This window comes from Acanthopagrus latus, chromosome 3, assembly GCF_904848185.1.
Source record: "Acanthopagrus latus isolate v.2019 chromosome 3, fAcaLat1.1, whole genome shotgun sequence".
In the NCBI taxonomy this organism is placed as follows: Eukaryota; Metazoa; Chordata; class Actinopteri; order Spariformes; family Sparidae; genus Acanthopagrus; species Acanthopagrus latus.
In genome coordinates, this window is record NC_051041.1 from 3,302,180 (window position 1) to 3,418,732 (window position 116,553).

General features: G+C 41.4%; 7 protein-coding genes and 3 long non-coding RNA genes across 23 annotated transcripts; 6 read left to right on the forward strand and 4 right to left on the reverse strand.

The window, feature by feature from the left end:
- Window positions 1-1,476: 1,476 nt before the first annotated feature.
- Window positions 1,477-9,503, forward strand: il11b (interleukin 11b). The gene is made up of 5 exons (XM_037090038.1): window positions 1,477-1,591; window positions 7,456-7,622; window positions 7,949-8,044; window positions 8,169-8,336; window positions 8,499-9,503. Exons 1-5 carry the CDS (start codon window positions 1,585-1,587, stop codon window positions 8,661-8,663), a joined length of 603 nt encoding a protein of 200 aa, XP_036945933.1. The 5' UTR covers window positions 1,477-1,584; the 3' UTR covers window positions 8,664-9,503.
- Window positions 9,504-12,108: 2,605 nt separating this feature from the next.
- Window positions 12,109-18,071, forward strand: si:ch211-171h4.3 (serine/threonine-protein kinase SBK2). Its single transcript, XM_037089769.1, has 5 exons — window positions 12,109-12,394; window positions 15,216-15,360; window positions 15,442-15,644; window positions 15,747-15,908; window positions 16,406-18,071. Exons 1-5 carry the CDS (start codon window positions 12,389-12,391, stop codon window positions 17,018-17,020), a joined length of 1,131 nt encoding a protein of 376 aa, XP_036945664.1. The 5' UTR covers window positions 12,109-12,388; the 3' UTR covers window positions 17,021-18,071.
- A 4,881-nt stretch (window positions 18,072-22,952) lies between these two features.
- On the reverse strand, window positions 22,953-30,397 carry necap1 (NECAP endocytosis associated 1). Of its 2 annotated transcripts, none has more exons than XM_037090002.1 (8): window positions 30,021-30,156; window positions 28,460-28,560; window positions 28,152-28,256; window positions 27,918-27,999; window positions 27,650-27,758; window positions 26,718-26,865; window positions 26,359-26,452; window positions 22,953-25,639 (listed from the first exon to the last, which is right to left on the reverse strand). In XM_037090002.1, the coding sequence occupies exons 1-8, from the start codon at window positions 30,113-30,115 to the stop codon at window positions 25,585-25,587; spliced, it is 789 nt and encodes a 262-aa protein (XP_036945897.1). In that variant the 5' UTR covers window positions 30,116-30,156; the 3' UTR covers window positions 22,953-25,584. The 2 variants fall into 2 exon arrangements, with proteins under 2 accessions (XP_036945897.1, XP_036945907.1); XM_037090012.1 differs by lacking the exon at window positions 30,021-30,156 and adding an exon at window positions 30,270-30,397 and having other exon boundaries at window positions 22,954-25,639.
- A 43-nt stretch (window positions 30,398-30,440) lies between these two features.
- Window positions 30,441-37,720, forward strand: LOC119014319 (epsin-2-like). Of its 3 annotated transcripts, none has more exons than XM_037089375.1 (12): window positions 30,447-30,578; window positions 30,732-30,982; window positions 31,162-31,305; window positions 31,408-31,515; window positions 32,002-32,157; window positions 32,869-32,997; window positions 33,349-33,469; window positions 33,605-33,780; window positions 34,264-35,566; window positions 35,874-36,020; window positions 36,473-36,634; window positions 37,228-37,720. In XM_037089375.1, the coding sequence occupies exons 4-12, from the start codon at window positions 31,447-31,449 to the stop codon at window positions 37,710-37,712; spliced, it is 2,748 nt and encodes a 915-aa protein (XP_036945270.1). In that variant the 5' UTR covers window positions 30,447-30,578; window positions 30,732-30,982; window positions 31,162-31,305; window positions 31,408-31,446; the 3' UTR covers window positions 37,713-37,720. The 3 variants fall into 3 exon arrangements, with proteins under 3 accessions (XP_036945260.1, XP_036945270.1, XP_036945275.1); XM_037089380.1 differs by having other exon boundaries at window positions 30,732-30,879; XM_037089365.1 differs by lacking the exon at window positions 30,732-30,982 and having other exon boundaries at window positions 30,441-30,578.
- Window positions 37,721-45,925: 8,205 nt separating this feature from the next.
- On the forward strand, window positions 45,926-52,109 carry LOC119014413 (germ cell-specific gene 1-like protein). 2 transcript variants are annotated; one of them, XR_005072967.1, is made up of 7 exons: window positions 45,926-46,121; window positions 48,423-48,617; window positions 49,204-49,263; window positions 49,410-49,568; window positions 49,865-49,976; window positions 50,251-51,170; window positions 51,271-52,109. XR_005072967.1 is itself a non-coding variant. In XM_037089557.1 (6 exons), the coding sequence occupies exons 1-6, from the start codon at window positions 45,926-45,928 to the stop codon at window positions 50,939-50,941; spliced, it is 1,413 nt and encodes a 470-aa protein (XP_036945452.1). In that variant the 3' UTR covers window positions 50,942-52,109. The 2 variants fall into 2 exon arrangements, 1 of the variants encoding a protein (XP_036945452.1); XM_037089557.1 differs by having other exon boundaries at window positions 50,251-52,109.
- A 2,254-nt stretch (window positions 52,110-54,363) lies between these two features.
- LOC119014678 (recoverin-like) lies at window positions 54,364-58,103 on the reverse strand. Of its 2 annotated transcripts, XM_037090076.1 has the most exons (4): window positions 57,566-58,103; window positions 56,000-56,111; window positions 55,740-55,806; window positions 55,296-55,437 (listed from the first exon to the last, which is right to left on the reverse strand). In XM_037090076.1, exons 1-4 carry the CDS (start codon window positions 57,944-57,946, stop codon window positions 55,404-55,406), a joined length of 594 nt encoding a protein of 197 aa, XP_036945971.1. In that variant the 5' UTR covers window positions 57,947-58,103; the 3' UTR covers window positions 55,296-55,403. The 2 variants fall into 2 exon arrangements, with proteins under 2 accessions (XP_036945978.1, XP_036945971.1); XM_037090083.1 differs by having other exon boundaries at window positions 54,364-55,806.
- An 11,100-nt stretch (window positions 58,104-69,203) lies between these two features.
- Window positions 69,204-70,840, reverse strand: LOC119014785. Its single transcript, XR_005073067.1, has 3 exons — window positions 70,414-70,840; window positions 69,712-70,009; window positions 69,204-69,614 (listed from the first exon to the last, which is right to left on the reverse strand). It is a non-coding gene; the product is annotated as an uncharacterized LOC119014785 (long non-coding RNA).
- A 4,103-nt stretch (window positions 70,841-74,943) lies between these two features.
- LOC119014762 lies at window positions 74,944-80,785 on the reverse strand. Of its 2 annotated transcripts, none has more exons than XR_005073062.1 (3): window positions 79,301-80,785; window positions 77,868-78,235; window positions 74,944-77,745 (listed from the first exon to the last, which is right to left on the reverse strand). It is a non-coding gene; the product is annotated as an uncharacterized LOC119014762 (long non-coding RNA). The 2 variants fall into 2 exon arrangements; XR_005073060.1 differs by having other exon boundaries at window positions 74,946-76,954.
- Window positions 80,786-80,969: 184 nt separating this feature from the next.
- Window positions 80,970-101,673, forward strand: rxrba (retinoid x receptor, beta a). Of its 8 annotated transcripts, none has more exons than XM_037089499.1 (13): window positions 80,970-81,317; window positions 82,327-82,466; window positions 84,211-84,446; window positions 84,935-85,088; window positions 85,226-85,405; window positions 87,550-87,570; window positions 89,653-89,813; window positions 90,078-90,207; window positions 90,398-90,530; window positions 93,468-93,503; window positions 94,445-94,536; window positions 94,706-94,811; window positions 95,385-101,673. In XM_037089499.1, the coding sequence occupies exons 2-13, from the start codon at window positions 82,451-82,453 to the stop codon at window positions 95,530-95,532; spliced, it is 1,413 nt and encodes a 470-aa protein (XP_036945394.1). In that variant the 5' UTR covers window positions 80,970-81,317; window positions 82,327-82,450; the 3' UTR covers window positions 95,533-101,673. The 8 variants fall into 8 exon arrangements, with proteins under 8 accessions (XP_036945394.1, XP_036945386.1, XP_036945403.1 ...); XM_037089491.1 differs by lacking the exon at window positions 80,970-81,317 and adding an exon at window positions 81,340-81,496; XM_037089460.1 differs by lacking the exon at window positions 80,970-81,317 and adding an exon at window positions 83,365-83,551 and having other exon boundaries at window positions 82,329-82,466.
- Window positions 101,674-102,470: 797 nt separating this feature from the next.
- LOC119014780 lies at window positions 102,471-106,841 on the forward strand. The gene is made up of 3 exons (XR_005073064.1): window positions 102,471-103,304; window positions 106,012-106,100; window positions 106,416-106,841. It is a non-coding gene; the product is annotated as an uncharacterized LOC119014780 (long non-coding RNA).
- Window positions 106,842-116,553: the final 9,712 nt, after the last annotated feature.

Sequence of the window (116,553 nt, forward strand, 5' to 3'; positions counted from 1 at the left end):
ACGACAAAACAGCCCGTTCACCAATAACTCCCTGCACAACATACATGACCATTCAAAGAGGAGAGGAATATAACCTGCAGCTAAAACGCTAGATGCCACTAAATCCTACACACTGGTCCTTTAACTTGCATATGTAAGTTTAAAGTTTTGGTTTTCAGTGGGTGTCTGTGGTTTTATTCAACCCTGACCTTCTCCCAGTGTGGACGCTGTCTATACGACGTCACCTGACTTTTCCGTTTGCCTCTTTCACAGTAACTACGGCAACTAAAGGCCACCGCCAACATACTTTGGTGGTGTTTAATCCTCTTAGCGGACCATTGTTGTCATTTTTCTGGTGAAGACAGGCAAGTTGAAACTCAGGGTGAAGTTCTGTGACCCAGAGGAGAGCTGCAGATTTGTCACGCTGTCATTCGATGCATTTTTTAGAAACAATTATAACAGCTTAAATCCAGTCACGTCCACATTCTCACCTAAGAAGACACCTGACTGAGACAGAAAATCGCACTCATCTTACTACCGAGATGACGTTCACTGAGAGGAAGCTGACGTGACTCTGATGATGTATCTGAAGAAAAATATCTCAACTGCAGAATTTCACAACTTTAACCTCAATTTCCAGAAAAGAAAAAAAGATGACGTCTTTTTTTTAAATGACATTTCAGGAAGTTCTCTGATCTACTAAACTCGAGAAATTCCACAAAAGCAGACACACACGTAGTAAAAGTGGGGGGGGGAAAAATAACAGAAACACTTTATTCATACTGGCAGGAAGCCACACTGGGAAGTGCCCAGCAGTGACCACAGACTTGTAACTTGTAACGGGTGAAGCAGCTGTGGTTCACTGTGGCTGAGGTCAGTCCGCCTCCCTGTGACAGGAGGAAGGACGTCTTTGTTTACTTAAGTTTATCATCTTTCCTGCATGTATTATTAATGAACTGCGCTGCTGGGACATCATCAGCTCAGTTTCTCACTCTCTTCTTTTTTTTTTTCCTCTTCCTGTTACATGATTTTCTCCAACATTGGAAGAAATTGTAGGAACAAGATAAGATGTGTCCCATCCCACCAGTGTCCCAAACTCTATTGATTGCATGATAAAGACCTTTTTCTTGCCACTTCTCACATTTCTTTGGGTCTTTATTTTACTCTCTTTCTGTCATTTAAGCCCATGCGTGCGAGACAAAATCATTAAAGTAAACTCACAGTGAGGTTAAACAAAAGAATAAGATGACGTGATGACATGAGGCAGCAGAGGAGGAGGAGGAGACTGAAAGATTGCTTAATTTTGTATTTTCTGATACTTCAGTTACATTTTATTGATGATTTACTTCACTCAGAATCACCTCCACACGCAAACAAGACACTCTGAGTTTGTTTCGGATGAGGGGGGTTAGAGGAGGGGAGGGGGGGTGGGTGTCCGACGTGGGCGTAGAATCCTGAATGGCTATGATGACTCAGGTGATGTGTCATACTCAGTGCTATAAAAGGGAACTTTTACATTTTGTCCACACACACACAAACACACACAAGTACAGTACACACACTGGACTCAGAGAGAGGTTTGTTTACTTCAGCGGCAGCAGAAAGATGAAATGTAAGTTTGTTTATGATACTTTTACAGCGTGTGTGTGTGTGTGTGTGTGTGTGTGTGTGTGTGTGTGTGTGTGGAGGAGGAGGAGGGATGTGCTGCACGTGGTCTTTGCTTTTACTTGATGCCTGAGTGAGTTTGAGACAGAGAGTCTGTGAGAGACACAATGAATGAATGAATGAATGAACTGAATGAATGAATTAGTGAGTGAGTAGCTGTTTGTCATTAGCTGCAATTTAAAGTGTTAAAATGTGACTGAGTGTCTTTTGAATTTCATGATCTACGCGCTGTTTGGGCTGTGATTGGCCGCTTCTGTGTGTGTGTGTGTGTGTGTGTGTGTGTGTGTGTGTGTGTGTGTGTGTGTGTGTGTGTGTGTGTTAGGGGTTTCCCTAAGTCGTTTGAACTCGTCAGCAACATGATTGTGTCCTGCTGCATCAGACTTTTTGTAGTCAAAACACCTTTAAGTGAATTTTTACAGATGTACGTCGTGTTATTTCATCTTTATCAAAATAATCTCAGATTAAAGGTGAATAATCGTGGAAATTTACAAGTAGTGTCACGACTTTGTGAGGGATGAGTACTCAAAGCTGGAACTAAATGGACCCAGGCCTAAATTATTAAATTGTTTTTGGTTTTTAAGTTTAATTTATTTAACATCTCAACTGATAATCTCAAAAGTCCTGCCCCATTTTCACACCCACATATGCCTCCGTCAACGTTTCCGTTAAACTTATATGTGCTCTGTTCATCTATATTGAAAAGAAAACACGTTAACGAGACGCCATGTTTTGCTGCGTTTATTTCACATAGTTTTTTTCTTAAAGTAACAAAAGAATGTAATAAAAGAGTTATAACACCGGATCAACACGCAGTATCGGAAAGAGTTGCAACAAAATGTAACTGTCTCGATAAAGACAGTTAATTGTTAATTGGTGTGAAATGCTGATGCTGTTCGTTGATATCTGACCAGAACCGTAGACTCAAAGTGTCAGATTTTAACGACCAATTGACAATCTTTACACGGAAAGTTTCATTTCGTTGACAGCCGTCAGTCATCTTTGTGTCACATGAGATCAGATCGAGTCATGACCTGACAGCCTAAACAAAGACAGGTAAGTGAAGGTGCGAGCGGTCGTGGTCAGTGAAGTCGAGCTTACTAATCGATTACTAACTAATCACAAAGTGAAGAAAACCTGGTGACTAGTAACAGCAACAGAAGCCAGACGTGTGTGTGTGTGTGCGCGCGCGTGTGCGCATGTGTGTACGCGAGTCAGGCAGGCAGACGGTGATGACATCATCGCACGTCATCAGAGCACTTTACTGTAATGTAATCTGCACACTCACTGTAGGGAGACGGATCATGGCCGTCTCAGGAGGGGGAGTGATGTCATCTTAGCCCAGTGGCCACATGTGGAACTGCAGCCAAACAGAGTCATCACACTGACTGTGCTGATGAGGAAACAGGGCAGCAGTTTATCCACACGCAGAGCTCATTAAACAGACTTTGCATATTCGATATTATGATCGATTGAGCGCATCAACAGGGAGATTCTGTTCTTATGTGACTGTAATGTCATTTAAAAAAGGAGTTATATGAAATGATGTGTAATCACGGCCCGATCATCTGATGTGAAATGTCGTAGGAGCAGTACAAACACTGACATCCGGTGTTTTCGCTTTAAAAGGCGATCTTGTTGTTTGTTTACACAGCCACACAGCAGCTTTATCACTGATTTACTTCGCATCTTAGCTTCCATGTCTTCACCTCACGACCCTCAGTTGGTGGTTTGTGACCTGTCACTGTAAGTATGTGCCTGCCCTCATCGGAAAAACAATAAATTGACTGTGAAAGCAGCTTATTACGACACATATTTACATTTCGTGTAGGCGGCGACCTCTAATTATTACACGAGAGAGTCAACATAGGGAGGAATAAAAAAACAAGCACAGTACAAGCAGAAGACGGCTGTTCACGTCCAGTATGACGCCAAAAAGTCTGCGTTGGGCTATTTTAACTCACTTATGTACTTTAGTAACATCACGAACATAAAGTAACTCAGTTATTTTAACCCAAACCACAATGTTTTCCTGAACCTAACCAACATGCTGCAGTCATGTCTCTTCAGTCGTTCAGGTGTGAGGATGTGTTGAGATCGTACCGGTTCGACTCAAGTCACAGAGTGCAGGAACACCATTCTCCTCACCATCCGCTGAGAGTCACTTCACGGTCAAAATGATTTTGATGATGATGATTTTATTCCTATAAATCAAAATTCAGAGATATGCAAGCACATCAAAACTGCGTCCTCACAGAACGTGTTAAAAAGTGAAACTTTACACTCATGGTTTGCCGGTTTCTTGACACTTAACAGTTTCTTAACTGGTGGGTTTTTGGAGGAAGTTGATATGTGCAGGGCACTTCCTGCCAGGCGTCGTTCACATCTGTTCAGAAGTTCATCGGCAGTTCTTGAAAGTGGGCTAAAAGTCCATCTGAGGACACGAGGCATTCACTGTGTCAGAGAAAACACAGGAAACTCCAGCGTGTCTGACGAACTGGGGAGAAGTGGAAGTGCGTGAGACGCTGCATGGATGTGTTGATGTTTGGTTGCGTGACGAGCGTGTGCTGACGAAATGACCTGCTAAATACATCAAAGAGCGTCTGACTCTGCAGCTTAAGCACTTCTGCTCTGAGCTGTAACGCTGTCACAGCTGTTTGCTCTGCCAATAACATGACTGTACACAACACGGCCGGGGGATATTTTTCTAGTATGACAGGAGCTTTTTGCTGATGTCCTCTTCAGTAATTTTCCTCAAGCCTTGTGAAGTTTGTCCAATGTCTTGTTTGTATCCGTAGCTGGCTGAAAACTCACAGGAAGCCTGACTGTGGAGATATTTGACAGGGTTTGTTGGCAGAAAGCTGCAAGTCCTCTTCAGTGTCCAGCTGTGGACAACGAGCTGTAAGCGAACATCTGTTTGTCTTCAGTCAGGGATCTAACGGGATTATACGTGGTCAGTGTATAAACATCTTATAAGCGCGGTTAAACCAGAGTTATTTTCGTGTTATCAGAAGAAAGTGAGTAGTAGTGAAAGGTCTCTCTTCCAGATGTTACCTCACCTCACGTCACCTGAGCTCACCACACCTGCCTGACGTGGAATTCCTGTCAAACTGACTAGACTGATTCTGTTTTTTGGCTTTAAGTCAATGTGTGACTCTCAGTGAGTTGCGTGATACTGTATATGATGCAATATCTCCTTTTTCCCTGTGAAAATGATTAGTTTTATTCAGACAAGACAGGGCCACAGTCCAGGTCTTGAAATAAGATCCAGACATGAGTGTTGATGAGTGTAAAGAGAAGACTTTGCAGCTGTTTTCCCGCCTGTGTTGACGCCGAGACAGGCTGCAGCTGACACACGACCCAGAACAGGAAAACACAAGTAAACACACGATGGAGGCATAAACACACAGCAGAGCAATTTATTGTTTACAAGGGAGAAAGTCTGAGTGTGAGGACCCTTGAGTAAAACAGACATTAGACTTTAAGGCACCAATATGAAGGTTGTGTAAACACGTTAAAGTCTTAATCCTTAAGATTTGTTTTTAAAGGTAAGAACATGTAAACAAACAGGGAGCAGCATATCAGCAGAGTAACTGCTGCTAACTATAGCCGCCAACAGGCAGTTAGCTCAGTTAGCAATGCGACTAGCGGGAGGTCGGGGGGGCCAGGGGACTGTTGGTGTTGGGCTGGTCTACTGTCAGTAAATGTGATGTACATTTTTAGCTCGTGTGAAGTCTGATAGAACTACATGAGAGTCAGAGTCAGAGTCAGTGGACCGGAGCTGACTCGTGGTGACATTTGACCTCAAGAGAAAAACAGAAAGTAGTTCCTGCTGTTAAGTGGGTGAATGGTAGTAAAAGTGTTTAAAGTGCTCGGCGTCAGGCACTCAAAGCAAAGTGATTGTTTTCTCTCTCTAAAGTCTGCAGCCCGAGGCGTCTGCCCGGTGATGTCACCGCACAGATTAATCTGAGTCACGCCGCTCCGCCGGCTCCCCTCTCCTTTTCCAACAGGAGGCCCAGAGCAGGCTGGGAGAAAAGAAAAAAAACCCACAGCATACCTCTCATTCCTTAACCCTGACCTCACACCAACGGACAGTTCACGTCTTTGTTTCTCTGGGATTTTTGAAGTTGCATGAAGCGGGGAATACATTTACAGACGTTAACGTATCTCGTTCCAAGTGTTGTTCTTTGAGAGGAGTTCGTCATGGACGAAGAAAGCTTTAGAGACAAAGACAAAACAAAGGTCAGAGGATTCATCTGCAGATGAATTGAGAGGGCTGTGGATACACAGATGAAGAGATGACAGCTGTACAACACTTTGCTATCTAAACATAGAGGCCCATTCATTCAAGGCATTTATTTATGTAGCACATTCCAACAACAAGGTGATTCAAGTACAGGATCTCTGTGCTCTGACTTGAGTCTTTGTTCCTCTGTAGTGAATGTACGAAGACTAGAAAACCTAAACTCTTTGATCGACGCTGCAAAGCTTATCAAAATGTTTCTCACAACAGATGACTGTGTAACGTGAAAGGTGATAAACGCCCACAGAATTACACACAGTTCCCGACAGCTTCACAAGGCTTTTAAGCAGCATTCAGCTCACTCTGCTTCATTACCCTCATTCAAGCAGCAGCAACAGGAAAACCTCGTTCAGTGATAACGCTAAAAATAACCGAACGACCTGCTGATCACTGAACCGCAGACAGACACAGCAGATATTTTCTCAGGTGTTGGTGGAGACCAAACATAGAGCTAAAACTGGGGTGGATATTGGAAACATGACAGTGATTTATCAGCTGTTTGCCAACTTTATTAAGTTGTACTGTAATATATATAATATAATAAAGCAACAATAGATGGTGTAATATATCTGAACTGACCTCTAAACCTTGTAGTGCTTCCTGGAAACCAAATAAATTATCTGTCTGTTTCCTTCCCTTCAACCCACGCTGAGCCGCTGAACATGCTAACAGTAAATCAGCGTCTGACCTAGTTTGGTCTCTAAACCTTCAGTCACACTGCAGACCTTTTCAAATGACTGCTAATGTCTGGATCACAGGATGCAACTTATTAAACATAAGGTCAAATGTTTCTGTATGTTGCAACTTTACATTTGTTTAGGTTCAGTTTTCTATTCCTTAAAATACCTCCACAGACTCAAACTGCGGTCGCCTGTTTATAATTACATTCAGATCTAAATGAATTCTTACCTGATGAACTAGCTGCAAGACATCACTTATCCCAATGTGTGACACGGTGACGTAGTGTGACAGTGTTTCCTGTGGGACAGAGGAGCTTCTGTTGATGCGGACTTTGACATTTTCAACTTTCAAGATCTTTGTCGTCTTGTTTGCATAAAATAACAAGTCTGTCATGAATGGCTGATTGTTTCCTGACTTTCTGTGCGAAGCATTAATTAAATCAGAGTGCAGCTGTGCATGTTTTGTTGGAAATAAAAAAAATCAGTTTCCATGTAACTTTGAGGTTTTCTTACTGATTCACACACATCAGGTCAATCAGCGGTGAAAAATGTGAGTCGCCACACACTCAGCTGCAAAGTGAACGCTGGCGAGTAGCCACCTGTTGGGAGTGCAGCTGTAAACACCGTGTCAAAGTACCGCAAGATGTTATTGAGCTGCATCACACTCTGTGATTGTAGACTGGTTACCAATTATGCAACTACGGTGGCCCAGAGAGCTCAACACACCTCAGCACCTGCTCAAAGCTTCACTGGTAGATGACACGAAACGTCACAGCTGAAGAAAAACACAAACAAACACTAAGAGTCTTTTTTCTTTTCTTATCTTTTCAGTGATTTGTGACTCCACCCTCTGTCTTCTCCACCTGCTGCTACTGGCGGAGCTGTTTGTCCATACCTCGTCTCGTCCCACCAGCAGTCCATCCCTCTGTGGCATGTTTGGATCGATGATCCATCAGGTGGACAGGCTGAAGAACTTATCCAAAAAACTCCATGACCTGGTGAGATTTCACTGCCACAATTAGATCTCTTCTAATCTTAAATATCTGCACATACAGGTTACATACTTCCATTTTGGTTATTTTCACTGTAGCCACATGTGGAAATTCTCATGTTGGGAAAACGCAAATCACATCTCAGATGTATGAGATTCACATGTGAAAATGGAAACTTCACAATAAAACAAAGACACAACCCACCAGACAGTGATTCAAGATAGAAAGTTGTCTTTTATTTTTCTCTCAAGGTGTTTAAAATCCCAGATATATCTTGTAAACGTATTTCTGGCTATTAAACTTCTTGTCACTTCTCATCTCGTTCCCAACAGACCGACACTGAGCTCCCAAACTTTGTTGTTGATGAAACCAGACTGGATTCTCTTCCTCATATACAAGCCAATGCTGAAAGCTTACATTCACTGAAGGTAAAGTTTCTGGAATCAGAAAAAATCATGTCTCCAAACACTTTCTTACCTTAGTGAGTGCATGTCAGGGGAGAACTTAAACAGTAGTTGAGTTAATATATTCTCTTCCTGTCTGTCTCCACAGGTGAATGAGTCACTCTCCCAGCTGTATGTGTTCACTCAGTCCTTCAGACTTCACGTCGACTGGTTGAAAACAGCACGTCAAAACGTCAGTCTGTCCTCCACGGCAGCAGAGAGCATCAGCACTCACCTCCTGCAGCTTTCCAACCTTCTTACTGTGTCTCTGAATCAGGTGAGAGGACAGATGATTCGACTCTTTTACAAGGATTATTCTCCCAAAAATGATGGATGGATATCATTTGAAAGCTGAATTAGAAAATGTATAAAGTGTTTGGAAAAAGGCATGAAGCTGCTGCCTAAACCTCTAAACCTCCACCTTCCTCTCTGTCCTCAGATCAGTGAAGAGGTTCCTCAGTCACCGACTCCTTCGCTCCCGGTCGTCTCCACCACCTTCGACGCACAGCAATTCTCTGTCGAGATCTCTGAACGGTTACGAGTCTTTCATGACTGGTCAAAAAGAGTGCTACGGACTCTCAAGGGAACCTGCCGTAAACTCTAAACCCCCGCCTTCAGTTTAAAAGCAACTGCTGCAGAAAACCCCACAGAACCACTGTTAACTTTTCCCCCAGCAAAAAGTTTAAGCCTCGTAAGCAGGATGGCAATGTCTGTCATTTTATTTATTTCATTCCTTTTAGCATGTTAGCAAGCTGATATTAGCATTTAGCTCCAAGCACCGTTGTGCCTGCAAACAGGCTCTCAGAGCTGCTGACCCGGCTGTAGACTGTTGGTCTAGTTGTAACTCATGATGTTGTGCAGGTTCTGATCTTTATTGGGTCGTTTCAGCCTGATTGCAGCGTTGAACTGTTCTGATGCAATAACAGTGATGCGTTCAGTCCCTCATACGTTGTGCGGGCATTTCACATAAGTTTTCTTCTGAGCGTGAGCCGTCACATTAACAGCTCTTTAACAGTAAAACAAAGTGTGATGCTTTCGCTCGTGTGTACGAAAATACGTGTATGCCACATTTTACATGTAGCCTTTAAAATGTGCTGAACTAATGCACTGTGCAGCGGTACTCCACCTGTGACCTTTGCTTCCTCTGGGACTGTTTACATTCACAGTGCCTGCTAAGTGTTGATTTACTTGATGAAGTGACAAATTTCATATTTTTATACTTTTGTTGTTTGTTTGTTTTTTTAACCTATTTAGGATTCTATTTATGAGCTTTTTATATTATGTATGTGACAGTGTTTAGTTTGGGATGCAGGCATCTCACCTTTTTCTATGGGTATCTATTAAGTAATATTTAATAATATTAATAATAATAATAATGTATTGTCATAGAGACGTTTGCTATTTATACATTTTGTATGATTTTTTTTTGTAAGTTTTACCTGAAGTAATTAATAAATTGCTACACTTGAAACAGAGTTCTGCATCTGTCTGCTGACTGGTTAACACATAATCACACTTTACACAACACTGGATCAGTTATCAGTGCATTTGGAAATAATCGTATTGGTTGAAACTTATTTTCCAAGTCGTACTATTGATTTTCATTGTTGACATTGGAAATGGTACAAAAAAACTACGTTATCTATAGTTACTGTTAGCCACTCAAAAATGTAAATTGAGTCTTTGTTGTTGTGTTATTTTTGAAGAGTTATGAATTGTTGCTACTTTCATTGTATTAACACCAATCAGAGGTGTCCAAGGAGGTTTTTACATGTCCGAGGCCAGCAACAGGAGAACATCCAGAAAGTGTTAATTAAAATATTAATATATAATATATAATAACTACTAACCTGAAAGGGATTAAAACCCTTTTGTCACCTTGACAAAAACACAACAATCTTTAGTTTCAGGTAATTATGCATTAATTAAAGTTAAATCAATGACCCCCCTACATCTGACACACTAGACCAATTAGATTATTACCATGAAATGCTAAGTTAGCAAAACCTTTGTCAGTGCAAAGCAGGTCAGAAGATGCAAAAACAGACATTTGTCTAAAAGTCATGTGGTAAACATTAACCGCTCTGAAACTCAACACATCTGGTTAACTTTCTCTCTCTGGTCAGCCTATATTTAGTACCAAATTACAAATTCCCCCTGGAGATTATTGCGATATAACAGCCATGTAAAATAAAGCACTGGTGACACTTCAAACGTGAGCAATGACTGTTGTTAACTTCGCTGATGTGGAAGTAGCTGGACCGATGACAGTAACTGTGCCCGTAACAAACTTTACTGTGTCACTAAAACTCCACATCTGCTGCTTAAACGCAAACACTCATAAAGCACCGAAGTTAAAAGCGTCCACACAAGGCTGGGTGACACACATGGGAATGTACAGACCGCCGCTGTTCAGCTGTGAAAGTGACCCGGAGTTACACACAGCGACTTGTGTAATGTCAGCGCGATGACATGTGGCCACAGACAGATGATCTCACTCACACACAGACCGACCCTCTAACTTCACGCCGGCCTCCAGGAAACGTCTGAGTGATCCGGCACTTGCATGTGGCGACTGTGGTCACTGGTAGCAGCTGAGAGCCGCAACCCCCAGCGGGCCTGAGCTGCAGAGGAAAATCCTCTGGCTTGAAATAGAGAGAAGAGGGAGAAGGAAGACAAAGGAAGAAAGAAAGTTGGCGGACAGATCAACAGCTTATTTTTCTCTGCAAGTAAGAGTTACAGTTTTAGTTTTGTGTATCATTACCAAAAAAAATCCAGGAGAAAAAGAGGATGCTGATGTTGTTATAGAGCGATGAAGAACATGTGCGGAGGTTGCGGTGGATGCATGGGCCAACAAAACTTCAGGTTTCATATTGTAGAAAGTCATAGTTCCTTGTCTTTTTGAATACAAAGCAGAAGTAGTTGCCATATAAATACTGAGAAACTGGCAGCCTATATTCAGAAACTGTTTTCAAATGAGCCGTCTGAACTGCAGTGAAGTTGAGATGTCAAAAAATACACAGTCGGCGCCATCAACCACCATCCAAGCACAGCCGAGGTTGCAAAAGCACCAGCAGTGCTGATGTGGAAACATGGAGGGCGGAGCCTCCTCAGGCCTGTCAGAGCCGACCAATCAGAGCACACTGGGTTTTTCGGGGGGATGAAACGGAGCATCAGACAGGGATCTGCTGCAGTGATCGACAGTAAGAGTTAAATAATGTGTTTTTTGAACACTGAAGCATGTAGACAACCACAATGATATGGGATCTTCAAACATGAGTGATCACTGCTTTGTTTCTTTAAACTGCCAGTCAACACTGAGTTTCTTTCTAACAATGACCACAACCGAGTTTAACGTCATCAGCTGGTCATTTCAACCCCATAAACCACAATGTTCCTGTAACCTTAACAAAGCACTTGTTTTGACTCAAACCAGGAAGTTTCCCAAAATCTACCAAAGTCACAACACTCACCAGACCTCCAGTGAGTGTCGTGACATCATAAGAAGGATTTGCTACAACTAATCTGAAGGATTTACCTATAAGAGCACAAGTCTCAGCAAAAAACTACTCAAATGCAACTCAGGATGCCATCCTTTTAATAATAATGATAACAGTTGCGGTCAATTTAAGTTTTCTGATGACTGTTATTTCACTCCAGTGCTTACCAAATTATGTCACACGATTCTCTAAAAGACAATCATACCATAACGTTTTAACATTTTAACAGCAGCACATTAAGGATTAAGTCATTGAATAGATAATCTCATAACACATGAATTTTATGAATCTTTTATATTTCCTCTGTTTTTTGACACTCATTAAGTCTGTATTTAACATGTGAAGACAATAATGACATGATGCCAGCAACCCTCAAACATGTCCTCACAGTCAACTGGGCCTCACAAAGATAGAAGGACAGGATTGGCATATGCGCGCGCACACACACACACACACACACACACACACACACACACACACACACACACACACACACACTCTTTGGGATCCTGAGGGAAGGGAAAGGGGGAGGAGTGGAGGTGAAGACAGATCACTTTGGGATAAAAGTTGCAGCAGCAGCAGACATGAAATCCTCCAGCGAGCCAGTCGGACAGCAGCAGAGAGTTTTTGTCCACCGGCTGCAGAACAGAACCAGACGCTCCTGACTGAGACGGTTCTGTGCTGAAGGTGTCGAGACGACTCAGCAGATGGACACCTGCAGCGGATTTCCTGACAGGTGCACCTGCTAAACGAAGAGCTGGACAGAAACTCATGTTGGACAGATTTCTAACTTGAGATCAGCAACACCGAAGTGAACCACATCTGCAAAATGACAGTAAGTCAAACAGCTCCGACACTGATGTGAGGACAGTTTACATACGATAAAGGTTCAGTTCACTTAAGTTTTGTGCAGGATATCTGTGCAGGTTCTGAGATACAGAACATCACATCACAGCTTTAATGGGAGCAACTTTTGTACAGTATAATAAAACACAGTCTCTATGGAAACTATTTACATTCTGATTGTCTGATTGTCTTTAGCTGGAAGCTCAGACACAGTTCTGTAATAAACTGGACGAAGAGATAAATGAGAAAAAAAATCTATGTCTTTGTAAATTGGATGAGCTGAAGGTTGAGTGATTTATTGGGTGTCGATTTTCTTAATTTTTTGCAAATTAAATCTGTAGGATTTCTATTGAAACATAGAAAACTTCTTGTTAAGATCACCTCATTACGGAAGCAGGTTCCTGAATTAAATCCCCTGTGAAATGTTTTGTGTTTATTTTATTACAGTCTCGTTACAATGATTGTGTATGTGTGATTATCATAACAACGTCCATGAGGAGCTTTTAATGCTTTAAAATGTCAGTTAAATGTCAGAAATCCAAAACTTGAACAAAAACCGAAGTTGCTGATCTAATAAAATGACTTTGTACGAGCTGCTCTGGCTTTAACATTTAATGAGAGTAACGCCACATAAAAATATTGATCAAGATTTCTGGTCTTTGATGTCTCTTTAACATTTTATATGTTTCCATGTTTGACTGGAAAGCTGTTCATTCATCTATTTAAACTAATTCTTCTCAAACATTCACTAAAGCCCCAAAATATTTGATTATAAATGTCAGAATTACATTTATTCTTTTCTTAAATATAAATAATATTTATTGATCCCAAAGCCTAACAGAACCAGCCATGTTCATGTGAAGCCCAATGTGATGACTGCATGTATGTGATAGATTATATAATGTTCACACTCAGGTAAGATGTTCATATGATTGTACATGGTTTCTTTTAATAAAAGCAAAGATGACCTCTGAATATGTGTGCCAGTGCTGACAGAAGTGTGTATGTCCCAACCCACACACACACACACACACACACACACACACGCACACACACACACACACACAGACGTGGTTGTGGTCCACAGAGATCCATTTCCATGTAGAGGACATAATCAGGACATGTACGTCTCACACACACACACACACAGCAGTCATTACAGGTCCAACCTTGTGTGTGTGCGTGTCTTATGTAAGCTGAAGCTGTTGGAGTGGTTCTGTGCTGGCTCAGACCGGTGTCACCTCCTCTTACACTCGTCTAAACCCGACCAGCTCTGAGCACGTCAGCTATGCTGCTCTCTGAACACCCTGTTAACCCCTGATCCTCCACACCGGGTGCCGGCTGCTTTTTATCCACGACATAAGTGAAAGTTGAATTATTCCACATACATGGAAGATCCAGTCCGGTGATTCTGGAGCATTTTGTCCACAGGTGTCGCCAGAATAAACTAAAATGCATTTATAGTAGCTGCTTTAAAAACAACTTTTAAAATACCACAGAAATGACAAATTATACAGAAATTAAAGTGTTATACATATGGTTAAAATAAGTTTCAGTTAGCAAAATCATTTTAAGTTGTCTCTGTGTCCACGTTAACCAGAGGGGAAAAATATAAGTTTCGAGAAATATCCATGTCAGTGTAGACGAGGCCTCAGACGGAGCTGAGCAGCTCGGTAATCAGATCACAGCACAAACATTCAGAGGGTGAGAGTTCAGCTTCCTCTCAGACCTCCCACCCTAATAATGTATGCACACATAATGCTCAAGGATTAGACTTGGACTGTATGACATAACACTGTGATATATGCAGTCCTGTCACTGCAGCTCCAAATACTTTGATTCCTTTACATCACAAAGTAACAACTGTGACGCTGATTTTAAGAATCCTTGTCGATTTAAAGGTGACTTCCATTTATCGGTCATGAATTGGATTAAAAAAAAAGTCCCTACTTGCACATTGTGCAATAAATCTGTCCGGAGTGTTGTGAGTCCTTGAGTCCGCGTGTTTGTAGGTGTGAATGAAGCCTTCGGCAGGAATTCACAGTATCCGTGTACGGCACATTCGCGGCTCTGAGTTGTTTCTGTAATGAGCTGTAACGAGCCGCCTGGTGTCTGGATGTACGCTGACACCACATCCCAGCCTCGGCCTGAGGGAGCCAGCTGTGGTGGAAACATCAACGCTCCAGCAGACAAAACAACATCCAGAGTGAGTGTGTGTGAGAGAATGAGAGGCAGAGAGTGTGTGTGTGTGTGTGTGTGTGTGTGTGTGTGTGTGTGTGTGTGTGTGTGTGAAAGTATTTCATGAGGCTATTAACAGACATGTTTATACCCGTGGATTACTGTCGCCCGCATTGCCATGGCGACAATCATCACGACAACAGTCGTGTCACATTCATCAGAGCTTCGAGGAATTCACTCAGAGTGACGCTGCGGAGCTCTGTGTTGTTTTCATGATGCTGGAGCATCAGCCGGCCTGATGAAGGGATCGCTGTTCTGTTTTTATTCTCCAGTAACAGAAAGATCAACGAGCAGCCGAAAGGAAGAACGCTGACTGATTTTTATTGAAGCAGGTGTCTGATTTATGTTTGGACTCTGCGGCTCTGGTGCACAATTCTGGGAACACTTTTATAAACAACTCTCAGAAACTCCTACGGTTTAAAGTTTATTCTATTATTAACACAAAACCATGTTAATAAGCATCTTCTAATGCCTCATAACAGCTTTATAACCTCTTAACCAGCACTTATTTCGAGGACCTTCATACAAATACATTCATTTTGTTCTCTGTATGTGTGTGTGTGTGTGTCCAGGCAGCCACACAACTTCTGGATGAGATGTGCCATCTGACGGCTCAGTCTCTGACACCGATGGACACATCGGCGCACTTCAAGGTCCTGAAGCTGCTGGGGGAAGGCTCGTACGGCAAAGTCATGCTGGCCGTGCACAGGAAAAGAGGTGAGGGGGGAAGCTAACACTTCGTCAACATACCCAAGAACGACAAAGCCAACATCGTTGTCTTTCCCTCGTGTCTGCCAGGTACTCCCATGGCTCTGAAGTTCTTCCCTCGTGAGTCCACATCTCTTTTCTCGTTCCTGAGGGAGTACAACCTCTCCCTGTCGTTCTGCACCCACCCGTCTCTGACCAGAGCTCTGGGAATCGCCTACTCCACACCTTCACACTACGTCTTCGCTCAGCAGGCGGGCCTCTTCGGTGATCTCTACGACGTCATCATGCCTGAGGTACACAGTTACTTTGACCATGTACTGGATTTATCATGGCTTTATCAGTTTGCAGGCTCCCTTTTATAACCCACACACCGCTCTCCTCCCATCATCCTCCAGGTGGGTATGGAGGAGGACTGCTGTCAGCGGGTGGTGTCCCAGCTGTGCGGCGCTCTGTCACACCTGCACTCTCTCGGATTTGTCCACAGAGACATCAAACCGGAGAACGTCTTCCTGTGCGACTCAGCCTGCCGTTGGGTCAAACTAGGAGACTTTGGCATGGTCAGTATACCACACAGTGCATGGTGTTTCTGAGAAGCCTTTTATAGGCAGTTCTGGGCTTATGGTCTGGTTAAGCTTCGACACAAAAACCACTTGGTTAGGGTCAGGAAAAGTTCATGTTTTAGCTTCAAATACCTGAAGCTGTCACTACAAACAGGGGTGGAAATGTCCGGACATCGCTTTAAAAACATCCGGACTTGTTGCCACTGAATAAAACTAGAAATACCCCCAAAATATTCAGCTTTGTTGACACTAAATGTCCCAGCATCTCTTCACAAACATATCAAACAGCTTCACACTTCACATTCTCAGACGGAGGTCTCTCCCTTGACAGCCACAAACATCCTCCTCCTCCTCCTCCTTCTCATTCAGTTAATTTCTGGATGTGATATGACATATTGCACAAAAGGTTAATGTGATATGCATGCAGCGTATACATTTGAACATATTTGTGGTTTGCAGAAACAGAATATGTACATTTTTTAATTGTACACCAGGTGAAGGCCCGGGGCACCCGGGTCCCAGAGGTGTGGTACAGCTCTCCTTACTGCACGCCTGAGGCCGAGATCGCTCGAGGGAATGACGACAGCTGGAGAAGCATCAGCGACGGGAATGATGGCGCCAATAAGAACGAAGAAAAGAAGTCGAGAGTTTGGGTGTCTGTGGAGCCCAGCACGGACAGCTGGGCGCTGGGGGTCCTGACCTACGCCATGCTCACCGGCAGCCACCCGTGGGCTGAAACCTCCAGCGACTGCCACTCATACCTGAAATATCAGGAATGGTTTGACGGGACAAAAGGACCAGCGGACGAACTCGATGTGTGGGCGGAGCCTCAGGGTGACGGCACAGACGGAGCAGAACTTGGAGGGAACGATCATCCGCCCACAGCGCCACAGTTCACATGTTTCACCCCGCTGGCCTGCTCCTTCTTCCAGTCGCTCCTCGACCCGAGGCCTCGGCACCGAGGACGACCCGAGGACGGGCTGAGTTACCTCGGAGGGGACTGGGTGATGGAGAAGGAGAGGGTTCGACTGGAGGAGGAGAGGAAGAAGAGCAGAGGGAAGGGAGCCATCAGGAACATGAAGGAGAGGGAGGGGAGGGGAGAACGATGAGGAACGTGACCTCATAAGTGAACCATGAAGAAACTGCTGCTCACCTTTGTGTTATATCAAAGATATGTGACGTTTAGATTCAGTTCATTAAACCTGATAAATATTTATTTAGTTCAGCAAACATGTTCTATTGAAACTAAGCTGCCTTTTCTTTGCTTTAGATTACTTTAAATTAAATATCTTTTAAATTTAGGACATTGATCAGACAGACTAATTTCAAGATGTAGTTTTAAGCTCTCGGAAGCTGTTACAGGTTTATTTGAACTGATTTGTTACATTTTAAGTGGTAAATCATTAAGTTAATCAAGAAAACAACCCAATAGATTATTAATCAACATAAACATTATTGTGACTAAACTGAAAAAAGACAGATTTGTATTGATAACTGTAAAATATTTGAGCATTAATTCAAAGAAGTCACTGAACTGTCATTTCAACTATCAGTCAAGACGAGTGATTAATGAATTGACTTACACCTTTTTAATTTATTTTATAAAAATACATCTGCTGTAGCACTAACAGTGCTTTATGTAACAGGCTGAGATTGAGTTGAAAACATAGTGTAACAGCTGCAGTTGTGGGGATTACTTGTATGTAATTGTGCTGTAATGCTATCAGGTCCGTGTAAAAGATCCCCTCTTTAGCGCACTGCATCTATATCTGGATCCAGACTGTTAGCATCATAGTGGGTTCTGAACTGTATATAGACTGTGAGAAGTGCCCGGCCATAAACATGTCTGTCAGCAGGCTGAGAGGTGCAGAAGGGTTATGAAAACTGTTTCAAATGTGAAGTAAATATCCACGTTTTGAGAGGTGATCCCTGGAAGTAAATATTTAAACGTTGTGTATATTTTAGTAGCACTTGTGTAGCACTGTCAACGTAGCTGACAGCATTTAACGTTTTGTATATAAGCATGTAAGCACTCGACTGAAGCTGTTTGCTGTTGCACCTTTTACATAATCGAAATCGATGCATCTGCTTTTATTTTGTATGATAAATGTAAACTGTGTCAAATGTATGAAATTTAATGCAATAAATGAGGATTTAATGCATGGGCTCAATTTTTCCAGTAGAGAAAAGCGCGTCGTATGTTGCACAACCAAAACAGGAAGAGGCATTGTTTTCCCCGGTCACTATCTGGGATAACTGAGGAAACTCTACCCTGCAAAAGAAAAAGAGATTTTAGATGTTACAGAAAGCTGTCAAAGTCTGTTCTCCTGTCGACGTGTTTCCTCATAGTGATGGTCCAAAACCAGCATTTTTTAAAACTGAAGTAAGAGTCAGTAAGGAACAAAAACTTGCCAACTTCTTAATGCAACCGGCTGTTTTATTCTGCCTTTTCACAGCGCTGAGATCTGGGTTTACAGGTCAAACTGGGACTCTCTTGCTACACTTGCTAACAGTGCTAACACATTCACAAGATCAGAAAGTTTACCTGTTATGCAACATACATTTTCAGATATCATTCAAATGCAGTAACATTGTGTTTTCAAAAAAGGATTTCATGATTTTGCTTTAAATCTCCCTGTGTTCTGAAATGACTGATTTTCAAGTACGCTGACCTTAAAACAACATGGCCTGGCGCACTCGTATCTCAATAATGTCCTAGTAAGATTATACACCAATACAAATAGATCACATGCACTGAACAAGTGCGTGCAGCCACACACACACACACACACACACTGAGGACCTTTTGAAGAGCTTCCCCAGATGTTTTCAAAAATAGACCCGCAGTCGTAAATTTGACACTACAACCTTTCAGCACCATGTATGTGCCACGGCCCGCTGAGACGACGCTTCAGCCAAGTCACACACTCTCTCTCAGCTGGATACCTGCAGCGGTGGTGCCAGCACGCAGACACAGTGAGCGACGCTGACGGCAAACATGGATCTCTGACACACATGTACCGACATTACTTATGAAGGAGGAAAAGATCACAGCAAAATGAGCACTGAATTTAGATTTAAAGGTGCAATAATACACCAAAAATCTGAGAAATTGAACACAATTTTAAGTTTATGTGATCTACTGCAGTTAGCTCACAAGTTAGCTCCAGTCCGTCCCCGTCCAAAGCTCCTTTGCCAGCACCTTTAATTTAGGGTGTGTGTTGTAGGAGTGCAGGTGGAGGGAAGATTATATACAATACACGAAATCCAGTTTGGTCGATGATCTTTGACACTTCTGTGGAAAAGGCAGAGTCGGCAGCATTTAGAGAGGGAGAGAGAGGACGGTGAGGTCAGAGGGAGAGAGGCAGCGGCGACAGACCGCAGAATGTTGAACCGCTGCCTGGTCTAATAACAACCAGAGGACACGTAAATAACAAGCCATGATGAAAACAAGAGCAAAAACCTGCTGCAGGACACGTCGATCGGGCCTACAAAAGGATATAAGAACCTGACGATTCATTAACGTTGTCTCTCATAGTCTCTTCTCTTTATTTCGTATTGAGTCATTCAACACCAGCTTTACAGGAGTTTTCTCATTAATGATTCATTAACTACCAAATCGTTCCTGAGTAAACACTCTAGATTTCAGTGGAGTTAACTGCAGTGGCCTTGCTTTAAAATACAGTAAATGTGAGGGAAGGTGAAGCTGTGTTTACCTGATCTGCTCCTCCCTCTGAGGCCGCAGGGACAACTCTCCATATATCATCTTAACACACAGCACATGTACACAGATACATATCAGGTTTTACCAAATTCAGCCTTGTAAATCTACTTTTAGTCACCATCATATCTTTAATTTATACAAAACATTTGCTTGTGAAACTCTTCCTGCATCAGCTGGATAACACTGTAAAAGCTAAAAACAAATCTAATAAACAGTTCAAACCGAGCCTGTTTCAAGGTGTCTGCAATAATTGACATGTTTATGTACTCAGACACACACACAAAACCATGTTAGCCTGAAAGTATTCACACATTTGGTGTCCATGAGCATGTAAATCATCCCCTGGACGTGTTGGTTCAGGTTTCTGTGAGCGTTTCGAAGCAACAAGTGATCATGAGTGACTCTAACCTTCGACCTCTGAACTCTCTGTCCTCACTCACAACATGTCTGCTGGTTCGAGCCAACGGGAAATTCCTGATGTTATTAAAGTGGCAGCGTGGAGATGAAGAGATCATCCGTGAGGAGGAGCGCGTCATCTCACAAACCTTCCTCAGCCAAATATAATGAATTAGCGAGCTTGTTAAAGGGAGACAGTTTGATTACCGTCTCACATTTTTGGGAGCCGGTCCGAGGGGGCACACTGGCCGCTGGCCTGTGAACTATGCTGATCCAAACTCCTCTCCTGACATTTCACCTGATAGGTTGCATTAACGCTACGTGTCTTAAGTATGCTGGGGTCGTGTAACGGGGAGAGTGAAGTGTGTGTGTGTGTTTGTTTAGCCTCAGTGTCAGTGAGAAAGTGAGAAAAGTTATCAACAGGAAGGAAACACATTTTAAAGCAGCAATTAAAAGTGAAAGACAAAAAGATGTTTGAGTGAAAATTCAGGACGGTAGTAAAGCAGGTTTGATGATCGTTTCTTGTCTTGGCAGAAGATTTTATGAAGAGGTGAAGATGACGAGTGCAGCAGATGTTGTGTTAGTGTTAATGGACATACGTGACAAATTCCCTTTTTACAAGCTGAAAGAGATGCAGAGAAGGAGTCACATACTGAGGAGGCGCAGGTGAAGTTACGTCATGTAGCTGCTTGTAGCCGCCGTGATGAAACGATCTAAGATGTGGTTAAAAGCGTCTTACGTCCTTTCAGCAGCTGGAGGTCTCTCAGTCAAGACAACAAAAACAGAAGTAGCGTGATGACATCATAACGTAGCGTGGGGTCATGGGAGCTGTTGTCTTTATTGTTAAACAACCATCAAAATAAAATCTATCTGATGTGATTTGATTGTTCACAGATGAGGTTTTATTCAGTTTTTTCACTCGTCATGTTCGCTGACTTCTGTCCCGGTTCTCCAACGTATCGTTTGATGGTTTCCCAGAAGTCATAGCGACAGGCGGTCAGAGGAAAAGGCTCCATTAACCTCAAATCAAGATGTGGTTGTGTGTGTTTGAACTTCATCCTCAGGGGAACAAGAATGTCTGCACTGATGTTTGTCAGAATATTTCAGTCTGGACTGAGAGTCCTGGCACCACAGCAGATCCCTGCGGTGTCACTCAGCACCTGACTTGTGAGGAACTCGGAGTACTTTCTGGCGTCGAGGCTTCGGAGCAGCACGTGAACACACGCTGGTACCTTGTTTGGACCTGGAGGAGATTACAGATTACATTACAGGTCTCCGCTGATGGGTACATGTCGTTTTCTGACTGCGACGCCGGCTCTGATTTCTCCTAATCGCAGCCTCGGGCCAAATCAAAAATGTACTTGTCTATTTTTTTTATGAAGTGCTGATGTATGTAGCTTTGAAGGTGATGCTAAGCTAAGATTAGACTCAGTGACCTAAGTCCTCTAACAGTGTGTCTGTCTGTCTGACCCGGACCAGAGTGGTCAGACAGAACAACATGGTATCTTTACTTTTAGTAAAGAGGCACCTTTTGGGTAGCCTTACAATGCTGCCATGTTAGCATGCTACAGGTAGGATTTACAAGTCCATGTTGAACATTTAAATCTGATCCCTCATCCGAGTGATGATGATGGATGGGAAACAGAATATTTGGCGAGCAGGATTACTCTGTAGTTCATGTTTGGCTGCCATACAGAACTGAATGGATCCGTCAAAATGACACATGTGATGTTGTTCTGGAGAGATGTGCTGCTCGGTGTCGGTTACAGAGCAGGAGGTGACCCAGATCAAACATGGAGAGGGATTCTCACACACACACACACACACACACACACACACACACACACACACACACACACACACACACACACTAAAGACTTGTCGTCAGAAATGTTCCGTGCTGTCGGTTAAATACCTAAATGACCTCAGAGCCAAAGAGAGGTGACACGAAACTCAGAGGAAGATGGATTTGAAGCTCGGGGGAGGACATCGAGATCTGAACCCACTGCTGGTTTCCTCTTTACACCTTCCGTCCGGCCGTCCGGCTGTCTGTCGCTCTCTTTTTCTGTCTGTCAGCAGATCTAAAAGCTACTGCCCGATGAGGTCATGTCCTGACCTTACGCAATATTTCTCACTTCTACTGTCGGGGGCACAGGACTGGGGGGAAAAGGAGAAGTGAGTATACTGGGCCACCATGTGAGGAGAGGCTGCAAAGACGGATGGGGTCCATGTAGAATGTCTTTATTACAGGGTTCTGAATTTTGTGTAACGTCCTAACATACTGTCACAAACCAGTCGTTTGGTAATGTGCATTCTGCAAACCACAGATTTATACTTTACATTTCTTTATGTCAACTTTATTTTTTTCTCAAACATTGTGCTTATGGTTTGGTTAGGGTTCTGGAAAACATGAGATTATCTGGTTCTGTTGCCGCAATCACCGCTCGAAAATGTCCCAGTGTCTCCTTAAATATATCCACTGGTTTCAAGCCCGTCTTCATTAGAAAGTGGCCGTATAGATTAACTATGAAAGCAGCATGTTATGACCCATATTTACATTTCTTATCAGACGGTTTTCAATAGTGATTATTTTAAGTTAGTAACATGGTTGGTCATGACTGAATGTAAGTTATTTGAATCCAAACCGAAATGTTTTCCTCAGCTTAACCAAACTCAGACAGCACAGCGGCTGTTACACTGCAAGGATAATTCAACAATTCTTTAAAAAGATGTACGTCGTTTTGGGAGTCACTGGAAATCAACCTCTACTGTAGTTTAGGTTCGAGGATGTGTTGGTGGTTTGCCATCTGGAATATCGGTCTCAACGAGCTGTAACGCTACACAACATGACAGTCAACTTATGAACATGTAATGTGAACATGATATAAATGTTGATATACTTAAATGACAAGCCATCACTCGTCCTTTCATAGGATTTATTGCCTCTTTCTCTTGAAACTGGTCACAAATCAAAAGTGTTAGTCCAGTGATTTTACAGCCAGGGTGGAATGAGTGAGAAATGGGAGACATTTTTATTTTTGAGCCAGCGATACGAGCAATGTAAACACAACACACACATCAACAAATCATATCAATCAGCCCTATAGCTTGATGCCAATCAAATACAGTTTGTGATTTTTATCACAGCAAATATTCAAAATATATGCAAACAAAATTAATTCACAGTCACAAAATGTTTATGACAATTCATATGTCAAATTCCTGTAAACACCATCCAACGTCACAATCAGCCGAAACTTTTTCAGCACAAAGATTAACAAATCATTTGCTGCCATTAAGACATTCATCAGATGAACTAAGACAATCATTTTGTTTATTGTGCCATCAGTCCACAGCTCTGACTCCACACATGGGTTCAATAAAACAGCATTTTTAAATTTCATTTCACAGCCTGATAACAGCGTCAGGTAAATCCTGTCCTTTTGCTAGAATATCATTTCATATCAAAATAAATTAAAGGGACAGTTTGACATTTTGTGAATTTTAAACAAACAAGATATGTGTTAATTAGTGAGACTTAGAGATGCTGTTAGGCACATTTTGTTCCCTTTGGACAGAGCCAGGCAAGCTGTCTTTTATGCTAAGCTAAGCTAAGATATCCAGCTGCTGGCTCCAGCCTCAGATTAAATACACAGACACGATTTACTCATCTAACTCTAATCAAAAAAACGAATATGGACTTGGATTGACCCAAAATGTCAAACTACTCCTTTAGATTCCAAGTAATTTCCCTCAGATTGTCTGAATCTGCTCTTGAACCTCAGACTTGTGTCGGAAAGCTTCTGCATCTGGAACTGTATTTACTTACATATTACATATATATTGCAACAGCTCAATGAACAATCTGCCAATACAAAAGCCTCGGGTGCATTTCATGAATCGATTACATGTGCACCTCTGTAATCCCACTCCTTCATGTGGAAATTCACAGAGCACATGAGAAAGTCATGTTAAGCTATTTCTGCTCAGGCTAACATTTGAGTTTAGCATATTAGCATCTTCTTAGCATCTAAAAGATAAATCCGTTGGACAGTTTACTATACGTTAATGCAAAGGCCAAGCTGAGATTTACTCTGTCAACACTTCAGATCATTTCATAAATGTGCCCTCAGTCCTGCTCTGGTTTACTTCATTCATCCAATCCAAAACTGGGTTTTGGAAATGGGTGAGTTAACTGGGGTGAGGAAGGTCTTTAAAAAAGTATTTCAGTAAATTTAATTTACTGCCATCAGACAAACATTTCCCACCATATTCAGCAAAATATGACATTTAATTCTTAGCTTATATAATTCTTAAGAAAACTCATTGAAAATGTGTCAAATGTAAATAACTGAGAAATAGTACGTGTCTGGATTTGGCTGCTGATTCCAGTGTTACAACAATAACAATAAACCTGCTGATAAGAAGCACGCAATAGGAAACACAAATATGATTTCACACTGTAAACATAAATTTATGGATTTAATGTGCCAGGAAGGAATGTTAACATTCCCCGAATATTTCTATGAATAAATCTTACCTACAGTATCTTTTCTCACTTTAAGTGAGCTTAGTGATTCTATAAACACTCTAAATACTGTACAATGGATCATTCCTGATTCATGTGGGGATAAAGACCAGGCGACGGTGTGATAAAGGCAATTTAATCTGCATTAAGAGAATTTAGTTTTCATAATGCAAAGCTAACCTGAACACTTTGAGGTTGCATCTTTAAATCCACTTGTTATATCATTATGAAATTCAAACCCCACTTCGGATCAGCTCTAGTTGTTTTAAATACAGAAATGTTGACACATGGACGCAGCTGTACTACTCCGCAATTCACAGTGTGAAGGTGGAACTGAGTGAGTCATTTAATCCCCTGATCAGTCTAAAATTTCAACTACCTAATCCTGCAAATGAGGTAAATGAGTGTAATGTGTCAGGAACTGTTCTTTCTTTTGGGTTTATCTTCAAATAAGTTAGACAGACTGTTGCAGTATGTCATGATTAAATCTCTCTCCATTTGAAATATTAAGGCTAATTATCAAAAATAAGATTTAAGTGCCAATTTGAGAACATAAAGACCATTTTCTTCTTTGATTTTGCAGCTCTGTGCACATTATTCACAGCAGGTCACATTAAACACTGGTACTGTTAGTGATGTGGCGCTCTGCAGTGCCTGCAGGGGAGCTGCAGCAGAGACAGAAACATGCCAGGTCAAACACAAAGCTCTGCTCAGAGAGCCATCTAGTGGAGAGGCAACGCAGACACAGAAAAGAAGAACTCAGGTCGTCACACATAGCCCTTAAATATAAGTGGAAATGGCTCATATCATGTCATGGCTTTAACAGATTAATGCTTCATTTCCTGCCAAGAACATTAGAAAGAACTGTGATTCTTTCTGAGAGAAATGATGTCATGAGTTGTTTCTACAGCTCTTCGGTGTTTCACGTTTCTGCTTTGGGATCAGTGTGTGGGAGTTAATCTCAGTGTGATGCACAGGAAGCTACAGACACAGATGCAGGTGAGATGGAGGTCACAACCGACGACTCAGAACTGGATCCAGTTCCCAGTTTCCTGCGGCCGAGACGGTGGTGGAACGGAGCTGAAAACACAGAAAATTCATGTTGTTTTTTTGTTCTTTGTATTCCAATATTACAAAGTTCTGGCTCGTGACAGCATCAGTGCAGCTGCTCATACTGACATGTACAAAAATGCTTTGTATAATATGTAATCTACACAGAATTTTACCAAAAACACATCACAAGTGTAGTTACTTTAAATGGCCAAAAGTATACGGACAGTCATTCTGACACTTTGCTGCTCATACATTTTATCCCTAACTGTCAGATCTCTCCCATTTTTACCCTAAATATTAATATGATAGTTCCTTTCACATCCAACACCTTTAAACTGAGCCGGACACATCAGTGTGAGACATTACTTAAGCTCTTGTGGCTGAAGGGGAACAAATCCCCTGCCCTCACCCGAGTTACATATAGATCATATTCACACGGCGGCCATTTTCCTCTCAGGGTAGTTAGTTCAAATGTAGTACGGCTGTTTTCCAGCTTCAAAACATTATCATTTAACTGCATCCTGATTGATCAGCAGCTGAAAAGACAACAGACTGTAGAATATGAACAGATATTTGGCAAGATTACAAGATAAAACAATATATTTGGTAACCCATTAGCTAAAAGTGACATGATACGAGAGGAAAGGCGTGAATTACTTTTGAAATATCAACACATATCTTGGACAAATTCATTTGAGCCTCAATGTAAAGTGCACTGGATGTAATCAAGCTTGCAATGTTTTTACCTTGCAGGAGCAGAGAAGTCTCCCCACAGATCTGAGCTGGGGTTCGACTGAACCACCGTGTTGGAGTTACTGGTGTCCAGCTCCAACAGGCAGCCTGACGGAGACAAACAGAGCTCATTAACAACAGCTTACAACCTGACACACATTTCGATTTCATTTTCTACCGCCTGGAGCTGTAATGACTCTTTGACTCATTTAACAGAAACTAATTAACACAGTGATTAAGGAAATAGGTCATCCCTGTAGGTTATCAGATGTTCTAATTTGCCCAAAGCAAACGTGCATGTTGGCTTCGATCGCCAACACGAATCACTGTTCACACAAAGTGAGTTATATTCAAGTTTGAGAGTGCCAGCTACCTGTCGCCGTGCCGTCCGTCTGAGGAACTATGTTGTGATTGGATGAGCCTGATAAAGGAGGAGGGGCTATCTTGCCTCCAGGTGGTGGTGGGAGGAGTCCAAACCCACCTGAGCCTTGAGGGCGGGGTTTATCCCTCTTTTTACCTTGCTAGAGATGGAGAAAAGAAAAAAAGATGTTCACAAAGGATTTCAGGAGTGTTAATGTTTTACCTCTGAGTATCTTTACATCACATTCAGCTCTGGACCAGTGGTGAGAAGTACCGAGTACATCTTAACGTACTTTACTTTACTTGACCATTACAGGCTACTTTATACTTCTACTCCTTGACATTTTACGGAAAAAATATTGTACTTTTTTTGCCAACACATTTATCTGACAGTTTGACTTACTGGTTACTTTTCATCCAGCTGCATTAAACAACTTAAACAAATCTGTCACAAAATTGTCAAGGCAACCGAGAAAGACGGGGAAGGTTTCATATTTTACCTCCTGTTACACTCTGCTCTCAGATGGCCAATAAAAAATTATTAATACATGTAAATTGTCACAGAGCCCCTTTGAGAGCAATGCAATGATTTTTTCTTTATATATTAGGCACCATTATAGTGTGCAGAACAGACACATTAATGGAATAAATGGAAATTGATTGATTGATTGATTGATTTGTGAACAAAAAATGGTCCTCAACACTTTAGATCTCTAGTTTCGAGCTTCATTTTATGTTTTACGGGCAACATTAAGTTATTTTTCCGCCTACTAAATGCATGTGACATTACTGATTCATTATGATTACTAGCAGGGCAATTTAATTATAAAGCCACTGACTGGAAGACTGTTACTTTCCAAACTTACCAGCAGTCTCATTGTATTTTCATGATATTAACAACTGTAGTAACCTGGACATCTTCATGTTTGTCAAACTGGTTCCTACCCCTATGTTGAGTGTGATGGTCTGTCCCTCTTTAAAGCCCAAGTCCAGTTTTGGTCCTGAATCGCCAAGCTGGGCACTTTTACTGAATTCAGTCTCCTGTTTCACCCATCTGCAGTGAAGAGAGGCAGACATCAGCACAGCTACAGAAATAAACAAAGCATCTCAGCAGTTTTCAGAAAACCTACAGCATGCAGCTTTCAGTAAGTGCTGTGCATCTAAAAGACAGCATCTTCTTTCTCATCACAAAAGCAGCCTGGTCACCACTTACTTGAAGTGGTCCTGCAAAGCCACGTTGAAATCGAAGGCGTCCCCTCGGTCCCCGAAGCCAACTCCAATGAAAGCACTGCGACCTGCAGACAAGAGCGACAGTATCTGACATGAACAACAGCCAACGTGACGTTCTTTAAATCCACATGTTGAAAGAGGATTTAGAGCTTAGTTAGTAACCAGTTGAAGTTGTTGAGACCAAAAATATGACTCGCAGTCATTTTCACATCCTCACCATTGTCGTCTTGTATCCGGAGAACAAAGTATCTGCTGGAGTCGCTGACGGTTTCCACTGCTATGCCAGGATACTCTTGAACTGGTGCCTGGGCAAACAGCTCCCCTGCAGGACAGGAGGGAAAACAACAGGAGAAATTAATTCGAAGTACTGAACCATTCATTTATTAATCGATTTATTCCTCAAATCCATCCAATATATCACCGGGCTTCTGACGGTTTGTGCTGAGAAAATAATAGTTGGCTCAGGTGAGCTGTGATGCTCTGATGTAAGTGAGTGATCTAATCGAGCTGAAAGTTCAGTCATACCTGAGACCTTGTCCTCCAGCTTGATGAACGCTACTTTGCCCTTGGCTGTGATCCTCATTCGACCAGACCAGTCTGGATTTTCCAGCTTCCAGTCTGCTGCCCTGTAGACAGACTGGATGTTAGACCAAAACGTAACTCATGAAACTGGAGTATTTACAAGACATTGCTATTTACGTTGACGTTAACTGTTTCACAAAAGGTGTAGTTTCAGTTACTAATGTAACCTTTGAAACTGGCTTGATCTCAAATATCTGCTCATCCCAGTGTTTTGCATAAGTATTACTCATGATGAGAGAATGTGTGAGGGCTATTTATTAGTCAAATCACAGAAAATTCAAAACAATGAAATCTGTGAAATTATCTTCATCAAGAGGTGTCCTTGTTATGTTTTCATACTTTTTGTGAATAATACACAACACTTCACAAAAAAGTAACAATGCATGTTTTTCAGAAACATAGCTGATCAAGTTTTTTTGGCTTGTGGCCTTAAAATTAAGTAATGTCTGTGTGTGAACCCACATAACAGCTAATAGTTAATAGCACACACAAAAAAGTACACACAAAAAAAAAAGTCAAGAATTGGAGTAAAGTTTACACGACACAAAGGGGCCCAGTGTATTTTTTGGGAAGAAATGCAGACCGAGCATTTTGATATTGACACTGATAAAGAGGTAATATAGCAAACTCTGAAATATTTTTTCCATAAGTGAATAAACAAGGTCACCAGAACACTGTAGCTAGAAAAATGTCAGGGTCCGCCACATGTAAACAAAGCAAAACAGTAACAGCCATGAAAACAAATAGTTTAAATGGTTTGTTTAGACACATGAACATATATAAAGATCTTAAATATCTTCCTCAAAACTACATAGCGCAGCTTTAATCTCATCTCTTTAGGAGTCAGAACCCACCAGCTTAAACTACAATACATACTAGATATTTATCAATAAGTGGTTTAGCGTGAATATAATCAATCATTTGTCTTGATAACTTCCACATTGTTTTTTATCAGGTCATATAAGCTTGCTGGTTGCCATATTGATCCATGTAAGGGCTCTTAATGGAGATTTTATCATATTTGTCTGTATGTCCATCCAGACAGTCTCGGATGCGCCTGCGTGTCCACCACAGACTGGGACAAAGTTTAAATCAGTGTTGAACAACCTCAAGCGAAGACTATCGATCGTGAAAACAATATTTTCAAACCCAGTAGTTTCTCTGTGTAAAGAAGACACCCAAGCTGTCACACGCTGTGGGACCGTCCTGGCAAATCGCCCGTATCGACCCGGTGTGATGACAGATCCCCCCCCCGTCACATCTCTGAAAGCTCGAAGCGACACAGACAGACGATCAGCCAACGAGCCGAACCGCGACTCTGCAGCTGGAACCGTTTATAAATCCGACGGTCTGCCAACAACACCACACGAAGCCAGTGCCCCTCATCCGTGCTGTGAAAGCTGGCACCGAGCGGTGAAAGTGCAATGCCCGCCCCGAGCGACGCCAAACACCGTTAAAGCAGATTTCACGGCGCCCTGAAACGACCGACCGTTAATTCTTTTACCTGTACGAGCGATTTGAAGCCCGCGGCGGGATGCGATAAACGTTGACATCGGGCTTCACGCACAGGATGGACTCGTACTCGCCCTCGGCCGCCATCTTGATTCAACTGTTATTGATGTGGGAGTTGTGGTTGTGACTCATTTATTCAGTTCTTTAGTGAGGGGGGCCTGTGTGTGTGTGTGTGTGTGTGTGTGTGTGTGTGTGTGTGTGTGTGTGTGTGTGTGTGTGTGTGTGTGTGTTTGCGACGTACCAACCGCCAGACGGCATCAGTTGCGGCTCAGTCAGTGACCGTTACCATCAGGAACAGTATAAACGCTTCTCTAATGTCACGAAACTGTTCACTATTTTTATCTTACTGGAAAATTCACACGTTTCCGGTAAATTTATTAGTTTAATTCGGGAATAAAATACTCGGGTCCGGTTTTAAATTAGTGGGTATTTTAATGTGAAGGAATAGGATAATATATCGGGGGGCGTGGACTAGCAGGTGCTGAAACTGCGGAAGCGGAAACCGCTGCGTCGTGTCGTCTCCTCGAAGATTCCTGGAGATCGGCTCAGGGTTAGTGCTTTATTTTACCTGCAAAAACGCTCATTTGACTCACGAAATAACGTACGATCAGTGTGTGTTGTTTTTAACTTAAAGCAGCGGCTGTTTTTTGACATATAACCCCTCTTGTTAATTGCTGAAAGCTGATTGTTGCTGGCTTCACAGCACCGCTCGACCGTTAGCCATATTGACGGCTGCTGGCCGTCTTCATTCGCTCTCCGAGGTCCTGAAAACACGATCTGTGACTCCTGACAGACACGTTACTTGAAAGCACGCCGACCTACAGTTGACACGGCTCACACCTATCATCCAGGTGTGCTCTCAATGAGGGTTTAGCTTATATTTTCTTACACCAGCCCGAGGATGCTGAGAGCTAACTAGCTTGTAGCTTAGCCAGACGGCTAACTAACCTCTCGGTGAGGATCCTACGTGTTTGTCGCAGTGATTATGACAGTCTGACACCACAGCAGGTGTAGGCACACCCCTACTTTAGCTTTGCAGTCACATATTCATAATTGCCAGGTTGCTGTTGTCACTCAGTGCCAAACCCTGCCTCAGCACTTTTTTTTTGGTGTCGACTCGTTCCTCCCTGCAGGATCTGGTTTCTGACATCCTGAGAGAAGCCAGTGCAGTCAGTGAGGAGAGAGACCAGCAGGATGTTCGCTCAGTGATCCAGCAACTGAACTCAAGCAAGATCAAAATAAATCTATAAGACAGCACAGAGAGATTTTAACGAAAGGTGTGGGAGTTTGTATCTGTTTGTTTTTTTTAAATCATTTTATTTATGTTTTTCTTGTCTCTGTAAACATTCACCGATGTTAACAAGTTTCCTCTGAATCAGACCGTGGTGGTTTGATTCCCCACCTCCCCCCAAGACACCATGACGTCCTCCATGCTCCGCCGTCAGCTGAAGAACCTGGTCCAGAACTACTCTGAGGCTGAGGTCAAGGTAAGACAGACTGGAATCAAGTGGTGAAGACCTCTGTGAACCCATTGTTTCTGCTTGTCTGGATCAAGATGCATTTTCTTGAGGGATTTCTGGAAAATGTTTGCCTTTATTAGACAGGAAATAGAAAAGAGATACAAGGAAAGGAAAGACGAGACACTAAGGATGACGTACATAAGGCCAGACACAAACCAGGAATGTTGCAATTACGTTAAATTACTTTAACCTGTCGGCCTCTAGCACCTCCTAAGATCCTATTTTAAGATATCCAATGACAGTTTATACTTATTGTGCATCCTTTTTTACATATTGTCATTGAATATCATATATAATGAATCATGCTTAATACTTGTGTTTACATAATGAAATGAGGTAATGACATGTTGGGTCACAGAGTTGTTTTGTCACAAGCTGGCATCTGTGACCTTTGGACTGTCACCACCTTATATTTACTAAACACTGAAATTTCATGCTTTGCTTCTTTTCCAGGTGAGAGAGGCGACATCTAATGACCCATGGGGCCCATCCAGCACTCAGATGGCTGACATCTCTGATCTGACCTACAATGTGGTGGCCTGTAACGAGATCATGACGATGCTCTGGAAACGCCTGAAAGATGACAGGAACTGGAGACACATCCACAAGGTAACAATAGAAAAGGTTCCCTGCTTTGATACATTTAACAACAGACCCACTGAGATGTCTCAGATGGATGAATCATAGATAATAATGAATTGAGCCTAATATTGTCACCCAGAGATCTCTTAGATTGTTGCTTTGCTGTGTTCAGGGAGAATCATATCTAAAGGTGACGGATGCTTAATTTCCAATAATTCATAAAACTGTATCTGTCTGCTGTGTCTTTGTAGACATCTTGAAAACCACCATATGTTGTTAAACTCTTTTGATTTATGTTTAGTTTGCAAACTTTACCTTTGCAATAGTTTTTAAACTCAGCTGAAATATTTTGCCATTTGAAAGCAATTGCTGGTCTATCACATGACATGATTTATCTCTCTAGGCTTTGCTAAAGACAGAAGGTCTTTGGTAAAGACATAACCGCCCCACATATCTGCTGTTGAATTACTTGTATCACCTATAGCAATAACATAAGAGACCACTGTAACTTTGCCATTCATGGGATTTTGTATTGGCACTAAGTTACACTCGTGTCCAGTACAAGCACTGCATAATTTAACGCTTTTTCATCGTTTATCTTTTCCTACCAACTTTGTGATTTTACACAGATTTTATTGTTGTTTTAGAAAACAAATGGATTTTGACATTATTTTTGTTTCCATTATGTACATTAAGGTTTAAAATTTTTACTCATTTCCATACTTTTGTCCATACCAGTCCCTGACACTGCTGGAGTACCTGTTAAAGACCGGTGACGATCGCGTGCTCCTGAAAATGAAAGACAACATCTACATCGTCAAAGCCCTCACAGAGTATCGCTTTGTAGAAAAGGATGGCAAAGATCAGGTGATACATGCTGCCTGATTACGTCCAAATGATACAACCCTTTCATATCCATTAAAAGGATGCATGGTATGCATTAAGGTTACCCATTATTGACACTATAATATTCACATCATCTCAGTCCTTTAAGCCTCTCAGCCAGGTTCATAAATAAGGAACGCTAAGAGATTCAGTCGAGGTTTACTGTCTCAAGAAAATGTGAGAACACCTTGATTCCAGACCAAGTGCTTAAGTTGGGAGTTTATTTTTTTATTATTTATTTTTGTTTCAGGACTAGGTTTTTCAGACTTGAATAGGGTTTTGCTTAAATGTTCAGAACCAAATCATTGTCTGATTTAAGTATGTCTCTCCCAGGGTTCAAATGTGAGAGAGAAGGCCAAGGTTGTTCTTGTTCTTATGGAGGATGATGACAAACTAAAGGAGGAGAGAGACTTTGCTAAAAAGACCAGAGAGAAGACATCAAAAGGTTCTGCTGGTGAGCCCTTCTATCAAAAAGAAACACTACACTAAACAACACTAAATGCCCAATATTTAACTGTGTTGGTACAGTTGTCTTTGCCCTCTACTCATTCAAATCTCATTCAATCTCTTCTCCATCTCTTCTTACCAGCCTCATCCACAGATGCAGTCAAGGATCCCAACTATAAGCCGTGCTATGTTGCCGGTGCCTCAGGGCTTCCATCCTTAGACAACATACCCTCAGTGGCTGACTTGACTGCTTCTTTTGCCGCCCGCAAAGAGGAGCGTCTTAAGCAGGAAGCTGAGAAGAAAGAAATGGAGAGGAGGGTAAGTGTATCGGAAATGCTGTTCTCAGACATGGCTGGTGGACACCATAGCATCAACACTATGCTGTGGATTAAAACAAGATCTGTAAGCTAAGAAATAACCAGATCCCTTCATATGTCATAACTTTAAAGAAAGTTATTTTGGAGTAACATTTTGTAGAGTAAATTAGTCGTAAGTAGCCGATGCAATACTCATACATTACACTATTTTCCTATGATACACTTAACCTTTTCCTGCTCATTCATTGTGTCCCAATACATACAATAAACTGTAAAACCACAGTACCATAAATTGATCCCCTGGGTCAATGTGGGAGAATTTATAAGTATCAAATCCCGTAGAGTACTTTATGTCAGCCGCAATATTAAAACAGTTTAAATGTATCTGTTACATCTTTTGAAAACAGGAGGGATTTGGTTACACCACAATTAAACCATAGTTTGTGCTTACCTTCCTAATTGTGCAATTGTAATTCAATTCTAGGCCAAACTGAGTGAAGATGAGCTGAAATGGGAGGATGCTGGCAAAGGCGGTGACTCTAAAGATGGTGCTTGGGGAGGAGAGAAAGCGGGGGAGGGAGAGGAGGTAAAAACGGATGCATGGGGAGCTCCAGTCGAACCTAAAGAAGCCACAGACCCATGGGGCACACCAGCAAGACCTGATACAGATGACAAGGAGCCCAGCAGTGATGCTTGGGGGGCACCGTCTAAAAGTGATGAGGATCCATTTGCTGCACCAAAAACTGAGGAAGATCCATTTGCAGCACCAAAAACTGAGGAAGATCCATTTGCAGCACCAAAGAATGGAGAAGATCCTTTTGCTGCACCAAAAGATAGTTCAGACCCTTTCAGTGCACCCAAAGACAAGGAAGATCCATTTGCTGCTCCAAAAGGTAAACCAGATGCTTTCAGTTCATCTAACAGTGATCCATTTAATGCTCCAAAAGATGATCCATTTAATGCTCCAAAAGATGATCCGTTCAATGCTCCAAAAGATGATCCGTTCAATGCTCCAAAAGATGATCCGTTCAGTGCCCCAAAAGATGATCCGTTCACTGCTCCAAAAGATGATCCGTTCACTGCTCCAAAAGATGATCCATTCAGTGCCCCAAAAGATGATCCATTCAATGCCCCAAAAGATGATCCGTTTAATGCTCCAAAAGATGATCCATTTAATGCTCCAAAAGATGATCCGTTTAATGCTCCAAAAGATGATCCATTCAGTGCTACCAAAGATGATCCATTTAACACCCCGAAAGATGATCCATTCACTGCACCAGCATCAACACCTCCTAAAGAAGATCCATTTGCAGCACCAGCATCTAAAGATGACCCTTTCACTGCTCCCACAACACCACCTAAAGAGGATCCTTTTTCTGCATCGACTAAACCTACCAAAGAAGACCCTTTTGCTGCACCAACAACACCACCTAAAGAGGATCCTTTCTCTGCACCATCCAAACCTTCAAAAGACGACCCTTTTGCTGCACCAACAACGCCACCTAAAGAAGACCCATTTGGAGTGCCATCCAGCCCACCAAAGGATGAGGCTTCAGATCCCTTCAATGCTCCTCCAGTTAGCTCGCCCCAAGGCAGTGCAGATGCATGGGGAGCCCCTGCTAGCTCTTCACCCACCGCAGGATCAGATCCCTGGGATGCACCATCTGCTCCAAATGAAACAAAAGGCGGAGATCCCTGGGGCGATGGGACAAGTGCCACATCGCCTGTTGATAATTCTGATGGTTTTGGGGATTCATCCAAACCAGACAGTGACCCTTGGGGAACAGGTAAAAAACAAACAAATAAATGCTTGGGTATGATGATTAATACCTGGAATATTTAGGAATTCTTTTATCTGAAATAATACTCTAAATTTGAAGTTAACTTTGTGTATTCCGAAGCTTGCCTTATTTTCCCAATGGAAATGGGATAACAGAACGATTCCCATAGGACTTTATTATTTGGTTGGGCTGTTGAAAGAGAGATTCTTGAAGGTGTCATCTTTTCGTTTTTGTGTGATGAACAGTTTGTTGGGGAAGTAACAAAGACTCTGAGCAAGAGATTGACCCTGCGCCTGTTCTATTTCCCTTTTAGCTGCAGCTCCGGGTGGCACTGATGATGCATGGGGTGCTCCAGCTGCACCCTCAGACTCTTCCCCATCGAGTGACCCCTTTGGAGATGGAGCTTCTAAAAAAGGTGATCCTTGGGGTGCACCGAGCAGCACACCTAGCAATGGGACAGGTAAATTGCACTTACACTCTCTCTAAATGCATGTAATTGCGCTCCATCCATTATTCATAAGAGTCGTCCTCTTTCTACACAGCATCAAATGTCCCGCTCTGACTTTATAAACTAAATCTTTATGCTGCATTGTCTGCTAAAATTTCTGCTTGTTCTTAATCTCCCAGCTCAACTGAGAATGGTCTCCCTAAAAAATGTAACTCTGTGTGTGCATCTGTGCTTATGTACATTTATACACAAATACACCCTTCTCTTGTCTACATTAAATGGTCCCTTGCATGTGTGACCATTTTCTTCCTTTTTCTTCATTTCACCTCCTTCCCATCAGTCAGCAGCTGGCTAACAATCCTAATCAACTAAACTTTCTTCCGCTTTGCTCTCTCTTCCTCCCTGACCTCTTCCCAAAAGAAAACACCTTTTAGAGTAGAATTGGACCTTTTATTTTATTGCAGGAAAGCAAGCAATGCAGGAAAAGGAGATATATAGAAAGACTGCTTCCTTTCTGGGCTCTGCGGGGGCGTCGCTTGTTGACTTGGACGATCTGTTTTCTTCTAACCCCAAACCCATACAACGCCCCCTCATCAACACGTCCGCCGCCCAGACACAAGCCATTGGTAAGGACAGAGAAAATGCTTCGCTCTGGGTGAAAAATTACATTTTTGACAAAGGCCTCATGTGGAGTTACTTGTGGTGTGCTTAATTCAAATGGATGTGTGATCGACCTCGAAGACTGAAAAATCACTGAGATACTAAAACTCAGCAATTCCCTGGTGAGGTTTCAAATGCATTCAACTACTGTTCAGCTGAAGACTTCAGTCCAGAGTGAGACAGAGGGGGAGGGGGACATGCAGAGAGGGGGAGACAGTGTGACTGACAAATAGATATTTATCATAGGTTGTGTGGAAAAGCTTTCTGTGATTATGTGTTTCACCTAACCACCCCTCCCCTGTGGTTTCGCTGTAGTGTATAGATGTCGTTGTATGTGTGCGCGCGTGTGTGTGTGTGTGTGTGTGTGTGTGTGTGTGAGCATTAGTTACCTATTAAAGTGTAGAATAGAGACTAGTGTATGTTATCCAGCAGATAATTAACTCTTCTCACCTCTCTCTGCTTTGGTGCATTTTCTCTTCGCTTGAATACTTCAAACTATGTATCCCTCCCTCCTTCCCCTCACCCCTCCATCCTCCTGTTGCTCGTCCTAATTTCCCAGGCGCTTTCAAAGCCAGGGGCATGACATCTGGCCTTGTGGTCAGATCGAGGGCTGCTGCAGGGGTGTCCTTTCCCGAAACACCGGCCCCACAATGTAGCCCTTTTGGTTCCACCCTGGCTCCCTCCTTTGGTACAACTTCTCTTACTTTTGGAGCTGCTCAGGCAGTTCCTCCGTGTTCAGGAACTGGAATGGTTCAATCTGCGTCTGTGGGAGGGAGTCCACAGATGGGATTTAACATAACCTCCTATAGTAGGGGAGATGGAACGGTGCAGTCTGGGAATCTAGAGGGGAATCCTTGGGCAGACCACTTATTGGGCACACAAATGGGTCAGTCCAGTTTCTTTGGAGGGAATCAACAAGCCGGCTTGGCCTACTTGGGAGGATCCACTCCACATAACAGGGGAATCCCCCTCCAGCCACAGTTGCTCTCAGGCAGCAGGCTGGGTGAGACGGTGAATAAAAACAACAATCCATTCATGTTCTGACAACTTGACCTCCGATTGTTCCTGTCTCATACCTGTAGTACATCAAAGGACCACACTGGGTAGTTTTGCATGATTTAGTCTTCTAAATGGGTCTAAATGCTTCCAAAACATAAACCTGTGATTTTAGATCAATTTCCAATTTACCCTTCAGGCAGCCATCCATTTTAATTACTAATAACGCTGGTGGTTCTACACGCTCAGTGGGCAAAAAGACACTGACCAGTGCTGACTAGTGCCAGTACGAGACACACTACAACCACCAGGGCAGAAGCCACTCACTGAAAGCCCCGAGTGCGTCAGGGCCTGAAACCATGTATGAACACAGAAAGCAATCATTTGCAAACAAACTGTGTTTACCGACAACAGTTTTACAAAGTGTTCTGAGCACATTCTTCATCAAGTGTTTAGCCTCGCTGCCTCCTTGCAAAAGCACTCATATGACCCTTTAATCACACAGCTGCTCAGCTAACACTCGCCTCCTGTTAATATCTGCACATTTCCAATCAATATTAAAGCCATGGATTTAAAGTATGCAGCATAATATATTAACAGATATACACAAAATATATAACGCTGTGCTCTGACATGAATTCTATTGGTTCAGCCAGTCCTAATCTTCTTCACGCACAAACCTAAGAAGCAGAGAGCACCAGTGTGAGTGTCTATGTGGAAATACTGAGGAATTACTGTGTATTTTGAGTGTTGACTGATTCTGTGACCGGACCTGTAGAACATTAACAGAACTGATCAGAGGATGACGTCACTGTAGATTTTCATGACGCGTGCATGTGTTTGTACAAGGCGGAGTGGGTGTGTGTGTCTGTGTGTGTGTGTGACCTGTCTGCACGAACTGTGTGTGTGCAGTTAATAATATAATTTTTATATATATATATATATATATATATATATATATATATATATATATATATATATATATATATATATATATATATATATATATATATATATATATATATATATATATATATATATATATATATATTGTGCTGATGTAAATAGTGGAAGTAATCACAGATAAACTTGAAATATACTGTATATTAGAGTGTTACAATGATGAGTAACTATTTATTGATCTATTTATTGATTGATTTATTGCGTGATTATTTATTGATGCAGCAAATGCCCTCCAACAAAGACAAGTTCAGGTTAACTGTCATTACAGTGTCGTTGTGAGTGGTTGATGGTGTTGATCACACGTGACTGGCTTTAATCTGACTTGGCTGTTCAAACACTGCATTATCAATCAACTCAGTAACCAATGGTGGCTTTTTCATCCCTGTTTAGATTTGTAGTTGTTCTGGATTCATTGTGTACTTGAACGTCTTCGCTGTATCCCCCTGGCATTGACAAGAAAACAGAACTGTATTATTGTATGATGTTTAGCTACATCGTTGGCTAAAATAAAAACTGAATTTGAACATATCAACCTCTTCGATGTGCATGCTGTCCGAGCGGATCCTCTCCTCTACGTTTATGCATCCGCTCCTCATCCGTTTGGTGTGTGAATGATTATTTACTGAAGTATTTCAACACACACCTGTATGAAAAGGCAAATCTGTGTAAAAGGCTCTACTTTTATGTAGCTCTGCACACGGCTGCTGTTTCCATGGGGCTGACGATTCATTTTTAGATGAGTTTTGACTTAAAACATACACAGTAGCAGGTTCAATCCTAGTTTATGAGATGAAATATGACAGCTCAGCGTAAATCAAACAGACAGGGAAGACATTCTTTTATGTTTCATGGGCCTGTACACGTCTTTAATGTATTTTTGACTCCTTTAAATGTGAATTTTGATGGAAAACCTGACTGAAGGACTCAAGGAGTGATAGTAGAGCAAGATAAGGATGAAAAAGTAGTAGTCCATAACACTGATTATTTTTTATTTCTCAAATTCAATTTTGTATGAAATTAATTTATTTTGCTGTGTATTTACAGTTAAAGCTGTGTTGTAAACTGTGACAGTATACAGTACATTTGAGAAATAAAATAATACAAGAAGTGAAACGCTCTCTGTTCAGTTGACTTCTGTAGCTCTGATGTTCAAGGTTCATTTAAAACCCTTTATTTTGCAACTTTACGTTAGTTTGTTGTCACGATGCTGCGTTTAAGCTCAGTTTAGGATTAGGCACAAAAGTCACTTTGTTAGGGCTGGAAAACATTTTCCTAAGGTTTGGCTTAACAAAACTGTTTTATTTGCCAGTAAAAAAGATGTAAATTTCCCCAAAGACACAACCCCATTTTTCAAACTAATGCCACCTCCCTCCTCTCTGCCTGCTGATACCAAAGTCAGCTAATAGGAATAAACAGATAATGTGGATGTGATTTGCCACGTCTGGCACAAGTTTCAACCTCAGATGTATCTGTGATTTGCAGAAACGTTATCTGCTAAAGTTATATCCTGCAGACTGGGCAGGGTGAACAGACTGTTGGTGTCTTTCAGTATCTTCCGGGTTCTGTGCAGAAGTCTTAGTATCACCTCTGCTGACACAGTTCAGGGTTTTACTCACCTGCTGTAGAGCCTTCCTGTCCCGGCCGTGCACCAACCAGTTTGTGATGTTTACAGGCAGGATTCTTTCTATTGCTCCTCTGTAAAAGTTGACAAAAAATTCCTATGGTTGACTTTCTTTTGTTTTCCTCTATCGAGTTTTTCCCAAATCTGAATATTTCTTTCCTTTTTTTGTTGTTGCTTTTGGGGGAATTTCTTTGAGCCCATCATTCACTTACAACCCATGAAGAACTACCCTGCTGTCACCACAAGAGGGCCTCAAATACAAACATATTCAGACACAACATGTCCCGATCACTCTACATGAAACATATGACAGTCTGCACATCGACAGCAAAATAATCGAGGATCAAGCATCATTTGATATATAACGAATAAGAATCATTAAATAGGACCACAGTCATAAATAATAATCACACTGAAGGGAAATTAGTCCATGGCAATTTAAAATTAATGATTAGCAGTCAATTTGCTGCATGTTCCGGTTTATTGATCTCTTCATGGATCAGTTTCTCCCTCCATTATTTGGATGTTTGACCTTCACTGTGCAGAACAGCGTGCAGTACACTTAATGTGTCCTGTGAGCAGGATTTTTGACTCTGTAAAGCCAATCATGCTCCAACTGAACAATGTAATGAGAATCCATAAAGCCTTCGGTAGAAAAACACTTAGAATGGACTTTAAAGTGAAGTAGGGACATTTGATGTTTTGACGTTAAACTTTTTAAATGAAAATATTTGAATATTCATAGATTCTGAATTTTCTTTAATGAGGGAGAAAGTAATTGTGATTTTAAGAATTTGCAACCACTTAATTCAGCTTTAAGGTGGATAAAACATTTGAAATATAAAATGTGTAGCACATAATTTTCATGTGTGTCTTACAGCAGTTCTAGCATGTAGCTATACCCGTGTTACACACTGTATTCAGCTGTTTCATCCATTCAGCCCTTGCATCTTTCTCCTGTTTAATTTAGGAGAGTGAGGGAAGTGGAGTCAGTTAAGGCCATTAGAGAATTTGTTTAGAAGAGGAGGAAATGTCAGATTGACTGTAGAGGCGGATCTCTCCATTCATGAGAGAGCTTAGTGTCTAAAAACAGTAGGGGGGACATTGGGGATTTGACAGTTAGTCAGCATGAGTAACATTAGGACACTGCAGTCACAGTCCTCCTGCAGCCTTATTTACATGAGCGAGTCTGATCACATGATACAAACTGAGGGATTCTTATTAACTGCAGTACAATGACAGAAAAGTCGCTGTGAATAGTTCTATATTTCCTTACCGCAAACATTTAAAGTGACTGAAGCTCTGATTAGTCACCAGTCAATGTACTCATCCTGTTACCTCAAGACAACAAATGCATATTTACAGTTTTTGTGCCCAATATCCTGAAATAACGATTGTAGCTGGAGATACCTGGACATATCAAACACTGCTTTGTCCTAATTATGACTTTAAATTTCGCAATAACTTGCAGTCATTGCACTTAGTCTGAAGTATTCAGAAATGCCAGACACAGTTGGGACGAAGAATGCAGTCAACAAAACGGAAAGGAAAAAGTCATAAAACAGGAAAAATCACAGAAGAGAGAGAGCAGTAAAAAGAAAAAACATAAAAAGTTGATTAAGAATAAAGGACAAAGATTAAAGATAATAAAAGTAGTAAAGGATGGTCAGAAAAAAGAAAAAAGACATCACAAGGGAGGAATTAAAAACAAATAATTAGCCTTAAAGCTGTAAAAGGAACGAAAGATGGAAATCAAGTCTATAAAACTTGGTTTTAAGATGACATTCAAACTGAAACACTGCTGACAACAGATTCCTCAGCAAATGGTCTTTATGAAGAAATGTCTTTCTTTGTCAAATAAAATGTTGTTTCAGTGATATATCGCATGTAGAGCGGGTAGGTGGGATCTGATCACATGGGGTCACATGAGAGACTCGTGTCGATGCCAAGTTTGAACTGCCCACCTTAGTAATGACCTCCCTCGGGACAGATGTGATCTGATCAGGGCCTAAATACATTCTTAGTCATGTTGAAATCAACTTGGACCTGAATGCAAAATCCTGGCTGTCAAATAGCTTGAACTCTTTTGCCCTCTGACGCTGCTGTTTCCTCGACGTACAGTTTGAACACACTGTTCCCAACACGTTGGCTTTCCAAACCAATGATGGGATTGCCTAAAGCCAGCAGCTGCATGTACCACACAGCTGTACTTAAGAAGGGTTGAAGTTTAGAGAGCAACAGATACAATGAGACCGTCACACTCATCTCAATCTAAGCTGCCCATACCATACTGTCAGATTAATCACTGTAGGCGTAGAGGTCAGGGAGGTCATGCGTGAGAGAGGAGGAGAGATGAAGAAAACAGGAGACAGAGAGATGTGAGGATGGATGGATGAACAGAAGCAGTATAGGGAGCAAAGGGGAGGGAAAGTAACAGATGGACTTGTGGGGGATTAGAGAGAAATCTGGGTGGGTTTCTGATGGAAACTCTGAAAACTGAGGGAGCGCAGAGGAAAGGTGAAGGAAACCGAATCCCTGCCGGAGGAGAGGAGGAGGAAAACGCAAAGAGTCTCCGCCGAGGGTCCCAAACATGGTGAGTCCAGCTGGTTTTCCATTTTTATTTTGTTGCACCAGTGTAAGATGATCAACAAGTTGAGTGTGAACGACAGATGGATTTCACACTCACGAGGGGGAAGATTTCAGATCAGCGTGATGAGATGATGAAAGCTATGAAAAGTCTGTTTGCCTCTTGTATTAACTGTGAATCTAAATGTCTCTGTGTGACATTTGCACCAGTCAGAAGGGAGGTTACCCACCAAACCTCATGTAAAAATCGCTCAATTAATGTTAGATAATGTGCCTGGATCTGTTCATCAGCATGCCTCTGCTGTCGATAACATGGACAGGTGTGTGGAGACATTACGTCGACACGTGTAAGGTAAAGTCAAGCAGAACAATTACTGCCTCAGTGTATGGATTATAGATTAACACCTCGAGATGATTTGATGGACCAAACTAATCTGCCATGTCCGGTTGAACATGACATAAGCATTTACAATCACAACAATTTGATTAATTTGATGGTTACATGCTCTCGGGTGTCGGGGACAGATCACCTGTTAACACATCTTAAATCTCATCGACACATAAGTGGGTCGTTGTGCTGCCAAAGCCTGCAGAAATTCATGTGAAATTCTGGTGGAGATCTCAGTGTTTTCCGAAGATAACAAATAGAGGGACGTGTGCAACACGGCGCACATGATATGTAAAAGCAACCTGGATTATTCAGTGTTTCAACAAAGAGCTGTAACAAGCTGATGGGGATGGAAATAAGATATCATTTAAGGAGGGAGGAGAAGAAAACTGTGTGTTAGTGGGTTTAGATGATTGATTGATCGTGCTACACGAGACCTGAAAGTAAAAGTAGAACATTTTAAACTTGCTGGTTGTTTGCAGAGACATTATTTTCTATTTATTTCATAACCTTGTCATAATTATTGTTCTTCTTGTGCACTTTGCCATCTAAGCTGTGTTGACAGGGAGAATGTAGGTGGTGTATGTTGCTACTTACACTTTAAACTCAGTGTTTATGTGAGTTTATACCTTTTATGTAGCATATGTTGACCTCTGGAGGTTCTGTACAGTCCAGCTTGACTTTACTGTCAGTGCAGCAGGCATGAAACTACAATGTAGCTGCAGCAGAGTGATGATAAAGTGTAAAAATCCACTTTGGGTGGCCAGGTGTCCCACGTCATGAGGGACTACTCAGCATTTTTATCCCGTCATCCCGTGTCCTACATTTTGATTGACTAGTCTTCAAAACTGCAGGACAGATGCTTCAGACAGGTTTTCCTAAAATCTGGCTTTAATCCTGCAGAGAGAAAACACTGAAGACTTCCTGTATGTTGTGTGTTATGTCAATCAAACTGCACAAACAGGGGTGAAAGTGCACCATGTCACCTTCTAGGCTACATCCAATTGGATTTAGGTGCAATATGTTGTAAAGTAAGACTACCACTGACACAGACTGTGGTAGTGAGTCATGCATCAGACAGAGGACGGGTGGTACTGAAACAACCAAAGAGCTGCGAGCTAAGAGAGCTGTTGATTTTGAAAGTTCAGTTAAAGGGGCTGTAATCAGTTTTGCCTCAGTAAACAGTTTCTGGAGGAGTTTATAGTCTCAGTCACTAGTTTTAACGCTTCTTCAATACAACATGACATTCATTTTGTGGATTATGGTCACTTTTAAAGTGAAACGATAAATCAGGGTATGTTTTATCTTGTGATTAACAAATCGCTACTTAGGTTTGTCCTAGATCCAAAAATAACATCCTCTCTTGCGCCACCTTCTTGTCCAAATATGCTCATTGGTGGCTCAAAAAGACGAAGATGGTTATGGCCGAAAAAGCCAAACTCTGAAATAGCTGTTACCAACGTCGAAAGCTTAAATAACAAGTCAGGTTTATTTGTCATACCCTGAATCAAAATGTACTTTATGAAACACAAACTGAAAAATCAGAAAACATCCCCTGCACTTCTGTGTCTTTTAAACACACCATGAAAACCAAAAAAAACAGAGAGAACGAAGAGTTTAGATTCACTAGTTTCGGGTTTTGTTGCCTTAAAGTCCGTGATAACGTCAAAGGCTTCGCAGTAATCCTGTCGCCTCAGCTGCTCCTAGCGACTCTTAATCCAGATGCTTGCCTCTGTCTCTCATCTTTACTTTTAGGTGGTCGTCGAGCCAAAGACAGCGTGAGAGTCAGTGGGCATTAATCTCATCCACCTAACCCTGCAAGATTAACACAGATTACCAGGCCCAGAGGTAACGTTACTGTAGGTCGGAGATACAGGACTAATCACTCCTTTGTCAGCGCAATCCTTCCCGGAGAGGTGGAGGAACAGGCTGAGGAGCGCGATGTGACCTGGGAGCTGGACTGATTCATTTCAATATCCGCAGGATAAGAATTAGACGTTTATCATCCATCCGCGAGAGAGAGGAAGCCACAGAGAGAGGATACGAGGCGTGATGGCAGTGGAAACATGGGGTAGAGTGGCAGCTCGGTAAGAAGAAATGTGTGGAGTCAAACGTCTCGCCTGGCTCGTGCCGTGACATTAAGAAGAAAGGAAGGTCCCTAATTTAAATCTGATGATCCACGCTGGTTTTCTGTGACTGATACTGGAGCAGGAGGAGAGCCGGAGTTCCTCCTGCAACCTCTGGCCTGCACATCTGTCTCCTTTTCTACTCGTGTGAAGTGATTAAATCCCGGCACTTCATCTCCGTCCACTCCACTGTCCTCTGACCTCTGCTCATCGACTGTCCTCCTTCCTCAAACACGCCCTCCCTCCGTCTCTCCACCCAACCCTGTTTCCAGATTCCCTTCTGACCTTTGTTCCACTTCTCAAACATACTTAATCCCTTTTTTTCCTTGCTTCCTTTCTCTTTTCTCCTCTCTGCAATCCTCCATGAATCAATCTCGGTCGTCACAACAGCTTATATCCAACACGCTGGACTTCATCTCGACTCGTCTCTGTGGTGTCACGGAAACCCCCTCCATCATCTGATCCTCATCCTGATTGGTCAGCAGATGCTGTCAGGCTCTTGGAGCCATTTTTGAACCTCAAAGTCAGGCCGACAGACACGGTTTCTCTCCGGATTTGTCAGAGTCGAGAAGCAGCCATGCTGGAGAACATGTCCAGACGCAACCGCTCCCTGCTGTCACTTTTCCTCACCTCACTGGCGCTCACCCTGTCCGTCTGCGCCTTCTGCACCTCCTACTGGTGTGAGGGGACACACAAGGTGGTGAAGCCTCTCTGCCTGTCGCCCGTCAAGCTGAAGAACTGTGGGCAGAACAACAGTCAGCCGTACACCACAGGTGAGAGCAGGAAACAATGTCAGTCATTGTTTCAGTGGGACTGAACCTGACGTACAGGTGTGGATGTTGATGTTCAAGCCTCCATTTCCAGGTTAAAATTTTGTACAAAAATGGAGGAGATTTATCACACCTAGATTATTAATAAGAACACTTTTCTTCTGTTCGTTATACTCTAACAAGTAATCAGCGCTGTCTTCACATCAAACTTCATCAATTAAAAAGCTGTTTTAAATATTATTTTTTGTATTTTTCTTCTAAATGTATCCCAGTTGTTCTTCAGACTTTTAGACATCTTTTGGCTGAACAAGCACAAAATCCATTTATATTGCAAACTGACGTGTTTCTCTACTCCACCAAAACAACTTCCACCATTGCACAAGAAGTGCCAAACATTACGTTTGTTCATTTCAAGCTTCCACAATGTGTGTTTATGTTGTTATCAGCAGGAGATTTTAACAACTTTTAAATACATTTGTTTAAAAAATCATCTCCACTCGCCCAGATATTATATCAATGTTTCTGCAAACCACCACAGCCAAGGTAGACATTTGTACATATCACACATATCGAGCATTTTGCTTATCAGCCTCCTCTCACATGTAGCTTGGATGGTGGTTTTATGGATGGTAACAAGCCACAGGCAGCCAAACAGCTGACCACTGTTCAATGCTGCCTTTCAGCATTTCCAAGTGTAACACTCCTGAATATTTTAAAGGACCCCTGGGGACATTTCCACCTGGTTTTGTGGCAACCAAAACAGGTATTTTAACCTAAACCATGATGTATTCCTAATTCTAAAGGGATGGTTTTAGTGCCTAAAACTACAGTTTTGTGACAAAAACAAAAAAGGTGATGCATTTTTAGGGACATCGGACCCTGGAAAAAAAATAGTACCACTGTCAGAAGAGGCAAAAATATCTAACGTGGTAAAGAAAAGCATCCAGAGGAACTTTAGAAACAGTTTGTATGCTGGTACACAGGGGGAAGACACACACTGTCAACTGCATGGGAAGTGAACCGGCCTCTTGGTCAGGGTTATGACTTAAACCTAAGAGGAAGTCAGCCATCTTTAATGAACTGCTCCCAGAAATGTAACCAGACTGGGTGAGTTCAATCTAAAGACCGTAACAGTGAAAGGTTCTTCAGATTTTAAGTTTTCGATGAACGACAGTTTTCTGTAACAGCACGGCGAATTTTGATGTTTCCCCACAAACACAGGAAGCTGCTGTCACTCAAACATACAGTGTCCAATTAAATTCATGATGTCGTCTGCACCTGATATACCAGAACCGATATTCTACACGGAGGAAACCCACATACGTTTTATGAAAATTAGGTAAAAAAGTGATGTAGGCTATAAAAAGAGGGTTTTCTCTAGTGCCACACACTTGACACAGGAAGTGAAAATTCAGACTGTCAACCAGTTTGCATTTGCGAGGCTCAGTGGATCAACTGAGTCATAAAAATATGATCTTTTAATATTTTCACCAGGAAATTAGACACAACAATCCAAGATCTTTCCATCTGTTTAAGAAACCAAGTCACATTAATCTAAAATGATTGTTTGGCTTTATAAAGCCTTGATATTATCTTTTTTAATATCATCATTTATGTTGTGAATGAAACTGAAAGTCAAAAATCATCATCTTTTAAGTGAATGCACGTTATCAAAAAGTGTTGATAGTTCCTAAGAACGTCTGTCATGGAAGAGCACACTGATCATGTGCAAAATAACTGCAGTATTTCTGAAAACTACTGATGTGGTGCAGAGTTTTCTGGCTTCTGCAATATTTCTCTTGCGCCTGATATTCCAAGTATTCTACTCTTGACTGGCAGAGATTCTCATAATCCCGGCTTTGTTGCTAAGCTCAGAACTTTGTATCTGCAGCGGCATGTCATCTGGATTCACTCGCCCGCTGCCTCATCTTTGAGCGCTAAGCCTATTTTTTTCCATGTAGCATTCAATTTTCAGCACATAGAAAATGACAGATTACCTAAAGAACAGTGTTACAGGGCTGGATTGTGTTACACGCCGTGACCCTCAGGAGATCCCCTGGGGATTTATGTCAGAGGTTCGTAGTCTGTGATATCGAGGAAAACATTTTCATTCACAAATTTGTTTTATATAATCATTTTGCATCTCTACTCTCTTTACCTCCTGGTACATTTACTCCTGAGTCTACTCATACGTCTTTCCTCAGATTTTCCTAAAAATCTTTTTCTTATTGTCTGTACGTCTGTGCTTCTCTTCTCTCTCTTTCTTCTTACATCACTCGCTGTGCCCTACATTTCTTCGTCCAGAGGCCCCCACGCCGGACCCGAGGAGCCCGGTCTCCAACGTGACCCTCAGTCCGCTCCAGAAGGAGGAGCTGGCCAGGATAAAGAGGAAGCAGCTGGCCAACGCCGTCCATTACATCTGGGAGACGGGCGAGGACAAGTACATGCTGCGCTACTTCCACACCGGCTTCTGGCTCTCCTGTGAGAAGCACAACGAAGGTTTGTGAGTGGAGCAGAAAGCATTAACAGTGACAGGGACCTGGTGGTTAAACACCTGAGTTTGTACTCAAAGGTTCATAGTTGTAAGCACCAGCCTGAATATCTACTCATCACTCTCTCAAGATTTACAGATAATTACTTTTTTGTTATGAATGTCAGAAAACATTGTTGGTGCTCTACAACTGTTTTCTTCTGTTGTAACTATTAAAGCTGCCAGTCAGAATGTGTTCGAGTCAACACAGATGATTTACAGTTAAGCCTCTCTAAGGAGGATAATTTTGCACCAGCCTGGATTATTGTAGCCACAGAATTAATAAGTAAACTGTCTGTGACTGGTCAACAGTCAGCAGCACATCACACTTCTGCACTTAAAACAGCTCCTTTCATTATGTTTTCATATGTCATTATGATTGAACTAGCCTACATATTGCAGCTATAATGTAACACTGATGCTTTGGCTTTTACTATGACAGAGACAAACACGGGCATAGTTCCTTTTAAGATTCAGTGTGATATATTCAAAGACAGGGATTGTGTATTTTTACTACAATCTCTGTAACTCCGACTGTTGTTTCTGTTCCTCCAGGTGAGGATCAGGAAGAAAAGTGTCGCAGCTTCATTGAGCTGACGCCAGGAGAGACACAAGGTCGGTACAACACAAATCAAACCAGAGAACTTTGAAAATATAACCTGTATTCTAGTTTGGAACCCAGTTTACCATCATCAGATTTACTGACTGTCTCATCAGTCTTGCTGGCTCATTATTATCCCACTAAACTGGTTTTCTTCCAGGTGTCCTCTGGCTGTCAGTCATCAGTGAGTTCACGTACATCGGCCTTCTGGCTATGGGCTTCCTGCTGATGTGTGTGGAAGCACTTTGCCTCTGTGCCAAGAGGGAGATGAACGCCCTCAAGATCAACGCCTTCGCTGCCATGTGCACCGTCCTGTCAGGTGAGGATGAGCGACACTTTGTGCTGAGTTGTTATGAAATGACACACTGTAACATGTTCGACCTTAAACACTGGCAGCCCCAAATATTTGTGAGACGATGTCAGAATGATGAGCATTAATGTGATGTCAGTGGACTGGTATCAGTTTTTATGTATATGGATTTGTTAGTTTTACTCTCTCTTTAGTCTAACAAAAGAATAGAAAGGCAAACTTGTCAACTGGCGATAGCAGGTTTACCAGTATTTCAAATAGCCTAAATATAATTTTTGTAGTAAATCTACTTTTTCCCTGACCAGGTATGATGGGGATGGTCGCACACATGATGTACACCACAGTGTTTCAGATGACGGTGAGCATCGGGCCCAAAGACTGGAGGCCACAGACGTGGGACTACGGATGGTCGTTTGCGTAAGTGTGTTTCAATTTAACCACAATGAAAAATCTTAAAACTTAAAGGTTAAATGAACTAACGTTATTAACATTAGGTCTGATGTCTCTGTAATGTTGCAGAGATGTCAAGTGACGTTAGCATGCTAACCAGCTAGCCCCAGTCTGTCCTGTCTCATAATAACACTTTGAGTCATAGTCATGGTCAGATTTGCAAATTGAAGATAACAAATTACATTAAAAATACATCCTGTGATCTGATGACAGTAACATCTCCCCTCCCTCTTCTCACCAGCATGGCCTGGCTGTCGTTCAGCTGCTGCATGGCGGCCGCCGTCGCCACGCTCAACTCCTACACCAAGACCATCATCGAGATGAAGCACCGGGCCCGGGTGAGGCTGGAGGAGGCTCGCACCGCTGCCCGCGCCCCCTCCTACGAGGAGGTCGTCCGAGCTGGTGGTGGTGGGGTTTACTCCGTCAGTCAGCTGATTCAGCTTGGCCAGCAGGGGGCGCTCATGGATCCTATGTGGCCCAGAGGAGTGGGACCAGCTGTCGGACAATTGGCATGCGGCGCTGGGGGAGCGCTGCTTGTTGGTGGTGGGGGGATGGGAGCTGGAGGGATGGGAATGGGAATGGGAATGGCAATGGGCATGGGAGGAGTTGGAATGGGAGGAATGGATGTAGGAGGAATGGGAGTTGGAGGAAATGCAGTTGGAATGGGAGCAGTAGGAGGAGTTGGAGGAATGGGAGTCGGAGGAAATGGAATTGGAAAGGCAGGAATGGGAATGGGAGCAGTGGGGGGAGTTGGGGGAATGGGTTTTGGAACAATGGGAGCGTTGGGTGGAATGGGAGGGGGAAGACTGGTGGACCATCACGGTGTGGTGGTGGTGGAGGGCTGCGGCACTGAAGGATGTGAAGACTGTGAACGGGAGATGGACGACATAGATTACACCGTGCAGGAGGAGAGAGAGGACTCACTCTGCTAAGACTTTGGACAAACATCTTGTAGGACTTCCTGTTCTACACTTCCTGTTTTTTTTGTTGGGTTTTTTGTATATTTGCTGTTTCATATGATAACTGTAGCAAGATGCGTTTCTGGGCTGTTTTGAAGTTTGCAGTTTGCATCTCAAGCTGTCTCATTCAACCTCGTGACCACATGGAGGCAAAACAACATTCAAACTCACAGACTGACAGCTCTAATGCCTCGCTGCACAGGTTAGCAGAGAATTACCTTCTTAATCATCATTACCATCCCATTGCAGTCAGATGATTGTAAGACCAATATTCATTCTCCTGCTTTTGTCTCCATCGACAGGAAAATCTTTGGCTTCTTGTCGATTCTGACCGGGCAGGTAGTGTACAGCCAGCTCACCTTCGTTGAGCTTGTTTGATTAAAACTGTGACTTTTTACAAGGACGGTTGGTAAAAACATTCAGTGCTGCTATCAAGTATGTATGCAGAACCAGAACCACAGTTAGACTGCATGGAGTTGATCAGGTCCAGACATTGCTTACAGAAGCTGTCACAGATTTACTATTTGTGTTCTTAATAACATGCAATGGCATCTCAAACCCTGCAGTTTTAACCCAGCTGCACTGTTGACTTTTTGAAACTCATTCCCTAAGTCTTTATTTATTTATAATGAACAGGAAGAACAAAGTGGCAAGATATGGACAAAAAAAACTGTATAAAATGTATAAAATGTTGTATGTTTTTTAACAGCAGTGTAGTTTTAACTGCAAAGTATTTTCAGATATGTTTAAAGAATTGAAAGGCAATAATGTGAGGCGACGCCAATAGATGTTGTATCCTGTTAGTACATTTTTACTTTTTTATCATGTCTAAGACTGACTGTTCTGACTGGATATACACAGAACAACAGCAATATATCAATATTACCAACTTCAGTGACTTCTTCAGGGGTTGTATGTAACGTTGTGACTCATGAGATGTATGACAGGATGTGAGAATGTATTCAAATGGGAATTCAAAAGGTGTTGAGAGATGTTAATGACACAGATGTGACAACGACTGTGGCATATAATGTTATTTATATTTTTGGTTTGTGATCTATGTTTGTGTGAATGGATGAAAATCTCCTCCCGTACGGTGATAAATAAAACCAAACCACATCATCTGATGTCTCATCATGTCGTCAGCACTTTATGTTGAGACTTTTGCTGTAATGATCGATTACATCTCTTGAAAATATCAGAATAAAAATGCAGAAGAAACAGTCCACATTTATAAAAGTTTACCCCCAAAATCCAAAATGTGGTTTCCCACTTGTAGTGATACGTATTCATCAATCTGTCGATAATTGATTAACACAGTTATGAGCAGTTTCATGTGGGAACGGTTTTCTTTCAACGCGCAGAAGCAAGTGTGCATCCACTCATGGACGACAACAGGCTAGCTAATGAAGCTGAAAAGGCTAGCTAATGTTACAGCTCAGCCAAGGAGGACGCCATTACTGTTTACATCCTACACAGTTACAATCACGAGCCCCTCATCTGTTAGCAGATGCACACTTTCTTCCTCACAGTGACAGTGGTGATTCTATAGTCTGTTCATCCCTGTTATGTTATAAAAACTCTTAACAGCAATGATAAAAGCACAACATTTTAACTTTTTAAAACTCTAAACCTTGAATATAGTAGATTTTCCAAGTACAAATAACATCAGATCAGTAAAAACCTAGATAAATAACTTCATAACTTCACTTTTTCACACATAATAAAACAAAGTGAGGTGGCGGCTGCATTACTCAACTATAATGAAATGATTTGCTCGTATCTGTTTGCATCACAGATCACTTTTTACAGTCAAGACACCAGACAAATATAAAGGAGTAAAACATTACCAGGATATTTTTTTTTCACCTGCAGCCTCATTGTAAAGGCCGTGCATGTGTAAACACGGTTATCTAACGATGTTTCCCTGTTTATGTTCATCTACAAAGCACGGAAAAGAAGAAAAGCAAGAATCAAAGATTACATCGACAGAGAGATTTAGACATTAAGGCAGATGCTTTCAAATGCTGGACAGAAGATTATGTCAATAATCTCCCCAGTCAGGGGAATAAGACTAACAGAGAGAGAGAGACATACTGTAGGCAGTGAGGCAGAACGGGGTCGTCAGGCCACTGTGTTGAAAGTAATTAAAAATGTAAATTAAGAGATTGAATTATACAACAGTTTATGTAAGATGAAGCACTCGCAGCAACACTGAAGTGATTTAGTTTTTCCTCAAAATCCAGCCAACAGATGAAGAGGTTAATTCATGAACATATTCACTGTTACAGACTTGTGTTCATCTGTATCATGTTTGATATTGCAGCAACATAATAAGTTATGATAATGTAACAGCTCACACATGATAAACTGAATCTGAGGATGCTGAAAATGAGCTCTTCAAAAGTGTTTGATTTATATACCTGTAGGGAGTTAACACAGTATTCACTGTATGGAGGATTGTTTTACCAAGAAATCTCTACCCTTTAAAGACGTGGTTCTTTTATTTTGAAAGGAAGTAAAACTTGCTTGCTTTGAAATTAATTTGGCTTCATGATCAAATAAGCAGTGTGTGCACTTTCAAACCACGACAGATGTGGAGCAAGAAAGTAAACTAGGTCTTCTCATTACGAAACAATACTAATCTTCTCTACAGAGACTATTGTCTGTGTTTATCTTGTGTAACTTAAGATCACGAAACCATCCGTGAACATCTGGAAACTCTTATTTTTAGGACAACAAACCTTCCGACACTAAAATATCTCTAGTTTTAGATCTGAACTGTCCCGGAGTGGCTCTGGATAATCCACAGACGCCACTGTAACTGTAAACAGCTCCAATCGGAGCTGTGGGGTCTGTGGATTATCCTGAGGACATTTCTTCTCCTGCTGACCGGTGACCAAAATTCTGTTACAATTACAGACTAATATGCGACAGCCATGTTACACTCCGTAAACAGGTCAGAAGTGGGTTGAGCACATGTATACCGACCTCATTCACACCTGAGATACTTCCACCACTTGTTGGACAAATTTCCATGAATTTTAGACACATTGTCAATTTTCAGACAATCACGATTCACAGAGGAGGAAAATGATTGTATTTTATTTTCTCTAGCAGAGCTTAAAAAAGTGCACACATTCTTTACGCAAGTAGAAGTATCAATACTTGTGTAAAAAGAAAAAAGTACTGTTGTCGATGTTTGTACCGAATTAGAAGACAAAAAATATACGGGGTGGACAGGAGACATAAAAGACTGAAAGACAAATGGAAAAAAGACTTCTGACAACTGAAATGTTATTACAATTTCATGGTTATGATTTATTGAATTAATTGTAAAGGAAAATCCAGGAGCAACACTTAGTTTCACATGTTGTACATGAACAAACCTAAACTTCAATATGCACCACTTAACTAGAAAAGCAAACATGTAGGATTTTCCCACTTGGATGAATTAATCACTTTGGAAGACATAAAATTAGACAATAACAGGGGCTGAGGTTCAATTACTGCACTTACATGTCAAGATAAAATGAGAGAGCAGCATTGGCTGCCCAGTAGAGAAAAAAAACAAGATACATTGTGGTGATGATACTTCAACTAAAGCACATGATATATTCTTTCATAAGGTGCGCTTGAGTTGCTAAAACACAAGTATATGATTTGATGTAAACTACACACTGACAGTTTTAAAAGCACTGAATGTGCTTCATCTACCACAACTTCACTGAAGAGATTAATCTTGTGGTTCTCAAACAATTCTGCTTCCCAAACCCAACAACTACAACTTGTTAATGATAGGAACAAAACAGCAACCCAGTCAGCAGAATAAATGTTAGGCATGTGTGTTTCTGCAAAACCACAGATAAATTCAACCTTAATGTTTGTTTATGTTGCAATTGTAGGTTGAATTTTATGTTTCGCTCTTGTAACAACATTGTGCTAATGCTCTGGTTAGGTTAACGAACAAAAACCACCTGGTCAGGGTCAGAAAATATACTGGTTTGGCTTAAAATATCTGTTTTGATGGCCTTGATCACAGATGGAGACGTCAGGTGACCAGGTGACCTTAAGAATATCCACTCAAACTGTGACTCAAACTGTGGTCGGCTGTTCGGCAGCTCTGTTGGCTTGTAACGCCACCACCATCCCCTCCAACTCCTTATAAGAAAAGTGGTTAATGAGCATATCATTTGAACGTGACCTGCCAGGTTTATTACAGCCCTCTTAACCTCAGTGTTTTGCAGAAACTGTCAACATTATATCCTGATGACAAGGCTGCAAAACACTGTTGAGTTTCAGTGTAATAAAGGTCAGCACGATGGCATCGGAAAACTTTTGATTGTTTATTTTCCCGACATTAATCATATTCATTCGACTTGTTTTGCACTCCATATTTTCCCCTTGGTTTATCCATAAGCCTTATGCAGTGGGACTATGGGGCCCCATTTGAGAACCACAGGGCTAATCTGAGCAGAAAAGAAAAGCAGAAGCATACTCACATTTTATTTAGTTGTGGGAAAATGTAAGGTCACATGGGAATATAAAATGGTAGACAGACAGCAGTCAACTAGGACTTCATTTCAAATTTGGATATGGCTGCTGATAATGTTTTGCAACAGGGTGTTATTGTCACACCTGCTATGTGTTCACATTTTGTGAAGGTGCTGTCAAGTGTCCCTGCATTAGCAGAGTGAACGGTAAAGTTGATAATACAAGACTGATGAGAGACACAAAAAATCAGTACAAGAGTTACTTTGCAGGCTCATACTGAATCAAACGTAGAGCTTCCTCATTGTCCAACACTCCCTGGATAAACTCTCCTTCTGCCACTCGTTCTGGAGGGAGGAAAGGGAAAGAGAAGGTTCAGAGTTCAGTGCAGGTTTTTGAAATGAAGTTGAATTAGAAATACTTCGTAAGGGTCCCATGGCGAAGGGAGTGGAGCACACTGATAATTTGCCCAAAGAGTCAATAAATGATTTTTATATTTATTCTTTGATTTCAGTCTTCATTTAAACCACAGTATCTCACCATTTTCACCCTTGTCAAAGAAGCTCCAGAGTTTATCTGCCCTCTTCTCAGCTGTGTTTTCATCATCAGGCAGAGCAGACAACTCATCTTTAGGAATTAGCTTGAAGATCGCCTGTGAGTAAAATAAAAAAACAGGTGATACAAACTCGTCAAAGAGAGAAAAGCATTTGATTTTAGCAGTACTGTAAAATCTGAAAAATACTCCCTCACATTTCAATGTGATGGCATGGGCTTAAGAAAAGATTAATAAAAAAAAAACAATGCCAGGCAGTCAAATCAGTCACAACTGGTCTTACTCAGACTGAAAAAGGATTTGACTTTTTTCATAAACTTTATTGTTTCAATGTCTCTTACTTTAAACCTCAAATAGCCTCATTTTTTTCTTTGATAGTGGCATTGGTGGTGTGTTAGTTCAAAAATATTTGAGGTCAACAATGCAAATCTTTGAGTTAATAATTTGTATAAGTAAGTTCTATGAAATATCCAATGTCGATCTTTCCCTTGAAGTGACAGTCCTAACTGATGCTGTATGCAGATGATACTGTCATCTATATTTTATTTTGTTTCTGCTCATGCATTTCTTTGAAACAAGTGGTTTAGATTTCTGAAAGTGGGTAAGGAATATCACCGAGTCTTACATTGTCAGCTCATGTCATACTGATTCAAAGTTGTTAATAAATTATAAGTACAATATGTGACATCTTAATTAAGATGCAACCTCGTGTTTTACACTTCAGTCTATAGTTCTTTCTTCTTTCTTATTTATATATACCGTAAAGCTCTCTGTAGGCTTAGCCCTTAGTTTACCCCAAACTGTTGATCAGCATTAATTAAAGTCTAATCCTGTGTTTAAAAAACAGAACCTAATAAGGGATAGCTATCAATGCTGTAGTTTAATTTGGTGAAGGAGATAGGTGCTGATATTCAGGGAGTGTGTGCTAAATGGAATGTAATTAGGAATAGAAAAAAATGGGAATCTACATTTAAAGGGATGTACATATCCAAATATAACATAACATACAACATCTGGAGAGAGACTACAATCAGTACATCCTCTTGTGATCTCCATAAGCCTATAAATTATCTATAAACACTTTTTAGCTTCCTTCAGAGTTCACTGCTCATTAAATGTCAGATACTATGATCTTCTTTCCCTTTATTCCTTCTACTATTTAACAATCAATCAATCCACTCAGTATTTTCCCTTACTTTCCACCAATGATTTTATCTTCTAACTAACTTAACTGTACATTCCACCAAATATTTAATGCACTCCGTCCCTACAGTGTACCTGAGCCCACTTAAATCCAGTTTACCCACTGATGAGTTCTGCGAAACCTGTCTGACCTTTGGCTAGGAGCCACTGACAGATTGAGTACAGGACAGCCTATTACCATCATCTACGCAGATGATACTGTTGTCTCTGTTTCTTTTTGCTTGTGTCAACCAGGAAGTCACCGTACTCAACTCTTCAGTCAGACATTTTCCAAATATCTTGGAACCAAGCACTTATCAAGCTACAAGTGCTCATTGTCTGCAAGGCTGCTACACTCACACCAGACTCACCGTGCAGATTTCCTTGACCTCTGACTTGGTGATGTATCCGTTCTTGTCCACGTCAAACAGGGAGAAGGCCCATTCCAGTTTCCTGGTGGTCTTCCCTGTTGACGTCATGTGGAGAGCGATGATGTACTCCTTGAAGTCAAGTGTGCCATCGTCGTTTGTGTCGAAGGAGCGGAAGACGTGCTGGGCATATGTTTGTGCATCACTTTCTGGGAAGAACTTGCTGTAGATAGACTGGAACTCTTCTTTCGTGATGCGCCCCGTTGGACACTGCCTCTTGAAGTTTTCATACCACTGGGCAATCTCAGTCTCTGAGAACTTGGTGTTGAGTTTCAGGTCCTCCAGGATCTCCTTGGAAACAGCACCGCTCTTGGAGTTACCCATTGTTGGATGTGCCGGTGATGTTTTATAGCTATATCAAAGTGTGAATTTGTGGCCCCTGAGCTCTTCTTGGATGCACAGCTTCAACTAAAGGACTTCCCTCTTGTACTCTGTCAAGGTAGTAAACAGAGGACTATCCCAGAGGGATTGCAGCAGTACCTTTTTGTATCCTGGTCCTGGCCTTCAATTCAGCCTAGAGAAGCCTATGCTGTGAAAAGAGCAGAAGCCACTTGATAAGCTCATTAAGCCAATCAACCAACAATAATGCTACCAAAAGGTGTCACAGATAAAGTTAAATTAAGTCAAACTCAACAACCCTCAAGCAGGTTTGAAAGATATATTTTCTTCACCCAAATTTACACCATTTATTACAACAAGAAAGCATAAGAATAGAAAATATTCTACTGTTCTCTGATGGTCATTGAATGAATCATGTGTAATGAACGCATCCCTCACTTTATTCGACATGTGTCATTTAAATTTTCAACAAAAATGGTGTATATCGCATGTTCTTTTCAATTTATCTAATAAATTGATCTTTTTATATTATATTTCATGGCATTATAAGAGTGTCTTACTGCACAAAAGACATTTTTGCCATGACTGTGCTAAAATACTTCATCATTGTCAGTGAAATTCAATTTGAAAGGAACACTTAGATGTCTGAAAGATCTATATTTTGAAAGATAGTAAATGCTTTTTTCAACTACAGTCAGCCGAGTTCTACACAGTGACCAACACCCACATGGCTGTGAACCTTCAAAGTGTTTGAGTCCAGCTCAAGATATTTTGTGTCTCCCTGATGCACTTCAAATTCACTCCTGTAGACAGAATACACCATCAAGAATCGGGCTGTGCCCTGGTTTGTAATCTCCACCAACCAAAGAATTACCAGAAAAATCAGCCTCAGCCAGAACAAGGTAATCTTATCTTTTGAAGAGCAGGTGAAACACTTTGGTGACCAAAAATAAATTCAGTTAACACCAATTAAATATGAGAGGCTTTGTTTAGGCAAGCTCCATGTGGCATACTTTGGTTTGAATGAATGAGAAACATTCTATTAAATGCAAATGTGTCTTGCTAAGTTGCAACTTTCTTATAGTTTATAAATGGTTAGTAAATACTGTGTAGTCAATCCATATACATTATTTTAATGTCATTATAAGGTTGCACCTACTATTAACCTGAACAGTTTGTGACATTTCATTATTTAACAGTGAAATAACAGCTAAAGCACAACTTTAGCTATAATTGTAGCACTTATTATTGATGGTTATTATTGTAGTAGTACCATTAAGGATAAAGTAAACAACATGTGAACAACATGTGATTAAAATTATCAAGACATTCTAAACTTTTTTTCAACACGGCATCTCTTCATAAAAAGTTTCACATGGTATATCGCTGCTGATAAAACCAATGAACCAGTGAAGGCAATGCTGCTTTTACATGACAAAAAACAACAACAAATGAATATATACATGCTTCATCATCCATTAAAGTCTTGTCTTCCATTTAAATACCTCTATATGTTATTTTTTCCAAGAAGAGAATCTCAAATACTAATTGAATCTCAAATCAACCAATAGTCCAAGAAAGTCAGAAGACCAAGAGTGATTCATAGCGTTCAGTTTCTCGAGTCATCGGGTTCGGGATATTTCATTGTGTCAGAGTAGCGCTGCTCAGTTTGGTTCTTACCTGTGTGACCAGCTGAGGAGTCCAGGACAAACAGTGATGCTCTGTCTGTGAGCAGCAAAGGAAATCAGCCTCCACTTGCTGTGAGGTAAGTCAATTAAACTGGATCGCTCTGAGGGTGGAGCCACAGCAGGACCCATGTGAACACATGAGCTTACCAAGCTGCAGGCAAGTCTCGTTTATTTATAAGGTGCTTTTCACAAGCAGGGTCGCAGGAAGTGCTTTGCAGAGAAAAGAGGGTACACCTATGGAAGAGACAGGTGTGTCAATCAGCCTCAGCATCAAATGGAATAGCAGCCATGGAAAGTCAGAGAGTGAGGAATGAAGACATCAGATGAGACTAAACACAACATGGATAGCACTAAAACAGTACTTCGTCTGTGAACATTTGCACCTCTGGAGCTAGCTCCCAAACACAACACTCAACAAACGGTTCCTGTTTTATTTTGATAGAGAGACTCCTCGCAGCAGAAGTCACATATTGTGCATTTAAGTTAGTTACTTTACTTTTCACAGTTAGCTTTGTAAATATATTAATAAACCGTATTAACCATTTATTTTTGTATAAAGTTTTTCGAGCATTTTAGATTGTTTTGATGTTACCACATGTCAGATAGCCTAGCCAGCTACTGAAATAAATCAAAGCACCAGAAGGATTGTAAGAAAGAGGTCAGAGCATTAAAAACAGCAATAGCCGCCTCACATTAGCCTAATTATGAAAATCAAGCTAACATTGGTGACTAGCTCATGATAGTCTATATATATATATACACACCTTATCCCTGCTGTCCTATATTTTTATTTTATAAAAGCTACTTGCATTTCTCTTTCTTTACTATCGTTATTGTTATATACTAAGTACTTTTAATCAGTTACTGTGTCTGAATCTTGACATATACAATAATGTTGAGGGGGAGGATGGAGGTTTGTACATGTGGCCCATGTTAAAGTTCAGACTAAACTCTCTCCAGAAGCTTGACCACTGTCTTGACCTGCAGATCCAAACAAGTCAGCTGACTGAACTTGGCGCTGCCGTGTTGCCGGATTACGAGAATGCTGCAGGTTTTATCCGCTGTAAAAATAAAACAGATCAAGTGAAGTGACAAAGTAAAAGTGAGTCCTTTCCAAAACTACCTTGGACTGTCACTCGGGCACAGACTTAACTGTTTGAATCTGGCGAGCGTTGGCGAGTAGTACAGCGGGAGATGTAAAATTCACTTAACCGAGCGCTGCCTGCTGATCCACCATCTGCTCGGCTGTCAAACCAGACGCACCAGAAACCAAATCAACACCAGCACACAGGCTGTATGCAGAGACACGGCCACTGTACAGGTGTGAACGACCTGAGCGGAGCATGGTGGAAAGAAAAGCAGGGATTAAATGTCTGAACTCTTCCGGGCTGGGAGTTAATGACTTTGTTGTGGGGGTGGTATTTATCCACTTTGACCAGCCCTCTCCCCTCCCTCACCCACCAGCCAATTATAATGTATGTCATGGCCTTAAAATGAGAAGCACCGTCTGCCTCTCTGTCCCACCCTCCAGACACATCTCCAGTCTGTGACGCCCCTTTATTGCCACTAGCTTCATGTCCACCTTCACTCAGTTGAAATTATTCACATGGTGTATTATCGTGTTGACTTGGTTTGTGTGTGCCAGGTCAAACAAAAGCATGTTTGCGTCCTGTTGTTGTCTTTCTTTGACCATCACAGTCATTTTCTTTGCTTGTTCAGCGAAGGTGATGTAGCACTTTCTATCAAAACTGACCAATAACGTGACAGATTTTTGTGTTTGTATGTTTGTTTTCCTTCCCTGTTGTTAATATAGAATCTGTTCATTTAATTAGTTTTACACATTACTATAAATCATCTGTTTTGCTTATTTTACCAGTGGTTTCCGATATTTGCACTTTTTGTATGTTTTCTCAGAGTTGTTCAGTTACCTTCGATGATCTAACATGACAGCTAAACTCTGGATGACTGCTGTTGAGAGAGGTGTTAGCTCAGAAACTTTCCCCGATTAGATAATATTACAAATCTCAGTAACAACAACAACAACAACTGACTCTGAGCATGTTTACTGTCCATGCATTTAACCTGATTAAGATGACATAAGCACCTGCAGACATCCTCCACAACAACTGCTTTCATGGCTGCAGTAGATTTCTTTACCACTAGACGAGTATAGAGGAACATCCGCAGTAAGCTCTCCTGGCAAACTCCTGATCGCTCCCCTGTTTTAAATAAAACGACTTAATTCCTCCGCTGACGTGCCGAGGCCTAACTTCAGAGGTCCTGCCTCCCTGTTGGCACCGTCGGCTGCGGCTCCACAGGTGGGTTGGTTTTGCCATCTGTCTGCAGAGGCTTTGGAGAGTAAAATAATGTGTCTTTAAACTCTGAGACAGGATATCATCCCCATAAAAAAGACCAATTATAACCAATAAGAAAACTGCTGCCTCACTTGGCTCCTGCTGTGTTTTCAGTCAAACCTCTTTCAGTCCAGGTGTCATAATTTAGCCCAACCTGAACCTCAGCGGGCGTTTTGTTCATGACATCCAAGTCTGCCTCGAGCCCAAGATAGTAATATTAGCTGAAAGACTGCGTTTCAGTGAATACAACCAAAACGTTTTGTGACTCTTGAGAGCCCAAAGCAACTTCCTCTCTCCACCCACTGAAGTTTAAGTCTAGCAGTAAGAATTTATCTGTACCAAAAGTTCACACTATTTTGGATCTTTTCTCAAAATTCAGGGTCAAATAACTCAGGTTTTTCATCTTGAGACAACACGTATAACAATGGGGAAGCACTCCGGTGGATCCTTAATGTGTTTTGTCTTCCGTCTATCATGCAGATCTTTCCTCTTTTAGAACAGGGATCTTCCCTTCAGACTAACGAGTCTGGATTTATTGGATTAGACGTTTTTGTCCCTTGGCTCTTGAGAGGAACCCTTCGCCTGTCACAATCCCACTTTTAACCTACAATCGGGTTTAAAATGAGTTCTAGGAAAGGGCATCCTTCGATTGTAGAGGGAGGGAGATTAAAATGGAGGAGCAGAAGGAGATGGGGGAGCGGGGAGGGTGCTGATTTTAGGCGGTGTAAGGAGGATTTGGCAGCACTGCAAAGCAGACAGAGGGTTGATACAGGGAATGGAAACTAAGTGCCACAACACAGCTGATTATCAAAGCTCTTTGGCCTGACCTTGAGAGATCTATTCTCAGTAAGAGCAGAGTTTAATCTAGACACCCTAATATGCAACAAGGTTTCCAGTGTTACGAGGCAGCAGAGGGAGTCACATGACTGACATGTCTGAGTGTTCTGAGGACAGAACAAATGTTATTTTTACTTTGGAATCGATGGAAATTAAATCAAAACAATATTTCCGACTGAAAAATGAATCAGTCCGATTTTGTCATTTGCCCATTAAAGAAGTCCAATACATCCACGTTTACATTTCTTTTGGTTCAATTTTTATATGTCAGGCTGTGGTAAAACGGTGCTAACACTCTGGTTAGGTTTAGGCAAAAAGAAAACTTGGATAGGATCAGGAAAAGTTCTCGTTCTGGCTTAAAATACATGTTATGGTTGTCACAAACGCAGGTAGAGAAGTCCTGAAGTCTGGTGACTTGAGATCCACTGTTCATAAAGTACTATTTATTGATTTTATTCATGAAACAAGCATTTTGATAAATACACGACATTTAGAATTTGACATCTCTGAAGTGAATGGCCCGACTTCACCTGCAAGTATCCAAAACAAGGCCAGTGAAAACATGCTAAGTGTGCTCATAATCTCATTACCAGCAGTACAAACAGTGTCTGCAGGGGAATACCCTGCTCACGAGACGATCGGTCAGTGGTGGGTGGACGGGGTTCACACCGCGACACTGAGTCCATGATGAGTATTTAGTAAAGAACCCGAGCGCTGATAAAATCTTAGTCATATAAAAAAATAAAATAAAAAAGGGCGAATGAGAACCTGTTTACTGTAGTCAGGTTTTAATCCACTTGGTTCACCTCATGGAGGGGGATTTGACATGTCAGGGCAGCTGAGGTCAGATCCACTGGGCTGTCAGACCAGGACAACGAGTCAAACTGGGTCTCACAAAGAGATTAGACTTCATGTTTTTACATAAAGCCAATAAAGAAGAAAACTGTGACTTTGAGGTGGAAATCAAAGCTTTGAAAGTTTAAAGTTGACATACATAAAGAGGCATGGGTCATATAAAGGCTTTGATTTTATACTTTTTGAGCAAGAATGGAAACCTTTTAATATTGGTTTAATTAAAGTTAGTCAATAGGCCACTTTCAAGGCTCTCTCTTCCTTTGTTGTTGTCCATGAGTTTATATTTATTAATGTGTTAATCATTTTAACACTGACACTGGTACTTTTTATCTTTCATCTGCTGGGTGGCCTGTGGATTTCCCCTCTGGGACCAATAAACTTTTATCATATCAATTATTTGTTGATTATATGTTGGATCATTAGACTAAATCTGCAAAGTGACCAGTAAGTAAAGTTACAAATGCATGTAGTGGAGAATAAAGTACATTATTTGCTTCTGAACTCAAGAAAAGTACCTCAAACCAGTGCTGTACTTGAGTGATTGTACTTAGCTCCCAACAAAAGACTCTGTTCATTGTGTTTAAAGTGTAAAGTTTTCATCATCATCTACAGCAAATCTGTGTAACCACACCAAATCTATTTAATGGTCTGTTAAATTAAACAGTTTTCCATCTGACCTGATTTCTCTTACTCTGATTACTGTTTCAGTGACTATAATCAATCCAAGTACTTGCTGTAGCTGCTCTGCTGCAGTTGCTGTGGAGCAGCAGGTTACAATAATCCCACAGTGACTAATGAACTCTGTAACCCCGGACATGGCCTGTGTTTTTAGCGGTAAGGTGAGAGGGGAATCAGATTAGCTGAACGCTCAGATGGGAATTTCCTTCAACAGTCAGCCTGAAGATCTGGCTGCAGGTTCTGTTGCCCTCTGATGGACGACAGGTGCTGCTGATCCATTTGTGTTGCATCGGATTTTCACGATATTTAACAGATCTTTTCTCCTGACACTGATGATAAACTGCCTGCTGTGAGCTTTCTTTTACAGGCCACACCAGGTTGGATGTTCTACTGATGTCGTTGTATCTCTTACAGGTCACCAGATGTCACGACAGCTTGTAATAACTCCTTTAACCAACAATATGAGAAAACTGTTTGCCAGTATTTCTATTTTCTTCTTAAGTGCACAGGTTACAGGTAGACAAGAGGATACAAAAGTGATGGGTTCAAGTCCCGGACTGATCAGGACCTCTGCTGCTCTTCAAGCTCACACGTTGTGTTTGGACTGGATTTGTTCTTGTTTCATTCTTTCTCTTCTTATGTTTTATATTCTTGTATCTTATATATGTTTCTGTATGTATGTAACACGTCTGTAAAATTGCCTTGTTTTGTCTTCTGTGTCAATAAATTTCATGGTCATGGGTAACAGTTTGGCGTCCCCTGGTGGTGTAACGGTGAACTGTGTGATTTATTTTTATTTTTTTAAATAATTTAATTAATTCCCTAACACACTGTGTTGGTTCAGTTCAGGATTAGTGGACCTTGCTGACCTTACTGCTCCTCACTAAATCTCTGAACTCTTTGAACAACTGAGTCTACAGGAGTGAATTGCAATAAACATTGAAGAGGTGCAGAGAATTGACTTAAAACAACTTTAAAGTTCATGGTAATAATATAGTTATTGTATTTTGTATAATATATATAGTATAAATTCAGTGTCTGCATAAATGTGCATATACTATAAGCATTAAAACATACTGCAAGTGTTTTTTTTTCTCTTGTATTCTTATGTGTTTTCATATGAACATACTTCACACAAATGTTTATAATAACTACATGAATGTAAAGAGAAGGTCTTTGAACATGTAGAGGTCCACAGAACAGCGGTGACACACAGGCGTAGAAATATTCTTTAGTTTGAAACGTGTGAGGACTGAATGTTTGGACTCAGACTGTCTTCTCCTCTGTCACCACTAGAGAGCAACACAAGTTAGAAATGTATGAGAGTGTTCACACCTCCAGAGATTCAAAAGGTTTCCTTAATACTTTAATATTACAAACAGCAGAACAGTATCGGTCGATTCCTCTCTGTGGCCGATCAAATCAACAAGTTAAAGATGAGCTGTGACACTCGATGTGAGGTTTGATGTCAGTATTTGAGTTTCCACTCCATAATTTAAGATTATGTTGCTGCACAAACAGTTTTGTTTCCAGGCAGATCTGTAATGACTTTGGTGGTGGTCATCTGCAAACTGTAAATGATTTGATGTCAGAGAGCTCAAGAGGGTTCAAAACTTTACAGAAATTAACATTTAATTCCTTTAAATTCCATTTCAATTGAACTTCCTCATCTGAAGTCTTTAAATCAGCTTCCTGAGTTGCAATTCATCTGGATTACAAACAGAACACAGTTGATGTTAAAGCTGTCAGAAATCATTCATACCTTAAAATTCATTATAATGAAATGTACTAACAGATGAAGGTGAATTTGGGGAAAAAAATACATTTAAAAACAGACTACAGAAATTGCAACATTATTTCATGAAGTAAAATTTAAATAGGAATAAAATATTAATATATTAAATTATTGAACATCAGAAATCTACAACACAGACAATCACACATCATCAGAGCTTCTTGTTCTGGTTTGGTTGTTGGTGTTTTTTGGTTTAGGTCATATTAAACCAGGTTATGTCTCAGTTTATAGCTTAATCTGAGTGCTGCAAACTGGCTGCTTGTTACAAATCCTGTTCAACACACTATGTACTGAATTCTAACAAAATAAGCAGTTCGGCATCACTTACCATATTCAAGTTGAACTGAACACAAAAACATTGACCTGCCAGTCTCGGCTTTAAAGTGTTTTTAACATGAATCTTTACTCAGTATGTCAGATCTGATTGGATCTTTGTGATGTCTGAACTTTTAATCAGATTATTAAGTAAGGTATTTGTTTTAATGATGGTACTTTTAAGATGTCTTGTTTAGGTTTTTTCACAGTCACTAGACTTTTGGAGCAGCTCGAACTTAAAGTTCAGGCCAAACACCCAAACAATGAATGTTTTGTCCATTTCAGGCTGAGAAATAACATCTTCACTGGAATGACAGATGTCAGATGCACTCCCAGACAGACAGACAGAAATTTAAATCAATCAGTATCCTTGTCATTGAATAAAGTCTACTTCAAGTTCACACGTTCTCGGGGGCGTCTGCAGCCGGCTGCTCATTTCGTCCAGGGGAACTCCGCTGACCCCTGAGCCACTACCAGGGATTGTCCCGATGCAAATCAGGAGGGGAACCAATTCATCGTCGCACAATTCGATTAGACATCTGCATATTGAGCATCTGCACCCCATGAAAATCTGCCAATACCTCCCCTCCCTCCCCCCACTGCCCCTTCAGCCTCTGGCCCCCCACGGGGGTAGCGCCCCACGACCCCGGGGGCAGGCTCAGTCCCTGCTCCCAAACCGCCTCCCCGTCTCCCCCCCTGGTCCCCTCCTGACCCTGTCAGGCCCGGCTACAATACCTGACCCCGCCCCAGAGACGGGCCGATTGGAGTTCAAGGTAAATGTCTCTTTCTCGTCGTCTGTCTGCGTGCTGCCCTGCCTGGCCCCTGTCCGGTCCTCGTCCAATAATCACATGCACCGCTCTTTTTTTTTAAAAACTTTCTCACACACACAGTTTTTTCACTGCAACCTTTTAGACACAACACGCCCTCGCCTTTAAATTAAGGTTTCCCTTTCTCTGGAGCTTTTCAATTGTAATCAATTCAGACATCTCAGGCCATTTCCCTCCTTTTTTCATGGCTCTCATTGATTCATCAGGCTCTTCATCAGCATGTCAAGAAGTTTAAACCAACATCTTGAGCTTATCACACACAATGAAAAAATAAGGATGTGACAGCAGTGCTATTAAAAAAATCCACCAGAACTTGCTGGTAGAATGTGAACAGGTTTGATATTTGGTGAGATACAACATGCTCATAAGTGTGACATCCAGAATTTGACATTGAAAATAGTAATATTTCAGTCTGTAAGGATTTAATTAGTGTATTGCACCTATTGCACACACTTGTCATGTGTGCAGTAAGTTCATCAAGCAAATATTTGAAACGTTAAATGTTTCACATCTGATAGAAGCCATAAAATCAGTTTGTATCATTTTCACTAGAGATGTACAGACACCACGTTTCCCCTCCTGTGACCGACTCTCTTATTTCAGCTATACTACAAACCCTGTATGGATGTTATGTTGTGGATGTGCAGCTACACAAGTCACCTTATGAATATCGGCTCCTGTAAAAGAAAACAGGACAGGACTTTGGTATCTGATCGACACATAGGCTTGTGTACATGCAGAAACTAATTTCAGTAAATAACTGAAATGTGACAACTGTACTGACAGTTTTTTCCCCACAAAGTATATATAGTATGTTTGTATGTCAACGCAGCAGTGAAAAAACAATTTAAGGTTTGTTTTAGGCACATTTGCATCTGCTTTGGCTAAAACTTGTAAAGCGCCCTCTTCAGAAGTACTGACAGTGTTTCATTTGATTTGATTTAACATCTAGAAGGGTCCTCAGTAGACTACATACCTCAAATATCAAATAAAACATTTTGATCGTCAGTTTGAACCGGTTTTATATTCGGATCTGCATCATATTGTCAAAGAAATGTCCCTCAAAATCTAGATAAAGAGAGTGAGAACAAAAAATCCTGGTTCTTTCTCTTTGTCCTGAACGGTCCCTGAATCAGTCAGTCAATCATTTGCAATCCACCCGAGATAATCAAGGTTTTGTAGGTGCAACATGTATCTCCCAGCAACCACAGCAGGTTTATAGGAGAACCTGCTCATCAGCTCAGTGTGATAACATGGCTCAGCGTTAAGAGGCATCTGAGACGGTTTTAATGCTTTAAATGTGGATCAGAGCAGTAAGTAAGATAAATGTGCACTGAGGTCATGTGTTTGTGTATGTACAGTAGCTTCTGTGATTAAAGGGACTATACAGAGTTTTTAACTGGCTATGAAACAGTGTAAATGTGGTCCTGATGCCTCTATATGACCGAGTGTATATAAACAAACAAGACCACCTGTGAAAACGGCTTTTTCTTATCTAGTTTTTCTTAACGCTCATCATGCATCCTGCAAACAGCCGGTGGTGTTTGTACCACTTTTGTCCACGGGGGTCTTCAGAATCAACACGGATAAAAGTTTCCTTCTCGCTGCTTTAAATTTCTGTGCTGTAATCAAATGACAAAAAACGTCTAGTTTTGATGAGAAAATGAGACTTTTTTGTCACGTTCCTGTCTGCGTGTCCGATACAGGGGCAGTATTGCGACTTGTTCTGGCAGCAGACAGACTGAAAGTGGAGGCAAGCTGCATGCTGCTTCAACTGAAGTAATATCAGGAAAAGATATCAAACATTTTTAAAAGTAAAATAACTCAAATGTAAACAAAAAAAACAGCTGATTCAGCACCATGGACAGAGCCATCAGTCATGGAACAGTTTGTATTTTCAGAGCAATGGCTGTTTGTTTTCAGGTTAACAGGTTGTTGGACATCAGGGTTTTCTATCCAGTGGGACGTTTTGGGGCGTTGGAACAATGAGCTGCACCTCCTTCCACCCCTGCCTCCTGTTTTATGGACTAAACTGCTCAGATCATTTAAGACCTCCTCAGTTTACTGCTAAATCCAACTGGAAACATTTGCTATAAATGCCTAATTCCTTATCATGTGTCTGACTCGTTGATGCGGCCTGTGTGGAAATAGACGTAAAAACAATCACTAACTTAACTTTCAGCTCTTTATGCAGCCAGACTAGAAGCTTCCTGTCGTTGCCGGAGGTCTTTGTGCCTTATGACAGAGCTCAGAACAGGCATGGACTTGTTACATCCACCTGTTGGCTGTACTTCAGTCACATTTCTATAGGTTATGCAAAAGAAAAAACACACTAAAGCTCAGGTTTTACACATAAAGTCTGAGAGTATGAATGCATCCAAAAGTAAATCTTAGCACACACATGCCAGGGTTTGTGTCTTGAAGTGTTTATGTGTGTTCCTCCCTGCACGTGTGTTGGTATGTGTGCCGCTGATCACTTTGAACCTCGTCTCGCTGCTTCTTGGCAGGAAGTGAGCGTCGGCAGCTCTTGGTCGTAAAACTGCTTTTGGTGGCTCTCCCAGAGTGCACTGGGAAGGGAGAGGACAGAGAATCTCTGTGTCACCTCGCCATGGCACGGGATGTGAGGAGATCGTTGGGAATGTCAATAATGGCACGAAGCGAGGACGAGCTGCTGCCGGCTCTCCGTGCAGCAGAACCGCCTGAATATCAATGTTAGAGAAAATAAAATCCAATTATTGCTTCTTTATTTTTCAAACGAAAGCAATGACAGCTATGAGGACAATGGAGGTTGTTTGATCTTGATACTATTAGGAATGAGGAGTTTTTCCATCACTAATATTAATGTTCAACAGTCTCTACCTGCACCAGAAAACACAAGCAGCTCCAGAGAACAATTACTGTTCTCAAGCACAAGTGTTGAATTCACATTTGTATTTTCCTGTTAACAGTTAACAGCTGATTTATTTTCTAAGAGAAAAAAATTAAGAAAATAATTTATAATAATCAGTATCAGGCAAAATCTTTCATATTCAGTTTGGAGAAAATCTGTTATGATTATTTTTACCTTTAAACAGTTGATATTAGACATTTTGCTCCAACTTACAGTCAATAAATTGGTTGTATTTGTCGTTTGGGATGTGGTATGACTCTCCTCAGGTGTTTAGGAAGTTTCTGGTGTGTCTGGAACAAACAGACTCTGCACCGTTTGTAAAGAGCTGAACGAACCACCGAAGAAACAAAGCAGGCAAAGAAACGAGAGTCACCTTCAGTAAATAAGAACTCTTAAATATCCCACATGTACAAAGTACCCAAAAGTCATTCTTGAGTCAAAATAAAGAAATCTTGTTGAAACATTACTAGGTAAAAGTTAAAGCCCTGTGCAGATCAAGTACTTGACTTACAATTTTAAACTATCTGATATTAAATGTACTTAAGTATCGGTTAACGGCTAAAACCTGCAATGCACCACTTTCCTCTGACGCAGCATCCAAAGTAAACAGTAACTAAAGTAACTAAGTAAATGCAGTATAATTGAGTAGAAGTACAATTTGCCTCCAAAATGTGGTGGAACAGAAGTATAAAGTAGCAAAAGTTGATTAAAAGTACCTCAGATTACAGTACCTGAGTAAATAGTTACATTCCACCACTGCTATAATATTACAAGATTATAATACAATTGTTTTCTCTTTATTTTATGGATCAGCATGGAAACATTTTTGTTATGTTGCGATCTTTTACAATGAAAGTAAAAAAAAAAAAGACAAATTCTGAGAAAGTTAAGAAAATACTTTGTTTTATCAATAGAACTTTCTCAGTAAACATCCTGAAGTGAATTGCAAAATAAAAGTTTCTGAAGTTTCGAATATTTTATTTCACATGATCATTTTCATCCTTAGTCACTGAAATCTTTGTATCTAAAACTTTAAACCTAAAAGAACAAGACATCTTATTGGTTTTCGAGGAGAAACGCAGGTTTTTCCGCTCACAGATTGATTGAGTTGTCAAACTGGCTGTCTGGTCATTTTTTCTGCGGTGGAACTTGGAGCTCAGCGCTCTCCCATCAGGGTATATTTGTAGCTACAACACAATGTTCAAAAGCTTTTGTCCCTCATCCTTTTGCTGTGATCTGCGTCTCGGGGCTTGTGGACAAAAGGTGTCAAACGGAGCGTTGGACTTGGCCTGCCATGTCCTCCCGAGGCTGCTCCTAATCCTATTACTGCGGGCTGTGGAGGAGTATGGATCCTGCACTCCCTTCATCCCCCAAACTATTAAAGTCCAAGGGGGCCCCGTGTGTTTGCTCTGCGTATGTGTGCGTGTCTATGTGTGTGTTCTTGTGTGTGTAATTGCATTGTAAGCAACTTCTTATCCACGTTGTCATAATGTGTTATCCAGTGATGCGGCTCAAGGTTTGCCGTCTCTTTGGGTTTGCTACGGGGCAGGTGGACGTTTCAATCTCACTGCTGCCACGTTCAGAAAAACCTCAACTTCCACCTGTGTGTCAGGTTCAAGTTTATCTTTCAATCCAGAGAGCATTTGATTGTTGTTGGGTTGTTTTGTACGGTTGGAACGTCTCACAGCAATAAGACATTTAATGCGTAGAAGTGTCCTTCAAAAAAATAAATAAATGTTTCTATTTTTAATATTTGACATCTGACAACTCTGCAGGCATCTGAGTCCAGTCAAACTGCTAGAAATGAATCATTACATAACAATAATCACACAATTAAAAAAATGTTGTCATATCTATACAAAACCTGTACAGTAGTAGGCCTGGAGTTCATCTCACATCTTAGATATTTGGACTTGATAACGATGACTAATAAACCAAATATGGGAATATTTTTATCTATGCAATCTTGGAGTTATTTTGAAAATGTATTAAATGTTGCAAACCTTTATACCTCAGACCAGTATTAGGGAGTAAAAAATTCTGATATCAATATATCGGCTGATAAACACACATTTTTTGCAGAGATACCTCAAATTTTACAATAAACTTTATTCTCTAAACAACATCAGAACACTGAAACAACTTCAATGTGGATTTTGAATTACCTCGAGCATCTCTTTCTGCATTATAATCTCTAAATTCTGACTTCTGTTTGAGGTCAGGTGTAAGAGGTGAGAGGTGAGCTGCACGGCTAAAACCTGTGCAGTCCATAAAACACCTGAAGATTAAGTCATGAAATAAAATCTTGTACTCTTCATATCTTTCATTCGACATTTTGACCAGGACTTTTCAATCTTAACCTTCATTTTTATCCTTTGATTAACTTTGAGTTTTGTTTTTTTCAAACTTATATATTCATCTCTATAAAAAAAAGTCTTATTTTTCACAAATCCTCAATGATTCTCAGCAGTGTTAATGTTTCCTATCAAGTCTCCAATCAGTGCATCAGGAAACATCAGTGTCTAACTGAACATAACAGTCACGTTAAAGCAAAAGACACAAGATGCAACAAAATGTTTATAAAATGTGTTTTCCCATGATGATTCATTGGCTTCTCTCAGTTCGTCTTATTGTCTGAGATTAAAATGAGCGTAATGAAATGTTGTCGAATGGCCTTTGTTTCCTCTTCATATCACTTGTCGGGCTAAAGTGCAGGCGGCGGCCACACAGACAGACACACACACACACAGACAGACACACACACATGCAGCCGTCTTCGGCCTCTCAATGCGTTTGCGTGAACACTGACCACAGTCAATTGCCTGTCAAATGCTATGCACGATTAGACACCAGTAGGTACGAGGTCTAATACAGGCGAGCCTCCCAGAGCCTGGACGTTTTGGGGGCCCCTCTCTGTGAACCCCATGGCCCTTCTCACTCCCCTTCACCCTCTGCAACCCCCCCCTCCCTATTTCATCTCACCGCCCCAGTTCAATGTTAATGTCCAGTGGTGTCCACTTGTCGGACGTCTCCCTCCCGGGCAGAAACCTGGAGAAGAAAGGGCGAAAAGGAGAAAGAAAACCAAACCTTCCCTCCTTCTTTTCTCACCCTCGCCTCCTCTTGTGTGCTGTCCAGCTGGCTGTGACCTTTGACCCCCTGACCCTCACTCCTGACCCCTGGACCCGTTCCCACGCCACGCCTTTTTGTGTCCACCTCGCCATGGCAACACCTTGGTCACTGCTGCTGCCACGGTAACAGATGGACTGGGGCCTGGAAATAACTTCATTCAGCCCCGCCCGGAGGGGTGAGCACCATGGACAATCTGCCCGAAACACCCCCTCCTCCCTCCCTCCCTCCCCCCTGACTCACACACATACACACTCTTGGACTCGTGCACAGCGCCCCCAACCCAACTTTGACACCTCCTGTGCCACATTCTAACACCCCAATCCCCTTGGATCCACTCCCTCAGCAGGGGCCTCTGGGTATCAGGGCCTGATAGAGTCATTAACACAGAAATCCCAGATTCACCCTGGCATGTACACAGGACATACACGGGAATAAGAATAAGTTACCATTATTGGCACAAGACAGCGCCTAAAAAGACACCCCAAAGTCACCCACATATCCCATTTCACACTGCTGGTATTTATGGTTGGCAGCGTAGGAGCACTAACTTCATCGGCGTGCTGTAATTATCTCTCTGCTTCTTTTATTAGCCCTATTGTTTTCTCACATCCTCTGATGAGAAAAGCTGCTGGGGGGACAGTTGTAAAGACACAGAGCTGAGCAGCGGGGGCTCTGTTTGCTAACTCGGAGACAAACGGTGACTTGAATGGCATCGCTGAGGAGCTCAATAAGGTGCAGCAGGAAAATGAACTGCAACAGTTTTGGCGCTAATCAGTAACTAACCTCTAAACAAGGTTGTGTGTGTTTTGTCCCCTTCTGTGGGGAACACCTCTCGGACAGACACTGTGAATAGATTAAAGGGGGATAGCGTAATTACTGGTGCTGAAAGGGGTCCGCACCGTGCAGGGGGAGAAAGGGTTTATGCTGTCGAAACACACTTGTCTTTGTAAAGACAGCTCTGATCCTCCGGGTCTCATCTTGCACTCCCTGCAGAGCGCAAACAAACAAGTAAACAAACAAAATGGCGACCGCTGACACAACAGAGGTCTCCCATTTCACGGCTGTTAAGATTCAACTTTGTCTCAAACGGTTGAGCAAAAAAAAAAAAAAGGGGGGGGGAAATAAATAGTTAAATTTTTCAATGAATGTAAAGACAAAGCTTTGTCCTCTTTAAGCAATTTTATATTTTATTCTTCAAGTGTGTGTGTGTGTGTGTGTGTGTGTGTGTGTGTGTGTGTGTGTGTGTGTGTGGTTTTTTTTAAGTTAAACCCACTGGGCTGACTGGGGAGCAGGTGGGGGAGAGGGGGGCTCCACAGGCGACCGCCAAAAGACTGACCATTGAGGCGAAATCACACAAGCGAAGCCACTTATTCAATTTTTGGGATTTCGTTTCCCCCATCCATCCCTGCATGCATCTGCATCCCACTATCTTTCCCTCTAGTTTCACTCACCCCCCCTCACCCTTCCCTCCCCTCCTGTGTCCAATACCCCCTCATCCTACCCTGCCCCCCCCCCAACCCACCCCTTCTCTCTCCCCCTCCTCCCCTCTGCCTCTCACCCAGTTCATTGTACCAAAGGAGATTTTCTCCATTGAGGCCCAGTCTCTTAGGTAACCCCAGCACTGCATGAAATGAGGAGAGGAAGAGAGAGAGCGAGAGAGAGAGAGAGAGAGAGAGAGAGAGGGCGGGGAAATTGAGAGAGGGCGAAGGAAATGTAAAGGCAGAGGGAGGGCCGGACAGAAAGGGTTGAAGAAGGAGAGGGAGAAGGACGCAGGATCAGAGGCAGCAGAGGCGGCGAGAATGAAAGATGGAGAAGTAGGACAAGTGCGGCCAGACGTCGACAGCGATGCAGCTAAAACTCGACCCAGAACTGAGGGAGGAAGAATGAGAGGCGAGGACGCCTGTCCGACATGTAAGGATGAATCCTCTGCAGCTCAGAGGGACTTTGTCATGTGCTTTTTGCAGTAATTCTTAAAACAGGTTTTAGGCCCCAAAGGGTCCAGATACAGGGCACTACTGTGCTTTTGTCTTTCTCTTGTCCCATTTTTTTATTTTCCATTGCTTTAAGCTCATATTAACTGATGTAAATTTAGATATTACACCCTTTTTTTCTTTCTTTTTTTACTTTTTAACACGACAGGTCTTTTTGAAACGGGCTCCAGTAGCCTGTGTGGTGGCAGCACCTGAGGAGAAGTGTGAACCAGCTGAGTTCAGGCCTCTAGGCCTCTTTTAGGACCAGCAGGAGGTGAAGAGGGATCTGTTTCTGTCAGGAACATTGAGAATACTATTTTATTTTTAACATGTTTATTCATAACATAGAATAAACATGATTTAAATATAGATGGTTAGCAAATTTTATTGCAAAGTTTTATTTTTTACTGGGAAAAAAGTTTTAACCATCACGTCTCACTGGCATTCATGACAGAACGTTTATAGTTCACTTTCCTTAAGAAGAGCAAAGTCTAATGTTTACTGATAATCATAAGTATTAAAAGACATTTGTGTTCCAGCATTGAGATAACAAGCCTTTTCTCTTTTTTACTTCTTGAACTACGTGGTGGAGTTACTGGCTCTGTGATCTAAGTGTAAACTTTGTTCTGCACAGAGACTTTATCTGTAAGGAAAGGACCCTCTCTGAAACGCTGCCATCCTTTGTGGCCATGCTGCTCTGCACCTCAATGGTGGGCACACAGCACATGGGGTTCCCATGAATAGGCCAGGCCTCACCAAAGACCACATCATTTGGATAAAGACGGGCTCCCACAGAAAGAGAAAACACCTCACGGAGCGAATCAGCTAAAGATAAAATGTTGCATACGGCAAATCAGATTAGGGCGAGTCAGAGCTTTACTTTTTCATTTTCAGGTTTTTTTTTCTCCCCCCCTGCTCCACCCTCTTGTCTCCAACTCAGTTAAATTTACTACCGCTGCTGCTCATGCGTCTCATAATAATGCGCTCCACTGCTGTGCTGAGTTATCATCTCAGGCTTTTGTCTTCTTTGATCTGTGTGACCGTTGGGGGACCCACTTCTTCTTTTGTAGAGGGTCACATCGCCGGCTCCTTTTGGACGGGCCTGCCCCCGGGTGGTGACCCCTTCGTTCATCATGGTGTCACACCACACAGAGGACAAGCTTGAGTTAGAGCTTTTTTCTCCCTCTCTCTTTTCTCCTCTTCCTTTCTCCCTGCCTTCCCGCTCATTCCTCTGTTCTGGTCTGACCATCCTTTCCTTCTTGTCCATCCGTAGGCACTGACCTGTGGCCAGCTGGGGGTCAAACACTGCGCTGATACTGACCAGCAAAAGGAGGATGAGAGGTGATATTTGGATGGAATCGCACCATCCACTCTCTGAAGTTGGTGATGTAAAGCTGAACTGCCTTCAGAAACTTTAAATCAAGCCAGGCTGTTCACCTGACCATGAAAAAGTTTGTGTGAGTATGAGAACGTGCCGATGACGAAGAAAGAGACGGAGGTCCGGAGCTGATTGTCCAAACGCAATTCTTGCGTCTGCCTTTGTGAAAACAGGAGTTGTGGATGGACATCACGCCCCTGACCTCTGAGCATCAGCGAGGGACGGATCACCACGGACGGGATGAAACTCTGCTCTGTGGGTGGATGAGTGAGAGACACTGAAAGACAAACAGAAAGAGGGAGATATTGAGGAGAGGGAGAGTGTGTGTTTATGTAAATGTAAAGCCTGGACGAACCTTTCTTGACAATTTTAGAGGTCAATGAACTTTTTTTTTTTTAACCAGAACAAAACCAGCAGAGTTGTGGCTGTAGAAGCTCTCTGTTCAAAGCTTTTAGTTGTTACAGAACAACAAAATATAAAAATGAACATCTCTGCTCTTCGGGTCAACTCAGGTGGGCAGACGAACGCTTGGAGAAATTCTGCTTTTACAGGGCAACCATGGTTTTACAAGACAGGCTGATGAATAATTAATATCATGATTGGTCTGAAACATTATGTCACCAAATACAGGCAGCAGGTGGACGGCAGCCAAGAGAGACGTGAAGAGAAAGACGATTAACTTATTCGGCAAATAACAAAAACACAAGACTCAGTATCAGATTCTGCAACAGAATCCTTCACAATTTATTTTAATGCGAAAGATAGATATCGTAAAACTTTTTCATGTGAGTTTTCTTGTGAGTTTCAACCTGATGCTTGACCCGCCATTGCCAATCTTTTTTTTTTTTTTTAGTTTTTTTTAGTTTTTTGTCAGTTTCTTTTGCTCAGGTGCAAAGTCCAGCGCTCATACAAGCCTGGTGCTGCAGATCAGGGGGTATCCCATTTTGGAAAATGGGGTTAGAGTCTGTCTGTGGAGCAGAAAGGCCTGAATAGCTCTCAACATGTTAAGTACAGTTGAATGTGTCCGGTTCGCACTCCAGCACCGGCAGCAGTCTAGAGAGGGCCTTGCTAAATTTGCAGTGGAAGAAGGAGTGAGTGACAGAAAAAAGAGTGAGAATGAATGTAGGTAGGGAGGTGTGTGTGTGTGTGTGTGTGTGTGTGTGTGTGTGTGTGTGTGTGTGTGTGCTTACCCTCTCTGTGTTTGCCTCAGTGTGTGTGTGTGGTTTTTTTTCTCCTGTGTTTGACAAAGTTCAGGGGGCCAGACTTGGAGAAAGAAAGGGGAAAATGAGAGAAAGTAAAGGATTTGAATGAGGTGGTGGGAAAAAAAGGAGTGAGACAGGATGAAAAAGAAGGCAAAGATCAGACAGAGAGCGAGAGAGAGGACAGAGAGAGAGAGGACAGAGAGGACAGAGAGGAGGACAAGAGGACATTTTTGGAGGGAAAAAGACAACCGGCGCTCCTTGAAATCTGTGTGGTGAAATAGTCCGCTGCCTCACAGCACGAGTGGCGTAAATTGGTGATATTTATAGATTGAAGCTGCAGGAAGCGACAACTCGGTCTGGGAAATACGTATAGAGAAAGAGCGAGGGAGAGAGGGAGAGTGGGAGAGAGAGGGTGGGGGGGAGATCAAGAGCGAGGCTGCATTAATATGCTAATGGCCTGAGTGAATGCACAACAGGCCCACTGACCAGGCTAATCACTGGTGGACACACACTGAGGCTAATCCCTCACACGGCACTCACACACATGCAGCCACACATGCACACACAGTGCAGGTTAGAAATTTTGGAGGGTGACATATTTGCTTTGCTTTGTCTCTATAGTCCAATACGTCAGATTAGAAATGAAACACTGAGTGTGAGGGGGGGAAAGGGACGACTTCCTGCTTTAACTCCCATGTTTTTAGGTCAGTTTTGGGTGATTGGTGAAGGAAAAACATCATCTTTTTATTTCTGAATTTTATCAAATGCAGCAGGAAAATAAACCTGACACACTTTATGAACATGTTTGATATTAGAGGCAAAATACAACATGATTTATTTCTATTTCTGTCTGCAGAAATACAGAATTCAGAGACACATGAGGATGAAAACAGAGAGGAAAATAAAATAAGATGCTGAATCACTGAATTCACACTAATGCTCAATTTCAACTGTTGCTTTTACGTGTCTTGTACTTTAATGTAATGCCTGTGTGAGGTCATCACTATGTGTTGTTTAATATTACAGGTAAGAATGATGCCGAATTGAAACAATAAAAATACAATTTCAAAAACAGTTTGGATGTTGTGGTGGTTTTTTTTAGCAGACAGTTAAATCTCTTTTTTGGGGGGGAATTCTGGGGATGTTGTGTAGTTTTATTCAACCTAAATCATCAGATTAATTTATATTCATTTGATTATACACTAATGATGTTTTTTACCAACACAGTGATCAGTTAAATGTGTAATGTTCAGTTTTCACACCAATTTAAGAAGAAAAACCTTGATGAAGAAAATTACATTTTAAGTCAAAATTCAAAATTATATATATATAATGTATATTTAAAAAGTAGTGAGTAGAATGTAGCACTGCATGTTTCTAACTAAACACTCACTTAGATGAAATTGTTCATTGATACTAACAAATCAGAGGAACTCCATGAGATTTGTGTAATTCCACTTGAGCCCCCTTGAGGGTGATAAAGCATCAGAAACCCTGCGTGTGTTCGGCCACAGATGGTGGAGGTCACGTCCTCCTGATCACCACAGATTTCTCTTTTTGTCCAACGGGGACCCTTTTTAAACAAGGCAGGTGATGCAGCATTAAAAAATAAAGTCAACTACAAACCTTCTGCTGTCGACTTCTTGTCATTCTTGATGAAAAGAACACTGAGCACAGAAACAATCAGCCTGAATTTATACACAGTTCATCACCACAATGGTTGTAATATGGATGCCGAGGATATAATGTGTTGATAATGTTTACATGGATGAAGGACCAAACACTGACCATCTATATTAACATATAAACATGATCTGCTTGTCATTCAGTATCTATTCCAGCAGTGTTTACTACATCATGTGTTATATGGGGATGGAATGTAGACTAACTAAGTACATTTACTCAAGTGCTGTTTTGAGATGCTATGATTTGCTGCTTGCTATAAGTAGCTACTGGCCCGGAGTCCTTAAATGACGTCCACAATTGGTCATGTGCATAAAATTAAACACCATAAATATGTTTAGAACTACAAATGAACTTTCTTCTGTTGATGCTTGTTTTTTGTAAATGTCACAATTCCAACCCTCCTCCTTTATCCGGGCTGGGGACCGGCAAAAGTGACCCAAAAGAGACACTCTGGCGGAGTTAAAAATGGTTTTGCTTTTGGACCAGCGCCACAACAGAACCTGCTGCTAGCGGAGAAGAGTAAGAACGAAACACGCTTTCATGTCAGAGTCTCCACAAGTCTCAGCTGGGTGTCAGACTGTCTCCACTTGACTTGACTTGAGCACCCGGTGAAAACCCGTACAGAAACCAGAGAACACCTTCCCTCCACTCAGAAAAACAACTCCACTTGGACGTCCAGGCATCATTTGCTCATTTTCTTCATGAACCACCAAGTAAATCTTTTCACAGTGATTTCTTCTGTCCTGATGACTTTGGTTGATACTCTGCTGCAGCGTGTCTGCGCTTCTCTCGTCGACCTCTCAACTTTATTTGTGCAGCCTCAAAAAACACAGCGGCTTCTTCCTCTTCTATTTCCTTTGACTCAAACAGAAATAGTTCTTCCCTTCTGATTTTCAAGCATGATGTTCTCCTCTGACTCCAAAGCAGTTATTTCCTCTTCATTGCTCAGACGCTGGTTGTCGTCCTCCCAGGACTCACTTGGCTTGTCCTTCAGTTCATCCATATCGTAAAATGATTTCACCAGCGCTTCTAGCTTGTCTCTCAATGACACTAGCCTTAAGTTCAATAACCGCTTTAAATCTGAACCCATGCTCTGGTTATCACTTCCTTGGTGAGAGTCACTGTATTGTTCTGAGGCTGGTGCTGGCTCAGCTGTTGCTCTTCCTGTCCTGGTTAGTATGCTGCTCGGTGAAGACGTTCCTGCAGTTAATGAAATGTTGATGAAATGTAAAGCTGCTGTAAACTTTTGAGATCAAAGCCACAGAACAGCTCAGATGTTTCAGAATGTTGCTGGACACTTCAGCAGCTTTGATATCACATTCTAAAACATCAAAGCCTCTTAGCTACATTTGAAAAACAACATCGAAACACCTATTTACTCAATAAAAGTACCACTTATCTGTGGTTTTGCAGATACTGTGTGTTTTGTATCTTGGTCTGCTGCTCCTGCAAGTATAGAAACATATGTGCATAATTAATTTGATGTTTTATTTTTATTTTATTTTTATTTTTTTCGCAGGATCGTAACACTGGTTTGTTTCCCAGCTGAGCGGCTCCATCAGTGCCCCACAGTAACCTCTGCAGCAGCTGACACACTGAGCTGAACTCGTCTTGACCTCTTGACCTCATGTGTCTCCCTCAGTCTGTGACATGCGAGGCACAACATGACCACACAAGTCTTCCTCCTGCCTTGAAAAAAAAAAAAGTCAGCCTGCAAAGTGTTTTGCAGTGATTCCGGGCCAATGTTCAACTGTAAGGGAGCACTAAGCCAAATCCTCCACCACCACCATCATCATGTTTTCATCCTTGCAGGGGGAGGGAGGGTTGACTACGAGGCAAAGTGGGGGGAGAAACAGACACACACACACACACACACACACACGGGGCCTAGTCGCCACATCTTTCATGCGAAGAAGCTGTGCCGCTAAACAGTCAGTAATCTGTATTTATTTGCACGCAAATGTATGTGTACGACATGTTGTTTGTGTATGGCAGGGAGACTGAGATAGCGGTGGAACAGCCTGTCCCAAACTGGTTTGGTCTAGCTCTCCTACGATGCATTCGGGGCTAACTAGCTTGCTAGCTAGGCGAGGAGGCTAAGTGTAGTTAGCGTTAGCCAGCTACAGCGCCTAGCTTGTTTCGCCAACTTAACGCCCGACATAGTGTAATTCCAACGACATGTAACGTTGAAGACATGTTTGATGTGAATGGCATGCTGGTACATGTAATAAAAAATCATTTATATTGAACGATGGCTGCCAACACAAGCAAGTTAGCTTCACGATAGTCGCAGACGTTGTTCGCTAATAACGTTAGCTAGTTTACGAGCTATCAGGTGGCTAACGGTCGCTGGTATGAACAGCGGTTTGTTGCCATTTGTCTGGTCTTTATCTTTATGCTGGAACGGGGCGCTTTCTGCCCCGCGTTGAACCAAGATAACACAGTCAGTGTCTGGTATCGATAGACTATCTGTTTATTAATAATTAACGACGTGTCTGTGCTGTGTGGGGACGAGACAGTCCTGGCATCAGCCGAACAGCTGGCTGCTTTGCAGGTCCTGATGCAGCGTTAACGTGACATGAAATGCCAGAAATGCTTAAAATACACCAATATTTCCTCCACCAAGCCTTAGATACAGCTCAGGCCCTCGGAACTGGGCTGAGTGATATTCGTATTGTGTGACATTTTCATGACCAAGTGGGCATTATTGGTGCCACACCACAGTCTCATGCGGAGCTTCTGTCTTGTGTTGGAATTTCAGCCCCGTTTTTGGTTTCCCAAAACAACTCCGGCCCGGGCCTCAGTCCGCGGTCTAGAGTTTGACAGCGGGCTGTTTGAGACGGAAGCACGTCGGTGTGTTGCTGTCAGCCAGCCCCTCCACCACCATGGGAGACAGCAGAGGTAAGAAAACAACTGCACTGGTTTGTTTGTTTTTGTTTGTTTTGTTAGCAACAATACAACAAACATGAATGTCTAGAACACTAATGTGTGTATTAGCTGCAGCTACACAGATTATACTTACATATTTGTCTTTAAATGGCTGGTGTGAAATCAGGCCTATGAAAGATATGGATTATGATGAAGCAACGACTAATCTAATACTTTATTATAGGATAGATAGATAGATAGATAGATAGATAGATAGATAGTGTCACTGCTGCCTCTCTTCCAAAACAAGCACGTTTAAACGTAGACAGGCTCACACTTCCAAATCACCAGCCCACAATTTCTCTAAAGCAAAGATATTTTTGATTATTTAAAATGCAGCTTCCTTTAAGTCCAGTTATTGTCTCTATTCATAACGACAATGAAAAAGGGTTCTCGGTGCATCCCAATGCATCTCAGAGCATGGCGAGGGCTTTAATGAGGTGCCGATCACTGACAGCAGACTAGAAAGTGTAAGAAAGCGTTGCACATGAAGTTGTCTTGATCTTCAAGTAATGTTTGTTACCAAAACGTTGCTGTGGGAAGTATGATGTCCACTGTTTATTTACAGTTATCATCACAGTAACTTGAAACCAGTGATTTAGAAGTAGATTTTCCTCACATCTCACCATGTACCTGGATGCCAGAAGTCCTTACAGATCGTTATTCTAGCACTTTGTGAAGTTAACGACAGGTGGAGTTGTTCCAGTGTCAGAAGTTGATAGAGGCTTGTGAGGAAAAAATACTCTAGATTAGAAATTAGAAGAAAAAAGACGTCCTAGGTATTTGAAAGCACGACTTCTTCCATATGTTGAGTTGATAAGTACGTTATCTGTATGTTATCTGTGTAAACACACGGTTGATTTCTTTGCAGTGTGTTTGGTGAATGAAAAGTAGATCAGACGACAACTGAAGTTCACAGCCTGAAGCATGGAAAATGCAGCTCACAGCCAGCTGCAGCAGCAAGTGCCAACTAAATACAAACCACAGCAAAAACAAAATATTCATAAATAAAGCAGCTTGCATCATAAAAATTTCAACAAATGGAAGGATGATGGAGGGTTGGTAAAATCAGCACTATTTCCCCTTGCAGGGTTTTCCATTAGTTCCCAGAACTTGGGCGGTAAACACATTTAAAAAATGTAATTTACCAAAGTGAAGTTCAAGTCTGTTAGTTCATGATTTAATGTTTCAATAAATCTGAAGCGAAATTCCAGTGCATTGAGGCCAAAATAAGGATTCCATAAAACTGAAATTGATTTCATCCCTCTAAATTACACACCAGACACATGATACCTCAGGTGAACCTTATTTCAGACGCTAAGTGAAAACTGATGATCAATGTAGGAAATAACTACTCAACCAAATCTCAACCATGGTCGTTTCGTGTATGATTCATGAGGCCCCAAACTCTTGGTTGTTTATATAGAGCACTATTTTTTTACACGGTGCAGTGACGATGTTAAGCTGATGTGTTTAGTTTTGTCTGTGTGTCAGCTTTAATTTGTTCCAGCTGGTTATTTATTTTTTTTGCAGCAATTATTTAGTGGATAATTGAACTACCATATTTGTGTTTGAAGAAATTAAAATGGTCTAATAAAAAAACAACAACAACTGCAATACCTCTGTTAATTAGCTCAGCCTTTTTTGGTCAGCATTGTTTTTCTTATTATTGCATTACTACTATGTGCGTGTTCTCCTTCTTGTTATCTCTTATCAGATTCTCGCAGCCCAGACAGCTCGTCTGTCTCCTCCCCTCCGTCGGGCCAGCGCTCGCCTCCGCTGGTTCCCTCGGCTGCAGCTTCCATGACCTCCCTCCCTCCCATCACCACCTCAGGGGTCAACAGCCCCATCAGTAGCATTGGCTCCCCCTTTTCTGTCATCAGCTCTTCTCTGGGCTCGCCATGCCTGCCTGGCACACCGTCGGTTGGTTACGGCCCCATTAGCAGCCCACAGGTAAGGGAGGATAGAGTAAATGCGAGCATGATTTCACACAGACATCAGGTTATGAGCCTAGCTATCAACTAAAAAGTGGAAAAATAATGCCCCTCATTCTGTGTTTGTACGTTTTATGCAGAATAGTGAAGCAGAATAATGACACAACACTCCTACATCGAGTCAAGGGGGCCACTGTTTGCCTCGATGTTAAGCTGCCAGACTCCATGAGTTTTGTTCTTCAGTCCTTATCCTCTCTGTTCTTGCAAGAGTGATACAAGTGACGAGATGGGATGAGACATGGTTTAGAGCGAGGGAGGGACTGATAAAAGTTAAAACAATGGTTACAGGCTGGACTCTCCCTGTGACCTTGTAGTGTTTGTTGTCTTGTTCACAAGGTTACTCCTTTTATATTCTTACATTAGTAGAAGGGAAATCATGAAATTCATCTGAAAGAAATCCCTGTTGCTGTTGTATTCACTCACTCCTCACCTCTGTTGTTCTTTCAGATCAACTCAACAGTGTCCATGTCGGGGCTCCATGCAGTGAGCAGCTCTGATGATGTGAAACCTCCGTTGGGCTTGAAGCAGCTCTCGTCCCACAGCCCAGGGCCGATGCTTTCCCAAAAACGCCTGTGTGCCATCTGTGGAGACAGATCCTCTGGTGACAAGACACCTTCAATACAACACTCATTCTCTGTGCTTTGCCTTTGAGTTTTTGCAAAACAGTCAGATATTTTTTTAAATGTCAGTCTTGAAACATATTATCATCCCTTTTTTGTTTATATCTTTTCCTTCCAGGTAAACACTACGGTGTCTACAGCTGTGAGGGCTGTAAAGGCTTCTTCAAGCGGACCGTGCGCAAAGACCTGACCTACACCTGTCGGGACAACAAAGACTGTATGGTGGATAAGAGGCAGAGGAACCGCTGCCAGTATTGTCGCTACCAGAAGTGCCTGGCCATGGGCATGAAGAGAGAAGGTGAGCAAGCAGGGGCACCTCAGCACACCCTGAACATGGCTGGTTTTCAGCCCCTTCTGCTCATAAAAATGAGGCCGTTTCACCATTTTACACATACAATTCCAGATTAAAATATCAATTAAATATTGCTTTTAAAGATTATTTCAATTGATACATTATTTAAAGTGAAACATATTATGTATTGTCCACTCAAAATCTGGTTTCAAGAGCATCCAACAGTAGACTTCTACCCTTGTAACACTCATCAGAGATGATATTGATTGATCTTCTTTTCCAGAGCTTGAAGAAATTAGTCTCCTTTGAATGTGGCATATTTGCTGTCTTGGACTGACACTAATAAAGAACTCACTTGTCATATTTATAAAAGGAAATCTAAAATTTTGCCACTTTCTCCACTTTTGCCTGACAAGCTCCCACAAATACTTTGGCTCGTTCCCAGCTCAACTGCTGTCTCGTTCACACTCAACACTTCAGTGCTGGATACATCATTAAGGGTCTCCATTTCCAAAGGCCCCCTCAGATACGTTTGAGAAAATGGCAGCCTTCTTTTGCCCCAAAATGGAGGACACTAGTATATATTAGGGTTGCAGCGTTATAACAATTTCAAGGTATACTGAAGTATGAGAACTGACAGTTATAGTACCATGTGCGTTTGTTCATTTGCGGTATTAAATTCTAACATATTAATGTAATTCAAAAAACATTTTAGTCAATTATTTCAGTAATTTTCATGTCTGTCAGGACATACTATTTTGGTAAATTATGATAAAATGTTTGCTTAACCACAAGTGCTTCTGTTTTCATGACTTTAAATGTTGTTTTAACTGATGATGATAATAATTGTGTAATATTGTTTTCTGAGACGGTCATCATACCATCAAAACCTCATACTGTTGCAACCCTAGTGCATACTTTGTGTGGCCTTCTGTAATCTCTATTGTTAGAACCTAGATGATATACCCCGTCCTTCTGAAATTTTGTCTTTCTTTTTTTTTTTGTTGGTATTAAAGTCTTTGTTGCTTTCAGAGTGATTCAGTAAAACAAACCTTAAAGAGGTCAGAGGGGGTTAAATACTTTTTTGTGGGTGCTGTGTCGTGGTTGAGGTGACCCTTGTGTAGTCTGGAAGTATCAGGTAACTTTGTCATATTTACCAAGTTTGTTTGTCTTCAGGTGGCCATCAGTTACAGGTAAAAGCCTCCCATACTTTGTACCAGTAAAAGCACAAACTCCACCCTTTGGTCTTCTATACGGCTATTGAACTGTATTACTTCTCATCATATTCCCAGATTTTAAAATGAAATATCAAGCTTTCAATCATGGAGTTGCCAGAGTTTACCACTTCGTACCTTAGTAGAATCTTATTAATATGATACTGACAGTGATACTGCTGATAAACTGATACAACACATTGTAATTATAAAACACTGAAAGTTATTTTATATTAAAAGGAGACAGACACATTTACAAACTACAGCTGAGCTCTGTGCATCATGATCATATCAAACTAACTCTGAAACTCACGTTAAATCCGTTTTAAACCAGTCAATCTGAGATTATCTGCAGATAAGTCTCTTAGAGTCGTGCAGTGTACAGGTGGTAAGAGCTGAATCCACTTCTTGCTGTGCTTTCTCAGAACAGATTACCATAGAAGGACTGAAATCCCCAGCACATTAAGATGCATCGTTCATCATAGATTAATCACAACTTTACTCAGTTTGTGAAGATGCTGAGATGTGTCCGCTGTTGTTTCTATATTGATCACTGTTATCAGTATAAACAGAGTATAAAATGAAAGCAAATGAAAGGAACGCTCAAGGCAGCTGCGCTCTGTGGCTGGTTCTTTGTACTGTAATATGCCCTCATCTATTAATCCATAGCATAATGTAAATTAGATTTAATATCTGATCTATAATCAGTAGAAAATGCATCATTAAATGATGGTATCAGTGTTGACATTTCTTCTGGGCATTTTCACTGAGAGCCTCAGTAATATTTGTACAGTAGGGGATAGAAAGAACGAGTACAGAGTGGTAGAGAGGGAGATGGGGGTGGGTAAGCCTTGTAAACACTAACCCCCTTTCCCCCTCTCTTCCTCTTTTTGTTTCCTCTCGTTCTCTCTCTCCCCCCCCTCCCTCCTTCTGTAGTGGCCAAGATGAACGACAGATGTAAGGAGAAGCGGGAGGGAGGGGTGTGTGTCTGTGTCTGTATGAGTGAGCAAGAGGCAGAGAGATATTACACTGTATATCTATGAGAAGGAAGCAGTTTGAAATGTTTTGCTTTAGTTTGCTCCCAGTGTTCCAAGGTGGACCTGTGCCAGCCTTGAATCACTTCCCCATATATATATATTTTTACCTTTATAGGTCTCTGTTGGGTTTTCTGACTTTGCACACTCCTTTTAATCATCGTCCTACTTTACTACGAAGTCATTTATTCTTGGGTGCTGCTCAAATTCTTAGCTCTGACAGTCTGCCACAGAGCAGATCAACTTTTTAACAGGAACTTTTAATTTCTTGTTAAAGAATACCTTGATGTCTTGGCTGCTCTACATGAGATGCCCACTTTTCACTATTTGTGTCCATTGGCACCACCTTTCTTTATATATCAACATATGCAGACACAGTGACAAATGAAGATCGATGATATTAAGTAGATTAAAATAAATAAAAGTCAACAACTCTTGATTTTCTTTGACAGTAAGTGCACATAAAGGATTCAAACTTAAGGCATGTTAATTAATCTATGTCATAGCTATCTAAGGCTGATTATTACTTTAATTCTGCCACTTAATTTCTCGATTAATCGTTGAGTCTCTCAGATGTCTTAAAAAATCCCAAAGTGACATCCATTGCTTCAAAGATCCTTCATTTACTAACAGAAATGCTACTGAACAGCAGCAAATCCTTCCATTTCTGCAACTCAACAAATGGTCAACCAATAAAAAATGAAAACACAAAAAAATGAATGAAACTGTGTTAACACAGGGCTGTTTGTTGACAATTTCTGTCGTGTGATGCAGTGATCAGTTTATGGTGGCTATGGTTGTATTTGGTCTGAACAGTGTACGACTTTGTTTTATTCTTATCCATTCTTATTCTTGACGGACCAAGTCAGTCACATAACCACAATCTACTGTCAACAGCCTTTGATTGCTAAGGACTTGTAACCAAAATATTGAGCATGCTGACTTTAATTATGTTTACGCAATCTGTCCGATTGTCTTTGGAGTGCTGTGTATATAGTGCACCATACACTGTACTGAAATGGATAAAGATTTCCACCACAATATTGAATCAGTTTACTGCCGAATGGGTTTTTTTTATATAAGGATTTTGCTTTGGTATCCACACTTTGTTAGATGATTTGTTAGCTTCTTAAGAACCTCAAGAAAAGGGAAAATGCACTTTATTGTACAGTTGTATTCATTGGTTTTACATGCACTTAAATGAGTCTGATTGGGGTCGTCTTTCTGCAGTAAGCTGATTTATTGAATTTCATAAAAACAAGTATCCTAGTTTCCTTAATCTGGGTAAGGGATTAAGAGAAACCTTGTTACCACAGAAAAACAGCGACAGTGAAAATTAATTCTGGGCAAATTGTCATCATTAAGAATACCAACTTTAATGTCAGTTTGAAGCAATTACTATTATATGATAGTAATAATTTATTTTGTTTATGCCTAATTTGTATATATTTCTGCATTGTCAGAGGGCCTGAAAGACGAATGAAAGACCGTATGAGAGACTCTGACTTTATCATGAATTGTACATATCTGTCTCTTTTCTTTCCCATTGTTTTGTACATTTCTTTTCATTTATCTTGTCTTACTCTTGTATCTTGTTTTGTATGCCAATCACTTGCCACACCACTAACTTTCACTCATTTCTCTTTTTCGTTGTCCACGCCTTTTTCTATTAATCTCTGATTGTTCTTCTCTCACTTTTTCAATTCTGATGTCTGGTGGCACTTGTGTCTGTACATTTTCTTTCTACTACCTTTTATTCTCTTCTTTTTTTGTGCACTTCTTGCTGTCTTTAATTGTCGTATGTTGTTCTGCCACTGCCTGTCTGCCCAAACCATTTGCTTCTCTATTCATTTGCATTTCCTGTTTCTCTGTCATTTAACCCATCATTCGCACCCACACTTGCTTCTCTCTGCTATTCCTAATCTTCCTTCCTTCTTCTCCTTTCTTGTCCTTCATTGTTTTCTTCTGTGCTCCCTTCTGTCAACCCCAATCCCCCGTCCTGCAGCTGTCCAAGAGGAGCGACAGAGGAACAAGGAACGGGAAGGCGAGGTGGAGTCGACTAGTGCAGTGAACGAGGAGATGCCAGTAGAGAAGATTTTGGAAGCAGAGATGGCTGTAGAGCAAAAGACGGAGCTTCATGCTGATGGAAGCTCAGGCGGCAGCTCTGTGAGTAGTCTGCATAGTGGAAATCCACTACAATTTGTCTTCCTTTGTGCTTTCTCTCACATTCAGTATTATTACCAAGTTAAGCTTGAGAATCGAACGTCTCCACCTTGTGTATTTGTTGAGTATATTGAAATATATAATTGATTACTTATTATATTAATTCAGCAACTACAGTTCAACAATCTTCACAGGTTGTTGTTGGTATGATTAATATGATATTTAAAGAAATAATAATCAATAATCCTCTAAATCTGCTTTCTGCAGCCCAACGACCCTGTCACCAACATCTGTCAGGCAGCAGACAAGCAGCTCTTTACCCTGGTGGAGTGGGCCAAGAGGATCCCTCACTTCTCTGAACTGCCCCTGGACGACCAGGTCATCTTGCTCCGTGCTGGTAAGCTGCAGATTTAAAGGGTTAATTTCAAAGTATTTTGTCCGTAGTCAGTGTATTAGACAGCAGTGTGAGCATGGAAGCTAAGCATTTAACTGCTGTGACCAGGGGCAATGGCAAAGTGTATTTTAGCCACCTAACAAAAGGGCCATCTAAAAAAATCTATCACTCACCACACCTCCAACTCCAACAGGCTGGAATGAACTCCTGATTGCATCGTTCTCCCATCGCTCCATCTCTGTGAAGGACGGGATTCTGCTGGCCACCGGCCTGCATGTCCACAGGAACAGTGCTCACAGTGCAGGTGTTGGAGCCATCTTTGACAGGTAATACATAGATACATGTATGCACAGTATCACTCTGACAGACATGCCGCATTAATGTTTTCCCCAGCAGGATTTGCTGGCTGACCCAACCGGGGAGGACATGCCCCCAAAAAACTAGATTTTCGGAGCTCACTTTAGATGCCAATTAGATCACCTGATTCATGTAAATCAGCTCTGACTCTGAAAGCTAGAGGAAGAAAGACAGAAAGAAGACTTGCCTTTATTCGTCCACAGGGATTTCTTTGGCCCTGATGGTTTATTTTTATATTCTCATCACATAAATTATTCAGGTTTAGCTGGAATAGTAACTCGGGTAGAAGTTTAAGATTCTGTGTCTTCATCTTTGGTTGGCTGCAGCTGCTGTGTTCTGCGTTGGCTGTGATTGGCTGAGAGACTTTGCTTCTATAGTATTGCCTGTAGGGTGACAGCGCATGCCGAGGTGGCTGGTGACTAATGCTTACCCATAGACATGCATGGGCACATGCACACACACACACACAGTCTCAGTGGCAAAGCACCTATTGCAGAGTTTGAAAATGTGATAACTGCTGGCAAATGTACATTACTAACATATGAACACAAGTCTTACTTAAAAAAAACAAAAAACAAAACTTAGGTCTATATGGGTCTATATTATGGTTTTACTTTTTCTTTCCTGCTGACCTATGATAATTGTTTTGTGATCTCATGTTGACATCAAGACATTAGTTGTTGGGGCCCAGGAGCTCACAATGGAAACCTTCTGATACCTCAAATCATTGTATTTTCTCTCCCTACAACCATCGGCGATGGCTGACAGCATCCCAAAATATCCCAAAATATTTCACAGCATCACTGGAAAACAAAATGTAAACACTAAAACAGCCTCATCAGTTGTTACCTCAAATTTAATGACACGTTTTTGACATTTTAATGGAAACCTACAGTTAGATAAGATGATGATGATCAGATGAAAAAAAAATGATAAAAAAACATATTTGTTTAAAATGTAACAGGGCTGTGTGATAAATATACATTTCAGGATAAAACACGTTTTCTGTCATTTTTAATGGATAAATAGTTCATATAAAATGGCCAATTCTTCATCTTTGACAAATTAAAAGTTCTAACTCATAATTTTCTCCTTTTGTTCAGAACATTTGTACAAATATTCAAATAAGCTTGTGACAAAAATATAAAGCGGTTATGTACAATAATGTTATTAAAGTATATGTTCTGCATCACTTTCACTCTCCTCCGTGTTTGTGTTGCCCTCTTAAAGTTTCCCTTCCTGCATCCATGCTGTGCAGAAGCATCATCCAAATCCTGAAAAATATTGCCACTAACACTGTGATTTGGATCACTATGAAATACTTAAATCTTTTCTGTTAAATCCAAACTACATCAGGGTGTCAATTCACTGTTAATTACACAGAAATTACATTGTTAGAGGGGTTATTGTTGCTTAACATGGCAAATGGCTAGATGACTTTCTTCTGACTCTTATTAATATTCTCATAGCACTGCTCTCCTCTTGCAGCAGGCTTTTGTTTCAGCTTCGCACCAGCATCTGTTTGAAGCTACTGAATCATATGTTATACAGGAGGAGGCAATTGATAAAATATCTCAGTATATCTTCCAACTTGTTTTTTTTTTGGCTCAGTAGTGCAAAAGACAACAAGCTCTAATACAACAATTGAACGAACTGCTTTAGCAGACGACACAACAGAAAAACATGCATTTCACAACACAAACTGATGAAAGAAAAAAGTCATTATTTTGTAAACCCACAAAGGTGGGTTCCCACTAGTTTGTGTCTCTAAGCAGGGGGTTCGTCTTTTCGACCCACATATTCCCAAATCCATGAGTGAACAAAGTGTGACAACCTGTAACAGGTGCACATCTTGCCTCTTTATCTACATATTCTTATTACTTCACTGACATTGTTGCCATCCAATGAATTATACGAATGACAAAGATAGTAGGCACTTCTCTTTTTAGATTGTTGTTTTTCCAAAAATGTGTTGTTTTCTGTTTTTTTCCATTTATTAGTTGTTGATTTCTGTTTTTCTGTTTTGTTAGTTATTTTTTGTGTTAATTAGTTTTTCAGATGTTGTATTTTGCACTCCAAGCCTCTGATTTTCACACAATAGGCTCAGTTCTATGAAAGTCCAACTGAAAGCACGTCTAGTCATCATGTTTGTGATTTTTACACTTATTATTAAAAGAGGGCTTTTGTGTTTTACTGTAGGACAAATTAAACAAACTTCCTTGTACCTTACATGTCATAGGCATTATAAATGACATTTGACGAGTAAAGACCATACCAGCATCCAACTGGACCAAAGTGACATTTACTGGTACATTATCACACTGTTTAATGTGCAGCAGCTGAGCTATATATCACAGCACACTGACCCAGATCCATAACCATCTGTTCTGCCTATGAAATAAAACTAACATTACTGTTGTATGCAGGATTTTTGAAATAAAGACGCCGCAGAGAAAAACTCTAGTCTACTCTTCAGTTGGACTTGAAGTTAATTCTCATGATGTATTGACACTCCCAACAAAGGGGTTAACAAGGGTTAACAGTTTTCCCACTTGTGAACAGTTTAATGTGCACTAATGGCTTTCTGCTGTCACACACTTGGCTCATAAGACATATCATAACCTCCTTTTTGCTTATTAAATACATGTGAATGTAGTTGTGTCTTAAGTAAGATAACAGTATTATGGTGCAGGTGCAAGATAAAGCAAACTGAGTCCAGACACAAAAAATGTCAACAAACCCTAAGCAGACTATTTAACATCAGTTTTAAACGTATCAGAAAATAGTTTATAAATCATGTGTAAACACACTGTACGGCTGAAGGGATCAGATAACAGACAATATTCTGTAATAACAATGTAACTGTGTAATGACATTGTAATAACACATTGTGATTGAATACACAGGGCGCACAATGCTGAGGTTGGGGCCATATTTGACAGGTAATTACGCCACGACACACAACACTTTTTCTTAAACCCCTCCTCTTGAGTCAGCATTGAGACAAACACAGGCCCAGAGCTTAGAGGTTGATGCTTCAGGCTTTTCCGCAGCTTTGCAGGAGCCAGCAGGTTTTTCGCTTCAGGATATTATTCAGAACGACATCCACTGAGAATCATTCGACTCAGTCAGGTTTAGATGATGATTTACTGTTGAGTCTTCGAGAATTGGTGATGGTCCACTTCAGTGATACTCTGTCTGTGATGGGATGTGTGAATTGTACATCAGTGACATACACTCTGGGTCTACACCACGGGCACCACAGCTTTCCTCTCAAACAAATATGAATAAAACTATTATGCACTAAAATGTGGGTGTGTGTTTGGGTTTAGGGAGTTAAAATATGTGTTTAGCCTCTGAACCCTGACTGTCATATGTTCTTATCACCTTGGAGTCATCGGTTGGGGGCAAGGGAAGATAGACAATGTGGAAAAGGTCAAAATCTGAAACTAAACAGGAAATTGTCTTCAAAGTCAACATCTGATGGTCACTTGCGCACCATTATCGCAACAACTTCCACACATTTGCTAGCACAACTAACATATTCAAAAAAAAACACAACCAAACACTAAATTATTAAGTAAAACCAGCACCAGCCGCAGCCAGAACTTACCACCGTTTGGTGGCAGCAGTTGCCACTCTGGCCAGTTGTGAGGAGTGTTTTTTCTTGCCCCTGCAGAACCAGCAGTTCAGCCATTCACTAAGTAGTTTGGATTTAAAGCCATGACACTAAGGAAAAACCATAAATAACAGCGTGATTATTGAGTCTGGTCCCTCTCTGTTGTTGTTGCTCTCATTCCCTCCCTTTCCTCTTGTCTCTGGGATTACTCCTGCAAATCTCCTCTCCTATCCTCTCTCCTCCTCTCTCCTCCTCCCTCCTCAGAGTTTTGACAGAGCTTGTAAGCAAGATGAGAGACATGCAGATGGACAAGACAGAGCTGGGCTGCCTTCGAGCCATCATTCTGTTCAACCCAGGTACACAGACATGTGGAATATTTCATCAGGGACACCAAATGAAAATGCATAATTAAATAAAAGGCTAAATAAAGGCTAGAACTCTGATGGTATTTCAAAGTAGGTACACGTAAAAAAATGTTAGTAATTTCTCTATAGAAATAATGTAAATGTCTGTTTTCACCTGAAGATGCTAAGGGTTTGTCCAACTCCAGTGAGGTGGAGCTCCTGAGAGAGAGAGTGTACGCATCTCTCGAGTCCTACTGCAAACAGAAGTATCCTGATCAGCAGGGCAGGTATGCTGCAACACACACACACACACTTAAATATCAGAGGTGACAGGTGCAGTTCACAGACAAGACATCTACCTGAAAGAGTTCTGTTAAGTCACGAATTTGCCTTTGGGAACCCTTACTTGCTGCCACAAGGTGTTTTTAGCCAGTTCTGAAGCAGTTTGTTTTATACTGATGCCACTGCTTTAATCATGTTAGTATTTTCATGCTCTTCAACTAGGCTGAAGAAGTAACACTGACTGACAGTAATACTGTCACTTTCTGGTGAGGTTTACCAAACAGATTTAAAGTTGTGCGTTTCAGTTTGACTTTATATATTTTAAAGCTAGATTTAAATGCCTTTTGTCAGTAGAGAACTTCTGAGACTTTGTCAACATGCTGAGCATGAATTAACACTGTTAGACATTATCAGATATTGTGTCATGTATCCCAACCCACTTGACTCCACAATTAGCTTCACTCTAGTGAGTTACATTTGACACCAATCTGAAGAATTGTATTTTCACATGTTTTCAGTTGACATGATTGATGATTTCTCACTCTGCTGTCCTTCTCATCCTTCCCTCTGTCATCCAGGTTTGCAAAGCTCCTTCTGCGGCTCCCAGCACTGCGCTCCATTGGTCTGAAGTGCCTGGAGCACCTGTTCTTCTTTAAACTGATTGGTGACACGCCCATCGACACCTTCCTGATGGAGATGCTAGAAGCGCCTCACCAGCTCACCTAGGGGAGCCAGGTTCGGTCCGGTCAGGATCCGACGTACACCAGGATTATCAACAATGTCGACCCGTGTTGGGTTGTCGGCTCTTCTTGTTGGGCCTCGCTTAACTGCAGCACCCGCTGGTTTTAATGTACCGGCTGTACATTTGTACACACACACAAAAAAAAACAAAAAAACACATATTCTCTGTCAGAGGCTAATTATCATCACACGCAGATCTTAACTTGCATCCATGACTTGACATAAAACAGAACTATGGCTCTGAATTGCTAATATGCTAACACACACACACACACACATTTTCAACATCTTTCCCATATTCAGTTTTCCACCATAGGGGTTATTATGACTCAAGGAATACATCCCCTTTTTATCACACATAAACAGTTAATGTCTTAATTTTAAGTTAGCCTTCAGTTTTCACATCTTCATCTCACAGTGGGTTTTTGCTTCTGCGTAACTGGTGAACTTCCCCTGTTACACTGCTAGCTGCACCTCTGTATATTATATCCATCACTAGCCAGTTAGTTATTCATGTATGGTTTTAGCTTAAATCAGGTGCGTAGCATTTCAATCAACTGTCCTCCATCAAAAAAAATCACTTCTTATTGGCCAGGAGGTGTCCTTTAATGGACAGGCAGAAACATCCTCCAAGTGAGTTTATCCAGTCTTGTAAACATTGAAATATTTTATGCTTTTTTTGAATATTCATGCTGAAACTTGTTTGAGTTTCTATTTTGAAGTACTGTACTCATGAAATGAGAGCTTTTTCCAAGGCATTGAAATCCAGGAAAAGGGGGTTGGGAGCACTTTGTTGAACAGAAAAACTTTGTCCCTCCCACTCTGATGCGCACAGCGGGCTTTGTAAGACAAGAAGAATGACTTGAATTTATTTTTTTTTTCCTAGTTTTGATTTTATCCTTTTTCTCTTTTGGCAGTTGTTTGGTATTTTAAACCGCTTGAGGCTCACGGGAAGTACAGCTTCATGCGAGAAAAAATCTTATTTGTTAGTCTTTTATCTCCCGTTTCCCCCAAAATCCTCCCTTCGTTGGTGGTCATTTATGCACTTTTGTGAGTTGTAACTGTGTAAATGTTCCTGTTTCCTAAAAAATGACCATCTATTCTCAGACACCTAAGACGACCCTGAAGGTACTATGTGTAGGGTTTTCACATTATTGCATCGTTTTTCAGGTCAGATGTGATGATTTGTTATATAACTTGCCTAATAATTGGCCACTCCCCGTACAGATGATGACCAGGTTTCAGAATTAGCACTAACCAACCATCAGATGGCTGAAAAAGTTGGCTGCATCAGGTATGTTAGTCTGTCCTAACACCCTGCTCAGCTGGATGTAAATTATACTTGATAGGTTGCTCTTTATTCCAAAAATGTTATGTGTCACTTGTTCATTGGCCATGGTGGAGAAAAATGAATTCTGCTTATAACTGGTCAGCCTTTATTTCAGTTGTGTGTCCTACTGTTCAGCGAGACTATAGAGTTCATAAGTAACTGTGACGTTTGACCGCTCTACACAGGAATAATTGAAGTGTCCTTGTACAAGATACAGAAGTGGTGTGAGATACATTGCTTTGCATTGGAGATGCTGCACTCTGTCTCCTCTATACAGTGAGAGGGGCATAAAAACAGATGCTTGTTTTGTGCTACACAATAAACAGCAGCAGAGAAGAGAAATGTAAAGACAAGCTGAAATTAGCTGACAGAGGCAATCATGCAACGTTTAATTTTACAGTAGTCAGTGGGTATCACATATGGCTTGGTGGTGTTTGAATCACATCAGACCTCTTGTGTCATATTACTGTAATGCAATAATGAAATAGGTTAGTCCTACATAATGGAAATCCTACACTTACTACCTGCTGCTTTGGAAACTTTATTTAGTGTATATTGGCTCAATGCTTGCCACTTTTGTACAGTAGATGTAAATAATAAAAAAAAAAAAAAAAGAACTACACAGGAGTCATGCGGAAACAAAGGCCTGTTCACACTCACATGAATGTGAAATATGTGGCTCCCAAAAAAAGAAAATTCAAAGCTCTATTTTTTGCTGTTGAATCAACATCCGACTTGTAATGACGTCACTATTAAATTGTTATTGAGCCCAGGGCCAAACCACACCTCACCGCTGCTTTTGCACCAACTTCTGCCAATGTTTCCTGTTGTTCCTGGTGATTGATTGGCTAGATTTCCTTGACAACGGCACTTGACATTTACTGTGATTGAAATTTGTGGGCAAGTGCATCTGAGCATTGCAGTGAAAAGTCAAATGCAGCTACTACTGGATCAGGAGAAATACAGTAAACTATGAATTGAACCGTCTTCATGCGCTCAAAGGCGAGCAGTACTGGGGTACACAAAGATTTATGACCATTTTTGTTCGTAAAGTATTTAAGAGTGTTGGCGTTCTGAGGTATATTTGCCTTCTCATTAGTCGCCAAAATTGATAGTAATTAGAAACATTTTACAGTATCATTCTACAGGGAAGAGGTACAGCTGTCCTCTACCAGGTGCTAAATAACTAACATGGTCTTTTAGTTTAAGACTTGCACATTTTCATCAATGCAAACACAGTATGCAAGTACACAGACAAATCAGAAAGCCATTCTCCACTCTTTCAACAGGTCTGCTCAAAATGTAGATTTCCCTCTTAGATTTCTTTTTTCCTTTTGTTATCTTATGACCCCTGACTTTATCACAGAATCCCAACTAGAGAATATGAACACCAGCGAAGTCCTTGTACTTTTTGGCTGTGGCAGACAAGTCTTTGTACACAGCCAGTGAGTTTTGTATTTTAGAAAGCAGTTAAGCTGGTGGAAGCAATGAAAGTAGCTGCTGAATTTTGGGGTCCACCAGCTACTTTGACCAGAATAAGCAATGAGCTTCCTGCCCTGCAGATTGTCCAAATACGTCTTCTCAGAGAGGATCCTTGGCCTCCCCCATGTGATGTGGACTTGGGAGGCTTGCAGTATGATGGCCTGTATGACAGGTGGTCTTGTTTAACATGTCTGTACGTTGGTCTAACCATAGAGTTTGGTGTTGTTTCAGTTTCTCCATCCATGCATACATATGTCCTAATCAACAAAGTAGTCTCCAGGTGGCCATTCATTTCCTACATGCAGAGAAAGTTCAGCCCCTTGTCCACCACTTCTTAATCATTTTTGTTGTTGGCAAAGAAAAACAAGGTCGTGGCAAGCTTGTGTTTTATTTTACAGGCACCAATATCTGCTACCATTGTCTTGTACTGTATATGCTGCAGTATGATCTTAGTGCTTTAGTGAATTGAGTTGGTTCAGGTGGGCTAATACTAGCAGTCTGAGTTTGGAGTGAAAATGACGTTGTGGCCACAGGGCTTTAAGGATTTGAGCTCAGCTATCCTAAAACAGTTGGGCGGTGGAATGAAGTTTGTGAGTGCAACTCAAAATGAGTTTCTTCCCTCTTGTCTCTCAGAGAGAAGGCCGACTTTAGGATGTGTGCTTTTGTGAATAATCTCATCTTCTATTAGGTTGATATCTCAGTAACTTTCTCTGCAGGATTTTATTTTTATAGCTTCCTCTGTTGAATGTTTTAAGCCTGCTGCTACTGCATCATTTTAATAGCTAGGGATGGGAATGGTCACACAATCAGTCAAGTGCAGGATAATCCACTAGTTGGTGTAAAAAAAAAAAAAAAATAACAAACATGAATGATGGAGCAAACACCAGTCTTTGTTGATGACGCATCAAAAAGTCAAAATATGCAACTTGTATATTCATATTGTGGTAACATTGTAAAACAGTTGTCATGCAATATGTGCATTGTGTTTCTGGCATTCGTCAGTTTTAGCTTAGTCAGTTTCATTAATTGGCCGTGACGTTACGTAGAATTCCCATCCCTCCATATAACAGCAAAGCATTTAAGTTCTGCTATATCATTTTTATATTTCTTCACATTTTACTATGAGCTTAGGTCATTTAGAGGATGATAAACAGTAAACAAAAGAAATCTATACAGTCAGTGCAGGTTCTGTCTGCTAAGATGCTTTAAGCTTTGCTTGCCAGGCAGACTGTTTGAGCAGGAGCTGGTGGTTGGATATGTCAGTTTTTTGTTAGCATTTGTTATAGAGCATATGTGGCCACATGTGTGTGCTTTTATGCACATGTGTATGGAATCTGTTTGCAGCTACGCCTTTTGACTGGCAGATCCTATAGCTTTGGCTGTGATGTGCTGAGTGCTGTTAAATTGATTTCTTGAGCAAAATAATGAAAGGATGCACAGAGGAAAAGAAACCAAGCTGGAGGGATGATGAACTGGCTTGTTGACCTGATGCTTCATCAACACAACCCAGCCTCCTCCCTTCCTTCACTTTGCCCTGTCTCCACTGCTTTACTTTAAACTTAACAAATGATTCTTCACTCACCCATGTGGGCTGAAAATTACTGGGCTTAGCATTGGAATGGACTTTCAACAAAAACCTATGATTCTTGGACTGTTAGAAAAGGATGTGAAGCTTTTCATGGGACAAGCATTGGAGAGCTGTAAGGAAGGGATTCGGTGCCGTGTCCCTCTTTGCTTACTTTACTTGACGGCAGAGCAGCGACGATCTGCTGGATCGCACCGCACTGCCCACAAATGTTTGTCGTTGCAACCGTGTGCACTCAAGGCAGACGCATGCTGTGACCTTTTGACTGTGTAGCAGTATTGTTGTCGCCATCTTTGTTACATTTTGAAATTATTCGCTTTTTTGAAAATAAAGAACATTGATTGGTAAATATGCTTTTTATTAAATGGATCGCAGGCTGTGACTGAAGAATTGGTCATCATATATATAGATAAGATATCAGGGTGGCATTTTTACCTAATGACACAGGCCCCCTGGAGCCAAGGCCCATCCCATAACGATCAATGAGGCAGTGTGTGCTATGCAGCCTTGAACCCTCACTGGTTTATTTATCACTGCCAAGCTGTTTGCGGATGTGGCCGTTTGAAATGCAGGGCCACTCAGTCCCCAGTGCTTGTTTTTCATGTATGTTGTGATTATTGTGCTGTGCACTAAAGAGTGTGCGCTAACCTTGGCCTGTGTTGTGCATACTAAAGAGGGGCCCTAATAGGAATGGAATGACAGCTCGTGTGGAGAGGGGAGGATTGGTCACTGGAGGGAGAAGTAGACCAGTGTGTGGTCCCCTCTGGGTGCTCAAGCTGTGCATTGGTGCTTTTTTATGGGGTCCCCCGGCTTGAAAATGTCTGCTTCGGTTTCCAAGACACAGGGAAACGCATATATGAGTGAGATGCAAATAAGGAATGATTTAACAGGGCTAGCCTAGCCTAGCCCTTGACCTGCTCTTCTTCAGTTACATTTGGTTGGGTGTTTACTGCAACTGGCTCCACTGCAACCTGTTGTGTGTTTCATGTATCGGAGTTGGCTGTCGCTGGATGCTACTACCAGCAATAAAAACAAAATCTTCAAAATCTGTTTTAAATAACGAGGGAGAAACTGTGGCTCTAATCGTGGATAAAGGTCACGAGAATCCACAGTTGTTGTTGTTTGCAGGAAACTCCTCTAAGCAGAATGTGGTTGCATTGAATGAACTTGATGGAAGGAATCAACTGAATACGATTGGTCTCTTTCAGTAGAAGGTTGTTGTTCGGCTTCAAGATTGGAGGAATTGTGAAGGGTGATTCAGACAGAAAAGAAGGGCAGGGACTTAACGAACTCTGATCAGGTGTTCATTTGTTGATCGAGAAGAAAAAAAAAACAGAAAACTATTTTCCAGTAGATCTAGAATCTTCCTTGATTGTTTACTCTTCACCATAGAAAAAAAATTCACACACTGTTTCTTTGTCTGGTTTCCTGTCTCCTTCTCCGACTATGCTCTTCATCTTTTGTTTTTTACAAAGTATTAAACAAATACAAGAACTGTAAAATCAGAATGGAATCTGTCACTCTTATTTTTGATTTTTCTCTCTTTCTCTCGTGTCTGTTCTTTGTCCTGTTTGTATCCTATTCCATCATACATGTGGAGCTGATTGACTATTGTGTGCTTCGGGGATTGAAAGAAGAAAAAAAAAATATGAATAATTTTTTCAGTCATTAATTCTGAATCTTGTTTCTGTTTGTTGTATCATGTCCGAGTAAAGGTTTTAATACTGTACTTGAAGTGTTTTTCATTTGTTATTTTAAAAAAAATGCACATTAGAATGTTGTTAAGTTGTTTAAAATGATTTTTAGAATATAACAGGATGGAAACGAAAAAAGGACTTTTAATCACGCTAGTTGCACACTTTAAACACTTTCATGACCAAAGTGCACGAATTTCAGCCGCTCAGTGTCCATGAACCAGAACGTCCTGACTGGGCTCGCTCCGTGTCCTGGAGAAATGATGGTTTACTCGTCAGTCCAGCAGGACCCCAGGGCCCCGGCTGACCGCTGGCACCGCACTGCCACCTTTCAACCTCTAGAGGGAGCACTGACCTCTTGTGCCGCCAAGTTTGGACAGCCGCGGGCTCCCGTCCTTCCACCTACTCCCTCCTCTTCCCTCCACCAGGGCTGCTGGGTGGTGAAATTGTCCTGCACTGCCTCCCCGCCTACGTAACGCACCTTGACCAATAGGGAGGCAGCATAACTGAGATTATTACATTTTTATAGGTACACTTCCCCCCGCACTGGTGACCCCCACCACCACATATTTAAATGCTAAGAAAGACAGGAATGTCTCTCTCTCTCTCACTCTCTCTCAATATCTTCGTCTCTCCTCCCACCTCTGTCCTCTTTCAGTCTGTCTCCTCCCTCGTCTTTCACAGTCAGTCCAGATCACAATCCAGGGCAGGTCTTAGTAGAAATGGCCTACAGGAGAAACACTGTGAAGCCTTTCCATAGTTTACCTCCTTATTGAGTCCAGATATGATGAGTACAAGTTAAGCTCCTAATCAGACTTGAACCACTCTGATATATTAGCTCTGAACTCTCAAATGTCTGTAATCATATTATATTTAAAGCTTGTCAGGCCATTTTATTATTTTTTTTAAGAATTCTTCTAACTTGGAATATTTAAAGGGTTTAACAGCAGTCATTTAGACTTAGACAGATCTTTGTTGTGTTCATGCTTGTTTTTACGGACAGTAATGTTAAACCCACACCGTGGTGTCTGAGCAGCTTTGATTGCACATTTGCATTTCTTAAACTTTGGTTTAAGGCCACAAAATTGATGTTCAGCAAGCTTGTGTTCAGGAAAGCCAAACAGCAATTCAGTTGCAGTTTAGCTTGTCAGACATTTCACCCTTTAAAATATCCCAGTATTGCAGTATTATTATGTTTTTCCTCTTTGGGTGATGTGTAGTTACACTAGTTATAGATCTCCCAGAGTCCTTTGAATCGATTTTATTTATTTATCTTTATTTGTTTAGCCCGACAGATTTTGTAGACCAAAGTTTGGATCCTTTAGTCCACAGAAATCTGTTGAATCGGTCACACTTCAGGAAAAATTTGGCCAAACTCTCCATTCTGCTAGTGCAGAGTAGTAGGCAGTAAAACAGGAGTTTAGTTAAATTGGATAAAGTGGACTAAGACAAATGAGATGGAGGTTAAGCATCACTTTCCATGTTGCAGATGTCTGAGCCAAGTGTGCCGCTGTGGGACGGCTGCTCCTGTAGCACCAGCAGCTGCCGGCAGAGGGAGCAGGCACAATGACTTTTCTGTTCAGGACCATGAAGCACAGCGCAGCCATGTCAGCAGCATCATATTTAGAGAGGGACCCTGTAACCTCGCAGCTTGAGGTGATAGACAGTAAGTTACCCATTTTGATTCAGGAGAGCAGATTCCTGCGTGATGAGCTCAGTGTTTTATTTGGATCAGTGCAAGAGAAATTATCATTCTGCCAAAAGCTGGAAAAAGCTTTTTTCTTTTAACACTGAGCACAGAATCAGTGACTGTACTGACATGGTGACATGGTTAGTAGTTTAAAATCAAACCACTTTATCATAGTTTCTCATTTTAAACCCCTCGTGGTCTGTTCGCGTCTCCTCTTTGAACTAAATGCTTCTTAACATTTCTCAGGCCCTTCAGCATCTCGCCTGCATGCTGTCCCCCCTCCATCTTTCCACCTCTTCAACTCTCTTTTCCTGCTTCATTTTCACTCCTCATCACACTCTTGCTTCACCTTCTTGTAGTCGCCACTTCTTCTTATCTCTCACTGACGCCCTCCATCCTTTCGGTCTCTCTGTGTTTTTCCTGCCCTCCTCTGTCCTCAGACTCCTTCTGGCTCTAACTCTTCCTCTCCCCTCCCTCCTGTTCCCGAGCCCCCTCCCTCCTCCCTGAGTGCTGCAGAAAGACACCTTTATGTCCAGGGTCAAATTCCTCTTAATTTTGGCTTCGCGAATGTCAATTTTCACCAGGTGAATGTTATTGCGAGGCACTGAATCAACCAACCGTGTTTGAAGTCACTTGCTGGCAGCGCTTTGGTGGATCCTGTGTGGTAGAAATACCCCACACACTGCGTTCATGCTCACACACACACACACACACACACACACACACACACACACACACACACACACACACACCTGAGGAAGAAAGATCTTTATTGAGCTTGTGTACTCTGTAGACAGGGCAAATACCAAACAGCAGGGCAAGATGTCAGGTGTGTTTGCTGCTCACTGTTGTTTTTTGTGCTCTCAAGTTGACCTACGTGGTAAAATAAATATGATAATCTCCTCTTTGAACTTCAGGGTTGCATAATTTTCCTTAACCATGCAAAAGAGAACTGCCATTGATCTGAAAAAAAATGCAAAAAAATACAATTCTAAATGAAAGCTGCAAGTGCCTTTAACTGCAATCAGACATTTTAAGTTAAAAAAAAAAAAACCAAAAAACATTTAGCTTTGTGATTAGAAGCATCGACTGTTTTCAGCCCCCAAGTGTTTATTGCGATAAATTAAAGACAACATTTGCATGTTTACTTGCAGGTCAAATTAAAGTGTCATATCAAAAAAAGGTTGAAAACAGTATTAATGTTGAGTTACTGCCATGATTTTATCGACTTTATAAACAGTCATGTCTCTGCGGTGCCATTAAGAGGCAAACTGCCCGCTACACTTCACAGCTGGTTGCCTCTGTAAGGTCCAGACTGTCGGGATGGGAAGAAACCTTGGAATGACAAGTGACAACATTTAGCAAAGCCAAATTACTGGTCAGCCATGGTCCCCATGTTCTTTCAGCTGTAATGATATGTTAGGTTTTGGGTATACACAGACCAAATCTGTGCCAGGGTACACTTAGAGGACTGAGAGCGCCTCCTGAGCAGAGCTAAATCTGGCTGAAACTGAGAAATACATAAAGTATATAATTCTACTTTTGAGGGCACTTGGTCTTGCTTTCTAATCAAAGGAACATGTGAGATTAAAATATATCAGGCTGAGTGATGTGCTGAGTGGGAGACATGTCATCATCATGGTGCCACTCAGCTGGGCATGGAACGTGATCCAGAATTGGGGGAAAATTGACTTGCATTTTGTGGTGAACTCTATTTTCTGCAGTAAATTTAAAATGCCTGAATCGTGAGTCAGATTCAAATGTAGTGTCGAATGAACATCATAAATTTGTTTCGCCTGTTTCACATAAAGTAGCAGGTTGTACTTGTTGTCTCTTTGGAGGATGATAGAATGCTGTCCTGTGTTTTGCATGCAAACTGTAATTCACCCAAACGGCAAAGTATCAATGAGTGACTAAACACAATAGCAGCACCGTGAACCATGTGCACAAATTAATTTGAATCAATAGTTACTGGATTAATTGTGTTGTGACAGTTTTTGACAAAATTATTTGTATATAGAACAATTTGTCCTTCATGTATTTTGTTGAGTTGAGAGCTTGTATTATCCCAAATGTTTCTAACAATGTTTAAACTCCATAGAAATCTTAATTTCACTGAAGATAACTGTGCATGTCATTTGTTACTCCAGCGCTATAACTTAGCATCCTTAAAATCGCTAACTAGGAGAGTAAAGAGTCATAACATTACACTTTAACATATTACCTCCTCTGTCAACCTGATGTCTGCCTGAGAATGTGATTGGTAGTTTTTGTGTAACCATGCTGACCGACTGACTGGCAAACCAACCAACCAACCAACCAACCATGGCAAACATAACCTCCTTGGCAGAGGTAACTATGGCATGATGTGAAAATGTGGCCATTTTACGTCCACCATTTAGACGACTAAGACTCATTAAAAAACGGAACTGATGATTGGACAGACAAATGACAGCTGAGCTGACAATGAGATACAAGCATTCAAGTAGTTATTCATGCAAAAAATGCAGAAAACATTTTTTTTTTAGTCATAAATATTAAGATTTCCTGCTTTTCTTGCTATTATATGATACTAAATATTTTCAGAGGTGACAAGACAACATATTTTAAGCCCCGTGACATTTACTCTGTTTTCTGAAAATGTATGGATAAAACTATTAATCTGTAGTTTATTGTTGGCCAGGCTGATGAACAGCGAGAGACAGTCTGAAGAGCCTGTTGAACAGACATGATTAAACAGGTCAGAGGAGTCCACCGTCAGAGGTCTATCAGGTGATTCTTTCATAATGATGATTTCATACACTTTACACCCACTGTCAATCAGCCAGTTAGTATAAAGTGGTTTGGCTTAGAGAAAAGCAGCATTTCATGACATTCAACAGCTTCTCAAAATATTAAGATTCCAGTAAGAAAAAGTTAGATGTAAAACATGCAGGAGCTCTATTAATGACATCTTCTATATGTGTGAGCCATGTTCATGGAAGGGGTGAAAGAGTTTTACCTGAGAGATCTTAATTTCAGTGTCATGTTGAGAGAGACTGCAGTCTGTGTGGGAGGATTAACGAGCTCTTGTCTGTGTGCCAGCAGCGAACGTGAGAGGGACGAAATGTGTCCAAGAGGGGAAGTAGAAGAAGAGGACAGAAAGAGGAAGAGGGAGGGTGGTATTTTCATTTCGCAGCATCGTCGCCTTGGTGTGTGCATGTTTTGTCCGTACAGTAATGGCCCGGATGGGACTGAACTGAGGGCTGAGATGAAAAGCTCTTTGATGGCTCATCAGAGGACAGACAGACGGGAGTGAGCTCATGGCCATAACAGCTCACATTGTTTTTATTGCTGGTTTTCCCTGACCTCATTAACTGACTTCTGTGGGTGTGTGTGTACAAACACTGCTGGCCTACATGTTCAGCTTTGTGTTTTGGAAATCAACCATTTGTTTTTATTTTTTATTTTTGATCTTTTGTGTTTCTGTTCCTCAGACAGTCAAACTTCAAAAGGATTCTGTTTTCATCCTCCTCCTTCCTCACTGCTTCCACTTTCATCTCTTTTCAATCTCCCCTGTTCATCCTGAATGTCTTCAGTCTGGTGTCAAGGGCTGCGACTAATGATTATTTTCTTTGTCGGTTTATCTTCTAATTATTTACTCAATTAATTGTTTCGTCCATAAAATGTTAGAAAATGGTGAAAAGTGTTTATCAGTATTTTCCAAAACCCAAGAAGATGCCCTCAAATGTCTCAATGTCTCAAATATTCAGTTAACTGTCACAGATTATTAGAGGATTTGTTTTTAATTACTCAAACTTATTGGATTATAAAAATAGTTGGTGATTAATTTAATATTTGACAATTAATCAATTAATCATTGCAGCACTAATGGCCACGTCTGTGTTTTTTCTTTTTTTTCCTTCTTTTTCAAACATCATTTGTTCAGTGTTCAGGAACGCCCTGTTTGTTCACATGTGCAGTTTGACACATTCACACATGGAGGCTGCTGGTGTAACCACAGTCAGATTTGTTGGTCACTGAGCAGCTCCAGCTGGAGCAGCTGACAGTTGAGGCTTGCTAAAGAGCACCTCAGCGGTGTTTGTAATCTCCACCCAGATTGATCCCGTCTCTGCGAGTGCAATGGCTGAACTGGCAGCGTCACATATGCACTTGTCTTTTTTCTGGCTACTCTTGCTTGAATAAAACAGATTACAGACTTCAGTGGACCTTCAGTTTAAGGTGATCCACACTAATATCTTTGAACACTTAAACCTGATTGTCAGCTCACTTGTTATACAATGATATCATCGGTCACTCCAGTCCTCAACTGTCCTGGTGAATGTGAAATTCCCTCAGTTTCTTCACATTATGAGCTCCAAAGATACTGAATTGATCCAAATTTCATTCAAATTCACATGTGGTCAGTGTCAGACAAAAGAAGACCGTGATGTAGCGTGGCATCATGGGAGTTCATTGTTGAACACCCACCATTGTCTGATGTGACTTTATTTATGGAATATGTAATTATGTTTTTTTCTTGCTACGTTTGTTAATGTCTGCCAGCTTCCTTCTTCACTCTCTGATGTATCATCTGATGTTTCCCTGGAAGTTGAAGCAACAGACAACTTAATGAAACACAGCAGTGCCTCAAGTACAATTAGGATTTCTCTGGGTTGAAATGTTGTTGCACAAAAATCAACAAAATACAGTGTATAACAATGGTCTGTTCATATTTACACATTTTAATGTGGAAATGTTACATATTTGATCTTTTTGATGGAATTACTGGCTTTAAAATAGTGTCTCTAAAATCTTAAAGTATGACGTTTATCAACAACTTACACAAAGTTTAACATGAAACTTCACCATTAAGACTGAAGGCAGAAACTCATAAGCATTTGTTTTATTTCTTTTAGTTGACTGTATTTCAAAAGTTCTTATATGCACAGTTGGACGGTGGCAGTATTAATAATTCCACTGGGATGTTTCAGAAAGCTTCTGACATCTCACAGCCGATGGGAAAAATGAATAGCATGTGAACTTCTGGGCGTCAGTTTAGTCTTTTCCACTTCGACACAGTATGTGTTCATATCCTCCATCTTGCCTCTTCTTCCATCAGTCAGCCCTCTCTGCCACCTCCCAGGTGTCCTCCTCACGCGCCTCACTCCCTCCTCAGTTACCTTCGTCTTCATCCCCTCAGTCACATCGTATTCGTATCCCAGGCTTCTCTCTGCTCCACTACTGTACCCAGAGAGAGGGCCCTGGTCTCAGCAGCTTCCTGTCTCACAAAAGACCCCTCTGTTTCCCCGCTCTGTGTTTCCTCGGCTGCCACCCCACCCCCTTCCTCAACACCCCTGTGGTACATTCCCTCCCTCTCCCCTGGTGCATTCCTTATTGACCTCTGCCGGTTGAGGAGTCCCTCTGTCAGCGGGGTCTGGGAGAGTTGAACTAAGTCTCAACTGATCTGTGGAGGCAGAATTCAGCATTTCTGTTCAGGGCATGTCAGTCTCGAGAGAGTGCCTTTTTAAATATGACTCGAATTAACTTTATTGCCGCAAAACACTACTACTACGTAGTAGAAGAACAGAAGTGTTGGCATCAGAATATTTATAGTTCCTAAAGTAAAAGTCCTCCTTACGCAGAACGGTCCATTTACGAATCTATTTTATCATTCCGTTTATATTATTGATTTATTCATCACTTTCATGTTGCAGCTGTATTATATTTGTATTACCTTAAAGCAACGTTATGTAGAAATCGGCATTTTGTGCAGTTTGGTGCCCCCCACAGTTTCAGAGGGCAACAGCACTGTCGTAAATACAGTTGGTCAGATGTCAGAATATTGGTTGATTGATAATGTGTATCAAAAAACGACATTTTAGGATTATACTGTAGTAGATTTTGAAAGAAGCATAACGTGAAGGTACTTAAGTAAATGACAAGTGCATCAGAATTGCAGTCAGTTTAGTAAAATTAAATAGTTACACTCCATCACTGGCTATTTGTCAGCTATCCTGCCAACGTGGAGGTCTGTCGGGGAATTGTTTTTCCTGAGCATAAAACAACATCATGTCACTTATTAATCATGTTGATGCTACAGTGTCTGTAACAGGATGAATGGTGTCTCTGTCTCAGCCAGATGTAAGTTCAGTGAGAGAGCAGGATCACAGCGTTACATACACTGTTCACCTCAAGATGCATGTTTTTTTCAACACATAGTGGTATAAATTCTGTTTTGACAGGTTTTGAGATGCAGAGGTATAAGAAAAGGTTGTGGATTAAAACAAGCCCAGATATATGGTTTATTTCCAGTGTTGTGCAAGTTGACAGCGAGCTCAGAGTTCAGTTCACACAGATTCAAATGGACTAGTACAGATTCATAGTTCAATATTTTGAGTTAAGTTCCAAAAAGTCCCAAAAAGTCTTCTAGTTCTCGTTCATTTGCTGCGAGCTCCTACGATGTGGTCTGTCCTCTTGTTGTTGTTGTTGTTGGAAAAAACAAGATAACTGGCACAATGCTTTCAACTTGGATGGAGGAACTTTGCAGCTGTTGGTTCATCACCTTGTTAATAGATTTCTTGCGATCATCTTGTCAATCTCGTTGCCAATATGGCTGACATCCAGACTCCCGTTTTCAAACCTTATAGGCACAATTTGTATAAATGTCTTGATTTTTTTCCATCGCAGTCAGCTTCAGCTGTGTCAGTAGTTTGAGGGTCACTAACTTTGGTGGGAATTAACAACGCTCAGGTTCATCAGTTGAGATTGTGTACGTTCAGTTCACAAAAAACATTTAGTGCGTTTCTGCACGACACTGTTTTTTTTCCAGCCTGTATTTTTGTTTAGCTAGCAGACACATAAATAACACTGTTAGTTCATCTCAAATTATACCCATTTACTGTTAATTAGTATAAAGCAGATTGTAGTTTATTATATAGATTGTAGAGCTTTAAAATCAGGTAATTTACTACTAACATTGAATCATAGACGTGCAGCCGTTATAATCTGACAGCTCTTACTTTGTAACGCTCCGACCCTCGTGCCTGCTGACTGCTGCAGCTCCACCACCTCGACCTTCTCATCATCATTACACCGTCACTATTGTTAACTTTGCAAAGATCTGATGTTGATATATTGTTGTGCTGAGAACTCTATCTTTTTTTTTTTCCTTCATGCTGAAACTCATGACGTGTGAGATGTTGTTACACAGCTGATTCCTCACAATGCGCAGACAAATGCAGTGCTGATACCTCAGGTCACTTCAGCCTTGAAGAGCCCAGTTGTTCAGCTGGTGTGAAAAAGGCTTCCGGGCTCCGGGCCGCTGCTCCTGCTGCTCCACAGCTCTTTGTGATGGTCAGCTGGTCCAGGTACAGAAAGGTGTCACTCTCACGGCAAAATAACCCACCTGACCTTCGCCTCGACCTCACGGTGTCCAGCTGACTCGTCTGGGTTACAGCCGGGCTTCGCTGCCCTCTGTCCCTTCACCATTCAACCAACTGAATACTTTCAATGCTTCACATACTTGCTGCTTCTCCTCTTTCATCCCTTTCAAGAAGGAAACCCACAAGACGGGCTTTTTGTTTTCAGTCTTTTCGTTCTAAAAAAAACGCTTGTCTGTCTTGGCAGAGTCGGTGAGGAGATCTTTCTAAACCCAAACAATACAAGTTATTTTTACAAACAGCCACAACTTGTAATGTGGGAAGAGTTAAACTTGAGCTATTGTTTCTTCATGATTTTCACATAGGATCATCTGAAGAGATTAAGTTGTGCATTTGAAGTTTCTATGATTTGGGCAGCAGGCCTAGTGTTCTTTCCTTTGTCTGTATTGAGCTTGTTTTTTGTCCACAGTCCAGAAATGAGTATGTCAGGTAGACTGGAGAGTGTGTTTGTTCGGATTGGAGTGGTGTCTGTCAAAGATGTTTCCTTCCCTTCAGCCTGATGTGAAAATGTGTTGCAGCAAACAAAGAATGTTACAGCTGTTTTATTTACATTTTAGCATGGTGATATACAGTATTTCCTCCTTTATGTCGGATCTCTAACTAGCCAGATATGTGTTGTTATCCTTAAAGTTGCATTATCGTACGTATGGAGTGCTGAATCTAAGACATTTAACAGTGCAGAAATTAAAATATAGGAATAAAAAGTAATTTATAGGTAAGAACAAGATCATCCCCATATATGTGTCATCAGAGGAGGATGTTGTTTTGTTTTATTATTTATTTTAGGCTTCAGGTTACATCTTTGTGTAAAAATTCAAATAACTGAAATGAATTGATCCCGTTGTCATGTGTTCTTTGTTTCCTGGCATCTCACAGCAGACTTAAACTCCACTTGTGTAAAACTGACTGATCTCAGACATAGTTTGGTTTCCTTGTTAGCGAGATCACTACTCAACCGAATCAAACGTCTGACTCATGTTTTCTCTTCCTCTGGAGGAGCTTTCTGAAGCCTGAGGCAATAAATCCGATAACGTCATGGTGATGTCATCAGGGCCACCGTGGTTTGGAAATGAACATTTATAATTGAGAGTCTGTGTTACGAACTGGGCCGAAGGCTTTTATCAGGCAGGGGTAGTTTCATGAAAGATGTTGCATTATGGGAAATGCAGGCTCCAACAGATTTAGAGTTTATTTCATACTAGAAAAAAGTCAGAATCACTTGAATCCACATTGACTGCTGTAGGTACAAAGGAATTCTGTCAACTTTTTGCAGTTTAATATATACAAACTATTGAGATGTGATGCTAAAGATAAAGATGTGATGACCCCACAGTGGACATTTTTGGTTTAGGTACCCTGAAGTGCTTCAGTTTTACTCTTATCTCTATCTTGAGTTTATCATCTCTATCTTCCCAACATTTATTATCACATCAGTACTAGATTTGTCAGAATTCACATCAGCTTCTTTGGATACATGAAAGAAAAAGGGGGGAAAAAGCAATTTTATGTACAGTAAACTTGAAGATAATAACCGGGGAAATCAACAAAGGGAAAGTGTTTCTCAGTTCATGGGAACTTCAGTGCCACTTTTAAACTGAGGTAACCTTTGCAGAGTCACTTTCTCTGCTCTAAACTTAACTGTGGCCTTCTGTGTCGGCAGCCGCAGCTGTTTAGGTGACTTAATTTGTGGAAAAACCTGCGACTTTGACAAGTATGTTGCTGTGTCAAAGACGCCAAGGTCCCACCCTGTGTTCTAGTCAGTAGGTCAGTTAGCGACGCTTCTGTCCCTCCATCCATCCATCCCTCCATCCATCCATCCATCCATCCACCTTCGTCCTCCCCACCTTGGTTTCTCTCTGGAATCTCCATGTGTAAATACTGTTTGATCCCTCCTCCCTCTCTCGCTTTCTCCCACCCCTCACCTCTGTCCTCTCTCTCCTTCTTTATCAATGGCCCTCATTCATTCCCTCTCACCCTCTGCATGCCTGTGTGCCCCCCACCACCAGCTCTCTGCCCACCCATCCTCCCCGCTCCTCTCCTCCCTCTCCTCCCTCCCTCCCTCTCTCTCTCTTTCTATTCATTCCTGTGATTTTTCCTGCCTGTACCTTTCCACGGCCCTAACGTCTCCTCCCAGGCTGCAGTTTCCTTAAACCTCCGTTCGAGTCGTATCTCTCTCCTTCATCTTTGGCCATGTTTCATTTCAGGGATTTTGGTATTTAGATGCAGATCTAGATGTGGTTATTTCAAGCTAAAGGCCATATTCATTAGCATTTAGGAGGAAAACAAAAGAATTGCCGGTACTTGAGAGCACAATTCTTGTAATTCCAGGTATTTCAGTGTTGGTTAGATATGGATCTTTTCCTCTGCTGCTTCTGTGAAGCACAGTGACGCTTTAGGAGAGCTGAATTTATGTTTTCAACAGATTCATACACTGTACATGAAACCTGCTCCTCTTATATATGCTGAAATCATTTATTTAGTTGCTCAGGGAAGCATATTTCCCTCTTTCTGCTTCATGCTACATGACCGGCCCTTCTAATTGCCTTTTATTAGCACAGCCATTATGCACCATCTGGGCAAATTACCTTCTAACAGTGAGTAATTGTGCTAAATAGAGCAATAATTCAGTTCACCTATTGCTATATTTAACATCAAGAGGTAAAGAAGCTGCCTTCAAACTCCAGAAAAAAAGAGTTGCTGCACATTTGAAGCCACGATTAAACATGTGCACTAGAGAAACGCTGAGAGTGAGAGGGACGAGAACACACACACGGCATTTTTTAACTTGAGTTTATCAAATATCAAAAGACGAGCAAACTCTATGTACTGTGTGCACATATATAAACGCTCTCTCACAACCACACACTGTTCAGTTGGCACGCAAACGTCAGAGCTTGTGAACACTCACCCCACACAGAAAAACACACCCACTTAGGTGTACCCTTGCTGTACCTCCCCCCTCCCTCGCTCTGCCCCTTCGTCACCCCTCGTCCTCCTCCTCCTCCTCCTCCTCCTCCTCCTCTGCTGCCTATTTCGAGGTATGTGGTTAGCAGGGTGTGTTCGCTGGCCAGATTCAAAATCACTGACCCATTCTCTGTATAAATTCCCTTTTTTCATACCTGGTTCTGCACACCTCCAGTGGCTTCACCAGGCCGAGGGGAGTGTGTATTCATCACACACACTCTTTGACCCCACTGTTAGTGCCGAGCGTATCTGTCCACTCCCTTTCTACGTTTCCTCCCAGGCGAGCCCCTGCTCTGATCTATTTCAGTGTTTTGTGGCGAGCAGGGTGTGTGTGCGTTTGCGGCCCTGCCCAGTAAAATACAGACTTTTCAAGGAAGTCAGCAGTATAATATGGCCGCTTTATTGTAATTACAAGGTTCTCCTTTTGGAAATGGCGCACAGAGAGAGCTGCCCACAGGCACTTGCTGAGTCCGTCTCCAAGAGCTAATGCCATCTCTCTCTTTCCTCCTGCAGACGCCCTCGTCTCGGTCCTCGTCTTTCTTGAAGACTCGTTTGCTTGCATTGACCCAGATATTGTCACACCATGCGGCTCTATCGGCTGGATGCGAGTCACCCTTTGACATTACACCAAGTTAAGATTCCAGAGCCGTCTGACTGGATGGGGTGTCAGAATTCATTTGGTGGGTGGCCACGTCTGATGGAGCTTCCCTTTAGGGAAACCTTGTGGTCTCTGACTTCTTATAACCCTTAAATTACTGGCCGGCAAATTATATGGCTTTATTAATTCAAATATGGCTGACATTGGAACTTAAATTGTGTAATTAAAGGGTTCACAGGACCTGCTACACAGATTTTTTTTCTGGGCTGGACAAGTGGAAGCACCTGTCTTTTGATGTCAGGATATTTTCACCGTGGTAACATTGTAGCAGCCTCACCTCTTGGTAAAGTGGTCGCTGCGATGTGTCATGAGTCTGTTTCAGGATGATGAAGTCATGATGCTGGTGGGGGCATACATGCAATTCCTGTCCTTTGGAATTTGTGGTTGCCTCATAATGTGGATGCTCGGCAGATTGTGTGGATTATACTGGTGCAAAGGCAGGGTCGCTTTATGCTGCGTTTGGCTAAGGGTGTGGGCACGCGGGATGAAACGCATCAGATACTAACTTGGCACTGGATAAGAAGATGATGCCAAAATTGTTGTCACAGCAAAATCATGAGTTGCTATAGAGTCACCATAATATACATATACAGTACATATAAATATACAGTTACTTTGATTTTATTTTTAAAGACAGATGTAGATGCATGTTATGTGAAAATCGAGGAAATTTTTTCACCAGCATTAACTTATGACAGCTTGAAAGCAAACATGATGAAACCGTGAAATTCAGCAGATGTCAGAGGAGAGAAATGTTCACAAAATCCTTAACGTGAAAAGCCGATGACAGATGAGAGGAGGACAGATAGAAGATATAATTTGACGGTAAAAGACTGTCGATGTCTGCGATGTTTACATGAACAACCTAAATGAATCATGAATAACTTACTTTCTTGCCTTTGCTGTACCAAACAAACAACAACAAACAAGACACGTTTTGACTTGACCACAACTTTCTGTCGTGTCCATGAAACCACGGATTCAACAAAAGTGGTGATTCCAAACCTTGAAGACGAATCAAATATTGTACATACACACATGTTCACAGTTGAGCACAAACACATACCACAGATGTCTCTTGGGGTGTCTCTTTTTACCACTTGTGGCATCTACTTTCAGAGCACAAGGAGGCCAGAACCAAACAGTCTGTTCTCCAAAAAACACTCGATTCACTGTGTTCAGGAAGCTAAAATAAAAACCCAGAGCTGCCGCAGAGCATTTCCTGGACTCTCTGATTTAGTTTGAATAACCCTGCAGTGAGAAAAAACTGCGAAGTGAAGCTACAGTTTGTACAAAAAGAGGTAAATAACTCCTAACTAAGCCTTCAGGTAAAAGTCTGGGTTTATATCATTTCTACTTTGATACTTGGTCTATAACTCTTTGCTTTATGAACTTTCTTGTTGCTCTGTTCACCTTGTCTTCACTCCTTTTATTTAATTCCATATTTCCATATTTTTCTTACATCCAAGTCCAAAAAATGCTCTGTTTTCCTACGGTTTCCATATCGTAATGTGTAGGTATATAAACTGCACTAGCCTCGTTTTCCTTATGAGTGCTGATGGATAATTGCTGGATGCAGCAGCTTAGTTGATGGTTTCAGAGAATGATCACACAGCAGCCGCTCCTTCTCATTCGGCATACATCAAAGCTCACCCCTGTAGTTTCTTTTGAAAAGGCAGAACAATTTTCTTCTTTGGCAGCCTCGTATGTAAACCCATAGACAGCACGCCACCGCTGAGCTGAAGCTAAAACATGGCCATCGTGCTTTAATCGTGTCCCTTTTCTCTTTGGTTGGAATTTATTTTCCAGTAGACGTGTAATCTAAAGAAAGACGCAGTTAAATCAGGCATCTTATGGGGCCATATAGGTCCCAAAAAATCACACAACATATAAAAATAAAAGCGGCTGGCACTGGCATAAACCTGGAGAGTATCCACACTGAGGTTTATGGTAAATAGTGTACTAAAGCTCAACCAGTGTATGTGATTTAAATTATCTCAGGGCAAGACATCATGCTGCTGTCCTGACATTTGGCTATTTTCACATCAATAAATGTGTATATATAGACACATATAGATGTTTAATTTTTTTTAACTCAATTTCCTCCACTAAGGAAAGTTCTACGGTCTGTAAGATAGAAATCCAGCATTAGGGAAACCTTAGAAAAAGTTTGTGTTGAAAT

What these genes read in the sequence shown, in the direction of transcription:
- il11b (XM_037090038.1), top strand. An exon ending in CCAAAAAACTCCATGACCTG is followed by an intron (nt 7,623 to 7,948) that starts GTGAGATTTCAC and finishes CGTTCCCAACAG; the next exon opens with ACCGACACTGAGCTCCCAAA. An exon ending in AAAGCTTACATTCACTGAAG is followed by an intron (nt 8,045 to 8,168) that starts GTAAAGTTTCTG and finishes CTGTCTCCACAG; the next exon opens with GTGAATGAGTCACTCTCCCA.
- si:ch211-171h4.3 (XM_037089769.1), top strand. An exon ending in ACGACGTCATCATGCCTGAG is followed by an intron (nt 15,645 to 15,746) that starts GTACACAGTTAC and finishes ATCATCCTCCAG; the next exon opens with GTGGGTATGGAGGAGGACTG. An exon ending in AACTAGGAGACTTTGGCATG is followed by an intron (nt 15,909 to 16,405) that starts GTCAGTATACCA and finishes ATTGTACACCAG; the next exon opens with GTGAAGGCCCGGGGCACCCG.
- necap1 (XM_037090002.1), bottom strand. Translation starts at nt 30,115, where the DNA reads ATGGCGGCCGAGGGCGAGTACGAGTCCATCCTGTGCGTGAAGCCCGAT. An exon ending in GACGGACGGCACGGCGACAG is followed by an intron (nt 26,453 to 26,717) that starts GTAGCTGGCACT and finishes TGTCTCCGTCAG; the next exon opens with GCTGCCTGTTGGAGCTGGAC. An exon ending in GACTTCTCTGCTCCTGCAAG is followed by an intron (nt 25,640 to 26,358) that starts GTAAAAACATTG and finishes CTGTGTTTTCAG; the next exon opens with CTCCGTTCCACCACCGTCTC.
- LOC119014319 (XM_037089365.1), top strand. Translation starts at nt 31,447, where the DNA reads ATGACGTCCTCCATGCTCCGCCGTCAGCTGAAGAACCTGGTCCAGAAC. An exon ending in ACTGGAGACACATCCACAAG is followed by an intron (nt 32,158 to 32,868) that starts GTAACAATAGAA and finishes TGTCCATACCAG; the next exon opens with TCCCTGACACTGCTGGAGTA. An exon ending in AGAAAGAAATGGAGAGGAGG is followed by an intron (nt 33,781 to 34,263) that starts GTAAGTGTATCG and finishes ATTCAATTCTAG; the next exon opens with GCCAAACTGAGTGAAGATGA.
- LOC119014413 (XM_037089557.1), top strand. Translation starts at nt 45,926, where the DNA reads ATGCTGGAGAACATGTCCAGACGCAACCGCTCCCTGCTGTCACTTTTC. An exon ending in GACGCCAGGAGAGACACAAG is followed by an intron (nt 49,264 to 49,409) that starts GTCGGTACAACA and finishes GTTTTCTTCCAG; the next exon opens with GTGTCCTCTGGCTGTCAGTC. An exon ending in CATGTGCACCGTCCTGTCAG is followed by an intron (nt 49,569 to 49,864) that starts GTGAGGATGAGC and finishes TTCCCTGACCAG; the next exon opens with GTATGATGGGGATGGTCGCA.
- LOC119014678 (XM_037090076.1), bottom strand. Translation starts at nt 57,946, where the DNA reads ATGGGTAACTCCAAGAGCGGTGCTGTTTCCAAGGAGATCCTGGAGGAC. An exon ending in AGGTCAAGGAAATCTGCACG is followed by an intron (nt 56,112 to 57,565) that starts GTGAGTCTGGTG and finishes TTTTACTCACAG; the next exon opens with GCGATCTTCAAGCTAATTCC. An exon ending in GAAGCTCTACGTTTGATTCA is followed by an intron (nt 55,438 to 55,739) that starts GTATGAGCCTGC and finishes TTTTCTGCTCAG; the next exon opens with ATTAGCCCTGTGGTTCTCAA.
- rxrba (XM_037089460.1), top strand. Translation starts at nt 83,428, where the DNA reads ATGCAGCTCACAGCCAGCTGCAGCAGCAAGTGCCAACTAAATACAAAC. An exon ending in CATGGGCATGAAGAGAGAAG is followed by an intron (nt 85,406 to 87,549) that starts GTGAGCAAGCAG and finishes CTCCTTCTGTAG; the next exon opens with TGGCCAAGATGAACGACAGA. An exon ending in GTTGGAGCCATCTTTGACAG is followed by an intron (nt 90,531 to 93,467) that starts GTAATACATAGA and finishes TTGAATACACAG; the next exon opens with GGCGCACAATGCTGAGGTTG.